This window comes from Gadus morhua, chromosome 17 (genome assembly GCF_902167405.1).
Source record: "Gadus morhua chromosome 17, gadMor3.0, whole genome shotgun sequence".
Classification (NCBI taxonomy): domain Eukaryota; kingdom Metazoa; phylum Chordata; class Actinopteri; order Gadiformes; family Gadidae; genus Gadus; species Gadus morhua.
In genome coordinates this window covers 14,673,085-14,817,263 of record NC_044064.1, presented here as the reverse complement: position 1 = coordinate 14,817,263, position 144,179 = coordinate 14,673,085, and the positions used below count along the sequence as shown (strand labels likewise).

General features: G+C 44.5%; 3 protein-coding genes and 3 long non-coding RNA genes across 8 annotated transcripts; 3 read left to right on the top strand and 3 right to left on the bottom strand.

Annotated features, from left to right (window-relative positions):
• Nucleotides 1–42,082: 42,082 nt before the first annotated feature.
• On the bottom strand, nucleotides 42,083–76,120 carry LOC115529588 (60 kDa lysophospholipase-like). 2 transcript variants are annotated; one of them, XM_030338398.1, is made up of 18 exons: nucleotides 76,037–76,119; nucleotides 60,370–60,533; nucleotides 55,059–55,176; nucleotides 53,937–54,051; nucleotides 53,598–53,723; nucleotides 52,838–52,921; nucleotides 50,166–50,292; nucleotides 49,934–50,046; nucleotides 47,824–48,009; nucleotides 47,367–47,480; nucleotides 46,996–47,112; nucleotides 45,958–46,053; nucleotides 44,997–45,160; nucleotides 44,420–44,506; nucleotides 43,788–43,887; nucleotides 43,428–43,493; nucleotides 43,235–43,285; nucleotides 42,083–42,784 (listed from the first exon to the last, which is right to left on the bottom strand). In XM_030338398.1, exons 1-17 carry the CDS (start codon nucleotides 76,039–76,041, stop codon nucleotides 43,265–43,267), a joined length of 1,803 nt encoding a protein of 600 aa, XP_030194258.1. In that variant the 5' UTR covers nucleotides 76,042–76,119; the 3' UTR covers nucleotides 42,083–42,784; nucleotides 43,235–43,264. The 2 variants fall into 2 exon arrangements, with proteins under 2 accessions (XP_030194258.1, XP_030194259.1); XM_030338399.1 differs by lacking the exon at nucleotides 60,370–60,533 and having other exon boundaries at nucleotides 42,244–42,784; nucleotides 75,921–76,120.
• On the bottom strand, nucleotides 71,575–73,893 carry LOC115529592 (uncharacterized). The gene is made up of 4 exons (XR_003973589.1): nucleotides 73,386–73,893; nucleotides 72,292–72,358; nucleotides 72,163–72,199; nucleotides 71,575–71,999 (listed from the first exon to the last, which is right to left on the bottom strand). It is a non-coding gene; the product is annotated as an uncharacterized LOC115529592 (long non-coding RNA).
• A 632-nt stretch (nucleotides 76,121–76,752) lies between the features above and the next one.
• LOC115529590 (uncharacterized) lies at nucleotides 76,753–78,454 on the top strand. The gene is made up of 4 exons (XR_003973587.1): nucleotides 76,753–76,823; nucleotides 77,969–78,004; nucleotides 78,095–78,166; nucleotides 78,375–78,454. It is a non-coding gene; the product is annotated as an uncharacterized LOC115529590 (long non-coding RNA).
• Nucleotides 78,455–86,035: 7,581 nt separating this feature from the next.
• Nucleotides 86,036–90,174, top strand: LOC115529589 (collagen alpha-3(IX) chain-like). Its single transcript, XM_030338401.1, has 16 exons — nucleotides 86,036–86,053; nucleotides 86,696–86,719; nucleotides 87,027–87,080; nucleotides 87,864–87,917; nucleotides 88,036–88,077; nucleotides 88,262–88,318; nucleotides 88,422–88,475; nucleotides 88,638–88,691; nucleotides 88,819–88,872; nucleotides 88,975–89,028; nucleotides 89,176–89,229; nucleotides 89,342–89,395; nucleotides 89,499–89,552; nucleotides 89,721–89,774; nucleotides 89,958–90,002; nucleotides 90,094–90,174. The coding sequence occupies exons 6-16, from the start codon at nucleotides 88,304–88,306 to the stop codon at nucleotides 90,157–90,159; spliced, it is 558 nt and encodes a 185-aa protein (XP_030194261.1). The 5' UTR covers nucleotides 86,036–86,053; nucleotides 86,696–86,719; nucleotides 87,027–87,080; nucleotides 87,864–87,917; nucleotides 88,036–88,077; nucleotides 88,262–88,303; the 3' UTR covers nucleotides 90,160–90,174.
• A 158-nt stretch (nucleotides 90,175–90,332) lies between these two features.
• On the top strand, nucleotides 90,333–91,905 carry LOC115529591 (uncharacterized). The gene is made up of 3 exons (XR_003973588.1): nucleotides 90,333–90,390; nucleotides 91,388–91,441; nucleotides 91,555–91,905. It is a non-coding gene; the product is annotated as an uncharacterized LOC115529591 (long non-coding RNA).
• A 10,672-nt stretch (nucleotides 91,906–102,577) lies between these two features.
• On the bottom strand, nucleotides 102,578–116,734 carry LOC115529587 (60 kDa lysophospholipase-like). Of its 2 annotated transcripts, none has more exons than XM_030338396.1 (17): nucleotides 116,539–116,734; nucleotides 116,096–116,213; nucleotides 114,803–114,917; nucleotides 114,468–114,593; nucleotides 113,688–113,771; nucleotides 112,944–113,070; nucleotides 112,713–112,825; nucleotides 110,122–110,307; nucleotides 109,665–109,778; nucleotides 109,293–109,409; nucleotides 108,255–108,350; nucleotides 105,633–105,796; nucleotides 105,063–105,149; nucleotides 104,431–104,530; nucleotides 104,071–104,136; nucleotides 103,882–103,932; nucleotides 102,578–103,311 (listed from the first exon to the last, which is right to left on the bottom strand). In XM_030338396.1, exons 1-16 carry the CDS (start codon nucleotides 116,717–116,719, stop codon nucleotides 103,912–103,914), a joined length of 1,815 nt encoding a protein of 604 aa, XP_030194256.1. In that variant the 5' UTR covers nucleotides 116,720–116,734; the 3' UTR covers nucleotides 102,578–103,311; nucleotides 103,882–103,911. The 2 variants fall into 2 exon arrangements, with proteins under 2 accessions (XP_030194256.1, XP_030194257.1); XM_030338397.1 differs by having other exon boundaries at nucleotides 103,887–103,932.
• Between the last annotated feature and the right edge of the window lie 27,445 nt (nucleotides 116,735–144,179).

The window sequence follows — 144,179 nt, the reverse complement described above, 5'->3', positions numbered from 1 at the left end:
TTCCAGAGCCTGGGTGCTGAACAGCTGAATGACCGGGCACCCATTGAAGTGAGTCGTGATGTGGGGATACATAGTAGTCCAGCAGAGGTTGAGCGGAGGGAGCGGGAGGGAGTGTATTCTTGGAGGAGGTCGCAGAGATAACTGGGGGCTAGGTTGTGGAGAGCTTAGGTGAGGAGTAGGGTTTTGTATTGGATGCGGTAGTGTACTGGGAGCCAGTGAAGTTGAATGAGGACAGGGGTGATGTGGTCAGATGATTTGGTGCGGGTGATGATCCGGGCGGCTGAGTTCTGAATGATCTGCAGTCTGTTGATAAGTTTGGTGGGGAGTCCGGTGAGGAGGGCGTTGCAGTAGTCTATGCGTGATGTGACAAATGAGTGAACTAGGATTTCAGCGCTGGATTGGGTCAGTGATGGGCGGAGTCTGGCGATGTTGCGGAGGTGGAAGAATGCAGTCCGGGTGATGTTGTGAATATGGGGTGCGAATGAGAGGGTGTTGTCCAGGATGACGCCGAGGCTCTTGACTTTGGAGGAGAAGGGTACTGGGAATCCATCGATAATTATGAGTGGAGCTGGGGTGTGTTGTGATTTAGTGAGGGTGGATTTGGATCCGATGAGCAGGGCCTCGGTCTTGTTTCCATTGAGTTTCAGGAAGTTCCTGCTCAACCAGCTCCGGATCTCTTCCAGGCACGTGATGAGGGAGGTGGGGGGGATGGCAGCGGTGGGTTTGGTGGAGATGTAGACCTGTGTGTCGTCAGCGTAGCAATGAAAATGGACCCCATGGTGACGGAGGAGTGTGCCCAGCGGGAGGAGGTAAGTGGTGAAGAGGAGTGGACCCAAGACTGACCCCTGGGGGACGCCCAGTGAGACACCTGAACACCCAGACTTGTGGTTGCTTAGTTGAACAAATTGTTGACGGCCGGTGAGGTAGGATGTAAACCAGGAGAGTGCAGCACCAGTGATCCCAATACCAGCTAGGCGGTCCAGGAGCAGAGGGTGGGAGATGGTGTCGAATGCTGCGCTGAGATCGAGGAGGATGAGAATGGTGAGTAATCCAGAGTCGGCTGCAAGGAGGAGGTCGTTGGTGATTTTGACTAGGGCTGTTTCAGTGCTGTGTTTTGGACGGAAGCCAGATTGGAACGGTTCGTGGAGATTGTTAGTGTCGAGGTTAAAGTGCCGTGTGAACGAGTTTAATGTGCTGATCGTGGACCGATTGAGATGCAGCTTTTGGATGAACTGAGATAGTTCATTTGTAATTCTGATCTTGGCACTGTGAAACGATAGGTATTTGTTTGAAATTCTGGTTGATTGATTATATATCCGATCGTTCATGTTTTAAGCAAAAGGCCAGCTTCAACGCTCGGTCAACCTTTTATTTGTAATTAAAGACGAGCTAGTGACTAGGTCCACTCAGCATCTTGTGCAAACAATTCCGAATTTTTTTCGATACGCTATCAAAAGTCGCATAAATCGGTTTATTCCTGTATTCAAGCCGGAGTTACCTCTGAGACTTGTACGGCCCGTTTTCTTTTTAGTTGATTCTGTCATAAATAAATTAGACGGACAGAGAATAGTTAATTTATTTGAAGTAATTGATAATCATAAATAAATTAGACGGATAGAGAATAGTTAATTTGTTGAAGTAATGAATAAATGTGTAAACCTTCTTTGATTTAAACATTATCGCGCTGACTCAGACTGTGAAGACACAGGAGACGAGCAAAATCGGGGACGAGCAAAATCGGGGACGAGCAGAAGCAGGGATAAAAATAGCATAGCTCAAGCACGACAGTCGCGCTAGAGAAAAGGGCACATCTGAACCCATAGTGATAATTTAGACAAACGAGTAGAATAAACTAAATTAAATTGTATTAATAATAGTGTTTTAACACCAAAAATATTAATACAGTACCGACGGCAGCGGAGATTTGGAGTAGAGACCGTCTATTGCTCAAAGGTGAGATGGAAAAAATCTCTGAGAAATGGGAAGAAAGGACAGAAGGATCAGGCACTATATGGCCCATGGGAGGGCCTTTGATACAGTAATGTATAGGGACATGGAGGTATTAATAAGGAACTACAAAGATAACAGAAACGGAAAAAAGGCCTTAGCGAAGAGGGACAGGGAAAAGTTAATACTAGCTTTGTTCCTAGAGGAAGGAGAGAGATGGCGAACATTACAGAGAGTGGCGGGAGAAATAATAGCTAATAACAAGAAGGCTCAACCATTGCCTCTGAAGGTTGAGCCACCGCTGTACAAACCAGTATCATTGTACCCATTGGTAATTGGCACGGTAAAGATTAAAGGGGAAGTCACACTAAATGAAGAAGATAAGAAATGCAACCCAGGGACAGAGGGGCCTGTCTGCAGTAAAGCGTTACAAAGCCTCCCGGCACTTGAGTTACATGAGAAGCATAGATCGCATGAGGAGAGAAGAGCACCCAACACGTCATCAGGAAGTTATCCTATTCCAGTTGACAGCAGGCATTCTCTCCCCCAGTACAACTGCCTCAGAGCCAACTGTCACCTACTCCACCTTCCACACATGTACACATCCATAATTATGGGAACCCCACAAATGGAAATAGGCAGAATCAGTATAAGGGACCCCAAGGACAGTATAAAAACATAAAACCTATAAAAACCTAGGACAACGCAGAGGTCCTTTAATATGTTATGGGTGCAACCAGGACAACACAGTCTCACTCCGAGAACGTCAAATACCGACTGTTGGCAAAGGCCCTTTAGCGTCGGTGACTGACGGGAAAGGTACCCTTTTTATTCGGTCGGTGACGGTAAAGGTACCCTTCGGCGTCTTCTGCATACGGAATGGGGGGTGCCTCACTACGTCTCTAATAGACGATGTGAGCATCTTTCCTATTGGATAGTTTTTTAGGATATTCTTCTGTGAAAATGGCGGACATACTTTTTATCCTGGGTGGAAAATATGATATTTTAGAATAGTTACACCATTAAAAGTGTTTATGTAAACATTTTTAGCGAGAAATGTGCATTTTACTTTCATAATCGTCGTTCGGCGAATGTGAAGGATGTTTGGTTTGATAGATATGACGAAGAATATTTCATCGGGCGATAATGGCCGGCGTACAGGCATCCCGGGCTCACGAAAATAGGTGACACTGTCACGTTATTTAATCTATTGAAACGTGATCAGGTACACGTATTTTCTAAATGTTCGTGTCAAAAAGCAACATTTTCAAACTCATGCATATCAATTGGAAGTATTTGTCGTGATTTGTCACTAGGCACGACTTCCATCTAAGGTTCTGTCCGGGAGCTTTCTCCCTATTGTCCCTTAAGGAGCTCCGTACAGAACATTTATTGTTAAAAATTGTCTGTGATAACTAAGAATATGACAGCTTTTCCAGTCTCACCAATATGCGCACAGATCGCACGGTTTGACACTTTCAAGATGCGTGCAGTAGCCTACATACGCCAAATGACCATTTCGTGTGCATACGATACGCAAAACCCAGCATTAACTACTGTGGAGGGCGGATACGTCCATTTCGCGTGCATATGATACGAAAAACCCAGCATTAACTGAATGGGAGATGCAATATTTTAGGACAGATTCACCATTTAACGTGTTTCTAATGACATTTCTAGCGAGAAATGTACTTTTCCCTTGAATAATCCTCAGTCAGTGAATGTGTATGATCTTTATTAATCTTTATTATCTGAATGGGAAATGCAGCTCACGTGTTTCCTGCTTTTGTGTTATTAAACCGTTACTTTATGTAACTTTTAATGATATCATCTTGTTAGAAACACGTACGTTTTCGTGAACACTGGATTACGTCGCATTTCAACATAAAATAGCGTGTTATACACACACACACGCACACACACACACACACACACACACACACACACACACACACACACACACACACACACACACACACACACACACACACAGACACACACACACACACACACACACACACACACACACACACACACACACACACACACACACACACTGCATTTCGCTGCCAAATATATAAATACTAAGGCAGAATAAAGAATAAATTAATTCATTATCATTCAACTTCAACATGCGTTATTACAGTATAGTGGTGGAGGGATGACGTGTGTTGGCCAACCCGGAAGTGAGCGTCGCCCTGTGTTCCCTTGACAAAAAGCCAACGGGTTTTTCCATTTGATTTTGGATTATTGCAGAAAAATTAGCATCTTTGAAGCACCTCCTCAAAAACTGAAAATAAATAAAAATAACTGTGCTCCAAAGAAAGAAATGTAAACCAATGCATTCCGAATGGGAGTGTTTCTCCGATTTTTCCATGCTACACAGAACGAAATGTAAACCCATGCAAATAAAGACTTCATGGTCATAATCATTTAAATATCATTAATCTCCTGAGGGTGGTATTCTATTTTTTTCAACGGGGCTGAATCCAGTCACTTGACCGTCATGGTTGCTATGGTGGTTGCTATCCACCAGCCCCTCTAATCCTTACATGGCTCTAAAAACCACGCGGCAAATGAGCTGCCGTGATTTGTGTTGTTTTTGTCGTAAACTAGTGTCCGATGGTTAAAAAATAGACGGATATTCCAAGGTATCCTTAAAAGGCAGCTTGGATGTTTTTATTTTCTGCAGTTTAGACTTCTTCTATAACCTATTTTTGAAAGCAAAACACCAAGCTCATTGATTTAACGAGGCAGGGTTATTTGTTTTATTTATTAAATAAATATTTATGAGAGGTCATTCCTTCTCCTGAGTTTTCTTCCTATTTATGTCTAGTGTACAACCCTACTGTCCACAAGCATCACCCCCCCCTCCCCATATGGATTTGGAGAATTGTTGCCACGTCCCAGTGGTGGAGGTATCATATATATGAAAGAGGGCATTCAATTATACTACAATGATCAATTAGGAGGCCGAAGCCCTAAAGGAAGTGATGCAATAGGTGACTGGGTCGACGACATTTAAGTAAGCTTTACTTTGAGGTCTCTTATATATCAAAGGGGGTCTCAAAGGACGCATACGCTTCAACCTGTGGCTCCGGTCCTACAGGAAATGACTCAGCAAGTGCTCCATCTCGTTGCACCTGCACCCAGCGGCTCGCTTGCAAGATTTTGGCCTGAAGTTATTCCCAGACCTACACCGTAGCCATCCAACCTGCATATCTGAGAATCAGGCCTCTCTTTAATAATGACAAAATGTATGAGAGAAATACACATTAACTTTTGACTCATAAGCGGCGTGGTGCCGGCTCCTTTTGACCTTTTGACCCCAGACTTCTGGGGGAATAGCTGAATCAATTCATTAGTCAATCAAAAGCATGTAAATATCTTCCCGGTGACGTAAGAGGGAGAACAAGGTGTCCTTCAACATCTACGCTTCCAGGCGATTGCAACGGTGCCACACATGAGCATATTCGAACATGTTTAATGGTAGTAATTAGCTGTCGAAATTGGAGGCCTTAATCAATAATGAGCAGCTATTGATTTGCTTCCCGATAGAAATTTGTGACAAATGACATGTTATTTAGCCTCTACACGTTGAGTTGAGTCCAATGACACCAAGCATGACACTCTAGAAAATGGTAACATGTATTTTACATGGTACACCTAGGTCTAGGACATGATCTCGGTGTAGCAAGAGGGCGAGCTTGATCTCATTGGACTCAGCTTAACGTGTAGATGCTAAATAACATGTAATTTGTCAAAAATCTCCATCGGGAAGCAAATCTATAGCTGGTCATTATTGATAAAGGCCTCCAAAATCGACAGCTAATTACTACCCCGAAACATATTCAAATATGATCATGTGTGGCACTGTTGCAATCGCCTCGAAACGTAGATGTCAAAGGACACCTTGTTTGCCCCGTTACGTAACCGGGAAGATATTTTCATACTTCTAATGAATTGATTCATATTTTAAGGTTCTCGGAGTGATACTTTAAGCGGCTGCAGCAGAAGTGTTGAGACGAAAGATGATATCAAGACATTTATAGAATATTCACATTCACATTATGATTCTTCGTCATAACATCCGACCAAACATCCTTTACAGTCACCAAGCGAGGATTATGAAAGTCCAGGCCCCCCCTTCCGGCACTCAAGGTCCGACTGGGCCAAGTTTAGGGCAGGAAGGGCCCCCCATTCCGGCCCTCGGGGTCCGACCGGGCCAAGTTTCGGTGCGGGGGTCCCAGTTAGGCCTTAGAATAAGGTATTCAAATTTCAGGGCGGTAGGACCTTCCTATCTCAAAAACTGTTTTTCCACCACATTCTGAACCATTAGGTCTTGCAGGTAACACATCTGAGGGGCTTTGTCCTTTAGGCCGAAGCCCTAAAGGAAGTGATGCAATAGGTGACTGGGTCGACAACATTTAAGTATGCTTTACTTTGAGGTCTCATATATATCAAAGGGGGTCTCAAAGGACGCATACGCTTCAACCTGTGGCTCCAGCCCTACAGGAAATGACTCAGCAAGTGCTCCATCTCGTTGCACCTGCACCCAGCGGCTCACTTGCAAGATTTTGGCCTGAAGTTCTTCCCAGACCTACACCCTAGCCATCCAACACGCATATCTTAGAATCAGGCTTCTCTTTAATAATGACAAAAAGCTATTAGAGAAATACACATTCACTTTTTGTTATCTCATAAGTGGCGTGGTGCCGGCTCCTTTTGACCTTTTGACCCCAGACTTCAAAAACGTGGCCACAGGCCAGCTGTGACTACACACCTTAAGCCACAAATGTACACCTCCATCCCACAAAAAATGGGGACTAGAAACTAACCTCTGTCTTATGTACATTTACCGTACTGTGGGAGGTCACGCCCCTTTTCCGGCCTTTTCGAGATAGCTAGGGATGCTAAAATGTTTACACACATTTCCCGGGGCCCCGAGAACGACATATCCGAGATTTGGAGTTCTAGCCCTTAGAGAAAAAAAGTTTTCCCAAATGGACTGTCATTTGGACAAAGCCCCTCAGAAGTGTTACCTGCAAGACCTAATGGTTCAGAATGTGGTGGAAAAACAGTTTTTGAGATAGGAAGGTCCTACCGCCCTGAAATTTGAATACCTTATTCTAAGGCCTAACTGGGACCCCCGCACCGAAACTTGGCCCGGTCGGACCCCGAGGGCCGGAATGGGGGGCCCTTCCTGCCCTAAACTTGGCCCAGTCGGACCTTGAGTGCCGGAAGGGGGGGCCTGGACTTTCATAATCCTCGCTTGGTGACTGTAAAGGATGTTTGGTCGGATGTTATGACGAAGAATCATAATGTGAATGTGAATATTCTATATATGTCTTGATATCATCTTTCGTCTCAACACTTCTGCTGCAGCCGCTTAAAGTATCACTCCGAGAACCTTAAAATATGAATCAATTCATTAGAAGTATGAAAATATCTTCCCGGTTACGTAACGGGGCAAACAAGGTGTCCTTTGACATCTACGTTTCGAGGCGATTGCAACAGTGCCACACATGATCATATTTGAATATGTTTCGGGGTAGTAATTAGCTGTCGATTTTGGAGGCCTTTATCAATAATGACCAGCTATAGATTTGCTTCCCGATGGAGATTTTTGACAAATTACATGTTATTTAGCATCTACACGTTAAGCTGAGTCCAATGAGATCAAGCTCGCCCTCTTGCTACACCGAGATCATGTCCTAGACCTAGGTGTACCATGTAAAATACATGTTACCATTTTCTAGAGTGTCATGCTTGGTGTCATTGGACTCAACTCAACGTGTAGAGGCTAAATAACATGTCATTTGTCACAAATTTCTATCGGGAAGCAAATCAATAGCTGCTCATTATTGATTAAGGCCTCCAATTTCGACAGCTAATTACTACCATTAAACATGTTCGAATATGCTCATGTGTGGCACCGTTGCAATCGCCTGGAAGCGTAGATGTTGAAGGACACCTTGTTCTCCCTCTTACGTCACCGGGAAGATATTTACATGCTTTTGATTGACTAATGAATTGATTCAGCTATTCCCCCAGAAGTCTGGGGTCAAAAGGTCAAAAGGAGCCGGCACCACGCCGCTTATGAGTCAAAAGTTAATGTGTATTTCTCTCATACATTTTGTCATTATTAAAGAGAGGCCTGATTCTCAGATATGCAGGTTGGATGGCTACGGTGTAGGTCTGGGAATAACTTCAGGCCAAAATCTTGCAAGCGAGCCGCTGGGTGCAGGTGCAACGAGATGGAGCACTTGCTGAGTCATTTCCTGTAGGACCGGAGCCACAGGTTGAAGCGTATGCGTCCTTTGAGACCCCCTTTGATATATAAGAGACCTCAAAGTAAAGCTTACTTAAATGTCGTCGACCCAGTCACCTATTGCATCACTTCCTTTAGGGCTTCGGCCTCCTAATTGATCATTGTAGTATAATTGAATGCCCTCTTTCATATATATTATACCTCCACCACTGGGATGTGGCAACAATTCTCCAAATCCATATGGGGAGGGGGGGGTGATGCTTGTGGACAGTAGGGTTGTACACTAGACATAAATAGGAAGAAAACTCAGGAGAAGGAATGACCTCTCATAAATATTTATTTAATAAATAAAACAAATAACCCTGCCTCGTTAAATCAATGAGCTTGGTGTTTTGCTTTCAAAAATAGGTTATAGAAGAAGTCTAAACTGCAGAAAATAAAAACATCCAAGCTGCCTTTTAAGGATACCTTGGAATATCCGTCTATTTTTTAACCATCGGACACTAGTTTACGACAAAAACAACACAAATCACGGCAGCTCATTTGCCGCGTGGTTTTTAGAGCCATGTAAGGATTAGAGGGGCTGGTGGATAGCAACCACCATAGCAACCATGACGGTCAAGTGACTGGATTCAGCCCCGTTGAAAAAAATAGAATACCACCCTCAGGAGATTAATGATATTTAAATGATTATGACCATGAAGTCTTTATTTGCATGGGTTTACATTTCGTTCTGTGTAGCATGGAAAAATCGGAGAAACACTCCCATTCGGAATGCATTGGTTTACATTTCTTTCTTTGGAGCACAGTTATTTTTATTTATTTTCAGTTTTTGAGGAGGTGCTTCAAAGATGCTAATTTTTCTGCAATAATCCAAAATCAAATGGAAAAACCCGTTGGCTTTTTGTCAAGGGAACCCAGGGCGACGCTCACTTCCGGGTTGGCCAACACACGTCATCCCTCCACCACTATACTGTAATAACGCATGTTGAAGTTGAATGATAATGAATTAATTTATTCTTTATTCTGCCTTAGTATTTATTTATTTGGCAGCGAAATGCAGTGTGTGTGTGTGTGTGTGTGTGTGTGTGTGTGTGTGTGTGTGTGTGTGTGTGTGTGTGTGTGTGTGTGTGTGTGTGTGTGTATAACACGCTATTTTATGTTGAAATGCGACGTAATCCAGTGTTCACGAAAACGTACGTGTTTCTAACAAGATGATATCATTAAAAGTTACATAAAGTAACGGTTTAATAACACAAAAGCAGGAAACACGTGAGCTGCATTTCCCATTCAGATAATAAAGATTAATAAAGATCATACACATTCACTGACTGAGGATTATTCAAGGGAAAAGTACATTTCTCGCTAGAAATGTCATTAGAAACACGTTAAATGGTGAATCTGTCCTAAAATATTGCATCTCCCATTCAGTTAATGCTGGGTTTTTCGTATCATATGCACGTGAAATGGACGTATCCGCCCTCCACAGTAGTTAATGCTGGGTTTTGTATTCTTAGTTATCACAGACAATTTTTAACAATAAATGTTCTGTACGGAGCTCCTTAAGGGACAATAGGGAGAAAGCTCCCGGACAGAACCTTAGATGGAAGTCGTGCTTAGTGACAAATCACGACAAATACTTCCAATTGATATGCATGAGTTTGAAAATTTTGCTTTTTGACACGAACATTTAGAAAATACGTGTACCTGATCACGTTTCAATAGATTAAATAACGTGACAGTGTCACCTATTTTCGTGAGCCCGGGATGCCTGTACGCCGGCCATTATCGCCCGATGAAATATTCTTCGTCATATCTATCAAACCAAACATCCTTCACATTCGCCGAACGACGATTATGAAAGTAAAATGCACATTTCTCGCTAAAAATGTTTACATAAACACTTTTAATGGTGTAACTATTCTAAAATATCATATTTTCCACCCAGGATAAAAAGTATGTCCGCCATTTTCACAGAAGAATATCCTAAAAAACTATCCAATAGGAAAGATGCTCACATCGTCTATTAGAGACGTAGTGAGGCACCCCCCATTCCGTATGCAGAAGACGCCGAAGGGTACCTTTACCGTCACCGACCGAATAAAAAGGGTACCTTTCCCGTCAGTCACCGACGCTAAAGGGCCTTTGCCAACAGTCGGTATTTGACGTTCTCGGAGTGAGACTGTGTTGACCAGGACGGACATACTAAGAATGATTGTTTGATTAACCCTTTTCCACCACAGCAAACACAGGGTAATAGCAACCAGGGACAGGCGGGTCCCTTCATGGGTCAGGGATACTAGGGGTGCCCAGAGAATCCACAGGGGGAGGGTCAGCTTGTAGCAATCACAAAACAGGCTGATGAGGAACCAATACTGCAGGTTCTGATAAATGACAGAGGCACGCCAATCATGGCCGACACAGGAGCCACTTAAACTTGCGTAGGTTCAAAACATGCCTCTCACCTCCCCATGGCAGGAAAATTGGTAACCCTTCCTTTTACAGTCCCCTAATTACTAGGTATTTACCCGGTACATACGTGGTAAATTACAGTGTATTACTGGGTAATTACCACTGGTAATAAGAAGGTAAATACAGAGGTAGTTACCCGGTAAATACATGGTAAATCATAGTGTATTACTTGGTAATTACCACTGGTAATAAGAAGGTAAATACAGAGGAATTATCCGGTAAATTATAGTGTATTACTGTGTAATTACCACTGGTAATAAGAGGGTAAATACAGAGGAATTACAGCTGATGTACCAAGTAAAACCTTCACTATTACCCATCAACTCAACTAAGTAGCGTGTAGTTGTAACTGTTTTAGGTTGGTAATAACTCCGATATTGTGTACTTCCTAGGAAATTAGGCAACCAATTCTTAGAAACACCCATTATCCAAGGTTTATGTTGGTAACAGCCCAAATTTAATGATGTACTATCTAGAAATTAGCATAGTACTTTAAAATAAAATACTTTTTCTTAGTTATTATTCATAGCTACACCCATTTAGAAAGGGTTTATTCGATTTACCACTATGGAATTACTTACCTGGTAACAACCTCTGCAGGAATCTGTTTTCCTCTAGTGTCATGGTACATCTTCTTAAATACTGGGTACGAAGCCGTTTGTTTCCATGGTATTACCAGGTTCTTACCATATAATTCATAATAGATACATTCCATTATCCATGCAGTCAACACAAACTTGTACCATGTACGTTCTGCGACGTTACCAAGTAAAACACGACAATTTACCCAGTAATTAAGCTGAAACTGTACTGTAAAAGGAAGCCTTGTTTGTTTCCATGGTATTACCAGGTTCTTACCATATAATTTGTAATACATTATTCCCTTTTCCATGCAATCAACACAAACTTGTACCATGTACGTTCTGCGACATTACCAAGTAAAACACGACAATTTACCCAGTAATTAAGCTGAAACTGTACTGTAAAAGGAAGCCTCGTTTGTTTCCATGGTATTACCAGGTTCTTACCATATAATTTGTAATACATTATTCCCTTTTCCATGCAGTCAACACAAACTTGTACCATGTACGTTCTGCGACGTTACCAAGTAAAACACGACAATTTACCCAGTAATTAAGCTGAAACTGTACTGTAAAAGGAAGCCTTGTTTGTTTCCATGGTATTACCATGTTCTTACCATATAATTTGTAATACATTATTCCCTTTTCCATCTAGTCAACACAAACTTGTACCATGTACGTTCTGCGACGTTACCAAGTAAAACACGACAATTCACCCAGTAATTAAGCTGAAACTGTACTGTAAAAGGAAGCCTTGTTTGTTTCCATGGTATTACCAGGTTCTTACCATATAATTTGTAACACATTATTCCCTTTTCCATGCAGTCAACACAAATTTGTACCATGTACGTTCTGCGACGTTACCAAGTAAAACACGACAATTTACCCAGTAATTAAGCTGAAACTGTACTGTAAAAGGAAGCCTTGTTTGTTTCCATGGTATTACCGGGTTCTTACCATATAATTTGTAATACATTATTCCCTTTTCCATGCAGTCAACACAAACTTGTACCATGTACGTTCTGCGACGTTACCAAGTCAAACACGACAATTTACCCAGTTAGTTAGCTGAAACTGTACTGTAAAAGGAAGCCTCGTTTGTTTCCATGGTATTACCAGGCTCTTACCATACAAGTTGTAACTGGTTATTCCCTTCTCCATGCAATCAACACAAACCATATATGTTCTGCAACATCGTTCACCAGTAGTTAAGCACTTTAATTGTTGTTATAAAACCCCAATCCACTGTTGATGAAAGGCATATTAAAATTAAACAAAATCAAAGGCTTATCTTTCAAACAATGCATATCTCACAAACAAGCACTGAACACTGAAGAAATCAGACAAAAAAAAGAGCCGTCTGCATCAACTCAATTTAAATGTTACTGATGGTGTTTTCATGAAACACATGACAGTGTTATGGCAAGTGACCACAAGGAAGACTGCTTCAACCTCTACAATTTGAATAAGTGGTGAATGCCATGCAGCAATCTGCCTATGGGAGCATCTTTGTGGTCATTCGCAAACCAATGAGTCCACTCGATGAATGAGAGATGACTCTTTAGTGTCTTCTCTGTGAGGTATCCCTGCAGTCTCCACATCTGGGATTTGAAGGCTGACCAAGACCTGACCAGGTACCTCCAAATCTCCCCTTCCATACTGTAATAAAGAATCAGAAGACAAGAAAATAAACAATAGGACTGTCAATTAATGAACATTTCTAGAACATGTAGAACTCAAAGATTATTTTGTTTATCAGTTAAGAAAGGATGCTGGTCCTCTGGCCATTGTCTTTGGTCATATTGAAAAGAGAAAAAGGTATAGCCATAAATACAGTTAATAGGACGGGAGGGGACAGGCTGTTAGCTCCGGTTAGCCATTTAGCATCGAGCTAGCGGAGCTTCTGTCATTCAAATAACTCGGACATGTTGTTTAAAAACTATAACATCGAATTTATTAAAATATCCGGATTTAATCGGGCTCTCTCCCATAAGTACAGTTAATAGGACGGGAAGAGACAGGCTCTGTTAGCCCCGGTTAGCGCGATGCTAAAGAGCAGCTCTACAGGAGCATGCCACCTCAACAGGTGCAAGTTAGCCTCCGGTTTGATATTCGGTTTACCACCCAATCGGATTCATCAACATAAGTGCAATACATTACGGGCTTAGTATGTTGAGGACGGTTTAGGACACCGTATCGCGAAAAATCACAAACACATGTTGGCGCCATCAATGTCTGTGCAACAACGTCATTTACGTTCTGGCTGCTACCTGTTTTAGGGACCGTCAACAAATTACACTCACCGATAGGTGGCAGAGACGTTACCATGGAATTGTTTCAGGAAATTAATCACACAAATATATTGCAATATAGTTAATCATAATGCAGTCAATAGTTTAATATTCGAAAAAAAATCGACTAAACTATATTTGAAATTATTAATTGCATTCCGTTTAACAATAATGCAATATATTAGCAAAGTTACCTGCAGTAAGTAGCAGACCACCATTGGCAACTACTACTACAATCAGGTGACAAAATGTATTTTTTAGTGATTTTTATATTATTTTATATGATTTATTTCCAGAAACAATTCCATGGTAACGTCTCTGCCACCAGTCGGTATGTGTAACTTGTTGACGGTCCCTAAAACAGGTAGCAGCCAGAACGTAAATGACGTTGTTTCACAGACATCGATGGCGACAACATGTGTTTGTGATTTTCGCGATGCACCGTCCTCAACATACTAAGCCCGTAATGTATTGCACTTATGTTGATGAATCCGATTGGGTGGTAAACCGAATATCTGGCGAATATCAAACCGGAGGCTAACTTGCACCTGTTGAGGTGGCATGCTCCGGTAGAGCTGCTCTTTAGCATCGCGCTAACCGGGGCTAACAGAGTCTCTTCCCGTCCTATTAACTGTACTTATGGGAGAGAGCCCGATTAAATCCGGATATTTTAATAAATTTGGTGTTATAGGTTTTAAACAACATGTCCGAGTTATTTGAATGACAGAAGCTCCGCTAGCTCGATGCTAAAGTGCTAACCGGAGGTAACAGCCTGTCCCCTCCCGTCCTATACTGCGGTCACGCCAGCCGCACTTTGGAAAAGCCCCGTCAAGCCAGCCGCCGCTTAATATCTGTTGCGCATCTATTACTGCACTTACGGTACAGTGCCCGACTAGGCCAAAATGGATGGGAAAGCAGTTTTTTACACCCGTTGCAACGGTTAAACATGGGGGATATTATAGGTTTGCTGATTTTTTTCACAGGATTCTTCTTCACAGTGATCCTGACTATCACTATAGAACATATCAAAACATTTTACTGTATGGTTTTATAATAAATTCAATTCAAAATCCTTCCCAGTATCAAAGTGCATACTGGAGAATGGATGATTTCCTGCTTTTCAAAAATGTATTAAAATTATTCCTTAGGAGGTTTGCTGATATTTTCAATGGATTCTTGTTCACAGTGATCCGGACTATCTCTGTATAACATATCAAAACATTTTACTGTATGGTTTTATAATAAATTAAATTCAAAGTCCCTCCCACTCTCAAAGTACATACTGGCGAATGGATAATTTCCTCAATTTCAAAAATGTATTAAAATTATTCCTTAGGAGGTTTGCTGATATTTTCAATGGATTCTTGTTCACAGTGATCCTGACTATCACTGTATAACATATCAAAACATTTTACTGTATGGTTTTATAATAAATTAAATTCAAAGTCCCTCCCACTCTCAAAGTACATACTGGCGAATGGATAGTTTCCTCAATTTCAAAAATGTATTAAAATTATTCCTTAAGAGGTTTGCTGATATTTTCAATGGATTCTTGTTCACAGTGATCCTGACTATCACTGTATAACATATCAAAACATTTTACTGTATGGTTTTATAATAAATTAAATTCAAAGTCCCTCCCACTCTCAAAGTGCATACTGGCGAATGGATAATTTCCTCAATTTCAACAATGTATTACAATTATTCCTTAAGAGGTTTGCTGATATTTCCAATGGATTATTGTTCACAGTGATCCTGACTATCACTGTATAACATATCAAAACATTTTACTGTATGGTTTTATAATAAATTAAATTCAAAGTCCCTCCCACTCTCAAAGTGCATTCTGGCGAATGGATAATTTCCTCAATTTCAAAAATTTATTAAAATTATTCCTTAAGAGGTTTGCTGATATTTTCAATGGATTCTTGTTCACAGTGATCCGGACTATCACTATAGAACATATAAAAACATTTTACTGTATGGTTTTATAATAAATTAAATTCAAAGTCCCTCCCACTCTCAAAGTGCATATTGGCGAATGGATAATTTCCTCAATTTCAAAAATGTATTAAAATGATTCCTTAAGAGGTTTGCTGATATTTTCAATGGATTCTTGTTCACAGTGATCCGGACTATCACTGTATAACATATCAAAACATTTTACTGTATGGTTTTATAATAAATTAAATTCAAAGTCCCTCCCACTCTCAAAGTACATACTGGCGAATGGATAATTTCCTCAATTTCAAAAATGTATTAAAATTATTCCTTAGGAGGTTTGCTGATATTTTCAATGGATTCTTGTTCACAGTGATCCTGACTATCACTGTATAACATATCAAAACATTTTACTGTATGGTTTTATAATAAATTAAATTCAAAGTCCCTCCCACTCTCAAAGTACATACTGGCGAATGGATAGTTTCCTCAATTTCAAAAATGTATTAAAATTATTCCTTAAGAGGTTTGCTGATATTTTCAATGGATTCTTGTTCACAGTGATCCTGACTATCACTGTATAACATATCAAAACATTTTACTGTATGGTTTTATAATAAATTAAATTCAAAGTCCCTCCCACTCTCAAAGTGCATACTGGCGAATGGATAATTTCCTCAATTTCAACAATGTATTACAATTATTCCTTAAGAGGTTTGCTGATATTTCCAATGGATTATTGTTCACAGTGATCCTGACTATCACTGTAAAACATATCAAAACATTTTACTGTATGGTTTTATAATAAATTAAATTCAAAGTCCCTCCCACTCTCAAAGTGCATTCTGGCGAATGGATAATTTCCTCAATTTCAAAAATTTATTAAAATTATTCCTTAAGAGGTTTGCTGATATTTTCAATGGATTCTTGTTCACAGTGATCCGGACTATCAATATAGAACATATAAAAACATTTTACTGTATGGTTTTATAATAAATTAAATTCAAAGTCCCTCCCACTCTCAAAGTGCATATTGGCGAATGGATAATTTCCTCAATTTCAACAATGTATTACAATTATTCCTTAAGAGGTTTGCTGATATTTCCAATGGATTATTGTTCACAGTGATCCTGACTATCACTGTAAAACATATCAAAACATTTTACTGTATGGTTTTATAATAAATTAAATTCAAAGTCCCTCCCACTCTCAAAGTGCATTCTGGCGAATGGATAATTTCCTCAATTTCAAAAATTTATTAAAATTATTCCTTAAGAGGTTTGCTGATATTTTCAATGGATTCTTGTTCACAGTGATCCGGACTATCACTGTATAACATATCAAAACATTTTACTGTATGGTTTTATAATAAATTAAATTCAAAGTCCCTCCCACTCTCAAAGTACATACTGGCGAATGGATAATTTCCTCAATTTCAAAAATGTATTATAATTATTCCTTAGGAGGTTTGCTGATATTTTCAATGGATTCTTGTTCACAGTGATCCTGACTATCACTGTATAACATATCAAAACATTTTACTGTATGGTTTTATAATAAATTAAATTCAAAGTCCCTCCCACTCTCAAAGTGCATATTGGCGAATGGATAATTTCCTCAATTTCAAAAATGTATTAAAATTATTCCTTAAGAGGTTTGCTGATATTTTCAATGGATTCTTGTTTACAGTGATCCTGACTATCACTGTAAAACATATCAAAACATTTTACTGTATGGTTTTATAATGAATTAAATTCAAAGTCCCTCCCACTCTCAAAGTGCATATTGGCGAATGGATAATTTCCTCAATTTCAAAAATTTATTAAAATTATTTTTGTTTGTTTTTGTTAATATTTTCAATGGATTTTTTGAAATTGAGGAAATTATCCATTCGCCAGTATGCACTTTGAGAGTGGGAGGGACTTTAAATTTAATTTATTATAAAACCATACAGTAAATGTTTTGATATTCTATTTATTTATATTTTATTTTTGATGTTTTTTTTTGACATTCATACCCAACTACACAAAACCAAGGAACAACGGACCATCTCCTTCAGAAACATCAAACTTATCAACACCACAGACCTCTCCACCATGATCAGCTCCTACCCCAACCCTCCCCCAGCTTCCTCCCTGACTGACCTGGTGACTCACTACAATAACTGCCTCTCCTCCTCCCTCACCACCCTGGCCCCCCTGAAAACCCGCTCAGTCTCATTCACCCACACTGCTCCCTGGTTCACTCCTCATCTGCGCCAGCTCAAAGCCACTGGTCGTCGACTGGAGCGACTCTACAATAAGACTCAACTCACTGTACACCGCCAAATGTATTCGGACCACCTCCATCACTACAAGAATGCCCTCACCACTGCCAAAACCTCATACTACTCCAACCTCATCAACACTGGTACAGGCAACAGCAGAGTCCTCTTCTCAACAGTCAGCCACTTACTTCAGCCTCCTAAATCTCTCCCTCCAGACATTTCCACCACCCAATGCACTGCGTTCCTTGACTTCTTCAGCTCTAAAATCAACACCATTCACCAACAACTGGCCTCATCTCGCACCCCCTCTGATGACCCACCCTGGATGATCACCTCTGGCCAACCTCTCATCAGCTCCCTCTCTGACTTCACCCTAGTAACAGAACAGACCGTTTCAGAACTCATCCGCAAAGCCAAAACCACCACCTGTCAGCTCGATCCTCTTCCCACCTCCCTTGTCAAAGCATGTCTTCCGTCCATCTCCCCCATGATCACCAACATAATTAACTCCTCCCTCACTACTGGTACTGTACCCCCCACTCTCAAGCTGGCTGCCATCACTCCCATCCTAAAAAAACCTGGTGCTGACCCAACTGACCTTAACCATTACCGGCCCATCTCCAATCTCCCTTTCATCTCCAAAACACTTGAAAGGGTGGTTGCTGCACAACTACAGTCCCACCTCGACACTAACAGTCTCCACGAACCGTTCCAATCTGGCTTCCGTCCAAAACACAGCACTGAAACAGCCCTAGTCAAAATCACCAACGACCTCCTCCTTGCAGCCGACTCTGGATTACTCACCATTCTCATCCTCCTCGATCTCAGCGCAGCATTCGACACCATCTCCCACCCTCTGCTCCTGGACCGCCTAGCTGGTACTGGGATCACTGGTGCTGCACTCTCCTGGTTTACATCCTACCTCACCGGCCGTCAACAATTTGTTCAACTAAGCAACCACAAGTCTGGGTGTTCAGATGTCTCACTGGGCGTCCCCCAGGGGTCAGTCTTGGGTCCACTCCTCTTCACCACTTACCTCCTCCCGCTGGGCACACTCCTCCGTCACCATGGGGTCCATTTTCATTGCTACGCTGACGACACACAGGTCTACATCTCCACCAAACCCACCACTGCCATCCCCCCCACCTCCCTCATCACGTGCCTGGAAGAGATCCGGAGCTGGTTGAGCAGGAACTTCCTGAAACTCAATGGAAACAAGACCGAGGCCCTGCTCATCGGATCCAAATCCACCCTCACTAAATCACAACACACCCCAGCTCCACTCATAATTATCGATGGATTCCCAGTACCCTTCTCCTCCAAAGTCAAGAGCCTCGGCGAAATCCTGGACAACACCCTCTCATTCGCACCCCATATTCACAACATCACCCGGACTGCATTCTTCCACCTCCGCAACATCGCCAGACTCCGCCCATCACTGACCCAATCCAGCGCTGAAATCCTAGTTCACTCATTTGTCACATCACGCATAGACTACTGCAACGCCCTCCTCACCGGACTCCCCACCAAACTTATCAACAGACTGCAGATCATTCAGAACTCAGCCGCCCGGATCATCACCCGCACCAAATCATCTGACCACATCACCCCTGTCCTCATTCAACTTCACTGGCTCCCAGTACACTACCGTATCCAATACAAAACCCTACTCCTCACCTACAAAGCTCTCCACAACCTAGCCCCCAGTTATCTCTGCGACCTCCTCCAAGAATACACTCCCTCCCGCTCCCTCCGCTCAACCTCTGCTGGACTACTATCTATCCCCACATCACGACTCACTTCAATGGGTGCCCGGTCATTCAGCTGTTCAGCACCCAGGCTCTGGAACTCCCTCCCCCCACACATAAAACAGTCAGACACCATTTCAACCTTCAAGTCACAACTCAAAACTCGCTTGTTCAAACTCGCACACAACGTCTAACTGATCACTGTTCTGATTGTTTATTTTTATTTTATTTTTATTTATTTATTTTTTGTCTTGTTTTTGTTTTATTTATTTCTTATTGCTTATGTTGGTTTATTTATTTATTTATTCATTTTTTCCACAATGTCTTGCTTTTTAAAAAATGTATGACGACTATATGCTCTGTAAGGTGACCTTGGGTGTCTTGAAAGGCGCCTCTAAATTAAATGTATTATTATTATTATTATTATTATATGTTATACAGTGATAGTCAGGATCACTGTGAACAAGAATCCATTGAAAATATCAGCAAACCTCTTAAGGAATAATTTTAATACATTTTTGAAATTGAGGAAATTATCCATTCGCCAGTATGTACTTTGAGAGTGGGAGGGACTTTGAATTTAATTTATTATAAAACCATAGAGTAAAATGTTTTGATATGTTCTAGAGTGATAGTCAGGATCACTGTGAACAATAATCCATTGAAAATATCAGCAAACCTCTTAAGGAATAATTTTAATACATTTTTGAAATTGAGGAAATTATCCATTCGCCAGTATGTACTTTGAGAGTTGGAGGGACTTTGAATTTAATATATTATAAAACCATACAGTAAAATGTTTTGATATGTTATAAATTGATAGTCAGGATCACTGTGAACAAGAATCCATTGAAAATATCAGCAAACCTCTTAAGGAATCATTTTAATACATTTTTGAAATTGAGGAAATTATCCATTCGCCAGTATGTACTTTGAGAGTGGGAGGGACTTTGAATTTAATTTATTATAAAACCATGCAGTAAAATGTTTTGATATGTTATACAGTGATAGTCAGGATCACTGTGAACAAGAATCCATTGAAAATATCAGCAAACCGCTTAAGGAATAATTTTAATACATTTTTGAAATTGAGGAAATTATCCATTCGCCAGTATGCACTTTGAGAGTGGGAGGGACTTTGAATTTAATTTATTATAAAACCATACAGTAAAATGTTTTGATATGTTATACATTGATAGTCAGGATCACTGTGAACAAGAATCCATTGAAAATATCAGCAAACCTCTTAAGGAATAATGTTAATACCTTTTTGAAATTGAGGAAATTATCCATTCGCCAGTATGTACTTTGAGAGTGGGAGGGACTTTGAATATAATTTATTATAAAACCATACAGCAAAATGTTTTGATATGTTATACAGTGATAGTCAGGATCACTGTGAAAAATAATCCATTGAAAATATCAGCAAACCTCTTAAGGAATAATTTTAATACATTTTTGAAATTGAGGAAATTATCCTTTCGCCAGTATGCACTTTGAGAGTGGGAGGGACTTTGAATTTAATTTATTAGAAAACCATACCGTAAAATGTTTTGATATGTTATAAAGTGATAGTCAGGATCACTGTGAACAAGAATCCATTGAAAATATCAGCAAACCTGTAATATCCCCCATGTTTAACCGTTGCACCGGGTATAAATAACTGCTTTCCCATCCATTTTGGCCTAGTCGGGCACCGTACCGTAAGTGCAGTAATATATGCGCAACAGATATTAAGCGGCGGCTGGCTTGACGGGGCTTTTCCAAAGTGCGGCTGGCGTGACCGCAGTCGTCCTATTAACTGTATTTATGGCTATGCCTTTTTCTCTTTTCAATATGACCAAGCACAATGGCCCGAGGACCAGCATCCTTTTTTAACTAATAAACAAAATAATCTTTGAGTTCTACATGTTCTAGAAATGTTCATTAATTGACAGTCCTAATGTTTATTTTCTTGTCTTCTGATTCTTTATTGCAGTATGGAAGGGGAGATTTGGAGGTACCTGGTCAGGTCTTGGTCAGCCTTCAAATCCCAGATGTGGAGACTGCAGGGATACCTCACAGAGAAGACACTAAAGAGTCATCTCTCATTCATCGAGTGGACTCATTGGTTTGCGAATTACCACAAAGATGCTCCCATAGGCAGATTGCTGCATGGCATGCACCGCTTATTCAAATTGAAGAGGTTGAAGCAGTCTTCCTTGTGGTCACTTGCCATAACAATGTCATGTGTTTTATGAAAACACCATCAGTAACATTTAAATTGAGTTAATGTGGACGGCTCTTTTTTTTGTCCGATTTCTTCAGTGTTCAGTGCCTGTTTGTGAGATATGCATTGTTTGAAAGATAAGCCTTTGATTTTGTTTAATTTTAATATGCCTTTCATCAACAGTGGTTTGGGGTTTTATAACAACAATTAAAGTGCTTAACTACTGGTGAACGATGTTGCAGAACATATATGGTTTGTGTTGATTGCATGGAAAAGGAAATAACCAATTACAACTTATATGGTAAGAGCCTGGTAATACCATGGAAACAAACTAGGCTTCCTTTTACAGTACAGTTTCAGCTTACTTACTGGGTAAATTGTCGTGTTTTACTTGGTAACGTCGCAGAACATACATGGTACAAGTCTGTGTTGACTGCATGTAAAAGGGAACAATGTATTACAAATTATATGGTAAGAACCTGGTAATACCAAGGAAATAAACGAGGCTTCCTTTTACAGTACAGTTTCAGCTTAATTACTGGGTAAATTGTCGTGTTTTACTTGGTAACGTCGCAGAACGTACATGGTACAAGTTTGTGTTGACTGCATAGAAAAGGGAATAATGTGTTACAAATTATATGGTAAGAACCTGGTAATACCATGGAAACAAACGAGGCTTCCTTTTACAGTACAGTTTCAGCTTAATTATGGGTAAATTGACGTGTTTTACTTGGTAACGTCGCAGAACGTACATGGTACAAGTTTGTGTTGACTGCATGGAAAAGGGAATAATGTATTACAAATTATCTGGTAAGAACCTGGTAATACCATGGAAACAAACGAGGCTTCCTTTTACAGTACAGTTTCAGCTTAATTACTGGGTAAATTGACGTGTTTTACTTGGTAACGTCGCAGAACGTACATGGTACAAGTTTGTGTTGACTGCATGGAAAAGGGAATAATATGTTACAAATTATATGGTAAGAACCTGGTAATACCATGGAAACAAACGAGGCTTCCTTTTACAGTACAGTTTCAGCTTAATTACTGGGTAATTTGTCGTGTTTTACTTGGTAACGTCGCAGAACGTACATGGTACAAGTTTGTGTTGATTGCATGGAAAAGAGAACAATGTATTACAAATTATATGGTAAGAACCTGGTAATACCATGGAAACAAACAAGGCTTCCTTTTACAGTACAGTTTCAGCTTAATTACTGGGTAAATTGTCGTGTTTTACTTGGTAACGTCGCAGAACGTACATGGTACAAGTTTGTGTTGACTGCATGGAAAAGGGAATAATGTCTTACAAATTATATGGTAAGAACCTGGTAATACCATGGAAACAAACGAGGCTTCCTTTTACAGTACAGTTTCAGCTTAATTACTGGGTAAATTGTCGTGTTTTACTTGGTAACGTCGCAGAACGTACATGGTACAAGTTTGTGTTGATAGCATGGAAAAGGGAATAATGTATTACAAATTATATGGTAAGAACCTGGTAATACCATGGAAACAAACAAGGCTTCCTTTTACAGTACAGTTTCAGCTTAATTACTGGGTAAATTGTTGTGTTTTACTTGGTAACGTCGCAGAACGTACATGGTACAAGTTTGTGTTGACTGCATGGATAATGGAATGTATCTATTATGAATTATATGGTAAGAACCTGGTAATACAATGGAAACAAACGGCTTCGTACCCAGTATTTAAGAAGATGTACCATGACACTAGAGGAAAACAGATTCCTGCAGAGGTTGTTACCGGGTAAGTAATTCCATAGTGGTAAATCGAATAAACCCTTTCTAGTTGGGTGTAGCTATGAATAATAACTAAGAAAAAGTATTTTATTGTAAAGTACTATGCTAATTTCTAGATTGTACATCATTAAATTTGGGCTGTTGCCAACATAAACCTTGGATAATAGGTGTTTCTAAGAATTGGTTGCCTAATTTCGTAGGAAGTACACAATATCGGAGTTATTACCAACCTAAAACAGTTACAACGACACGCTACTTAGTTGAGTTGATGGGTAATAGTGAAGGTTTTACTTGGTACATCAGCTGTAATTCCTCTGTATTTACCCTCTAATTACCAGTGGTAATTACACAGTAATACACTATAATTTACCGGATAATTCCTCTGTATTTACCTTCTTATTACCAGTGGTAATTACCCAGTAATACACTATGATTTACCATGTATTTACCGGGTAACTACCTCTGTATTTACCTTCTTATTACCAGTGGTAATTACCCAGTAATACACTATAATTTACCATGTATGTACCGGGTAAATACCTAGTAATTAGGGGACTGTAAAAGGAAGGGTTACCGGAAAATTCACCAAAACTGTAGGATTCTCGGGACACATGCAGTTAATACCTATGACAGCTCCAAGGATTACAATCGGAGAATTCTTATTTGAAGGTGTATATGTGAGTGAGTGAGTGAGTGAGTGAGTGAGTGAGTGAGTGAGTGAGTGAGTGAGTGAGTGAGTGAGTGAGTGAGTAGGTGAGTGAGTGAGTGAGTGAGTGAGTGAGTGAGTGAGTGAGTGAGTGAGAGAGAGAGCGAGCAGGAACGCGAGTAAGAGGAAAAACCGTCGGTGGGCGCTGGACAGAGAGAAAGAGACTGAATTTGCATTGTACTGAATAGATTATTTGTGAGCTTGGATGTACTCTGTAATTGGTCCCGGAATGTAACCTATGTCCACTGTCTTAGAAAAAATGTAGAACCACCACTGGGATTGGTGATTCTGTGGTTCTTGGAGACTCTCCATCGCGTCGAAGCGCCATGTGGTATAGATCATTACATCTTGGTACACAGAGCACTGGTGAGACAACGGGTTGGATAAGAAGGTGTTTGAAGAAGGGAAAGGAATGTGAGGAACGTAGAGAGGGCGGTTGGGGACCGACCCAGAGATAACAAGTCAGGGGAGAGCCCTGGGGTATTCAAGGGGTCAAGGGGTTTAATGGCGCCAGGGTAAACACAGATGCACCCATCAAAAGAGGAGCTGACCCAACCCATGGACTCTGCGGGAGCGCGGTGGATAGGTGGATGTTGTTTTCCTTAGAGATTACGATAGTAACAGACATTTTATTAAAAGTGATCTTATAATTTAGAAAAACAATCGGCAATACATAAAACTAGACTAAATAAGTACGATAAAATGTTATCCATAAATAAGTAATATAAAATAAAAAAGGACGTGTGTGTGAGCCTGTTCTCGTTAGTGTGTCAGGGCCAACGAGGTAGGGGAGAATCCTCTCCTAGTCAGAGTGATGGAATACACAAGGGGATACTGAAAGCATACTTCAGATAAAACAATATGGTTAATTAGAAAATGGAAACAATTTATCGATTCAGTGTTGAATAAACTAGATAAGGACAACATAGAGGGTTTGGGTTGGGTACATAGTAGTGAATCAAAATGTGGAAAACACTAAATGCAAGCAATAGGTAGAATAAAAGGTTAAATTAGGTCGTCCAATTTAAATGGATAGTGTAGGGCAATCGGGTAGAATCATGAAGGGAATTATGATTTTGAGTAACGGTTAAGACGGAAGTGAGTCGCACAATATTGAAATGCAAGTTTTAATATTGTGATTTTGGTTTTCTTTCACATCTCCCTAGTTAAGGACAATAGGTGGATTGACGCTACATCTGCTGGGAAGGAGTCCCACATGCTATGTTCTCAATTTTGTTTCAGAGGTAGTGGGTTTGCCTTTCAAATGCCACTACTGCTGCTGCAACACTTTTGTAATTTTACTAATTGATAATACGATATTTTTAACTCTGATAAATTACCTTTAAATTCACCCCATCATACGCCCCCTCGCACACTCAGTGTAAAGTAGTTGTTATTGTTGTTATAGTCGCCCTGATGTGTATCCATTACGCACACACTTGGCTGCATGGGCAGATGGGACTGAAGACTGTCTCCATCCCTCCACTTTGCAATCTATACTACCTTATGGGTGGAGATTGATTGTATCCCAGGCACGGCATCCTGCAATAAGCCAGTATGGAAGGCTGGTGAACCAACAACGGGTAAGATCCCACCTTGAAGCCCGGGACAACCTAAAACAGGAACAGTCACGATTACATGCAGAGTCACTGTGAGCACTGGCTCACTTGATCAGGAAGCGACGAACTGCAACCATCATAGGAAGAGCCGGCTGATGAAAGGTGGAGGGGGAACAGGAGTCAGATATGTCAGCTCTGGCAGCAGAGGTGGTGGTCTTGGAACGGGGCATGTCGCGTTTTATTTTATTTTACCTTTGTGGTATAGAAGCCCACTAACGCATGTACGTTTTTGGTTTAGTGCATGACTTTGGGAACAGCGTGGTTTCAGGCGGCTGATGGTAAACCCACCTATATCGGCTTTGGTTTTGTATATACTGGTTGTGATTTCCCTTCCCAATAGATAGGTTTTAGTTTACAGATGGTTAAAGTTAGACGTTTCAACGTTGGTTGCACCAACGGCGTTATTAGGTTTGCTTATCATTTCATGCGCATGGTTTTGACCATTGCCCAAGGGGGGAGGTATTGAGGAGAATTAGAAAACAAGGTTTTTCTTCACCATACTTGTTGCAAACAATGTTTGACAACCAGCTAAATGAGTGGGAAATATTTGACAAAACAATGTAAGAAAAACAATCAATACACCAATGGGACACATTCCCAAAACACTTTGACATTTGGTCATGGACTATGTTGACATGTTATGCATGTAGTTATCATTGACAGGTTCAGCAGATGGGTAGAAGCTGTCCCATCAAGTGCGGCTACAGTAATCAAGTTTCTGACTAGAGAAGTCATGCCAAGGTTTGGAATTCCATCACAAATTAGCTCAAGACGATAGGCAGCGTTTATTCAGAAAACACTCAAACAAGGGATTTAACATCTGCATGTCAAATAAAGACTAGGTCGTGTCTGCAATTAAATTAACTAAATTAAAGTACTAAATTGAATTGGATTAATGCACTACGACTGACACTAATGAGTTATAGCATGCAAACTAACAGAACGACTCATCTAACCCCACATGAAATGCTTAAGGGTCGACCCATGCCTTCACCTAACATTTGAGGGTCCCAAAAGGGACTTCCATTAGAGTAATAAAATTAAGGAAAATATGTTTGAACAACTAACTGCTGTACATAAGTTTGTAATTCCAGCGAAAGCAGCACAGAGTTCCAGAGTTGGAGGAGGAACCACCAAGAGGGGTGGAGCCAGGTGACCAAGTGTACCTGAGGGTGTTGGAGAAAGTGGAACCAGCCCAGGAGAGAAGGACCATACAAAGTCACCAACGCAACACCAACAGCCAACCAGGTGGAAGGATGTGCCACGAGGCATCATCTCAACCACTGCACAAAAGCCTCTCAACCCAAAGCCAGGGAAGAGCGTGAGGAGCGTGAGGAGGAGCCAGATGCAGACACGTCTGGGGCTGACCAGCTACCCCAGGACCATACCCAGCCGAGCCAGGAGCAACAGCCACATGATGATGCTGAAAATGGGGAGCCTGTTCCTGATCTTCTAAGGCAGGGGTACTCAAGTAGAAATGATGAGGGGCCACAAAAAATTTTTTCAGTGACTCAAGGGGCCGGTCGGTATACGTGTGACTGAGGCCGATATATGCTCTGTTTTAGACGTAACGCGTAAGCACGTAAGATACATAACCCCCCCTTGCGCGGTAAAATATCCCCCCTTACGTGCTTAAGTGCATCGGCCAAAATTCCTGACTATGCGACTAAAACACTACGGTCCTACGCAGCTCGCAAAGACTGTGATTGGCCAGCTAACCACATCCTTTCAGGAGTCTCACATTTCCGGTTTTACAGCATAATAGCGCCATTTTTAAAAGGCTGTGACAGAAGCGAATGAAGAATTTTGAAGAAGGAGAAGAAGAAAACACAAGAACGAATTATGATAATTATAAATATAAACAAGCCAGCGATTTCCACTTCCACGCCCACAGATTCGTTCGTTGCTCCCCCTACTGTTCTGGCGGAGAATCCCCTTGCAACACGCGCAATCCTTAAGGAACCTTAAAGGAACCGTAAATCAAAACTTGTCTAAAACAAGTCCCTTGTGTAAATTACGTGCTTACGTCTCTGCGTCTAAAACGACCCTAAATCGGCCTTGACTGCTGCTGAGATGGACTGTCTGCCTCGAGTTTGGGAGGGCTGTAGCGGTCTGTGGGCTGGAGTGCTATCTGTTTATCGTTGCAACCCCCAGCCTCGTATTGAGATCGCGGCGCGCAGTTTCAAAATAAGAGCGCCCAGCACGATTTTTTTTTTTTTTTTTTTTTTTTTTTTTTTTTAATAATTAAAAAAACTTTTCAAAACAGCTCGAGGGCCATTAATAGACACCCCGCGGGCCAAAAAAGGCCCGCGGGCCGCTACTTGAGTATGACTGCTCTAAGGGTTCTGCCAGATTCCGCTGGCTCAAGGACAGATCCCGAGGAAGGATGAAACCATGGAGACAACACAGACCTGGATGAGCCAGGAATCAGGGGCGGATACTGAAGGAAGCCTGAGAGAAACACAGGACAATCCGGCCCCAACTCATTTGGGAATAGTTAATAAGGAAGAGAGAATAGTCCTATATGCTCAGATACCACCGCAAAAACCAAGTTAATGAATTTGTGTTTACTGTTATGTCAGGTAACCAATCATTATGTACATTAAATTTCCACCAGAATAATGAATAAGCTCAGAGGAAAAGTCAGTGTGAAGTACATATTCAACCTAAACCAATGCAATGGCGTTTAACAGTAAAGTCAGGAAAAACATGGGATTATAACAGCGAGTATAAATTAAATATGAGAGGATATATGCTTCTTATGGTAGTGTCAGAAAGAACATTCAATATGTCGTAAATACTAAATATGACTTTGAATTCTTAAAAGAACGGACACAGCAGGAATATGATCCAGAGGTCAATTTAAATAGAACACGAACAGAAGGTATCCCATATCAGAAAAAGTATGTTATATGTTCAATGAAATGTTTTCTGCTGTTAGGATCGAGTCACCATAACAAATATCTTGAAGAGTCGAATGACTGGGAGAGGAAGCTCTATGGGGAGATAGATTGGAGTTAAACTAGAGAGGAGACCGGAATGTGAGAATCGGACATCAGAAGGAGGTCTTAGCTCATACTGGTGACCTCTCTGTGAGCTACAGCCGCTGCGGACAGCATGAACAAATGGACATTGGACTAACGGGTTCCAGGGCCTGGTGCTGCGAACAGGAGCAGCAACCACAATGCCCAAACCCCCAACATTTATACAGCATACCGATACATGAAGATAATCAGAGCTATCCAAATCTATGCAAGCTTGCGGACAATCTTAATTTTTAATTTGTATTATTTTTTACTTATTTTTTTAAATATTATTTTTTGAGTTTTATATTTATATGTCATACATTCTGAAATGATAATTTTCAATGCATGCTGGACATACTATGTTATGATTACTATGTGTGAATTCTAGTTAGACATTTGATAGGATTATATGCTGAATATGGAACATTGTGTTGTTATGATTTAGAAGGGTGTATGGTTCTGTATGAATGAATTGCAGGGATCAAAATGTTAATAGGATGTACCACATTTGATCACCACTTTTTTGCCTTAAACAACAGGTTGAAATTCCTGAGAATTATGCAGGTTGAAAGCCCTGAACATGCTTAAAGGTTTTTAACGATGATCAAATGTAGTGCAAAATCTGACCTGAACGACTGTTATGTTTTTGTTGTGATCTTAGCGGTCACAAAAGGGGGGATGTGTGGTAGAAATTAATGATTATATTCTATGATAAACCATGATTATTATTAGGCCTGTATATCTAATGGTAGAGAACATTTAAAGCGTCTCTGGGTTCTGATCCAGGGCCTGGGAGTCTTGGGTCAGAGCATATTTTGGACCCCCCACCCCAGGAGCAGGAAGCTACGGGGTCAATGCGTGCTGACCTCAGCCTGGTGTCCTAAATTATCCCGGTGACCATTTGGTTAGACAAATTCATGATTGATTGTGGGCGGACACCTCAAAGAAGAAACTGCTGTGGGTGTGTGTATAAGAGGACGCTGGAATCTGTTAAACCGACAGTGCTTTGCAAATCACTCGGCTCTTGTCCTTGTTGTTCTTGTCTTTTTAACGATAAAGTCTTTTGTCAATACTTGCTCCGGACCCCTCGATTTATTTTCCTCTCTCTTAAGTTAGTCGAAGTGTTTATATCACGTTTGTAATTTGCTACAACACTAGCATGCTATGCTATGCAGAAGACGTTTGTTTATCGTAGGAAAAAGTGTGTAGGGTAAGGTTACATTGAGTCCAATCGCAATTCGCAATATTCCGATGACATTCCCAACATTGCTCAACTTAATCTGAATTAGCCATAATCGCTGCTTCTGACAGACAATTCATTCAGAGGAACTGTATGAGTAAAGAGATAAAAGGCATGTCCATGCATTTATATGATATGCATTTAGCATATCATGATTAGGCTGTACTGTGTCTATCTGCGAATATTAACAGTTTTTTGTTTTGTTTTTTGGAGAAACACAGCTTCTGATGCCCACTTGTAAGTCAATGTTGTCAAATCAATTTATGGTTCAATGGAGCAAGGTAAGTGAATCCAGTCCAGGTAAGTCTACATTTTAACAATCTAAATCATCTGCAATCTGGGTGAGTCCACACAATTCTGTATAATGTATGGAAAAGTTTATTTATGCATTGCAAAATTGAAAAGCGACAGTTTCTGTTGATGTACACCTTGGAGACTGTCAAAGGTGAGTCAACTTGATTCTCTCCCAATGGAGGGAACAGCATGGGTTGTCAATATTCAGTGAATGCAGTTTGTGATTGATGCATTATATTACATTATTTGGGCATGTACATTTTTTCAATCAGTGTAACCAATGTATTTGTCCCACACTGAATTCAGTGTGTAAAGTGTAAAGGTGCTCATGTGAGGAATCTTAAAAAAGCTAAACATGGCTAAAATATGCTCTACATCCATACATAATGAATACAAATAATGAATTGTATACAAAAATACTATGAATGATGCTCAAGAATATTTAACAAATTATAAGAGTTTAGACCTCTTCATTTTGAGAATCATTGCAGCCTTAATCAATGCAGTCGAGGTTGATCAATGCAGCAGCTGAGCACTTGACCTACGTAACGTCTTGCCCAACGTAACGTAACGTATATATATGTGACCCTTGCTACCTAGTATAGACAACGCCAGCCCCTGTATGTCCAGAGGCACCCCAACCCAAGAAATCTACCTCCCCGCTGGTATCGAAGGATTGTATCGGCACAGGTGATATAGTACAAAATTATTTATTTCTTGGTTCTTTTGGTTTTTAAAAGTAAAGCCCACAGGCACACAGGATGATAAGGGAAGTATAAGACATGCACAATTTGATAGTTGACAGAACAGGGGACCACTAGCCTCACAATAATAGAACTGTAGCATATGGTCAAAGCAAATCACAGCACTCATAAAATAAAGAAAAGAAAGTAACAAACCAAACATAAGGCACGCAAAGCAAAACACTCCAAAACAGTATTACTCTACAAACCAAACACAAGGGACCACAAATACAGCCTATCGAATAAAGAGACCAGAGCCTAACTGCCCATCCCACCCAATTGTACTTGCCCAATAAATAACCCCACCTTATCCCTATATTCTCCTACGGACACGGTCCTTCACATGCACCAACCCGCCGGTATGCGGCCACAGTCACTCACGCGCACCAACACATTCCCACTCGCCGGTATGCGCACGCGCACACACGTAAACTATAGAGAGGGAGAGAAGAAAACAGTGGCCACACGCTGGAGCTGGAGTCAAGGGTCGGTGCGTGTCTGCCGTTCCCCCTTATCCCCGCTGCACGCCCGCCGATCGCTCTGATTCCCCGGCTGCAGCAAACGTCTCCGATCCCCCAGCTGCGGCCAACGCCTTGAGTCACGATGTAGTTTAAATTAAGACAGACACCCGACGTCGCTCTACAGCCCCAGCGTTCTGAGTTCCCTGCTCTCGAAAGCCCCAAAGAGATCCCACGTCATGGAAGCCCAGGTGTATTTATAGACATCCTAATTACATCCCATCAGTGCCCAAATGTCAAACACGTATTGCTTCCTCCCCTACTTTACCGTGTTTTCACCTTTCTGGTCACTCTGCTCACATTCACCCCCAGTTTGAAAAGTCACCGTCCCGGTGGCTAGGCTTCTATTGCCAGGGCCTAAACTGAGCGTTGATATAGTGAATGGAGGGGTTAGTAGCCGGTTGCCCTAATGGACCCCCTGTTTCTACTGGAAAAACTGAACGTGGCAAATTGTGGGGATTGAGATGTTGTCCTGCATTAGCTCTTGTGGTGCGTCTTGGGGCATTTGAGTCAGAAGCTGGACTAAGTGGGGCAGTGATAACCTCAGACAAAGTTGGCATGGGACCTACTGACTGGGCAGGAAGCAACTGTACTGTTACAGGGGGTCTTCCGGATTGTTCTGACCGGTTCGTGCTTGTTGCGGCTACATCTTGAGGAGGTGGTGGCTCAAGATCAGGAACAAGGGTTTGTTTCCCTTGTCCTGGTTCAGGTGTTGGCATGATCCAAACAGATGGGCTATCCTCGTCCTCTTCTTCAGGATTCCCCAAGGCTGTAGGAGTCAGGGATTCTTGGTGGCCCAGCGGGGGAATGGTGGGGGCAAGGCGTGTAGTGGTTACTGGGGCCAGACGCAGCTCTGTCCGACTGACTGTCTTCACTGGACCACTCCCATCCACTGGGCATATGGAGTACACCCTTCCTGCATCATCTAAACAGTGGATCACTTGATAGGGGTTAGACTCCCATACGTCCTGTATTTTGTTGCGCCCTTTGACATGGTTCAAGCGGTACACTATAGATCCCACTGGGAGGGGGGCTGCATTACCTTTTGGCTGTTGGCAGAGCCTTTGAGCGGCCGCGTTCTCAAGATGTCGTCTGGTTGAGCGATAGGTAGACTGGAGCTGGGCTGTATGTCTTTGCAGCCAATCATCCACAGAGCCCGTGGCCTCCTCCTCTTCTGGAGCACCTAGCAGAGAGTCTATGGGCAAGTGAGGCTTTCGGCCAAACATCAATTCATGAGGCGAATACCCGGTGGAGGCTTGTGCAGTGGTGTTGTATGCAAAGAGTAAGTGGGGCAGATGATGTGGCCATTTCCTTTTTTGCTCCGGTGGAAGAGTTCTGAGGAGGTCATGTAAAGTACGATTGAACCGTTCACACTGCCCGTTTCCAACAGGGTGATACGGTGTGGTCCGGCTCTTTTGTACTCCATACAGTTTGCAAAGGTTTCGCAGCAACTCCCCTTCAAAACAACGGCCCTGATCGGAGTGGATACGCTTGGGGAGGCCATAGAGGTAGAACCATCTCTCTGTGAGTAAGCGGGCCACCGTTTGGGCCTTCTGGTCTGGGGCTGGGTAGGCCTGGGTGAACTTTGAAAAGACATCAGTCACCACTAGAACATTCTCACGGCCGTCACTCGCACGCTCCAGAACCGTGAAATCAATGGCCACAATCTCTAAAGGTTGTGAGGCAAGAAGGGTCCCAGGAAAGGTCCGGATTTTCGGCACAACTGCCTTTGCCACTGCACAGCGGGAACACTCTCTGCACCATTTTTCTACGGTGGACTGCAAATGGGGCCAATAACACCTCTGTCGGACCAAACTCAGGGTCCTCTCGCAGCCCTGGTGTCCCTGATCATCATGCAGGGCTCTAAGGACTTCGATCTGGAGGGACTGGGGCAATAGAAATTGCAGGACACCAGCACCCGCATTTGGAGGATAGACTAGTCGATACAAGACTCCATCTCGCTCTCTGATTCTTTTCCACTGTCGTACCATCTCCAAGACTTCTGGGGACACCATCTTTCGTTCGTCATACGTTGGTGGCTCGCCCCTCTTCCAAAATATCAAGAATTCGGCAATGGATGGGTCTAGTTGTTGGAGGGCCTTGAGTTCAGCAGGCCCCCTGGTCGGGAAGGCATCTGTGGTGGAACATTCGGCTAATCTAGAATGTTCCGCTTGGACAAAAGTAGGTGTCCTGGAAGGGGTGGGCATGGTGAAGCCAGGGGTCACGTCAGTGATGGATGCAGGGTCAGAAGGAGCCGGTAAGCGGGAGAGAGCGTCTGCGTTATTGGCAGTCCCAGGGCGGTACTTAATCTCAAAATCAAAGAGTGCTAACTGGGACGCCCAACGTTGTTCTACTGCCCCTAATTTTGCTGTCTGTAAATAACTTAAGGGGTTGTTATCGGTGTAGACTGTGAACTTATTCCCTAAAAGGTATTCCCTAAATTTTTCTGAGACAGACCATTTGAGCGCTAATAGCTCCAATTTCATGGAGCTGTAATTTGACATGTTGCGCTCTGTTGCATTTAGGCCCCGGCTGGCATATGCAACTGGTCTTCTCCCCCCCCCTGATCTTGGGATAGCACTGCTCCGAGGCCTGCATGACTGGCGTCTACCTCTAGTATAAAGGGCTTAGAGAAATCTGCATACCCCAACACTGGAGCACGCACCAGTTTCTGTTTCAGTTGATCAAATGCAGTTTCACATGCCGGGTCCCAGTGGTCATGTAGTGCCTGAGAACGTGGTTTCTTCCGACCCTGCTGGAGGACGCCCACGAGCCGATGTAGAGGGGCTGCGCATTGCGCAAAACCCTCCACAAACCGGCGATAGTACGAAGCGAACCCTAAGAATGACCGGAGTTCTGTCAGTGTGTTTGGGCGCTTCCACTCCGCCACCGCCCGTATCTTCTCAGGGTCTGTGGCCACTCCCTTAGAGGAGATGATATGGCCCAGATATTTTACTTCTGTTTGGAAGAAATGGCATTTGTTCATCTTCAGCTTCAGATTGTGTTGCCTCAATCTGCGGAAGACTACTTCTAAGCGTTCCAGGTGAGTCTCAAAGCTGGAGGAAAAGACAACTATGTCATCTAAATACAGCAAAAGAGAACGAAAACGTTCGTCTCCAAAGATGCGTTCCATCAGCCGTTGGAAGGTGCTGGGTGAGTTGCACAGGCCGAACGGCATCCGATTAAATTCGAACAAGCCAAAGGGGGTACAAAAGGCAGTTTTTTGCTTATCATCCTCTGCCATCAAGACTTGATTGTACCCACTTGCAAGGTCAAGGGTAGAGAACAAGGTGGCTCCACCCAAAGCATCAAGTGATTCATCAATTCTAGGGAGCGGGAATGCATCTTTTCTTGTCCGTGCGTTTAACTGCCTATAGTCAACACAGAGTCTAATGTTGCCATCTCGTTTTTGGACCACTACAATAGGGGATGAGTATGGACTACAGCTTGAACGTATCACACCAGTGTCTAAGAGTCCCCCAATATGTGCCTTCACGATTTCATATTGAGAAGGTGGTAGTCGACGATATCGTTGCCGTATGGGAGTTGTGTCAAGCAGGGGAATTTGGTGCTGGATTATATTTGTGCATCCCAAATCTCCTTCCTCCTTACTGAATACTGCACTATGCTTCAACAGCAGGGCTTTTCCTTGCTGTGCCTGTTCTGGGCAAAGGTTTGGCCACGACATTTCTGACAAATCTACAGATGTTGGGTGAGCTTCTACAGTGTGTATATGAACAGCTGGATAGGGGTGGTCGGATTCTTCAAAAATCACTGCCTCTTTCTCAGGTCTAGCGTCTGCCATGAACAGTTCACCCAGAATTGTACCAGAGCGCAACCAGGTGTCTTGCATACCCACATTAACCACTGGTACCCATACCTCCCCCCGCCCGACTGGCAACCAGGCTGGAGAGGCCAGCAGGCCATTTGGCCAGTTATCGGCCTTAGGTTCGAACAAAGCAGATGGTAAGGCACGCCCAAGTTGCTGAGTACAATTTGCTGGTATCATCTTCCAAGTGCCTGCAGGGACACGTACAGGGGCCCGCCCTTTAACCCTCACTCTGCCTAGAAGGCCGGTGGGTGACAAGCAGTCAATTCTATGGCACTCTGAAAAAGCCTCTTTCCATGCATCTCCTGCTTGTTTCACCGACTGTGACTGAAGCAAAGAGGATCCGTGCTGGCGGAATAGTTCGTTATAGCAGCCATTGATAATATTCATGCCTAACAGTCCCGAGATTCGTGGCTTGCTTGCCTGAAGCAGTGGAGTAGGTGGGTCTTTTACTACTAGAACGCCCATCTGAGGGAGGGTCTTCCCCAAGACTGTCACATCTAGCTCTAGGTAGCCAAGATAAGGAATATCTAATCCATTTGCTGCCCTGAGCTGTAACCAATTACATTGCTGTAAGGGAACTGAAACCCCAGTATCAAAGTGCTGGTGGAAAAGCCTCTCGGGTATGGTAGTTACCATGGACCCGGTGTCCAGAAGACACGGTATAGTCACCCCCCCCATGTTTACCTCAACTGAGGGGCAAGCCCCAATAAGTCTTTTTAGATGTTTTGAAGAGATAGACGAGCCCTCAAAGTCCCCGGCTGGTGGTTGGCTCTTGCCACCAAAGGGCTCTAGTTTTCCTGTTGGCTAGCCATGTTGGTCAACCCCTCTACTATTTGACTGGAGGCAGTCGTTTCCCTCCGCCCAGCAGGCCCTGCATTATGTCTACTGGATGCGGAACAAAACCTGGCAATGTGACCCGGCTGGTCACAGCGCAAACAGATTGGTTGGCCATCAGGTTGGAATCGAGGAGGCTTCCGGTGGGGGCCATTTGGGCCTTGTCGCGGGGCAGTGGGGTAAGAAGAGGGGCCTAGTCTCTCGGTGGGGTAGGAAGAAGGGCCTAGTCTCTCAGTGGGATAAGAAGAGGGGCCTAATCTCTCTAGAATAGCATTTAGTTGTGCTTGTTGTTTACGGAAACACTCTTTTAGTTCAGCTAGGTCATCTACTGGCCTTACAGATGTAGTATGTCTTTCTGAGCTAAACTCACCCAGTACTTGCATTCTAGAGTCACACGAGTAGGCACTGCCTCGTGGAGTACTTGGATGCTCTCCTTCCTCTACCCAGCGGACAGCCTCGCTGCGAATTGCAAAGAAAGAAGATTCAGGGTCAAGTCTTATTGAACGTTTGAGCTCTCTGCGCAACAACCCATCTCTTACATTTTCGACAAACTGGTCCCTTACCATACCATCAGGGTTATGGATACCATTTGGGTTGCTACATTTGATGGCTTCCATGCTAGTCAAAAGAGCATGTGAAAATTCACGGACAGATTCCCCCTCTAGCTGTTTCCTCTGGAAGAATTGGTTTGTAAAGTAATGAAAGATTTGGTACACCCAAAAATCTCAATCAATATTTCCAATATTTTATCTGGATTACTCCTATCAGTGGATGGGCGAAATCTGATTTCCTTCTTTGCCTCCCCATCAAGGTGGTCCAGTAAAAACAATGCTTGTTCTCCCCGCGACATGTGTCGTCCTCCCACAGCTCTACGGGCTTCCTCTACCCATTCTCTCACTGGCATGGGATCAGTAGCTTGTCCTGAGAATCTAGGGCATTTTCTTTCTCGGGGTAAGTAAATGTATCTCTCTGGTCCACTAGCAAGAGTTGCTCTCTCTCCTCCCTCCTCATTAGGAGATGGCCTGCCCCCCTTTAACCGCTCATTGTCTGCCTGAAGCTGCTTAACCAGCTCAGTTAAGGCCCTAAATTGCCCCTCCATTGAACGGTCCCGCTCTTCATCAGACATCACAGTTGAACTTATCAAATGTACTCACGAATGAAAACGAGTAAAAGAAACAAACCTATCAGCAACAGTAATAATGCCACCTAAACTGTCTTTAGTATTTCACAGAACTAATTACTCGGACCCTAATCTGTAGCCACTGTTTTCCTCTCCCTCACATGTACCAACATTTCATGTATATTGAAAAACACAATACAAAACCAAAGAAAAATATATCACCTGTGCAATCCTGCCGACAACGCCAAAAATGTGACCCTTGCTACCTAGTATAGACAACGCCAGCCCCTGTATGTCCAGAGGCACCCCAACCCAAGAAATCTACCTCCCCGCTGGTATCGAAGGATTGTATCGGCACAGGTGATATAGTACAAAATTATTTATTTCTTGGTTCTTTTGGTTTTTAAAAGTAAAGCCCACAGGCACACAGGATGATAAGGGAAGTATAAGACATGCACAATTTGATAGTTGACAGAACTGGGGACCACTAGCCTCACAATAATAGAACTGTAGCATATGGTCAAAGCAAATCACAGCACTCATAAAATAAAGAAAAGAAAGTAACAAACCAAACATAAGGCACGCAAAGCAAAACACTCCAAAACAGTATTACTCTACAAAACAAACACAAGGGACCACAAATACAGCCTATCGAATAAAGAGACCAGAGCCTAACTGCCCATCCCACCCAATTGTACTTCCCCAATAAATAACCCCACCTTATCCCTATATTCTCCTACGGACACGGTCCTTCACACGCACCAACCCGCCGGTATGCGGCCACAGTCACTCACGCGCACCAACACATTCCCACTCGCCGGTATGCGCACGCGCACACAAGTAAACTATAGAGAGGGAGAGAAGAAAACAGTGGCCACACGCTGGAGCTGGAGTCAAGGGTCGGTGCGTGTCTGCCGTTCCCCCTTATCCCCGCTGCACGCCCGCCGATCGCTCTGATTCCCCGGCTGCAGCAAACGTCTCCGATCCCCCAGCTGCGGCCAACGCCTTGAGTCACGATGTAGTTTAAATTAAGACAGACACCCGACGTCGCTCTACAGCCCCAGCGTTCTGAGTTCCCTGCTCTCGAAAGCCCCAAAGAGATCCCACGTCATGGAAGCCCAGGTGTATTTATAGACATCCTAATTACATCCCATCAGTGCCCAATTGTCAAACACGTATTGCTTCCTCCCCTACTTTACCGTGTTTTCACCTTTCTGGTCACTCTGCTCACATATATATATATATGCATATATATGTGGCAGACGGCAGGGAGGAGTGAGGGGAGTGGTAGGTCGGGCAACCTGCTGGCTCCACCCCCAAGCCTTACATGGACTTCCTCACTTTAACGAGGCGAGCCTGGGGATCATTAAGCAGGGGTGCTTGGGCTTAAAAGAGCTAGCAAACGACCGACAGGGGGAACTGGAGCTAGAGCTGGCACTAGGGCTAGGGCTAGCACAGGACAGCACAGGACAGCACAGGACAGCACAGGACAGGACAGGTAGGATCTGTGTGATCGCCTGGAAGCACGGACGGCCTAAGGGAAACAGATAGGTGGAAGGTGTTGGACTGTATCATAGAAGAGGTGGACGACCCTTTTCCCACCCTGGTTTTGGTTTACTAGGTAAATAAACCATTCTGCACTGGAACTGCTCTCTGTGTTGTGTCATTTTGTCTATTCAACTTGGTAGCGTGGAAACCCCACACCCACTGGCCCGCTACTATATATATATATATATATATATAAAAAGGTGACCAAGCTTTTGGAGGGGCCGAGTCGTTAGCAAACGTGGACTAGCAAACGTGTCGTGCTGCATTGCTGCTGTTAACACACTAGAGGGAGACAGGCTCACATTAGACTATATTGCATAGAGCAACAGTGACACGTATAGCATCTTCACCGCTGACCTCCAGAGTATCATGGAGCCATTACAATGTTACACAAAAACTTTACGCACGCACACCCAAACACACACATCAAACGTAGTGACGTAGCCTACTATAGCTCATTCTATGATAATGCTTGGATATTGAGTGATTCCTGGACAACTTTTAAGGTGCTGAAAATGTTACTTGAATAAGACAAAACATTTCTGCATTTTTAGCAAAGCTTTGCGCTTTTCATTCAGCTGTCACTTTATTTGTTTCCAACCATTTACATTCCATTTACATTCCATTTACATTCTCTTAAATGGTGTGCATGTTTACATTGATTACTCCATTTAGACTTTTGAACTTTTGTTCAAATCCCTTCACTTGATTTAAGCCATTTAACATTTCTTTACGTCTTAAACTGTCTTTATTAACACATATTTTCAACCTCACTTTGTACAACAGCACTCATCGCATTTCCTGCAGGACATGCATTTTCTAGTATTATTGTTGCTATTACAAGTCTCTCCTCCCCCAATCTCTCATCCTTCTCCTCCCACCTGCTCTCTACAGCGCCCTCTCCCCCCCCCCGTAAGTGTGATAAAAGACTGATCTGTTTTGTGTACCGATCATCCACCTTGCTTGCAGCCGGTGCTACAAGTCAACTTTTACTTGCACTGCGGTACGTGAATAAAAGTTGCTTTTGATAACATGTAGAGTTGTAACAGTTTCGTATTGGAGACAAACCTTCTCCAAAAGAGTGCTAACTTGTTGAAATGACGGAGCCCAAGCTCGACTTCTCTAGTCTCTAAAGATTGAGTGTTGAATCCATCACCTGCAAGATTATCATTGGAAAATGCCACAGATTGGCCTTTCGTAACCCGTTGAGATCAAAAGTAACAAGGCTTCCCCGTTCCTTTTACCTGACAGTAGTGACAGTCTGCGTCACTCCCTGCGATGGTTGGGTCACGTTTCCTTAGTGGGACTTGAATGAATGAATGAATGAATGAATGAATGAATGATCTTTATTGTCAAAGTACAGGTACAGGTACAGGTAAATCGAAATTTGGGAGAGCTCAACCCTGGTGCTTAATGAAAAAGAGGACAAGGAACATACATAAACAATATATACAGTATGATAAATAAAAAATAAATAAAACACTTGATATATATCTAACTAAAACTAACACATCTAATATAAATCTAACTAGAAAATAAATAAATAAATATTTAATATAATAATATAAATGAATAGATAAATAAATAGATAAATAAATAGATTGTTCGAAGGGAATTGCACAGTTCCCCAGTAGCTGCCACATGTTATGTGTGTGTGCGTGATAGTACAAGGTCAGGTTTTGGCAACGTTCAACGCCTGTATGGCCCTGGGGTAGAAACTAGATACAAGTCTGTTTGTCCGTGCAGCCATAGTCCTGAACCGCTTCCCTGAGCGCAGCAGCACAAAGTGTTCGTAACCCGGGTGGGTTGGATCCTTGGAGATCTTGGTAGCCTTCTTGAGGCAGCGGGTGTTGTACAGTTCCTCCAGAGAGGGGAGAGGGCAGCCGATGATCTTCTGGGCCGAGTTAACGACCCGCTGTAGTGCCTTCCTCTCTGCAGCTGTGCAACTGGAGAACCACACGCAGATACAGTAGGTGATGATGCTCTCAACTGAACAGCGGTAGAAGGTCACAAGCAACTCCTCCCTAAGGTGGTAGTTCCTGAGGACTCTCAGGAAAAAGAGTCGCTGTTGTGCCTTCTTAATGATGGCTGTGGTGTTGGTCCTCCAGGACAGGTCATCCTGGATGTGCACTGTGATGGAAAATCTACATGTTGTTACGTTTTTGGTCTATCTATGAACTTAAGTTTTGTTGCTATTCTGTGTAATTTTATATAGGGCCTAGGTTCTACTCCTTGTGGGTCATCTAAAGTGTAAACCGTCAAGGGTCGAGTGATGCATTTTGGTTGCCTGCTCTTTCTTTATCTTTCATGTGGTGTAATCAGCTTCCAAGCAATGCTTTGATGTATGGGCCTGTTCCTCGACACTCTGGCTAGCGTCAACAAAGCCAGAGGGTTACATTGCACGGCCGCCGACCCCACCTTAGCCTCGGTGGGGGGAGCTTCAACTGTAAAGATAACAATCTGGTGAACAAAGACTTTTAGTATTGGGGGACCACCCCCTTCAGGACCCAACCGAAGTGAATAAGAACTCATTGATTGGAAGACTCAGTGGACTTCTCCCCAGCGTATCTTGAGTATGAAGTAACACGCAAAGAGAAGCTCCCACCTGAGGCCTCAGATTTTTGTAATGTATGCCTGTTATGTTGTTTGTTGATGCATGTTGTGATGTATCTTTGTTCGTACTTTTATTACAAATATATATGACCACTAATTGTCAACAGTATTGTGTGCTTTTTTGCATCTAAATATCTCATCTGCTTAGACGCAATATCTGATAAAGAAATTGCCACTACAGCACCCCCAGGAAGCAGAAGGCTGCGACCCTCTCTACGCAGCCACCGTCGAGGAGCAGGGGCTGGATCGCAGTCTTCTTCCTCCTGAAGTCGATGATGACCTCCCGGGTTTTGAGCTGGTTCAGCAGCAGGTTATTAGCCTTGCACTGCTTGCTCAGCTGCTCCACCTCGTCCCGGAATGGGCTTGATATGTTTTAATGTGTAGATTCATTCAGTACCGATCAAGCAATATCTAAATATAATATTACCTTCATGGGTTGGTTGTCTTTATCAAAGTATGTTCGATGTGGACGTAACATTTCACCATTGATTACAGGAGATTTATTTAGAATGGGATGTATTTATTAAATGTTTTTCATACATTTTATTTCGAATCAAATAGGAACAGCATTTAAGCATATTGATACGACAGGGACACAAAACCCTTACCAAAACCCTGAAAAACTTTGTTTTGTTGGACAGCAATTAAAAAAACTCACACAAACCTTAATTGATTGCTTTAGAAGAATACATTCAAGCATTAACTACTTTAACATTGGCTTTGGGTACAAGCAATGGTCAAAAGTGATAATGAAGCACTGCAAATTGTTCAGCGGCAGAGACAACAGCATACAGAAGGCCGGAAACAATGGTTCAAGAATCTCAAGTGCAATTTCTTTATCAAGTTCTCATCGTCACATATCTTTTTTAAGCCATTGACAGCAGATTCCCTGATTGCCTGGTAGGTACTGACAAGTGGAAAAGCAACCTTTACAAGAACATACAATAGATGAACATAAAAATAACAACACACACACATAACATTGGGGGAAAGAGCAGGCAGAAATAAAGGTTCACATGTTTGGTGGCGTACCGAGACGCTCGTGACAAAGGGATCGAGAAAGCGTTGAAGCGGCAGGACTCGCTGGAACATTGGAAGGAGAGGCGATGGCGCCGCTCTGGGAAGGGCAGTGAGCGAGCCTGGCTGGCGTAGGAGCCCACCCGGGTCTAGCATCCCACCGGGGGGGTGCTGGGCTTGATCCCACTCTGAGGGAGAAGGGCGAGAGGAGATGGATTGTTCTTACCGCATGCACACGTGCACACAGAGATGCACAGCTTTCAGGGACAGCAGGTTGCACAGGTTTGAGGTGTGCAGGCATTTCCTGGGGATCTAGCCCAACGCAGGAGTAGGCATGGTGGGGTAGGATTAACAAGATGGTCGCTATGATAAATTATAATAATGCTTCTAAACCTTTAACTATGAGCTTTTTTTTTTTTAGAAACGTTGCCCTCCACAGACATCACAAGTGTAGGGATATACCCAGAAATTAGAGTAACGTGAGCTGAAAAATTCACCCACAGAAGGAGGGGAAAAAAGAATAATAACACAAGTCCTTAAGGAAGATTCCAAAGAGCATGAACGTGCAAGGGAGGTCAGAATTCAGATATAGGAAAATCACACGGGTTATACACACATAGACAGTGAATATTATTTACCTCACCCTTGTCACCAACATTATCATCATCCTACTCATCACCCAGTTTTTCCTGGAAAGACAGACAAGAGTTAATGACAGAGAGACCAGAGAAACACACTAAAGTTCAGTGTGTTATTGGCTTGCGTTGTGTCTTAAAAGTGTGGTGGGGTGGTGGTGGGGGGAGAGAGTGGTGAGGAACAACAACGGCTCACCTGATCCTTGGCACTCAGGAGGCGATTAAGCAGCGCAACGGCCTCCAACTTGCCAGCCCCCTTGGCCTGGAAGGAGGAACACGTTACTGTCATGTTGACACCTCCACGCTTTTATCCAAAGCGACTTACATGAGTACATTTTTAAGAAGAAAGAGAAACCAAACATCACTGGCTGTACAGTAAGGATGTTCATAGAACCAAGGGCCAAGCACTAACAATTGTTAGGTTAACCCATTCTCCGTATACAAAGAATATAGATATTATAAGACGCGACATGATGCTACGTACTGTTTTGAAGTGCCAGGACATACAATATAAAATAAGTGCGGAAAGGAAACGAAAAAGGACTCCAGTACTAACCACTGAAAGGGCCGACTGTCCGTCGTACCCGGGGGCGTTCAGATCGGCCCCGGCTACGTGCCAGATCTGCAGACCGTCCAGGTCTCCGTGAGCCGCTAGGCTAAAAACACACAAGGGATCAGAGGTCAGAGTAGCCCTCGACGTACAGCCGCCATTCCGCTGAACAACCTGAATATCTAAACCGCTGCAGTCATATCAACCAGCAGGTAAGCGTCAGCAAAGGTAATGCATCTTTTAAAAATAACTAAACAACAGAGAAATGGAAGTAGTTCATGATTGGCGACGTGGTAATCAATCGTAATGGACACACGGCGGGCTCTGTATCAGATCTTCAACAGGCACGTTTTACAGGACATGTCGTAACGCAGCGGGATAGCATCCGGACCGTGACGGAGCCGACGGGCCCAGCGACCCGAGTGTGGGGGCCACACGGAGGAGCCAGGCTCTGCGTGCATGGGGGCCAGGGAGAGAGAGAGATGCTGGAGATGAGGAGAGCCGCAGTCATGCTGCCTGGGAGCATTCCTGCTACCGCTCGGCCTCAGACACGGGGGGGTTGGTCGTAGCTGTGATGACGAGGGTGGGGGTGGTTGTCTCAACGCTTGTCCCCCATACCATCTCCGAGCGCGTCTCACCTGCACAGCTCTGTGCCCGAGACGGCCAGCTGCTCTCGGGACAGGTGGGCTCCGGCCTTCCGCAGGAGTCTCACGATGTCTTTGCGTCTGCAGGAGACCACAGAGGGGCGGAGGGGGGAACATAGGAGTTGTGCATCAGTAACAATTGGGCACGAATGAGTATTATTAGATGGGGGGTTGCGACAGAACAAAGATGCACTCGTTGGGAGGTGTCCGTGTTGTTGAGGTGCAACCACAGGGGACAAATACAGCGTGTACCATCATACGCTCTTTTTCTTTGACACCCTAAAGACTGGCTCTCCCCTGAGGCTCAGTGACTTCAGCAGAAAGACCCAACATGTCCAGATACTAAAGCACAAAAAATGGGGACACCCCAAACTGGCTCGGCTATAAATCGAACTAATGACCCCAATTACTTTCTAATAGTTTAACGTTTAAAGACCTCGGTTCCCCAATGACAATCAAAGAGGAACTCCTCCGGGCCCGTCCTCCGTGGAGTTAATGACAAAGAACATAAAAGAGGCGGTTGTTAAAAGCCAGTTAAGCACAGTCCTTCACAAACTTTTGCGGGGCTTACCTGAAGAGCACTGCGTTGGACAGGGGTGTGTCGCCGTGGCGATCCCGGCCGTGGATGGTGGACCCGTGCTCCAGGAGGTACTGGACCACCTTCAGGTGGCCCTCACTCGCAGCGATGTGCAGCGGGGTGCGTCCGTCGTAGTCACCCAGACTCAGGATACTCCCCTAGTCCAGACACCGGACAAACCACGACTGCCGTTAGTGTTTTGGTCAAATGATGAAGACCGGATGATGATGTAGTTAAAACAGCTTTCAGGGCGAGATATATTTTATTAAGGAACAATATAAAAGCTGAATCAAGGAAAACACGGTCGATCTTAGCCTCCAGGTCCCTCAAAGTAACAGAAGCGATCAACTTTGGAGAGAGAGACCAAGTTATATCAAGCCATCAATCTTGTAGATCTGTATAACCTGTCAAGCTGCTGCGTTCAACGTCTTGGCCTTAGGGCTGCAGCAAATTTTTATAGTCGATGAATCCAACAGGATCTTTTTTAGATTAATAATTTTGACAATACAATGTCAAAGCAAATTTCATCATAAGGTTACAGACAAAGAGAAGGCTTAAAGGTGCTTGCTTTTTCTGACAAGCCAACAAAAATAACATTTCAGTCCGGTTAGACGATTTGGAGGTGACTCTCCTGAAACATATTACTCTACTCGCTGGCTAGCTTTAGCAATAGCTCTGCCTAGCCTTGTGGAAAGCTCTGGTCATGCGTGATGAGTGCATGGGCAGACTGTGTGCAGGTGGCAGGGTAGGTAAGTAGACAGACCGGCCTGGGACAACCACAGACCAGCCATTTCTTTCTTTTCCCAGTTTTTTTTCCAGAGCATTTGCATTATTGATTACTGTTGGGATGTAAAGTAAATAAGATTTAATAAATTTTCTCGCTTGATGGACTCATCGTTGCAGCCCTACCTGGCATGCTACATTATTATTATGCGTTTATTTCAGTGTTGCTTGCCATTTCCCGGATGGATTCCAGGGCCTCCACGTCTCCGATCTTGGCGGCGGCGCAGGCCAGCGGGGGGGCCAGGGCATCACGTATTGCTTCCAGCTCCTGGGGAACGGCATTCAAAATCAGTGAAGCTTTATCCGTCACTTTTGATAGAGCTATCAACAAATCCTATTCTCATCTTATCTCTGCAACACAGTGAAAACGAGTACTAGGATTACTGCCACAGTAGTATCCCCTTTTTCAATATCGACTGTATTCATAAACTGCACAGGACAATGTTAGAATGCAGCAAGTTCAGGACCTTTGAATTCAATTCAATTAAGATTGAAGAACCACCATCAAATGTGACTTCAGTCAGGCCCTTCAGTGGCTGTTTATCCCAAATCTTTTCTTCACGAGCAGGGCGGGGAGGGACACCAACTGCTATCAACCTTTCAGCCAACGGTCAAGGACACTAGCAGCTCGGCACTGAGCACATTTGGATCCAGGGGTAAAGGCTTAGGCTGCGGTCCCATCATTTAAAAACGACCCCGCTTACACTTTCCCCCACGATTTGTTGCAAGGTTGCTCTGCACTCAGAATCATCGCAGCCATGGCATGACATTCTCCCTGTTCCCCAGACTCCCAAGTCTGTGAGCATGCCTAGTGGCCTCTAAACACTTGTGGATTTTAGAGTATGCCGGCACTATTGGAGAAAACTATGAATCCAGGGCTTGTTTGGTTAGGCTTTCTTGTGTTGGACAAAACAAAATATACATCTATTGCTCGTTTGGAATAGAACAGACGTCAATGGTTTGACAACGGCCCAAATTCAGAACACAAAATCATAGCTGATGGCTCACATCTCGACATAGACACCGTCTACAATTAGCCAAGCCCCCAAGTCCTTATAAAAGGTTACCTGCAAGTAGATTGTCTGCGGTGTGCAGTGTATCCCTGTCTGATGGAGATAGAGGCTTGTGTCTCATTGACAAACACTGAACTTTCCACATGCTGCATCTCACATAGGGCTAAAACGTAAAGCATCTTTCCGTTCAGACTGACCTTCTTGCAGCTGATGCTGAGCGACTTGGTGATGACCTGGATGAAGCGGCTGTCCCTCAGGTTGTGCTTGGCTCCCAGGTCTGCACTCATCTCCCCTCGCAGGTTCTCTTCCATCATCTGGACCGTGTGAGGTACGTGCAGGAACCCATAGATAAGCATGCAAACGTGGGGCCAGCAGTGGTCACAACTACATCGGCGGCATGTGGCAGAACTGACCAACAACGATACAATAGTACGAACGACCTGACTGTACCAACAGCGATATATTGTTTCTCCTTCTTCTAACAAATGCACACATTGTAAGTCGCTTTGGAAAAAGCGTGGAGGTGTCTGCTAAATGCCCTGAATGTAAATCTAAATGCAAGACCCACCTTCTTTTTGGTCTTCAGGTCCAGCCCTTCAATGGCCAACACGTGAGACAGCTTGGAGAGGACCGCCTCGGGGGTCATGTCCCCACCGGACAGCAGCCCCGCTGCATACAGGCCCTGGGGAGAGGCAGGCAGGTGGCTACCATCCAAGGGCTCATTTCCCTCGTCTGCCATTTTAGGGACTCCAAACGATTCCTCTTATTTCAGTTTTGACGACATTTCGACTGCATTTAAAAACTGCACAGGACGATGGTAGGATTTAGTTCGTTCAGGGCCTTTAAATTCCAGCAAATGAAGATTGAAGAACCACTTTCAAATGTGATATCAGTCACACCCTTGGTTGGTTGTTTTCCCAATAGCATTTGTTTGCGTGGTTATTCATTCAGACTTTTGTTGCCATTTACTACTGACCCACTCAGCAGAAGCCCTTCTCTGATGGCTAGCCCGCGCTAGCTCCTACCTTGCCCGTGGCGTAGATCAGGGACACGGTGCCTTTCAGACACTGGGTGGTGTTGATGATGATCACGCCGCGGGCGGTGGCCTCCTTCAGCTCGGCCAGGAGGTCGGGGCGGTTGTCGGGGGCGTTCCCGGCGCCGTAGGTCTCCAGGACCACGCCCATTATGGGGCCCTGCAGGAACGACCTCACCTGCACACACGGGGCAGACGCGTCAGAGCACGCCATACATGGACTCCACTGAACCAGCCAGACATACGGGTTATATCGTGAGCAGGCGAGGAGGAGTCGAGGCTACATGGGACTTTGTGTCACTTGGACTCTGTCCCCTGCAAAAGCCCCTAAGATCCCCAGATGTTATGGGCCCCCCTCCAAAAACCTAACAACAAGTCGGGGTGATGGAGATGCACCGCCATCTGTGCCTTTCCTGCTGGGTTTGGGTTAGGGTTAGCTAACCCTAACCCTAACCCTGCTGGGTTTGTCGGTGCATTTATGATTAGTTTTCACACGTGTTCCTTTGTACGACACATCAGCCCCCCGTTACAGAGATCACCAGACGTCACTGAATAAGTGACTTTCTGCAGAGAAGGCTCCGAACCACAGACGCAGAATCCCAACTGCATCCCGACCTCGAGACCTGCTGGGTACCTACAACTTCCCATAACCAGGGCTCAACTCCCCCAACCCCATCCATGCATGTGATCCCAGCTCCTCCCCTAAAAGCACATCTGCCGTTGTCTTGTGATGCTGCCACTCTGAGCATTAAGTGGGACAGGTGCGCAGCACTAAAAAAGCCCAGCAGGAAAGGTCGTTTGCTGATACGATAGGCGGATACACCATGCCCCAAGCCTCTCGTACAGACGGAAGCGCTTCAAACCCAAAGCAAACAGCAAGGGTACAGTGAGCCGAGCATAAGTACGACAACCATGTGACTCAAGACAGTCAGGGAGGGAGACAGAGGGGGACAGAGGGAGGGAGACAAGGAGAGAGAGAGAGAGAGAGAGAGAGAGAGAGAGAGAGAGAGAGAGAGAGAGAGAGAGAGAGAGAGAGAGAGAGAGAGAGAGGGTCTTTTGATGGTCGACGGGGGTAACGGGAGAGAAACCCTCGGTTTCCTCTCAGTCTAATTCGCCTCGCCACAGGAGCCCTTCCCCGTTGTAAAGTCTGGTGTTTATGCCTCTAAAGGGATCTGAAGCCTACTGCAATGGCAAATGGGTATTTAAATCAAATGTGTTTGTCTTACTGCGTGGCTTGTCACCTGCACTCGATACACTGGACGACAATCCAAGAAGATGCACGCACAATCTGGCCTGTTAGATCCCAGTCTAACGCTGTAATAATTCCCTCAATTTATTTTTCCAATTGCCGTAGAAGTCGTACAAGCACGTGTCCTTCTGAAAATGCGACATGGGACTCAGGCAGTTTACAAACATGGGTCAGGCGACTAATTACAGGGAAGGAAAAAAACGAAATCTTTCTAGAGCATGGATGCTATTCTCTGAATTTTGTAAGAAGTTGAAGAGGAAAGGACACCACTATTACCAATGCCATTATCCCTACTTTAGAAGACAGACGCATGGCTAGATGGAGGGCTTCCTTCATGCCATAGCCCTGTGTTGTTTGGAGCCCATCGTCATAACATAGTGAAATGTATTCCTATAACTGAGCAAAGCCTGTGCATTACACATAGTATACACATACATAGTATTTGACAGACACATATGGATGTCAAAAGACAAAATCAAAAGGTATTTTGACTAACCCACACGTATTGAGATAATGGAATGGACGCTGGGAGTTTCGATGGCAGACAAGATCAAGATCGAATATGAATGAAAAGTTTTTTTTTCCTCCCTCCCTAGTGGACATCCCGTCCCTCCCTGTATACATGCCTCCCCCTCCTTCTCCCTCCCTCCCTCACTCCCTCCCTCCTTCCAGCTTACTTACTTGCTCCCTCCCACTCCCTCCCTCCCTCCCTCCCACCCTCCCTCCCTCCCTCCTACTTGCTCCAACTCCCTCCCTCTCTCTCTCCCTCCCTCTCCCCTCTCCCTCCCTCCCTCCCTCCCTCCCCTACTTGTAGCTATCTCCCGCCGTCTCCTCTCCTCCCTGGCTGACTTACGGTTTCCGTGGTGATCCCAGGGAACAGCCTCAGCAGGCCCACGTTGCAGTTCAGCTTTGTGCTCACGCAGAACTTGGTGTAGGTCTTGTCTCTCCACAGCCTGTCCCAGTAGACTGTAGGGGACAGAGAATTCACTAAATCGCCAAGGTAACCACAACTGGAAATACAAACGATAAGGAAGCACCATGACCAGCCAATTATTCATCCATCCATCCATTGATTCATCCATTACCCGTTACATCCACGTCCATCTTGGCCAGGGGGGGCAGGTTAGGGGAGGCGAAGCCATCGAAACTCCCAGCGTCCACTTTGGTGACGCGGTTTCCCCTGTACAGTTTGTTGCGGAAGTACAGGCATACCTTGATAGGAAGATACGTTCAGGTGAACAATGTATTTTGATAGAGGAATATGGTTTTAATGGTACAATCTTTCTGATGAGGACAGCAGCCATGAACCAAACGTCTGTCGGGAAGAAATTGGTTCAAGCTAAACTATTATAGTTTCATTCACTAACTAGCCTCTTAAGACCCATTCGCCCACCGGTGGGCGATTTGTGTTTGTTGACCACATGTTCCCACTACGCAGCGACATAACCCGCTTCAACTTTCATCATTACAGACATTCTATACATCGTTAGAAAGGGTAGAATCTCCACAATTTATTCATCCGGTTTTTTTTTTTCATAAATCATGAGCACAAAACCATAAATATTGATATTAACCAGCATGGTAAACCGGAAATGCCAATAAAACAGAGAGACTCCCTACCTTTGAAGCAATCCGAGAACCGTAATATGTGTCCATTCCTCAATTATTTATATTCCAAATGTCCGTGAGAATCCACTGATCAAAAGCATCCACATGGTTTTTCATAAAATTATTCCAGCTTGTGAATATTGTCGTGTAAAGTCCATTTGTTTACCATCTCCAAACTTTGTTCGTCAACTAACATCCAGCTTTTCAAAGCCGCATGGCTATTTTCTCTACCTCCAGTATGGAGTTGTTGGGTATGCTTGTTTTCATCACTTTGCTGGCTACAAAATGAAAGTGTCCCCGTCTTTTTCTGTTCAGTTTTCACCCCGGTACAGCCCGTGAAGTAGATGGAGCGCTCCCAGTTCGAAGGGCCAATGGGCTTTGTTTACTTTGTTACGCGGCTTTAGTATAGGGACAGCGTATTGGCTATTGATATATCAGTCACTTGGGCTTCTAGCCAATGAGTTTACCTTTCCAACGCTACCAGGCGTGTCCAGGTGTGATACGTATGAGCCGAGATATACAGCTGCGTCATCACGGCAGACAACTCGCTTTGCGCATGACAGAGCCTCCAGCGGACCAGGACGCACGCCGCACACATTGATCACATTGATTTCGCCGTTTACAATGGCGAAATCAACGAAGAAAACGAAATATTACACACATGAAGAAGCCCTCGCTTTGATTTTGGCTTCATCCGAGGACAGCGAAGACAGCCAATATGATTCTGAGATAGAGGAGATGTTCAAGCAACAATTGGACGAAGTCTTAGATCGGTGAGTGACGCCATCTATGTGTATTTTTGTGTGTGGGTTTTTATGCTTACAGTGAACAATGCAGTATAGTTATATAGTATACATTATATATATAAATGAAAAAATGACAGAAATGATATAAATGAAATGTTTATTTGTTTTCTATGTAAATAACACCCCATTGAATTGCATTTATATATTTCTTCATTATATTTGGTGACATTTGTGCATTGCATTGTGTTTGTAGGTCAATGTCTGAGGACAGTGATGCGGATTGGGAGCCGCAAAGCCAGACAGGCAGACCCCCGGCCCCCACTCCTACTGAAGGTGGTCGTGAGAGATCCGGTAGTGTCTCATCACATGACAATATCTCAATATGGCCATATCAAATGAATGTGTGAAAAAATTATGTTTTGAATCATGGAGAAAGGTTTTATAGTCACCAAAATGCTTCAGTAATGTTTCCAGTGTCACAGAAGTGAGTAAATGCATTTGGCACAATTTGGCCATTTTGGAGACATTTTGGAGAGGTTTGGGCCGCCAGTGACCACACACCATAAAAACTCCATTAACTCCCAAAGCTTTAGGCCTAGAACTCCAAATTTTTTTCCAGGTGTAGTTGGCATGATGTAGAAGGTATTTGGCATATTGCCATATGCCTTACATAAAGCACATCCTAGTTATTGTAGTTCAAATATGACCCATTATTTTCGAAGACAAAAAAATTGCTTTAGAGCCATGTCTGAACTGATGTCATTTAGGTTGTGTGTATGACACATGCCAAATAAACATATCTACAGAAACTAGAGCTTGTCAGCTTTCAAATGAAGTATCATACATCCATCTAGGACTTAGGGTTACTGTGTTATAAGCTTTTCCATTTGGGTATGTGTTTAGGCGAAAAAAACCAAAATACTGCCGGACCTTAACAGGCTAGACAAGTGAATTAAGCCATAATAGTGTCAAACGTATCAACTGTTTAATCTTTCGTGTAAAAAAGGGAGTTTAATCAGTTAGTTATAATGGTCCTCCTAGTATCTTGTTGTACTCCCTGACAGTCCTCTTCCTGTTTTGAGATAATCACCTGCTGTTGCGAAACACACCAGCGTTTACCCAACAATCTCCTGGAGTGAGAATGTTAACAACGTTTTTGTTCCTTCCCTCCACATAAAACTGTAACAAATGTCAATCACAACAATGACACATTTTCTGTCGGACAATAAAAAGGCGGGAAAAATACGTTATTTTGAACGTTCCCGTTCAAAAGGCAACGTCGATGAAAATTTACAAATTGGTTGTTGTGCAAAAAAATGTTAATAGAAGAATCAACTGACACACAGTAGCTACATGTAGTATCTACGTGCAGTAGCCAACAGTAGCAGCCTCTTATTGCTCACCTCCGGAATGTCAAACAGACCAGCGAGCAGCAGCGCCCCCAGCAGGTTGTCCCTGCCATCGTTCCACAGGTCATAAATTGGCACCTGGAAGAAAGTTTGTCTTCAAATCAAATAATAACATTAGAAAAAAGACGCATCGGTGACTCACCCCACTGATGTGCAAACCAGTCGGGCGACAGTATGCCTTGGTTACCCGGGCATAAATGTCTTATGCTACATGTCACAATCTCACTCTTTCAACACACTCTACTATCCTGTCGATACAAAAGTAAAGTAGACAGACATTGACATCGACATTTATGGCATTTAGCAGACGCTTTATCCAAAGCGACTTATAATAAGTCGCTTTGGATATACAATATATATAACAACAGTATAAATAAATCTTGAGCTGCTGCCCCGACGACTAAACCCCGGATAAGCGGATAAAGATGAGGATGAGGATAACGACAGTATATCCTTACTGCCAGTACAGTAAGGATGTTCATAGAACTAAGTGCCACCAAGCACTAAAAATTGTTAGGTTAACCCATTCCCTGTATACACCAAAGATAGCTAGGATAAGATGCTACAGACAGAGAGACAGACTACTAATATACTACTAATCATTCCCAAAGGGAAATTTAGGTGCCACAGTCATAAAATAATAACAGAGCAGTATTGCATCAGCAGCCTTGACTGATCTGTCCCATCTTGACGGGGCCCCATAGCATTATCCAGGGGCTGTTGTGGTGTCAGCCCAGACCTCGGCAGGCGTTACCTGGGAGCCAGTGAGGATGACGGGCTTGCCCAGGTGGTCACACATGAAGGACAGGGCGGAGGACGTGTACGCCATGGTGTCCGTGCCATGGAGGATCACGAAGCCATCGTAGCGCTCGTAGTTTTTCTACCGAGACAAGTATAATATGGTTTAAAAGGGTGAGATGACCAATCTATGGAAAACTCATTTTTGATTAGTGAATGAGCAGACACATCTATCCAACACGCACCAGCAATGCCTTCTGCTTAAATGTTTCACCTTATATTTAATTGATTGTGATGCCCAAAAGGCATGATAATTAATGTGCTGCAGAGAAACAGATAATTGGGCATCACATACCTCGATGTCCTTCCCGATTTTCTCCCAGTCCTTGGTTGTCATGTTGGAGGAATCCAGTAAGGGGTCGTACTCTAGAAGGGTGTACACAACCCGTTGATCGTTCTTGCTATATGACCTGTGAAAAGACGTCGATTTTGCAATTATCAAATACATTGCCCAGCCGATTAAAAGGGAGGGCGTTAAAAGTAAGAAGTGAATACAGCAGTTACAATGAAGGCCGATATTCAGCATAAAAATGAAAAAGATGGACAAAAGGAGTAATGGATCACACACGTTAATTTGGTTAATCCTGGTGGATTAATTTGAGAGTTTTAAGAGAATGGATGGGAAATGTTTGAAAAACGAAACGATGGACTGTGCAGCAGATCCCCTTCTGCTTGAGCTGCAGGGGGTCCCAAGGCATTTACAAGCACAGTCAAAACTGTGGATGGGCGTAGCATTTCCCCCCTCTTCTCAAACCATGGGACGAACGCGTGGCAACGTCTATGTGGGGCTGCCAGTGTAGCCTTCAGGTGTTACAAGGCTGCCAGTGTAGCCTTAAGGTGTTACAAGGGTAGTGCATTATCATACTGACGCTCTCTGATGAATGGAGGACTAACATATGAGTCTGTGCTTGTGGGGGGGGGGGGGGGGGTTGGCCGGCCTTGTGGCCTGCCCTATCAATAAACAACAAATTGGATAAATCATTAGCCAAAACCAATTCCGTCCCGGGAATCAATGTTAAACATATTCTTGGCAAAGGCAAATGATCCACAGCGCCACCATCAGACCAGCCTACGATGCTTCCTCAGACAGAAATTCAGAAACAACAAAACCTTTTTTTACATTTGAACATATTGTACGTAACGTGTTGTTTTACATGAATATCTGTCTCAAATGTGAGGAAAATGCCCTAAATGTGAGGAAAGTGAACTAAATGTGGAAAATGTATCAAAAGTGTAACCGAATTTTTACAATCGGAACCCCATACAATAGGATTGTTAAATTATATTTTATTTGTATAGCCCTTAATCACACAGTCTCAAAGGGCTTAACAGCCCTCAAAGGGCTTAACAGCCCTTTGAGACTGAGCAATATATTTATGACATATTGAAGGGGTGTCTTGGTGGACGAAAGGCTTACGGCAGGACCAGTGTGTTATCCTTGAGGTCGTATCCCTTTTCCTTGGCATATTTTGCATCGTGGAAGATATTCATCTCTCGCAACTCCTCCACAAACGTATTGGGTTCCGGTTCGAGGCCTGGGGGTGAGAAAGAAACAGTCTTTGAGAGGCGTGCGTTTGTGGCTGTGTTACAATCAAGCAGCCCAGAAACCTGCCTGACAGTGAACTCTGCTGGTAACAATGAAAATTGCACTTGATGCGCATGCTTAAGAACATAATATAATAATAATAATAATAATAATAATAAATGAAATTTATATAGCGCTTAATATGGTACTCTAAGACGCTTTACATATTGCCCTAACAAAACTATGTAAGACAGACTAGGAATAAAAGAAAAACAGAGGTTAAACATGAAGAATAAGGTGGGAGTTAGGTGGGGAAGGCTAGTGTGAAAAGGTATGTTTTGAGGGCAGATTTGAAAGAAGAGAGGGTTGGAGGGACTTTGATGTGGGAGGGGAGTGAATTCCAAAGGGTGGGGGCAGCAACTGAGAAGGCCCGATCACCCCAAGTCCGTCGCTCAGTCCGTGGAACTTGTAGCAGGTTGGCAGAATTGGACCTGAGGAATCGGTAGGGGGCGTATTGATGGAGGAAGTCGGCAAGGTAGGGGGGGGCTAGGCTGTTGAGGGCCTTGTAGGTGATGAGTATGATTTTGTAGTTGATTCTGTGTTTAATTGGAAGCCAATGGAGTTCACGGAGGACAGGTGTGATGTGTTCTCTGGAGCGGGTACCAGTGAGGAGGCGTGCAGCTGAGTTCTGGACATATTGAAGTTTTTTGAGGACTTTGTTGGTGGTGCCGTAGAGAAGACCATTGCAGTAGTCAAGCCTGGATGAAATTAAAGCGTGGATGAGTGTCGCAGCAGCGGTAGTTGACAGGTTGGGGCGGAGGCGGGCGATGTTTCGGAGGTGGAAAAAGGCAGTTTTGGTAATATGGTTAACATGGGGGAGGAAGGAGAGAGTGGGGTCCAGGATAACTCCAAGGTTACGGATTTTGGTGGAGGGGGTGATGGTGGAGCCGTCAATGTTAAGGGTGAAGTTCAGAGTGGAGTGAGTGAGGGTGTCAGGACCAATGATGAGGATTTCGGATTTGTTGGAGTTGAGTTTGAGAAAGCTGTTTTGCATCCAGGTCTTGATGTCAGTCAAACAGTTGGAGAGGGTTGAGAGGGTGGAAGGACTGATGGTTTTGGAGGGGAGGTAAAGCTGTGTGTCATCGGCGTAACAATGGAACCGGAGTCCATGGTGACGAAGGATCTGACCAAGAGGAAGCATGTACAGAATGAAGAGGAGTGGACCAAGCACAGAACCCTGGGGGACACCGTGGATGAGAGGAGTAGTGGCTGATTGACAGTTGTTGATGGCGATGAATTGATGTCTGTCGGAGAGATAGGATCCAAGCCAGGAGAGGGCGGTGCCAGTGATGCCAAGGGTGGATTGGAGACGGGAGAGGAGAATGGAGTGATTGATCGTGTCAAAGGCAGCACTGAGGTCAAGGAGGATGAGGATATTTAGGGAGCCAGTGTCAGAGGATAGCAGAAGGTCATTGGTCACTTTGAGGAGGGCAGTTTCTGTACTGTGTTTGGAGCGGAAACCGGACTGAAAGAGTTCAAAGAGATCGTTGGTGTTATAATAATAATATAACTTTTATTTATTTTTTTACTTTATTAACATGTTCGTGTTCCATTACATATTCACAGATTGGGAAAAATTGTATGAACCGAACCCTAAAACAGAACCTAAAACTGCAAGAGATTAAAGTCTTAGTCTCAGTTTACACATTCAAGTAGGACTCCTCCATTTATTATATCGTACCATTAATAATCATAATGCTAAATACAGAGATTTCTCAGGCAGTATATATGATTTTTTTATTTATGAATTGTCTTTGTCAATACAATGAATGCATGACTGCACTCATGGCATGCAAGCTTGTCTATCAAGCTTGCTTGCTTGCCATATGGCTGACAAGCTTATTCAAGCTTGAGAAGTTTTAACTACATTTGAGGAAATGTTTTCATACTGAAGTACTTTAATGTAGGATTCGTTATTTGAATACATATAAACCATTGGATCTTTCACTTAGTTGAGGAGTAGGCCTACATTATCAACCGCCAAATTCAGATGTGACATTTGCAGTTGATATGTGATTTCAGACATACTGCATGTCAGGAAAACCTCCATGTTTGTTATTGTATTTTGGCCAGGGACATATTATGAAAACAACAATTTTCTTGGGATCTGGGTTGTTGGAAAAAAGTCTGTAGCCTACATGATTTTTTGAGTGAGATGCATTCTGAAAGGACCCCGCCTCCAGTTACCCAACGAGCGAATCAGTTTCGGCGATTTTGAATATTAGCTCCCACTTCCCCATCCCCCTCCAATCAGAGCAGCTAAGATTTTGTGGACAAGGGGACGAGCTGTCCAATCAGAGCAGCTAAGATTTTGTGGACCAGGGGACGAGCTGCCGACTGCCGGTAGTCCGGAATCCGGAGGAGGAGACATGGAGGAGAAAGGGATGGAACTCCCGGAGCTGAGCTGCCAGACTGCCGCCGAGCTCCCCGGCAGTCCGGAGGAGGAGACATGGAGGAGAAAGTGAGGGTGATCTGTCTCGGAGCTGAGCTGCCGGACTGCCGCCGAGCTGCTCCATTGGGGGGAGCGCGGCGGCAGTCCGGCAGCTCAGCTCCGGGAGTAGGCCTACAATCCCTTTCTCCTCCATGTCGGGGTTACTTCAGAGAGTCAAGGCCAAAGTTCCTTTCCCCCAATTCTTGTCAACCATGGCCGAGATAACCCCCACTACGAGTCTTTACTTGTTGTGGAAGTACCAGCAGTGGCGCCGGAATGATTTCAGGGTGGGGGTGGCAAATGCGCATGCATGTGTCGAACAGCGCATGACACCTCATCAGCCTGTGCTTGCACGAACATAGCCAACGTGGTCTTATTATAACCCGATCATTAACTAAAAGCCACATAGAAAGAATAAAGCATCCAGCATATAATTTCAACAATGTGTGAGGGCATATGCAGCAGGGATGATCGCGCAGTGGAATGCTTATGGAAAACCAGCGGACGAGCGCTGGGCGGAGATTTTAGAAGCAGGGTGATTATAGAAAGATATAATTTGTCAGTTTGCCGTTTGCTTGTCAATATGTTAACCTGCTTATTATTTATTTATTTCAATCGAGACCCGCCCACAATCCCTCCAAGTATTACTTTTTTTCACGCAATCCACCCAACCCTCCGCAGGTATAACCATAGACATCTTATATGATAGACGGAGCCTCGAATGCTACCGCTGGCACTGACGAGACGCGGGGCCGCCATCTTGGAGTGGTCATCCGCTCCACTCAGTGTAATCCGTTTGGCTGGAGCAATGAACTGTCAGCGCATTTAATCAATCATACCTCACTGAATACCACTGATTTTCATGCGTTTTTTTGTCATACGTGTAGCTATGATAAAGGCCACATGGTTTGGCGTGTTTTATTATTCAATACTAATTATACCAATAGTACGGTAATGTTAAATCTTGCTTGTGAAAAGTAATCCCCCGATTCCTATTATGGATTGTCCGCCGATTTGAGCAGGAATACGTTGAACAACAGCCCGGCATCCTGTTTCTGCTGCTGTTGCTGCTCCCGGTTGACCACTCCAAGATGGCGGCCGTATTTCTCGCGTCCCAGCAGCCAATGCTCCGTCTATCTATAAGATGTCTATGGGTATAACCACCAACCGCGCATCTATATCTTTACTTTCGTTTCAATGGAAATCGCGACGGTCTATACTTTCAACATAAAGTGTACACGAAATACGTGCCAGCCTTTATACCACAGATACTTTAGGTTCTATAGCATATATAACCGCGTTGTCTGATTACAGTTTAATTCATTTTTCACAATTTATCAACTCTCGTTTTTAAGAATAAACACTGCGCCATTCATTTCATTAGGAATCGCGATGGTCTTTACTTTCAACATAAAGTGTACATATATTATAATTAGAAATTCGTCCCTACCTTTATACCACCGATACTTCAGGGTCTATAGCATATAACCGCGTTTTCTGATTACAGTTTAATGTAACAGTAAGCTGACAACATCGCTAATTAACACCGCAGCTGCAAATTTACCGCACAGAGATAACCATGGCAACCGGTCAAGCAAAATTTATTTTTGCGATCATTTTGCGCGCGCATCAATGGCCATTATTGATGGAAGGCCAACAGTATTGGCCTTCCAATACCCTGAGGCACCAGGAAAACACACACAACATTTGAGGGAAGAAACCCACAAAACTGATATTTTGCTGTTTTTCCGTCATCACGTCTGATGTCAGTGCTTGAAACATGAACCTGTGTAATGCTGGGCGCTGTCTCCCTAGACTCCAAGCATGAGTTGTTATATTAACACAGTCAGCATTGAGTTACTGTTTAGCATCGCTACTGAAGAAGGGCAACTTGCTCCACCCCTATTACTGGACGAATGACACCAGTGGGGTCAGGCTGACTTTTATAAATCTATAGGTAGTTTACATTGCAGGAATGGTCAGATTGATTCAATTCAAGGGCATTGTTCAAATTAATGAATTGATGTGCATCAATTTCCCCCAGCTAAATAAAGATAAACCTGAAAATAATTGTTGGGGCCAAAAATAAAAGTGAAAGTTACTGCTCTTACTGAATCTCGATCAGTGTGGAATAAAGGTCTAAATCAGGTTCCTAAATCTTGGTGTGGTTATGGACTCAGAGCTAAACTGTAATTGCAACATTAGGAATAGGATTTCTTTTTATTGCGATTTATGCAGAACATAATAGGAATTTGTCTCAAAGTGCCAGTGTGTGCGATTAACAAATATTGTTTATGGTTTATGACCAACCAACATCTCTCATCTGCTTGCGTGTTAAGAGCCAACTTCAGCCCTCAGCTTGGATTGATCCAAGCTTGGTGAAGGAGCTCTTATTTTATTTCTTTATCGATCAAGAACACTCTTTTTTCTACAGTCGACACAATGTTGATTTGAAACCTTCACAGTCACATAGTTGACTAAAGCGAAATGATTGAACAGCGTGCCTGTGTGCGTGTCATCAGGAGTGTGATGTTTCAGCCAAAACAGTAGTAGGCCTATGTGTAGGTGTATCTGTCAGAATTGTTCACTAACGCACGTAGTAGACTCTGCGTAATCTACATCCTAAATGTCCAAGTAGATAGTCCATCAGATGATTCCCTAGACACGCGATACTCTCTCCCGGCTCATCTGAGAACATAGATAGATAATTACCCCCGTCATGACTCTTCATTCCGATGGTTCCTCCGGTGTTGATGACCAGTACCCGATGATCTCCGCAATTTACATGCAGGATCCGTTTTGGCATCGCGTTGGGGGGGCAGTTCAGAGACTCCGCGTGGCTGGGTTTGGGATAAGACAAAGCTCGAGCGAGTGAAGTCATTTTTTCATAGACCAAGGGAGGATTCGACGTAGACGTCTTATATACCGCCGTGAGTTAAACCCCTCTCGGCTCTGGCCCTAGCTTTATATCCGGCCACAACAGTGGAGTCTTAAAGGGTTATTCACCAAATATCGGATGATCTATGGATGGTGTCAAGTCAAGCAGTAAGGCCAGCCTCCAAATTCCTTAGTGATGTGTAACCATTTCCTTAGAAATTAGATAAGAGCATAAGGTGTATGATTTCCAAATAAGTCGTTTCCCAATTGTATTTCAGAGAAATGTAAAATGAAGTGATCTTATGAATCTGAAAGAAGTAGTAGTAGTAGCAGCTGAAGTATTAGTAGTAGTAGCTGAAGTATTAGTAGTAGTAGCTGAAGTAGTACACTGTAAAAAATAAAAAGTTGGGCAAACTCAAAATTGCAAGGCAACTTACTGCAATAAATTTTTGAGTTTTGAGCCCATCAATAACGTGATTTTCTTCTTTAGACAAACTTGAAAGTTAGAATTATACCAACTAAGATTTTTATATTTTACAAACTCAAAAAAATAAGTCAGGGGTGTTAACTTAATATTTCAAATTAAGGTTAATATTATTAAAAAAAAAAAAAACATTTCAAAGAATGCAAAACGAGTTTTAAGTTCACTTTATTAAAATTAATAATTTGAAACTTCCATTTTACATTTCTGAATGCCAGACAGCAATAGAACAAGCAACATGTAGCTAGTTCAGCAGCAGAGAATCTCTGCCTAAATGCAGCAAACCAAAGAGCAGAACAAGTTTGACATTATGGTCAAACTTGTTCTGAACGAGAAGGGAGCCCAGGTTAAACGGTGCGCAACTCTCGTGCCTCATACACTGCACGATCCCGAGAGCTGCCATTATTTAACACACATCCGCAGCACACAGCGCACCGCACAGCCAACCAACGGACATGCAAGTCTCGGTAAGGGTGGCGGCAACACTACGCACAATAAACAACACACAAACAATAAAGACCCCAAACCCGTTAACCCAATTTCACCTAACAGAAACAAATTGACAAAAGGCAATAAACCCCTTTTTCCCAACGGGCATCACGAATACCCAGACTCCCCGGGGGGTAGTGTCGAAATGCGCATGCGCACCGTAGTTGGCCCAGCCTCAGGCAGAGTCTGACTTAAACCCGTGTGTCTTGCTAACAAAGAGACTACAGTGAGCCCAACTCTTGACCCAAAACTCAACATTGTTGGTTGGACTAAATTGCATTGCACAGTTGTACATGAATACTTAATGTTTTATATTCATTTTACTCAGAAATCCTAATGAGACCAACAATTTTGAGTTTTCGTTTTTACAGTGTATTAGGTGATTCCCCTCTCCCACAAGAGTGGAAAGAAAAGATAACACAGAGTCTAAAAGCTTATGGTGATGTTTTTGCCCAAAATGATCTTGATTTCGGGCAAGCATCAAAAGTTAAACATCACATAAACTTGAAAGACGAAACACCTTTCAAGCAGAAGTCCCGACCGATCCATCCCAATGACTATGAAGCTGTAAGGAAACATCTGCAAACACTCCTTGATGCAGGAGTGATTCGTGAATCGGAGTCACCTTACTCTTCACCAATCGTTGTAGTACGGAAGAAGAGTGGAGATGTACGTCTTTGCATTGACTATCGTAAGCTTAACACTCTGACAATACGAGATGCCTACGCACTTCCCAATCTTGAAGAAGCTTTCTCGGCTCTTGCCGGCTCCAAATGGTTCTCGGTAATGGATTTGAAATCTGGTTATTACCAGATAGAGATGGAAGAACGTGACAAAGCTAAGACCGCCTTTGTGTGTCCTCTGGGGTTTTACGAGTTTAACCGCATGCCCCAGGGCATTACCAACGCCCCCAGTACTTTCCAACGATTGATGGAGCGGTGCATGGGCAGTCTCAATCTGAAGGAAGTGCTGGTGTTTTTAGACGACATCATTGTGTTCTCAAGCACATTGGAGGAGCATGAAGCCCGGCTTTTGCATGTCCTCCAGCAGCTTAGAGAAAATGGCTTGAAACTCTCACCAACTAAGTGTCGCTTCTTTCAGAACTCTGTGCGCTATTTAGGGCACATTGTTTCCAACAATGGAGTTGAAACTGATCCTGAGAAGGTCAGTGCCCTCCACACCTGGCCAAGACCCCAAAATCTCAGTGAACTCAAATCGTTTCTTGGTTTCGCAGGATACTACCGTCGGTTCGTAAAAGACTATTCCAAGTTAGTCAAACCTCTAAACGATCTTACGGGAGGCTATCCACCATACAGAAAGCGCAGAAAAGTTACATCTTGCTCTGGGGGGTACTTCAACCCCAAAGAACCCTTTGCCGACCGGTGGACACCTGTTTGCAAAGCAGCATTTGAGGCGATTGTAACCAAACTCACTTCCTCTCCCATACTTGGTTTCGCCAATCCAAAAATCCCTTACATCCTCCATACAGACGCAAGCACTTCTGGTTTAGGTGCCGCCCTTTTCCAAGAACAAGAAGGCGAAATGCGTGTTATTGCTTATGCAAGCAGAGGGCTTTCGCCCAGTGAAAAGCGGTATCCAGCTCACAAGCTGGAATTCCTAGCTCTGAAGTGGTCGGTTGTGGAGAAATTTCATGACTATCTTTACGGAAACACGTTCACGGTTGTAACAGACAACAACCTGTTGACGTATATTCTGAAATCTGCAAAACTTGACGCAACCAGTTACTGCTGGCTTGCAGCTCTTTCAACCTTCAACTTTAACATAAAGTATCGTGCTGGAAAGAGCAACCAAGACGCAGACGGTCTTTCCAGGCGGCCTCATGACACTCTGCCTGAAGACCCTGCTTCTCTTGAGGAGAGAGAGAGAATCCAACAGTTTGCCTCTCATCATCTATCTTCCTTTCCAAACCAAAAGGACATACCAGCTGATACAGTCACTGTCTTGTGCAACCGCCATCTCTTGAGTCAGGCTGACGACGACCTACCATCTATCACCTTGGTAGAGTCCCTTGCACTTACTGCGGATGCAGTGCCAGACGTCTACGGAGAAGCGGAAATGCTAGGTTGTTCCACCATACCTACATACAGTGAAGAAGAACTCCAACAACATCAGAGGTCTGATCCAGTCTTTGAGCAAGTTGTCAACATGTTGGAATCTGGAAATAAAGCGAGTCCAAGCCTCCTTCCTGACTCACTCGAGCTCAAGCTGATGCTCAAAGAATGGAAGCGGTTGGAGTTGAAAAATGGTCTCCTCTACAGAACTCGTCTATCAGAAGGGGACACCACTTACCAATTTGTGGTTCCCAAGTCTCTGAAGTCTACCATTCTCACGTGTCTCCACGATGATATGGGCCACATGGGTTTGGACAGAACCATCGACTTAGTCCGGTCAAGGTTCTATTGGCCGAAGATGGCTATGGATGTAGAGAACAAGATCAAATCATGTGGACGTTGTGTTAGGAGGAAAACGCCACCCGAAAAGTCAGCACCTCTTGTGAATATCCAAACATCTCGTCCCATGGAACTTGTATGCATGGATTATCTGTCTTTGGAGCCCGACAGTAGCAACACCAAAGACATCTTGGTCATAACTGATCATTATACCAAGTATGCTGTAGCCATTCCAACAAAAGATCAGAAGGCTACCACAGTGGCCAAGAGTCTTTGGGAACAGTTTTTGGTGCACTATGGGTTTCCAGAACGTCTACTGAGTGATCAGGGCAGGGACTTCGAGTCTCAACTCATCCGAGAGCTCTGCACCCTTGCTGGAATCACTAAAGTACGCACAAGTCCTTACCACCCAAGAGGAAACCCAGTTGAGAGGTTCAACCGAACTCTCCTGGGCATGTTGGGAACCTTAAAAGAAAAGGAGAAAAGCCACTGGCGTGACCATGTAAAGCCACTAACTCATGCCTATAACTGCACCAAGAACGATGTCACCGGGTTCACCCCGTATGAGTTGATGTTTGGGCGCCAGCCTAGGCTACCAGTGGACATTGCATTCTGTTTGCCAGTAAAAGACGGTGCTCCAAAATCTCACTCTCAGTATGTCAGAAAGCTGAGAGCCCGTCTTCAAGAGAGCTATCAGATTGCAACCAAAAACTCCCAAAAGGTTGCTGAACGGAACAAACGCCGATTCGACAGAGCAGTAAGAGAATCAACACTAGAAGAAGGTGACCAAGTGTTAGTAAGGAACCTGCGCTTGAGGAACAAACACAAACTTGCGGATAAGTGGGAGTCCACTGTGTACAAAGTTCTCAAAAGGATGGGAGATCTACCTGTTTACACAGTACAGCCAATAAATGGAGATGGCCCCGTCCGAACCCTACATAGGGATCACCTACTCGCTTGTGGGAACCTGACTGAAGAGGAAATTGAGCCGGCCAAACCAAAGGTCCACCGGCCAATAACTAGGCGCAGCCAACCTCTGCTCCCTGTGGAGAATTCAGACTCTGAGGACGAATCTTACTTCTGTCCTACCCAGTTGCCTGTCATCCCTGCAGAAACAGTAGTTGAGGTCTATGAAATCCCAAGGAGACCGCAACCAATTGTAACCCCAACAGAAGAGGCTAACGGCTCACCAGTGCCCAATGCCTCCTTTACCCCCCAGCCCCAGGGTGAACCTTGTGCAGGCAGTTTCCCAGTATTGCCGGCAGAAGCTGTTGAAACAGTCCCTGAGTTGGTTCAAGGGGGTGAACCAGATATCACGGATGAGCAACTCTCTGCTGAAGAGAATGTAACTTTACCGGACATGACAAATGGAAATCCAGCCATGGCTGAGGATGATGGAAATGGAGAAACTGCTGAAGAAACCCAGCAGCTGAACAACAAACCAACCGGTGATATCGATGACAAAAACAAAGAAAGTGGAAATATCACAGATGGAGAGACAAATGATCAAAACATCACTACACGAACATCTGGAAGGTTGCGCCAACCACCTGAGCGCTTCCAGTATATCCAGATGGGGAAACCCTTAATCTCCTTTGCACAGAGCCTCTTTGAGAGCTTCAATAAAGTCATTGATGCCATTGGTGACTACGACATCTCCCCTGTAGTCTACCGATTAGAGCATGAAGGGACTCATGCAGAGTCAAGGGGGGAGGGTGTAACCCATATGGAATATAGGGCTACTAAACCCATGATTATTTAAAGATGCAATTGCACGAGTTCTCCAGTAGGGCGCGCTCAACATGATTCGAGTAACAGGAAATTGCACGTGAGCACCCCGTTTCGAGGGGGTAACCTTGAACCGTAACACTGGAAAGACGTTAGAGAGGATCTGATCATTGAAAACACAGGAAACTACCGTGAATTATATTATTCACTTGAATCTCTGGTTGTTTTTTTATGTTTGATCGAAGGAAGATTGCATCTACGATGGCGAGCTTTGCCCAATAGAACTGTGGATGGTGTGGATACGGCGTGGCCAGCCGTGAACACCACCATAGAAGACCCTTGTGAAGATCCATTCAGAACAGATAAGACATAGAAATAGATACACACTAACCTACCCGGGTAGTAGTAAGAGAGAAACACACACATCCGGATATCCCCCCCTTGAACTCGACATTCCTCGACCGAACAACTCCTTCCCAAGGAGTACTGTAGCTGGGGAATCCAGCTACAAAGGACTTATTCTTTTGATTTTGTTTGTTTGTTGGTTATTTTCAAAAGCTTTATTTTGTACCAAATGTAATGTAATGTAATGTGTTATGATGAAAGGCATTAAAATAGCTCATCTATTCAACCAACACCAACTCCCTTCGTGAGTCATTAGTGTTTAACTTCTTTAAGGACCTAGAGTGATGCTAGCATCCTATCTGCCCCTTCCGGCTAAGACCACGGGTGCTACACTTCCATTACATGACACACAGGTGAGTGCTTTATCCAAGTTAAAACTTGACTATAAAATGAACCTTCTCGTGTTTTATCGGCACAACACTATATAGGCATTTTAATTTGAAACATGTACAGTCTGCATTTAAGTTTAACAGAGAGAAAAGGAGAGGCTCACAGAGTGGCTTAAATTATTTAAAATGAAAAAATCTTTTAAAGAGCACTTTCATTATAATTCCATTGTAAATATGATTTTTGTTTTTTCTCACTCCGATCTATTTGTGATTTCACTGTGCAGGCAGAGGACGAAGCCGCCATCAAAGAATCGTTTGAGGACACCACGTGGGAATATTTGTCGTGAAAAATGATGCAACCAGTGGTCCAGAGGACGTGGGGATTGTCCTGGAAGGCCTGCAGATAATGCAAGGACCGGACAACACTGCATTAGCTGCTGCCATATTGTTTGGCCTAATGTATGTATTGAACCTCAACTACCCTCCTGAGCTAAAGTACACATTTGAAGTAGGGATGGGCGTGAGGAATCGATTACTCGAGTACTCCTCGTTACAAATGAACTCGGTTGGTGGACAGGCAAACTCGAGTTTGCATATACACACACAAAGTTTTCTGAAGCAAATGTATCAATTTTCTGTCGGCGCCACTAACGCATGACGTGGGCACAAAGAAAATTAAATGCATCCATTTCCATGGCGCGTTCCGTGCCGTGTGCAGGCACGCCAGAATTCAAAAAGTTAAGAGATGGCGGTTAAAGCAAACCGCAGCGAAGAATTGAAATACTTTAAAGAAATAGGAGATCATAAGGTGAAATGTAAAATATGCCAAGCGAAATCGAGCTACCAGAAAGTACTATGCGGCAACATATGCTCCTGAAACACAACTGTGAGTTCGGGAAAGCAGACCCGCAGCAACGGTGAAAGTGAAAGTGTGTCGGCTATTTTCACCGCCGCAAGACGCAGCTGTAATCCCGGGCGTGTAGAGAAGATCACAACGCTGAGTATTTCCATAGTCCATTTGCTGCCGTTTTACTTGCAGCTTTAAATTATTTGCAATGGTTAGGCTACTTGTTTCGTTTTTTTAAACTGTTACAGGCCTTGGTTCGACGTGATTTAAATTGTGAGACGCATATTTATTTTTGTAAGGAAAATGTGTTTTGAACGTTTGCAAAAATAAATAATGAATACTCTAATAACTCTGACTGTTTTGATGGAGAATAAGCATTACATGTTTGGTTGGTAATATTGCCGTTCATCATCAGAGGGGTGTTCCACGAACGGAGGTTTAACAAACACTGAGTTAACGCTGAACTCTAGGTTGATTGACCCTGTGCCGACCAACCCAGAGTTTTCGGTTCCACAGCAGCGGTTATGCATTAGTTCAATCAACTCGGGGTTGGTTAACACAGGGTTGTGCGCGTCCACGCCAAACTTAAAAAGACGTGATGTATGGATCATGGAAACCCTGATCGATATGGCGAAACGGGCCGCTTATTTCAATGAAATGGAACTCCAGGTTCTCCTGGAGAGCTATGACGAGGAGAAGGACATTATCACAAGAAAAGGGAACGCTAAAACCTCTGGAACCCGGAGAACCAAAGCCTGGCAGCGGATCGCTGACCGCGTAAATGCGTTAGTTACACGTCAAAAGCATGATCCTTAATATTTGAGCCATGAATATATAAATATCCCAGTTAAGCATTCTTAAAGATCCTACCACATAACCCCTTTCTTCTAAAACAATATGTACTCCGATTGCTTCCAAGCGGTCAGAGGAACAAGTATAAAAATGAAGTATAAAAAACATACAAACTGGTAGCCTAAGCTTTTCCCACCATCGTATTGGTATAAATTTAAATAAGCCATTTTTTTTAAGCCAATCGTGAAAAGGCAGACAGTCGGCAGACTGGATCTGGCCCTCAAATTGTCTTGACCCCGGTGGAGGAGCTGTTAATAAACATAAATTCAGGGTGCCCTGGCATGGAGGTGGTACCTGGAGGTAGCCTACCTACCACCTCAGAGAGTGATGGGCCATAGGCCTACCCCACACTGGTTGAATGTAGGTTTTTGTGTTTTCTTGTATTTTAGATTTTTTTTGCCTTCGAAGTAACACATGCAAACCATGTGCTTGCCACAGCGCATACTATTCCAAATGTTTCTTTTTTTGGTAACTGGGTAGAAAACCTAAAAGTGACAATTCATCAACTTCACAGATCAAGATGGATCAGTGCTTGTAATGAAGCCGCCGGCTACGATCGAACATTCTCCAGTGGATGCAAGTCCGTTAGGACTATTTTATACTTTATGTTGTAAATGCCTCTCGGCATACTACTCAGACAATATTGCTCTTTGTATGATAGGAGGCCGATACAAATCTTGGATGGGTCATCTGAAACGACTGTGATGTGCTCAGCATCTCCAGCATTATAGCCTAGATAAAACTACCATTTGAAAAAAACAGAGGGCTACGCAAATAGTCTGGAGTGAACTGAGGCCAGGTCCTCGATTGGTAGTGTTGGCTATGTAAGGCTATTTAAATATATTAAAGATTTGCGCGAGAATCTATATCTCTCCACTCCAGCAAAAAGTCATCCAATATGCCAAGATGTCGAGCCGTGGTCTTATCAATCGCTCCCGGTGGATTGCACGTATAATTTGCGCTCTGATATCAGCAGTTCTCTCATCAAAAGGGCATGCCATTGTGAACACATGAAATCTGCGGTGAACGCCGGTTGAAATACCCAAAACCGGGTTATGTTTCAAACTTAACCTGCGCAAAACCTGGTCCGACCAGGTTTGATTCAGAGCATATGTTGCTAGAGCAACTAACATACCGTGATCCTTTTGGAACGGAAAACCTAGGGTTACAGTTAACCCTGGGTTAACTTACCCGGTTATGTGATAAAACCGGCTTTGTGGAACAACCCACTGGCCTATTCCTGCTGCAGATGCGTTGCATTCTAAAAATAGATTTGATTTAACGAGTACTCGATTGATCCTCGAGGAATTCCTTCGATCACTCGAGTTTGGAATTTACTACTCGTGCCCATCCCTAGTTTGAAGTGCGCCGAAAAGTTGTGATGGAGCTGGACGGCACCATGCTCTCAAAGAAAGCCCAAGTTCTCAAAAACAGACTATGAGTGAGCTGAGGCCTGTTTCAGGTAGCTGGTTTAACATACTCTGAGTTTAATCCTGCGCTCTGAGTTGGTTGACTCAGAGTTCAGGGTTGAAAAGCAACTCTGGGTTTTCAGTTTCAGAACAGGTGATCAGCGTTGGGTTAATCAACTCTGAGTATGTTCACTCTGGGTTGGGGGCGTGCCTGTTGACTATAAAGAGCCATCATCAATGGATCTCTGATAACATGATCAAACATGGACCAAAAGCGTAGATCTACTTACTTTTCCCCCACGGAATTGGAAATTCTAATGAACGTGTATGCCGAGCAGTTACCCATTTTAACAAAAAAAAAGCAATTCCGCCGCGGCAGCGAGAGCGCGAGAGAGAGTAAAATAAATTAGTAAAATAAAATAAGAGGAAAGTTTAATATCTTCCACTTATTCAATATGTAAATTGTGTGTGTGTGTGTGTGTGTGTGTGTGTGTGTGTGTGTGTGTGTGTGTGTGTGTGTGTGTGTGTGTGTGTCAATTTACGCAACCCCGATTTGCCCCACGAGGACTTGGCAGCAAATGAAGTAAAAAAATATATAGTTTAAACAGGTAAACTAATGTTTAATTTAAATCAAATCAATTGTGCTGTTTTGCCTGCTCTACCTAATTTAACAGCTATGTTCAACATGTATTATATATTTGTATACTATACCTAGGCAAAATTCATTATATATATATATATATATATATGTCTTCAAAATAGCGCTTACTGAATATTAGGGTAACATTTTCCTCCATGTTAGCAAATCGAAAAAATGCAGAGGCCCGGCAGACTGGAGGGGGTCCACCACCTGCAGCCCTCACAGAGGCTGAGGAGATGGCCCTCAGCCAACAGAGTATGCGTCCTGTGGCTGAGGGCATCCCTGGGGGGAGCTCCTCTGATCCCCCCCCACCCCCCAGGATAGAAGTGCCTTTACAGTATAAGAGGTTGGTTATTCAAAATAATTAAATATGTACACGCAACCCAGCGCGTTGCAAATTAGATGGGGCAATATTCTGGCTCAAGTAATAATTGCACTGTCTAATCATCTTCTTCCAGTTACTGATGGCGTCATCGCCCTACTTGAACCAGGTGCCCTCACCAACCTCCATGCAATTGTAACAATTCAAAAGATGCAAAAGGATGCTTTGGAGATCCACATTTTGGAACATAAGTTAAAGGTGTTTTTTTTTTTTGTGCTTTCAGGAAATAAAATAATCCTCATAATAAGTAGATTGTCTTTATTAGAACACGGGCTGTGGTGGGACAAGTTATTTTGTTGAACAGTTTACTCAAAGGGTTTTACTTCAGTGAACAATGCAGACGATTATGCTGAGCATGTGCATGTAGAGAAAAACAGCATCTGGTTAAAAGCAGTACCAGGGTCTTTTCTGCCTTGCATTCTTAAAATGAGTTTCTTGACTTGCAGCAGTTATAGGTCCGTGGTTAGTCAGCTACTCTGATCATGGGAAAGCCACAACGTTGAAGTGACTGAAGTACAGAGCGGGTGGGATGCACGGGGCGGATCATTCTGCACATGCGTTAATTGCGATAAAAAATTAAACTTAAAGCATGCCCCCGGTGCGTTTGACAGTTAACATGGGGGCTGAGAAGGTGGTCTAAATAAATGATAGATTGCGCTGAAAAACGATAGCGCTCGTGAAGAAAATTATCAGGAAAATAAAGTATATCCAACCCGGGCTGGACTGGGACAAGAAATCGGCCCTGGCATTTTTGGCCATGGCAGCCCACCATGATTATTTATACGATATGCGGAGGCACACAACATACCAGAGGATATATGCGCATATTGTGCTGTTTCAACAATTAAAATAAAGCGCAGTAGCCTACATGGATAAGAGTAACCATGTTGAAAAATGCATACACTCTTTCACTATACTTACAGAGACTTTCATCTTTGGAGAGATGGCTACAATGCCACAATACCGATCTTGAAGTGAAAGTGGTTGTCAAAGAAACATTGCTAGAGATGTCTTTTCAGTGTTTAATGAAAATACTGTTTATACAAACGTGTACATTGTTTATAAAAATAGAAATTAAACAATTACGTACGATCATAATTTTAATCTTTTATATAATAGCCCAAAATAACCTTTTGTTCTTTCAATGGCCACATGTAAAAACAGGAGTGGAGATTAAAAAAACTATTAGATCCTCGTGATTAGACGCTTACAAAACGTTTACACTCAAAAAAACAAGGCAGATTACAGGACTTTGAAGAAGAGAGGGTTCTGCATTTGTATTTGGGCACAATGGAGGTTTTGCAGCTAGGTCAAATCTCCTCTGATATGACTAATGCTTATAATATGTACAGTTTGAACCGTCTCACAGTCAGCAGAAAATGCTAGAACAGAGAACAACAACAACAACAGGAAGTATACACAATATATGTATTATCTTATTTACACTAACTAGAACACACCAAATTATAACACAGTAAGTAAAAGTGGCACCCTAAAGTATGAGAGAGAGAGAGAGAGAGAGAGAGAGAGAGAGAGAGAGAGAGAGAGAGAGAGAGAGAGAGGCAGACAAAGGAAAGAAAGAGCAGGGATCAGTTAAGGTATAGTTTAAATAATCTTTAGGTGAACAGAGAGATAATAGCTAATTTTGTACTTACATATGCTGAGACAAAAGGCTGCATGGACCTTGGTGCTCTGAGGGAGACAGAAAGGAGCAGTCAGATATGATAGATTCATCTGATACTGTCTATTCTATAATTAAAATAAGAGCTATTTAGTAAACTCACAATGAAACAAAAAGAACACACGTGAACTCCACATCATGGGAAGGCAATCCTTCACTCCAAAAATTACCTAAGGGGAGAGAAAGAGAGGCCACGTGGGTCAAGGGAACAGTGAAAATTTGAATGTTTCAAAAAAAATTACATTGATAGTATTGGTGTCTTTAAAGTAATACAATAATGGATAGTTGCATTCATTACAGTCACTCTGTAAAAGTAGTAGGCTTTATGACCATCCAGGTGGATGCCAGCAAGAACACAAAACAACAGTATTGTAAACTTACAAATTTGAAGAATGCCTGTGAAGTTGCTCAATGGACAAAATGTAACATTAATATTTGTAATTCTCCGCTCAGGAGGATAATTCCGATTATTGGCAGAGGTGATTTTACACCAATGAGGACATATTTATGAATGAGGATATTGATTTTAGCTAATAAATTACTTAAAATGTTACACATTGCCCCTTTAAGGCATAGCAATATTTCACTATTACATGATAATAAATAATAACTGTAAGCTATAACACCTGCAAACTATAACATAATAGCAAGCAAGCTAAAATAACACTAAGTTGGACACAAAGTCTACTCATAGCACACACACACACACACACACACACACACACACACACACACACAAAATAAATATTAGAACACATGTTTTCTCCAGGGAATACATGTTTATCTAAATTTAGTTTATTAAGCTTGCTCACAAACAAGTTTTATCTATGTTTTCATGTCCCAAAAAAGCTGTTTACCCATATAGCCTAAAGCCTAATAAATTAATAAAGCAATTAAACACTGACAGCTTCCTCACATTAATGTTGTTCAAATAGCAATAGCAAAGTGATGCTCTTTCAATACACAGTCAACAGAGCTATTTCACTCCCCAAAGAAAAGCTAGCAAATGTTTAGTGGGCTAACTGTTGTGTTAGCTAAAATAGCCACTTTGACCGGGCTCAGTCTAGATTACTCTGTACAACATGATGTTATAACGCAGGAGCTAACTGTTAGGAAACTAAATACTGTGTTAAAGTTTAGGAATCTAGCTTAACAAATATTTCTTTATCAACACAAACTTAAATTTCAACTTCTTACCGCCGCCACTTCGTCTGAGGCTGAGCTCGGCCCCGGGGCCGGGCCGCCGCCAGCGCCACCCATCTCTGCACTTGGCCTCGGCCTCCATTCAGTCACCTCTCCGTCCGCATCATCACCGTCATCCTCCTCAGCCTCCGCCGTCGCAATTTCCACCGAAGCAGGTGCTAATGAAGCCGGGCCAGCTGTCGCGGCAAACATGTCCGATATTTTAGCACATGTTGCAGAGTTTGCCTCTAGGGCTTTTCTCTTTTTATCTCGGACTTTCTCCGCGCCTCCTTTCCGTTTTTTCTCCATTTTTCTGTCAGTGTCAATAAGTGACGTGACGTGACTGATTGACAGCCGAGACCCAAGGGCGGGACCTCGGCCCTCTGCTGTGTATGTGATTGGGCCAGGCCCAGCATAGAACTAATCATAATGAGTAATTGCCTGAGACCGCCAGGGACAAAGTTTTTTTTTTAAACTTTCAGGTGAAGTTGACAGCCTGCCTGGCCTGCACGCACCTATGTGCCATGGGCCCTCGGCCTCAGCTGTGTGACTTGGCCGGGCCGGGTCCATTAAAAAAAATAAATAGAATATATATATATTTTTTTTAAATTTATTTATTTATTTATTATTATTTATTTTTTTTATGGACCCGGCCCGGCCCAAAATGCCTGCCGGCCCACCGGGCATTGCCCGGTACGCCCGATGGCCAGTCCAGCCCTGAACCGGGGTCTTAATAATCGTTCCTCACGGAGATTCTTTCGGAGGATCGCAGCCTCTACGTCCACAGGCTCTCGTAGAAAAGGACATGCCAACACTAACACTTCCTTCTGTCGGAGAGCTGCCTTCAGCCTTATAGACAACAAACTCAGAGTAGGTCTAACCACCTCCCGAGCAGGTTAGACCCACGGCGTATGTTGCCGCAGCAACTAACTCTCGGTTGCGCTGAACCTGCTACCTGAAACGGAAAACCCAGAGCTTCCATTAAATCAGAGCGAACAAACTCGGGGTTGCCTCAAAACCAGCTACCTGAAACAGGGCTCTGTTGTCCTTGGATCTTTTTGCCCATTGACTTTATTCTGGACTGTTCACATGCAACTTTGCTGTTCTTGTTCTTGCAGTATTTACATACAGCATGTCTACTGTATTATCAAATGAATGTTTTCTCTGGAACTCATGCGTTCCCAAATGTGACTCGGATTTGCTGTTTTCTCTTAAAGTAATAGAGCTGCTGAATGAGCTGTTGCCATGGACCATGTTTGCTCTGTGAATGCATGTCTTTTAACATGCACCCATGCAGCTTTAGTCTTTCATGTATTCTTTTGGCAGTATTTAGATTCTTGGAAGATTTACATTTGTCGTAGGATTAATGATGTTTCTCTAGGTCTACTCATTGTTTGTTGTGCGGTGATTCATTCAAAACACTGGCAGTACTTTTTTATTTTATTATTTAATTAGATTTAATTAAACGTAATGCAACCTAACATGTTGTTTTGGGATTTCAGTGTTAAAAATGTCTAATGTTTTCAAAAAGATTGTTAATTTGGCACAATTGTCATATTGTAGCAGTTGTGGATGTTTACTGTTTTCTCCTGATTGGGTCCTGCTGTACTGCGTACAAATTGCATGTCCAAACTATTGCTATTTGAAGGTGGAGTCAGCGATTAAGGGGAATTCTTGTCAAAATCAGTGAATATCTCATGATCCACAACATGTCCGTACTTATGTGGTATAAATCCTTTGTTAGTGCTCAACCTAGGCTCTGTAAACCAAGGACCTATGGACATGCAATTTGTAGGCTGGACAGGACTCGCTGTGCTATTTTATTTTATTTTCATTTTTTAATCGAGCAAAGTAATGGGATTTCAGTGTTAAATGTATTGGGATTTCAAGCTTTGGGATTTCAGTGTTAAATGTAGTATTTGAAAGAAATACAATAGAAAGTTGGTTATTTGTGCCTTATTTAGTCTCATACTTGAGCAGTAAGTATGAGACTAAACATTTAGTCTCATACTTTTTCAACTTTTTTTTTACATGTTATGAAAGATGAATCACATTATTTTCTGTCTATATACTGTTATATTACATCAAATGTAAATTATTGTACAACCTTTTTCCATTAAAAACCAGCTATGAACAGCACATTTCTGTCAATTTAAGCAGTATTATTCGTAATACAACATTTATTTACCACATTTCTAGGTAATTTCATTGTTTTAAAATGTGAATGTTTCTAATTAAACATTAAAAACAACATGAAAATAAGGCAAAATCTTGTTAAAATTACAACTATAAACTGTATTTTAATTATGGAAAATAACCGTATTTTTACGAGAAAGAAATTATCTGTTATTTCACAGTATTTTTCTGGCACCCCAGCTGCCAGAATATTACCGTTTTTTTTTACAGTGTAGGTGTATCTGTCAGAATTGTTCACTAACGCACGTAGTAGACTCTGCGTAATCTACATCCTAAATGTCCACGTAGATAGTCCATCAGATGATTCCCTAGACACGCGATACTCTCTCCCGGCTCATCTGAGAACATAATTACCCCCGTCATGACTCTTCATTCCGATGGTTCCTCCGGTGTTGATGACCAGTACCCAATGATCGCCGCAATTTTCATGCAGGATCCGTTTTGCCTTAGACAAAGCTCGAGCGAGTGAAGTCATTTTTTCAGAGACCAAGGGAGGATTCGACGTAGACGTCTTATATACCGCCGTGATTTAAACCCCTCTCGGCTCTGGCCCTAGCTTTATATACGACCACAACAGTGGAGTCTTAAAGGGTTATTCACCAAATATCGGATGATCTATGGGTGGTGTCAAGTCAAGCAGTAAGGCCAGCCTCCAAATCCTACCCCTATGAGCCTAAGGGGCATGATTTCCAAATAAGTCGTTTCCCAATTGTATTTCAGAGAAATGTAAAATGAAGTGATCTGAAGAATCTGAAAGAAGTAGTACCGGGCGCATAATACCATCTTTATTCATTTATCCAATTCAACTATTGGCTATTTCAAACTCATGAAGGGAATAATACATTACCAAATTAAATCATTGTTTATTATTATTGTGTATTACATATATATAGCATTTGTAGCCCATGTATATTCATTATATAGTTATGTCACATTTTAGTGTCATAACTACGCATGCGTATTTGAGTCCCAATTAACAACATTACTTAATTGTGTAATTCTATGTTAGAATTTCCTAAATTATGTATGCTTCTTGAACCAGTTAAAAAAAGGTATCTTATTTACCCGTCTGGACCGGATTGAAAGATAAACTGTTGTTTCTTTCTCAGTAATGATCAATTACAAATAACGTAAAGGCTGACGATTTCCAGCACAAGCAGGTGATCAAGGAATGATTTTTCTTTGTAGAGACCTGGACCAAGAGGGGCATCTGGGCCCCCAGGACCTCATGGTCCCCCGGGGAAGGATGGCACTGACGTGAGTGAGGCCGCTCCAGCTGCTAGTCAGCAGCCTGGTTTTCAGATTATATACGTTTTAAATATGTTTTAAGATTTTAAGATATTGCAAACCAGATATTTATCAAAGGACACCATCAACGAAATGTGTTTCCATGTGTGCGTGAAAGCGAAAGAGAGAGAGGGAAAGTGAGAGTGTGTTTGTGTGAATAAAGACAACAGTTCTAGACATAATGTCCAATGTATGGTAGTGCAACAAGTGGTTCCACACATCTTATCCAAACTGCAGCCTCTCTTATGTTACCTTATGTTACGGCCCCTTTATTTATTCTTGTGTCTACCATATTTGATCACATTGGCTCCTCCTCCTTTCCGAAGCCATTGCCCCTCCCTCCAGGTGTTGATACAGGGGTGTTGGTGGTACTTACTCTCTGGTAGTCAATGTACATATGGTTTTGGCTGAGTGGTTACGATGGGAGGCTTGACAACCTACTGTGGTGGGAGCGTGGCTCCAGAAACACATGACCAAAACACAGTTGGCCAATGTCAGAAGAATACTGGTATGTTGGAAGCTGTGAAAGAAAAGCTTTCTATGAAGAAATAGGAAATCTCAACTACAGTGGTTGCTTACACAGCAAACAAAACCAAAGAAAGGAAAATGGATGAATGGATAATGAATTAATTAATCCATGTATTGATTATGGTCTATCAAAGGCATTTCAAGGAAAAGTACTAATAAATAAAAGCAAAAAAATGCTTTTTAAAATTTCCGGTCCAGTGTGACCCTTTGCCTCTGGTTATTTCTGTTTCTGTATCCTAAATGAGGAGTGCTCAGCCACACAGAGGGTCTATTCATTCATGCATTCCCCAGTCCTATGAGAGCATCTAAAGTTTCACCTCCGAGCTCCTCCCTGTCCGTACACACGCTCCAGCCAACCTGGAGCTCTCATCCTGTAGACCGCCTGGCAGGGGGCGGCCCCTGATCCAGATGCTCACCAAAGCATCCTTTATTCATGATGTGATGAGGACATATATATATGTCCCCATCTGTTGCAGTCTTTTATCAGAGTGATGATGCTTTTCAAATGCTAATTATAAATACAGTGTGATGTGATGCTTATGTTATTGATTTCTCTGTCTCCTTTCTCCTATCTATATTGACCACAGGGGAAAACTGGCCCTGCTGGACTCTCCGGAAAAGCTGTAAGTTAACATCCACATAATAGTGTACGCAGAACATGCATCTGATTTGGTTTATTCACCTCGTTTTCTCCTCGTCTTCCTTCTCTTCAGGGTCCTAAGGGGAAAGCAGGTTTGCCGGGTGGACCTGGGAAGCCGGGACTCCCTGGACTGCCAGGGGTAGATGTAAGTCTCTTCAACAAACAAAAACAACCCAACTCCATGCCCATGACATGAACGTCTAGCAACACTTTCTCACAAAAGGTTTAAACCCTGTGAGGCTAAATATCTCGCGCTAGCACCAACATTCACATGATATCATGCACATGTTTGTGTTGTAAAATGAGTGGATAGAATAGTCTATGGATAATGATGTATTATCATGTGCCCTCAGGGTTTGACCGGCCCTGATGGCCCCTCGGGGAAGGACGGCCCCCAAGGAGACGCGGTAAGTGACACTCGGGGTACACACCCTGGTTGTACCCTACCTGACATCCCCTTCATTCTGTCTCTGCACTGACATCGATCTACCAGCTGCAATTAAGCAGGAAAACACCACACAGAATAGTATTAGACTCATACACGCATGGCTACACGCGCCTGTTCTCAGTTGGAGTGATTTGTAGATACAATCATCACAATTGTGATAAGTGGTGTAAAAAAACCCACAACTGCCTACTGTTAGATATGGGTCCTCAGTCATGCAGGGATAATGCCCCCCAGTCTTCCTGTCTCTCTGGATTTACCGGTTGGTGCGCTTGGTGGGAAGGTTTTTAATGAGGGCAGACCCAATCGGATTTGGGCACTGCTGACTGCTGGCTCTGTCCTAATCCTGTATGGAATGCACCGAGCTGCCCACCTCCACCAGGTACCGGGGAGAGGGGGGGTCTTTGGCCCTGGGGCTCAGAGTGCCACTGCTCACATGATGAAACAGATACCTTACATGGTATATTGGAGTCACCTACTGTTGCAGCTTTAAGGGTGCTAAAAACAAGCGCACCTTAGTGGTGACGTCATGTCACACACAGACAATCTGAATTAATTGATTAGCGGGGGGTAAGGTTATATAGGGACCTTGTAAATGGTTTGATTGTTGATTGTTCATGATATGCGACCCAGTGTCATGATGTAAAGAGAGAATAAACGAAAACTAAAGAGAGATCCAGTTTCTGTCATTCCTGATCGAATTGTCCTGCAATAGTCGGTGCCGAAACCAGGGAACATTTAGATGAAGGAAGAAGAGGACGAAAAGTCCATTGGTTTGCAAGACAAACAAGAAGACAGAAAAAAGGAACAATGGCTGAAATCGACCGTAGAAAGAAAAAAAGATCCTCAATCCGCACCGCTGTAACCAGACTGATTAACAAGATTGACGACGAACTTGTTAAAGAAAGACCAGATCATGATGCATTGGAAGAGTTGCTGGAGCAATTGATATTGAAAGAAGATTATTTGACTAAAATGGATTTGGATGTGGAAGAACAAACAGCGACAAAGATATAGAAGATGAGGTTAGAAGAGCCTTAGAATACAAAGATCACATACTGAGGAAGACGAGGACAAGGAGAGCGCTAAGAAGAGCGAAAGATGATGCAGTCTGCAATGTCTGTTTAATCTAACCCCATGCGTAATAACGTGAAGCTGCCTAAACTTGTGATAGAAAAATATTCTGGAGACATCAGCCAGTGGCAGTACTTTTGGGGACAGTTTGACACGGCAGTGAACAGTAATCATAACTTAACAAAAACGGATAAATTCTGTTATCTGAGATCATATCTCACTGGCGCAGCTGCCAATGTAGTCGCAGCAGGGTTACCATTAACTGATTCAAATTATGAAAACGCTACTCAGCTGCTGCAGAAAAGATTTGGCCGAAAGGATTTGGTAATTAATGGTCATATGACCAAATTGTTGAATTTTAATCCTGTAAAAAATGTCAATGACATAAAATCGCTCAGATATTTGTATGATAATTGTGAGATCCAAATTCGTAGTCTGGCTTCAATGGGAGTCGTCTCTGACACGTATGGTAGCTTACTGTGCCCCATTCTAATGAAGCTCATTCCCGAAGAGATAACATTAGACTTCAGCAAACAAGTTGAAGAGGATGATGTCTGGAAAGTGGAAGAACTGATGAGCTTCATTCAAAAGGAAGTGGACAGCCGGGAGCGCACGGCCAACATGTCTGAAAGCGGAAAAGAGCGCACAAGTGCGGAACGTGAAAAGGAAACACCAGGCGCATGGGAAATGCGAACAAGACGACATAACACAATGACAACGTCTACCCTTTATGCGGCCAACCAAATGGATAGACAATATTGTTTTTTTTGTGAGAAAAATAATCACCAGTCTAAACACTGCCATGAAATGTCTGTGCCTGAGAAAAAAGAAAAGTTAAAAAATCAAGGAAGATGCTTTGTGTGTTTTGGAACGAGACATGTTGCCAAGGATTGTCGCACTAGAGGTATCTCTTGTGAGAAATGTAATCGACGTCATCACCAAGCTGTGTGCTCCTATGATGGGCGTGAATTCAGAAAATAAAATGAACCGGCAGATGCCGTGATGTCCATGTCTCCCAGTGAATCAAAGCGAGAATCAGTCCTCCTTCAGACCGCTACTGTCTGGATAGAAACTCCAGTTACAAGGCAACTCACCCGCTGTCTACTGGACGGAGGGAGTCAGCGAAGCTTTGTGCGTAAAGATATCTCCAGTGCGCTCAACCTCCCCAAAGTAGGTGAAGAGACTCTAAAGTTACACACGTTTGGCTCTAGTGTCCCACAAAATATCACCTGTAATAAAGTAAAATTAACACTGAGCAACATCAGAAATGGCCAAAGTGTACAGTTAGAAGTGTTGGAAATCCCAAGAGTGTGCTCTTCCATTATGAGAGTAGCGGGAGAGGAAGTGCGCAGAGAACTGGAGCGAAAAGGCCTGCAGCTGGCTGACACGTCAGTGAGCGGAATGGAGACGCAGGAGCTGGGAGTCCTCATCGGTGGCGATCACTACTGGAAAATTGTGACAGGAAAATTGGAGCGCCTCTCAGTGGCGCTGGACAGCAAGTTTGGATGGTTAATACAAGGAACCGTATCCATGCTAAATGTGACAACTGAAACAGAACCTACAGATGTCGGAACTCTGCACGTGAGTGTTGGACTGGATGAGAAAATAAATCACACACTGCGCTCCTTCTGGGAAATCGAATGATGAATGAAAAAGAATCACTGAAAAGTAATGAGGAGGCATTGCAGCTGTTTGAAAAAACTGTCCAGTTCAAAGAAGAAAGATACGAGGTGAGATTACCTTGGGAAAATGAAGACCATGACCTGCCCTCCAACTATAATGTTGCCAAAATACGTTTTGATCAGCTTGTAAAAAAGTTTCAAAGTAATGTGCCACTTTATGAAAAGTACAGTGACGTCATCAAGGAGTACGTAAATCAGGGAATAGTGGAGCGCGTGCAAATGGTCACTGATAATCCCACGTACTATCTCCCCCACAGAGCAGTCATTAATGAAGAGCGTTTGACCACAAAGTTAAATGTAAATTACCGTGACAATGATATTGAACCAAACGAAAATGATGACGCTGTAAAAGAAAATATAGCAGTTGTGGAAATTACCAGTTTGTTAAATTCCAAAGGTTCAAAGGAAATGGAAATACTCGGAATAAAGAACCACAGTGACCTCAGCCGAATGCTGCGGATTACTGCCTGGGTCCGACGATTCATAAACAACGCCAGAGAAAAGGCAAAAAGCAGCGGAACATTAACAGCTGGAGAAATCGCTGAAGCAGAGCTTTATTGGATCCGATTAACGCCGAATCAAAGTTTCTACGAAGAAATCAATCAACTGAAAAGAGGTAAAGAAGTTAACTTTCAGTCCAAAATTAAGTCTCTAAGTCCCTTTCTGGATGACAGTGGAGTACTAACAGGGGCGATTCTAGGGAGTGTGGGGGCCCTAGGCAGAGGATTGTTGACGGGGGGGTATGGAGCGATTGTTGTGGGGGGGGGGGGTTTATGGAGCGATTTTTTTATTTTTTTTTATTTTTTGGCTCTAGGGGGCCCCCTAGTAGTGGCCCGGGGCCCCAAGCAATTGCCTGGTATGCCTAATGGGATGCAGCGCCTCTGAGTACTAAGGGCCCTTACATAGTCGATGCGAGCGACGCGCGTAAACGACGTGAGTGACGCGAGCGTCGCGCTTCCTTTCATAGTCTACACAGCATACGCGAACGTCGCGGGCAATGCATGACATGCAATACACCACTCACGCCATAGGTGGCAGCAGAGTCACCGGTGTTTTCGCGGGGGGACGTTCCAGGTGACGTTCCGATCAAACTGGCTACGTAAGACGAGTGATGAAGCGCAGAGATAGGCGGTGGTATGTGCGCCCTTTAAATACCACACGAGATCAGGATGGGGAATTTGTTTCTCTGGTGCTTCCAATGCGAAGCATGGACGAGGAGAGGCATTTCCAGTATTTTCGGATGTTTGATGATCTCCTTTCGCGAGTCATCCGATATCTTCCAGACTCACCAAAACCGGCCCTTGTCAGGGAGCAGCTGGCAGATTATTTTTTGTCAGATGCTGGCGTGTTTCCCCACCAGTACAATGTGCTACGATTGGGTATGCGCACTGACCAATAAATGTATATACATTGGTCACTTGGAAGCATGACTTTTGATTCATTAGTTATCATGTTACACAAGTTACCTAATTTGGTTTACGTCAAACTCATTAATTCATATCCATATAAAATGTTTATACAACGAGCTATTGCCTTGACAGATGAATGAATTATAAGTGTAGGCCTATAGCCAAAGGCTTTAAGCTATAGCGGATAATGTCCACAGAAAATATATGGTAGGCAACATTATAAGAGAAAAGGGGTTTATTTATCAAAAACAGAAAATAGTCCCACCATACACGCACACATTTTTCATTCACTACACACTCACGCTTTCAAATTTCATGAGGCTACTGAACTTATGTTTCACACAGAACATGAACATTTATGTTTCACATAGAACGTGAACACAAAACATTACGTAATTAATTCAAATAGGCTAATTCTAAAACAAATAAGGCCAGTAATAGAACGAATATCGGGTGACAAGAAGATCATTAAAATGGCTCACAATCCCGCATCAGCTGTCTGATGTCGCGCATCAAAATAGCACTTTGACCCTGTGGAAGGGTTCGCATAAATTGGCACAGATAATTAGTAAAAGAGACGTCAAGTCATTCTTATCACGTTCCCGCATCCTCTCATATGTTCTTCTGTAAATATAACCTATAGTAGTAATAATGTACAATATTTGCGGTATCGCCCCCACCGACAACGCTTGGTATTGGATGGATCGGCGCGTCGCGTATCAAAAAGTTGGAGGGCGCGTTTTGCTACGCTTCGACGCTTAATGGCGGCCGAAGCGTCGCGTCGCGTAGCCTTTTGGACGCGTAAGCGTAGCGTTGCGTCGACTATGTAAGGGCCCTAAGAGTGGGAGGCAGGTTACAGATGACAGGATTGAAGTTTGAACAAAAGCATCCCTGCATCCTCCTGGAAAATTACATGTTTTCTGAGCTGATTGTAAGAAAATGCCACCAGCAAGTGTTGCATTCTGGATACCAAGCGAGAGAAAGATTCTGGATAATGAAAGGAATACAACTAATGAAAAGAGTTGTACACGCTTGTCTTATCTGTCGTAAATATAAAGCCAAACCAGCCAAGCAGATTTCAGCGCCTTTACCTGCGCAGCGCATTGAAGAAGCGCCTCCGTTTGAGATCACAGGAGTGGATTTTGCTGGGCCTATGTACAGTAAGAATCAAGGAAAATGTTATATTGCTCTTTTCACCTGTGCAGTCACCAGAGCTATTCATTTAGAGTTGGTGACTGATTTGACTACGGAAAAGTTCCTGCTGGCGTTCAGACGTTTTGTGTCACGCAGAGGACTATGTACCACAATATATTCAGACAATGCTAAAACGTTTAAACGAGCCAACAAGGAGTTGACAGCATTGTGGGATTCCCTGTCATCTAAAGAACTACAGGAATTCTTTGCTGAAAAACGAATAATCTGGAAGTTTATAGCTGAAAGAGCTGCTTGGTGGGGTGGAATGTGGGAGAGAATGGTGAGGTCGGTGAAGACGTGCCTACGTAAAGTTCTGGGAAAATCATGTTTGAAATATGAAGAAATTGAAACCATTCTGATAGAAGTGGAAGCAGTTGTTAATTCCCGTCCCATCACTTTCACCCACACCAGCAGCGAAGAGCCTGTCCCGCTAACGCCAACCCCTTTTCTAATTGGTCAGCGTCTAACAGCGCTCCCATCCGCTGGCAACGTAACCGCAGCGGCCCCCAACACAGACCAACGTCAGTTAAACAAAAGGTGGAAATACAGACAGCGCCTAATCAATACATATTGGACCCGCTGGAAGAAGGAATATCTCCTGGAGCTACGATCTGCACATTGCTCATCTCATGTAAAAAGATGCACAGAGTTAAAGCTCGGAGACGTTATCCTAGTGAATGAAGACAAACTGCCCAAAGAAGTTTATATCGGAAGAGATGGAAAGGTACGCTCTTGCCTTGTTATGCTACCTTCAAGGAACCTAATCAGAAGACCAGTACAATTACTGTATCCCCTTGAACTTGATGTGTAATGAGAACCAGAAGAGTCTCATTGGCCGGGAGTCTGTTGCAGCTTTAAAGGTGCTAAAAACAAGCGCACCTTAGTGGTGATGTCATGTCACACACAGACAATCTGAATTAATTGATTAGCGGGGGGTAAGGTTATATAGGGACCTTGTAAATTGTTTGATTGTTGAATGTTCATGATATGCGACCCAGTGTCATGATGTAAAGAGAGAAAAAACGAAAACTAAAGAGAGATCCAGTTTCTGTCATTCCTGATCGAATTGTCCTGCAATACCTACTTCTTCACCTGGTTGTGAACACACAGCCATGCCATAGAAAATCCCTTGAATTCCAGCTAATTATCCCAAGCTAAACATGAAGAGCTAGGCAACAGTTAATGCTTGTTTTTAATAGGACTTGTGCTGTTGGAAACTGTCTGGGTTTACAGTTTAACCTTTATTATGTGAGGTTAAAACAAGGATAAGTGATGACATCATTGATAAGCCCTTGCCTAATTGAGTTAATGCCATCTTAATGTTCCCGTGCTTGTGTGTAGACAATATCAAAAATAATAATAAAACAATACATCCTAGAAGGTAGTGTGTGTGTGTGTGTGTGTGTGTGTGTGTGTGTGTGTGTGTGTGTACCTGCTTGCATGTTAGTGTGGGTGTGTGCTTGCGTGTTAGTGTGGGTGTGTACAACAAAGACTGGTAAAATATTCTACCAAATTTGTGCATTTCTGCAGCCGTCTGCGCTCTTGTTTCGTATGCACAACGAGGAATGCAGAGACTCCCGACCACACAGCCATGTGCACTTCTCACCACACAAGAAAACCAAATACAGCCAATGAGAATGCAGGAATAGGATGAAGGAGTCAGTTCTGTAGGTTGGAGATTTTAAAATAGGAAGGGAAAATTACTTTCAGTTTCAAACCACCAATCCACCCGGAGTGAAATGTAATTTCAACTACATAATAATTAAGCCAAATGGATTGCTGCAGGGAGACAATTACCAGGTGTAACGGTTATCACTGTTTCATATTTATTTCAAGGAGTTTTTTGCATTTGTGAATTGGTATTTTGTTTTGCTCTTGTATGTATTGATAATCATTGAGTTACAGTACTGTATTCTCAATTATGTCAAAAGTGTCCCCCCCCCCCCCCAGGACACACACAGTCACAGACATAAACCATTGTATCTACTTAACATACCTCATTATATATGATATAGGATACACCCTACAACTTAGTTGTTGAGATAGATATGTTTTGTTTCTATTTAATGGCAATTAAATTGTATATTCAAATTCATATATATACAATAATACAGTAAATATAACTATGTTAGCATTGTCATTAGCATCCTTAGAAGATGCATCATTGTAATAATTGTCTTCCTTATTGTGCAGGGTGATGCGGGCCCCCTGGGCCAGGTGGGCCTCCTGTAAGTGACACTACCTTTAACTAAAACATCCTCTTCTGGTCAGGTCACATACTTATTCAAATTGATATCCAGATATTGTAACTACTTGACGCATGTGATGGGTCAGCCTGACACTGCTTGTACACATCCTCAAATTAGGCGTTTGCAAGGGACATAAGAATGTAATCACGAGGCAGAGCTATCCACTGCTCTGAAGAGGACACGGCTATATTACAACCCAAAATTGGGTTATGCTGTTTGAAATTACGCAAATACAAGCTAAAGGAGAGAAGCTGAACATGTTTGATGAACATAAGTAATTGGAACTCATAATTACGAGGATAAATACACATTATGTCAAATCAGTGATAATGAATCTACCAATGATTGTACCAATCTAATCAACGTGAAGGTGCAATGCAATCAATGCAAAATAAGTCATACATGTGCTCTATGCGTGGAAGAAACAAGAAAGTAGAAGTCAGAAAGAAAATATGCATCATTAAATTAGCCAAGGGATAATGAGAGAGCGAAAATGTTCATCAGGTTCCCATTGAGAGGCACTAATATTTAACAGGATACAGAACAATTCAAAGCTTTGATTGCTGAACATGTGATTATGCATAATTCTGTGACTTAATTTGCCCTCCCCTCTCTTCGTAGGGCAGAGGGAGATCAGGAGCTGCAGTGAGTAAAGCTTTTTTCCTATCTGTATCTATGTGTGTGTGGGCGTACATGCGTCTATGTGTCTGTCTGTGCATGTGTGTGCATGCACCATGTTTGCATTATTGCTCTAAGGAAAATAAATAACGGACAATATGGGAAATGACAGCAAAAAGAAATCGAATCTCAACCCAAAATATAAAAAAGTGCAAAATCCAATGACATTAGGTATTTATAGCATATAGCAACACCATAACGGCACTCTATTCCATAATGATTATATGCTGCTATTTGTTTTCAAGTACACTTATTTCCTGTCTATTCATTTCAGGGGTTGCCGGGAACCAACGGCTTGCCAGGCGGAGTGGGACCACAGGGCCCAGCAGTGAGTATCTGAGCACGCTTCCTGAAGCCTGCTGTTCCCAGGGGGCCGTTCATCCTTGCTCTTGCTGTACTCAGTCTGCTAGTGTATCTCTGACCCTCATTACCATATCGTACAGTAAAACACAGCACTAAAAATAACCACACAAGCAGCGATGTTGCTTGAAGAAAACATCGTTAGTACCGCTCCTTTGTGTGCTCAGTGTGTATGCGTTATGAGGGTGATGCGTGACAGAATTTCGATGGGAGGATGAACTCACCCTGGCTGCACAGACTGTGGCCTTTAGATCATATTTTTTAATTGGCATTTTTCGTCCAGAGAAGATTCCAAAACACACAAACAAATTTGAATTCCCGTCTCAGCAAAATAGCAAACAACGCAAAGTATAGAGTGAAAGCAGACAAGATGTGAGTAAATAGTGTAATACATGTATTTTATCAGCATGAAGTGAGCGTGGGGAGAGATTTTTAGTAACATAAGGTTACAAGCAATACTTGTAACCTTATGTTTAGGATTTTGTCTTTATTTTGTCGCATTTGTGTCAGTTTGATGGGAGACTTTGCACAGTTATCTGCGATTGTCAACTATCACCAAAAATGAAAACATTAAATCAAATATAATTTATATTATAAGGCCTAATGCATGAGACATTTGCAGTAAAACCAAACAAGAAGATGATATGATTTTTGAGTTGCAATTCATCTTGAACATAGAAATGTTATGTAAGTAGGTGAGGCTCTGCATGGTTTGCATGAACATTGCTGATGTTCTCTATTCCTCCACCAGGGCTCTGAAGGTCTTGCAGGGCTTGCTGGCCCTGTCGGCGCTGATGGACCCCCAGTAAGTGCTAATGGGATTATGCTTTGAGACAATGGCAAGACAAGTCAGATATTACTTCAGCACATTTTTATTATTATTAAAATACTTTTCCTCTTTTTCCTCTCCCACCAACAACCAGGGTCTTCCTGGCATTCTTCCTGATGGCAGTGGGGATCCTCCGGTACGTGTGCAGTGGTCTTGATTCACGTAGCTGTAAAGATAACATAAGAAAATACTTGTTGATCCCGGCTGTGAAACAGACATAATGTACCACAGCATGCTACATTATTCAGGCGGCAGAGCAGTGCAGTGCTCCACAGAGGCTGTGCCTCAGTCTTATCTGTGTCTCGGTCTGTCCTTTGCAGTGTCCCGCCATTTGTCCCCATGGTCCGCCTGGTCCTCCTGGGATGCCAGGATTCAAAGTGAGCATGTCCATCCGCGGCGGCTATCGCTTCTCCACATTCAGAACAGATTGAATTGTGTGCTCTCTAACACACAATCCCTCTTCCCGTCGTATTCTTGTAGGGACACACAGGCCATAAGGGAGACAAAGGAGAACTCGGCAAAGACAGGGAGAAGGTGAGCCTTCGTTAAACACCGTCGATACTTTCATTGGGCCTACTGTGCACAGCAGTCTGTGAAAAACAGCACCATCAGCAGCTGGGCAAGAAGTATTGATTCAATACAACTGTTGATAATAAGAAATTGTAAAAAGTAAATATCTTATCATCTTTCTTGTAGGGTATCGTTGGCCCGCCTGGTCCTCCAGGTATTCCTGGTACTGTGGGTCTGCAGGTGAGTTTACAGACTAGAACCCTCCTATTTGATTAGTTATGCATATTGTGAGGATTTCTGGAATTGTGGATGAGACATTGAGGCCAGTATGAAGATGCCTTTACAACGAAGTCGGCTTGTTTTTCAGGGCCCACGTGGTCTCAGGGGCCTCCAGGGGCCAATGGGAGCTGTAGGAAACAGGGTAGGTAACATTTACAACGTGGATCACACACTTGGTATTTAAGCGGGTGTTGGTGTTTTATATCCTCACTGTCGTGGCTGACATGTTGTGTTCTGCCTCCAGGGTCTGACAGGCTTCAGAGGCAAGCCTGGTATCACAGGCGTCATTGGAAAGACAGTGAGTCTCTCATCCTGCTTCTAACGCACTCCAAGAGGGAATTACTGGAGGGGGGGGGGGGGGAGTTAAAGTGGGATGCTGTTGCAAAACGGATAACTGCTCCCATCAATGAATAGCTGGGTGTGTGTTTCAATCTGATGCTTTCAGGGTGATGCAGGAGAGAAGGGACCCCAGGGATTCAGCGGACCCAAGGGAGACATTGTGAGTAGAGGACCAGGTCTCAGACACTTCTCTTAACAATCCTTTTTAAAAAAGGATTATAAATGCCTTTGTTGGGGAAGCAGAGCTAGAAATATCTCCCCCATTCTCTCAGGGCAAAATCGGTCCTAAAGGAGGTCCCGGTGGACTAGGACCCAAAGGAGAGCCTGTGAGTGTCTTGTTCAGTAGAACTACCTGTTTTAACACAATACATGGTTTGTGGGTTTTATCCTAAAGTGGCCTGTTCTAATTAGACTTGATTCTAACCACAGGGCATCCCCGGCAGGGATGGCAAAGACAGCACCCAGGGACTTGACGGAGAGAAGGTGAGTGCCCCCACCAATCCCCCTGCTGCTAGACGTTACAGTACCCCTCTGTTAATGTTAATCAATCCGTTAATCCATCAATGGGATCCAACCAAGCTCAATACCACACGAGATGCCTCTGAGTTCATAGGGAGAGGATGACACTGTTAACGGTCTGTGTGTCCCCAGGGCGATCCGAGCCGGAACGGGGTCCCTGGAGAGAAAGGGCCCAACGGACTTCCTGTGAGTTTCACAGCGGCGGCGGCCGAGTGCCTCGTTGTGTTGTGTCATGTGTTGGTTCATCTATGAAGTCAAAGAACCTAAGAAACATTCTCCTGATCTACATACGTCTCCATCTTAATGTCCCTTTGTTACCGTCTGGAATACAACCGCAAGCCATTTAACTTTGTTGTTATTGTGTTCCAGGGTCTACAAGGAAGGGCTGGAGGAAAGGGGTCTAAAGGGACAGTCGGGAGTGCATTATTAAGTCTGTCGAGCCACTGAGCAGAGGTAAGACCCAAGGAGGGAGCAGCCAGTCTGACTCTACCTTCTCTCACTCCAGGGTGATGCAGGGAAGATGGGCGAAACGGGACCCTCTGGAGAGCCAGGTATTCCTGTATGTATCTGAAGGGGGAAGGGATTGACCCATTTTAGATGATTCCATAGGATAAGATAGATCCGTGATTCAACGATAAAATGTGCACACATCTCGATCAACGACAACATGCATTTTGATTGACTGGTCTAAATTGTAAAAGTTGAAGATGAGGACTGTCCAATCACTGTGCTCTGTTGATGTGCCCGTTCTGTCATCGGTGTCCCTGGAGAGAGAGGAATGGCTGGACCCAGAGGAGTCGTTGTAAGTTGTCATGGTTACGTGTGCCCAATGACGCAACAGATTGCAGGGGCAATGATCGTTTGCATAGTGTGTTGCTCTAAAGCACTGTAACACTGTAGAAATACTTCTGACGTACCTGACTTAAGTCGTTTAGATGTATAGATGTGAAGGTAAACAGCTGGTGACTTCCCTGGTCCTTCCAGGGCACAGCAGGCCTGAAGGTTTAACAGAGTCTTGGGGTTAAATAAGCATTGTGTGCTGGTCTTGGTGGATGACTTCATTGTTCTAGCAACAAACAAACTGACAAACTTCCAAGAGCCTTTTGGTAGAAACTAAAGAGACTTGTTCCGTCAGTCGGTATCTCTGGAGTGCTGGTTGTTTGAGAAGGTGGCTTGATGACGATGGTCTGTCTATATATAGGCTTGGCTGTCTCGTTGCCAGAGGAAACGACCACGTCTTTGACAGACTTGGCCGGAAACACTATTTAAAAGTATATTTTATTAGTTTTGGCTTGCTGTGAAATATGCTTTCTCAATCTTACACGAATGCTAGAAAAGCAATGTTTTAAAAAAACATTTAATGCATAGCAGGATAATAAATATACACCTTCTATTAAAAATAATATGAACCTATAAACAGAAAACATTGATATTAACGTAAATGAGAAGAACTTGTAGAATAAAATGGCTGCCGCCTCAGGGTCTTGCTCAGATTAATTCAGAGGTAGTGCTGGGTCAGTGGGGAGAGCAGGTATTTACATAGCAAGCATGAATAGACAGAGGGACACTGTGCAATCTACACTACCCCATTCATTGTGCTACCCCAGAGTAGCCCTAACACATCCTGCATCACATAGCATTGCATATCTCAGGAAAACGTATAATATCCAAACCAAAACCCAGATGAATACATTTGTAGTGTATTCGTTATTTTTTTTCAAATCCCATCTGTTTGGATTGTTAGATTGTTTTCGATAAGAGGCAAAGATTCATCCTATATTTCTTCCTACTTTCCACAGGGGGGCATCGGACCAGTGGGCAACATGGGGGTTCAGGGAGTTAAAGGCTTCCAGGTCAGTGGTGTGAGGAGCTGCTTCTGTGGTTATGCAGGACCTATTCTTTTCCCTTGTATTATGGTGTTTTACCATTCTTCTGTATGTCATGATAACCTGCTTATGACCAACAGGGAGGTAAGGGAGCTATGGGAGACCCAGGACTTCCAGGTCCGACCGGTATCCGTGGAGGATTTGGTGAGAGGGTGAGTTTTGTTGACAAAGCACCAAATGACCAATTGCAGTTACCGCACCCAATCACACCAAGCCCAACTGCAACAGTACCACAGTGAATATTCTGCAGTCAGGAGATTACCAACACTCTTTCGCCCATCTTCCAAACAGCCAGATGGCAACCATAAACCAAGTGAGCTAATCATATCGTGGATATGGAAATTGAGTGAATATAATCAATCACAGCACACAGACCCTTTTGAAATGGTTGTGGTCTCCCTTCAGACCAATAAAGTGCACATACCAATAACCCAAACAATCAATATCAACTCCCCACATCGTACATGCAGACATGTTGTCACAACATGGAGGTCACACACTAGTAATCAAGCTTACTAGTGATAAAGGCATGTACAAGTTTTTGTAAGTCTTCGGTGGACATGAGCCCTCTAAGTCTTGCTACATTTTTAAGGTGATAATATGCCGATTTTGTAACTGATTTGATGTGACTGTCAAAATGTAAATCTGAATCCATGATAACCCCTAGATTTCTGGCTTTGATTGAGGTTTTCAGGGACAGAGAGTGAAGGTGTTGGGTTACTTTAAGTCTTTCCGTTTTAGAACCAAATTCAATATTTTTTTTTTGTCCTCATTTAGTTGAAGGAAATTTCGGCACATCCATTCCTTCACTTGCTCAATGCACTGGCACAGCAGATCTATGGGCCGATAGTCATTTGTTGATAGCGATACATAGATTTGCGTGTCATCAGCATAGCAATGATGGTCAATATTGTTATTTTGCATGATTTGCCCTAGTGGGACTATGTAGATGTTGAATAAAGAGGGTCCTAAGATCGAACCTTGTGGGACTCCACATGTCACGTTGGTTGATTCTGATACAAAGTCGCCAATGGAAACAAAGTAGTTCCTATTTTGTAGGTAGGACCTGAACCAATTTAAGACAGTGCCTGAAAGCCCCACCCATTTTTCTAACCTTTCCAGAAGTAATGTATGGTCTACAGTGTCGAATGCAGCACTGAGGTCAAGTAGCATTAGTATTGAGGTTTTGCCAGAGTCTGTGTTAAGACGGATGTCGTTTACAACTTTAATAAGGGCGGTCTCAGTGCTGTGCAGGAGTCGAAATCCTGATTGGAAGGTGTCATAGCAACCAGTTGATGCCAGGAAGTGATTTAGTTGCTGGAGGACAACTTTCTCAATGATTTTACTTATGAAGGGTAGATTTGATATTAGTCTGTAGTTGTTAATAATAGAGGCATCTAGGCTCCGCTTTTTTAAAAGGGGTTTAATAACTGCTGTTTTCAAAGCTTTTGGGAAATTGCCTGACTGGAGAGAGTTGTTAACTATCTGCAATATGTCTACTGCTAGGCAGTCGAAACCATTCTTAAAGAGGTTGGTAGGTATAGTATCAAGGCAACAGGTGGATGGCTTTAGTTGTGTCACAGTTTCCACAAGATTTTGAGAGTCTGTGTGTGCGTGTGTGTGTGTGTGTGTGTGCGCGTGTGTGTGCGTGTGTGTGTGTGTGTGTGTGTGTGTGTGTGTGTGTGTGTGTGTGTGTCTGTGTGTGTGTGTGTGTGTGTGTGTGTGTGTGTGTGTGTGTGTGTGTGTGTGTGTGTGTGTGTGTGTGTGTGTGTGCGTGCGTGCGTGTGTACGTGTGCTTAACACGCTATTTTATGTTGAAATGTAATCCAGCGTTCACGAAAACGTACACTGTCAACGTATGCTTTTGGCGACTGGGTTGGCTCTCAGATAAACGTGTTTTTAACAAGATGATATTGTAGCGTCACAGGCTTTGGGAGGAAGGGGCGGGCCTTCTGAGAGGGGGTTCCGGGGGTTTCCTTCCGGGCGGGAGTTATGGTTGTTGTAGTTTTCCGGTGGAGCTGTGCGCCTGCCTGTCCGATTGTGGAATCCAATAAACCTGCTATCAAGCTTACTTCGCTCAATACCTCGCCTGTGGTTATTACAATATCATTAAAAGTTACATAAAGTAACGGTTTAATAACACAAACGCAGGAAACACGTGAGCTGCTAGTTTAGCGAAAGCAGCGTCCCTAGCAACCTGCCGTCGTTGAAACATGCGAGCAAGCCGATTAAATCTTCCTAATAACTATAAAACTAAAGATCAGACACAATCACTGACTGAAGATTATGCAAGTAAAAAGTATATTTCTCGCTAGAAATGTTATTAGAAACACGTTTAACGGTGAATCGGTCCTAAAATATTGCATTTCCCATTCAGATAATAAAGATTAATAAAGATCATACACATTCACTGACTGAAGATTATGCAAGGAAAATGTAAATTTCTCGCTAGAAATGTCATTAGAAACACGTTTAATGGTGTATCTGTCCTAAAATATTGCATTTCCCATTCAGATAATAACGATTAATATGGCTACGTAACAATTTCACCAAATCCTAGGAGAACGTATCGCCCCCTGTTGGTGCTATTCCCCTATTCAATTCGAATGGAGAAGGACGCGTGTTCAGGGTGACGCTTTGGTCAGGTGTAACAGTTTTATAGTGTGGTTTATATATTTATATATAAATATTTACATATTTATAGTGAATTTCCCCAAATGTTTGACCTGTAACATGGTACATTATTTATTTAGTTCCACTTGTCATTTATTGTTGGTTCCGATGGGGCGCTAATTGGGGTCGCACACGCCCAGACTTCCTCTCGTTCGGCAGTTTGGAAAGGGGATAAGTTGGATTTATTTTGTGGATTTTGTTATCTGAGTAGCGGTGCCGGACCTGGTTCTAGTCATGTAATTGGCGCGTGTGCACCATTTACGGTTTGGGCTGTGGACCCACTTTCAGCGCGGGAAGTATAAAAATCCTTACAAAAACAATAGGGATCCAACCTGTTGGCTTGGACCCCTAATAATCATAATTGTGTCTGTCAGTGGCAATGACCCTGCAGCTGATCTCCGTGACTTGATCACTGAATTGGGTAATCAAATAGGAGATTCAATAGTCAGTCGGCTGTTTGCCCCCAGTCCACCTGTCTTGCCATCATTTGTCCCAGTCTCTCCTGTGGTTGGTGGCGACAATCCCGGCAGTAGCACACTGGATCTCTCCAGAGTGAACGTGGTCGTCAAGCATGATGTCCGTGAACCTGCTGTTTTCAGAGGGGAAGCTTCTGATAAGTGTACAGTGCAGGAATGGATAGAGTTAATGGAAGTGTATTTGAGGAAAAGGAACTGTCTTGCTTCAGATCAACCTGAGGAGATCTTGAGTCATTTAATGGGGAAGGCCAAGAAAATCGTGAAGGTGGGGTTAAAGAGTAACTTAACACCTGACAGTGCGGTCCATCCAGAAATGATTTATGAAATTCTCAGGCGATACTTCAGTGAGAGCCCTGCATCATGCTTACCTTTAGCTGATTTTTACGCCACCCAACCCAGTATGGGTGAGGATCCAGTGGATTACTGGGTGCGGTTGAACACAGCAGCAGAGCAGGCCGACCGCCATCTGAAAATGCAGGGCAGAGAGTTGGTAATCACGAGTGCTGAGATTTCCATGATGTTCATTAGGAACTGCAATGACCCTGAGCTAGCCAGTGTCTTTAAGGGCAAGTCGGTGGGCAGGTGGACTGCTATGGAAGTTCAGGAAGCGATCGATGAGTATCAAAGAGAGCATGTGTCCAAGAGAAAGTCAGGGAAAGGCAGGCCAATCCAAGTAGCGGCAGCTGCTGCTTTCTCTATGGCGGACGTCAAAGAGGAAGTGAGTCAGAGCGTGCCTAGCCCGCACAGCCCAATCGGACCTAGCGAGTCCCCGGGTGCAGAGGGGGGTGCATTTGAGCATGTCCTATGTATGTTAGAGAGGGTGCTAGAGAGAACCAACCAGGCCAGCCCACCTGCAGCTACGCAGCCAGGGCCCTGGGTGCGATTCACTGCATGCCGTGTCTGTGGCGACAAAGCTCACTCGACTCGATCACACTGTATGAGAGAGAAGAGATGCCTTGCATGCTTTGCAGTTGGACATCAGAGGAGAGAGTGCACAGTGTCTGGGTCCACTAAGCCCAACATTACTGTACCCTTCCAGGGAAACTGAATCACCCGCATGTGGGAGGGAACAGTGTGGGTGCGTTTAGTCAGTCCCTCAGCCTTGAAGATGACATGCTATCCATTTATGAAGAGAGTTGCAAGTCTGCCCCTAGTGGTAGGGTGGTAATATGTCAGAATGTACATAAGTTAGCGAAATCTGATAGTCTCTTTTATACTGATGTTGTTGTGAAAAATCAAGTCTCATTGCACGCATTGATAGACAGTGGGTCCATGGCTTGTACAATGAGTGAGGAAGCCGAACAGAAACTACGAAGTGCTGGCTTGTGCTCACAGGGTAGTGAAATGAACACTGACATTGTGCTCGTAGGATGTGGAGGAATGCAAGTTACACCGAAATGTGTCTTTCAGTTAGAAATGAGTGTCTATGGACAGGAAGTGAGTGTACCTACTTTGATTGTACCAGGCCAACATGATCAACTGATTCTGGGTTCAAATGTGATAAAACATCTGATTTGTCAACTCAAACAAACACCGAGTTACTGGCGTGTCATGAACAAGCCTGAATCCACAGATGACTCAGAGGTTGAACATTTCCTGAACATGTTATCGGGAGTTAACCGATGGAAGGGAAAAGTAATTCCTGACATTATAGGCACGGCTAAATTGACTCAAGCTGTGACGTTGCTGCCGCGTCATGAACATCTTGTGTGGGCTAGGTTGCCAGTGAGCGCTCCTGTTTCTGAGGGTAGTGCCGTGCTGGTCGATGCACCACGTTCTCAGTCCCACAAGAAGAATATTATGGTTGGGAGAGCGGTGGCTACGATGTCGGGAGACAGATGGGTGCCAGTCAAAATCATCAACCCGAGCGACAAGCCAGTTACGTTGAGGCGAAATGCCAAAGTGGCTGATGTGTTCCCATGCGTTGCTTTGGAGGACTTGGAGATGAGTGGGGTGCACACCCCTCGGACGAATTTGCAGGTGCACAGCCAGGACATCCGTGTTGCTGACACTGGTAGTCTTCTCCCACCCCCGTCTGTCTCTCAGTTCAGCGATGCCTTGCAGAAAATTGGACTGGGTGATATTGACATTGACTCGTGTGATGTGTCACCTCACTGGAAAGAGTTATTCAACCTGCTGCAGAAGTATGAGGGTGTGTTTTCCAGAGGCAAGTTAGACTGTGGTGAAGCCCCTGGGTTTGTCCATCGAATCCTCACGGACACACGTCCATTCAGACTCCCGTACCGGCGTGTTCCGCCAGGGCACTACCTAAAGTTGAGGCAAGTGTTGTCTGAGATGGAGGAAAAAGAAATTATCCGAAAGTCTTCCAGTGAGTGGGCGTCGCCCCTGGTACTCGTATGGAAGAAGAACGGTGATTTGAGGGTGTGTGTCGACTATCACTGGTTGAATTCCAGAACTGTCAAAGATGCTCATCCGTTACCTCATCAGGCTGATTGTCTCTCTGCTCTGGGGGGCAGTGCATTTTTCAGCACTATGGACTTAACATCTGGGTATTATAATATTCCCATGTGCGAAGAAGACAAGAAACTGACTGCTTTTACCACGCCTATGGGGCTGCATGAGTTCAATCGCATGCCCCAGGGTCTGTGTAATGCGCCAGCCAGTTTTATGCGCCTTATGACTAACATCTTTGGTGACCAGAATTATTTGACACTGCTTTGCTACTTGGATGATCTCTTGGTTTTTGCGCCGGATGAGGGGGAGGCTCTGAGGCGCCTGGAGATGGTGTTCAGCAGGTTGGGGGCACATCAGTTAAAGCTTGCACCCAAGAAGTGCCATCTCCTTCAGCGAAGTGTCAAGTTTTTGGGCCATTTCGTTGATGAGAATGGGGTCTCCACTGACCCTGAAAAGGTGCAGGCAATTGCCACCATGTCTGAGGAAGCATTGATGGGGGATGACGGTGTTACACCATCCCCAAAGAAGCTAAAGTCTTTCTTAGGGATGGTGATGTACTACCAGCGCTTCATTCAGAACTGCTCTGGTATTGCTAAGCCTCTTTTTGCGTTGACTTCAGGTCCGAAGAAGAACAAAGGACCGACCAAGGGTATTGCTTCCTTTAAGAAACTCAAGCCTAGCGACTGGACGGGTGAACATCGGAGGTCGTTCGAACAACTTAAATCAGCTTTGCTTGAATCAGTGGTGTTAGCTCATCCAGATTTCAATCGGCCCTTTGTCCTTTCAACTGATGCGTCTCTAGACGGGCTGGGCGCAGTTATTTCTCAGGTGCCAGAGGGGGAAAGCAAGGCTCGGCCCATCGCTTTTGCGAGTAAGTCTCTCTCTCATGCCCAGACAAAGTATCCTGCACATCGGCTTGAGTTTCTGGCCCTTAAATGGGCAGTCTGTGAAAAATTCAGTCATTGGCTGAAAGGCCACGAGTTTACTGTCTGGACGGATAATAATCCACTGACATACATACTCACCAAACCGAAGTTGGACGCGTGTGAGCATAGATGGGTAGCGAAGTTGGCCCCGTACAACTTCAGTATCAAGTACATTCCTGGTAGAAAAAACATTGTCGCAGACGCCCTCAGCAGACAGCCCTTCGTTCAGAGTCATGTCAGCAGGAGGCTGGTATCTGAACCATACGGAGCGTTGCTTGAGGAGGCCAAGCAAATAGAGGGGAATACCATACAGGAAGTCTTCCGATTCAGTGCCAATCAGCAGGGAGTCGGTTGCTGCTCACACATCACTACCTTGGGACATCACTCGCTGGACACTGATGAGGTAAAAGCTGTGCTGGAGGGTCATGTTGAGTGGGAGATGGGCCCGAAAGGGAGGGCCATCTCTTGGCTGGCACAGGATGTCCAGCAGTTAATTCCTGCTGGTCAGAGTCCCTTACCTGCATTTCCCATCAAGGAACTACAAGACAAACAGCAACAAGACAGTGTGATATCCAGGGTCCTTTTTTTTGTCACTCGTGGTAGACGACCATCGAGAAGAGAAAGGGCTCATGAGACAGGCAGGGTTTTGAAAATGCTGAAACAGTGGGACAAATTCAAGCTGTTAGATGGGCTCCTCTACAGAGTGAGCAAAGATCCTTTGACTGGAAAGAAAAGGTTCCAGTATGTTGTTGCAGCCTCGTTAATCAAGCAAGTGCTGCAAGGCATTCATGATGATGCAGGTCATCAAGGGCAATACAGTGTATCTTGCTAGGCAGAGGTTCTTTTGGACTGATATGGAACGGGATGTCAGAGAGTATGTGAAAACCTGCAAACGTTGTGTGGTCAGCAAGACTCCTGAACCAGAAGCCAGGGCTCCTCTGGAAAGCATTAGAACTTCGAGCCCACTCGAACTGGTCTGTATGGACTTCTGGTCCGCAGAGGACTGTAAGGGAAAGAGTGTGGATGTGCTAGTGGTCACCGATCATTTTACTAAAATGGCTCATGCTTATCTCTGCCGTGACCAATCAGCAAAGCAAGTCGCACATCAGCTCTGGGACAAGTATTTTTGTGTGTACGGGTTCCCTGAAAGAATTCACTCGGACCAGGGTGCCAATTTCGAAAGTGAATTGATCCGAGAGCTGTTGCAAGTGGCTGGAGTAAATAAATCGAGGACCACGGCATACCATCCGATGGGAAACGGCAACGTCGAGCGGTTCAACAGAACTCTGGGTAGTATGATTAGAACCCTCCCTCCAAGATCGAAACAGAAATGGCCTCAGATGTTACAGACCCTAACGTTTGCATATAATTGCACTGCACATGAGTCAACAGGGTATGCGCCTTTCCATTTAATGTACGGAAGAGTGCCACGTCTACCCATTGACGTCATGTTTCAGAGTGCAGAAAGGGACTGTGACCTTGCTGACTATGATCAGTATGTTGCTAAGATGAGGCAAGATCTCAAAGAGGCTATAGCTACTGCACAAGTCAATGCTCTCACGAGCCAGGAACGTCAAGTTCAACTGTACAACAGGAATATGAAAGGCAACGTCATTGTTGAAGGTGACCGGGTCTTGTTGGCGAATAAGGGGGAGCGCGGACGCAGAAAACTTGCTGACAAGTGGGGGTCCATTCCATACGTTGTTGTTTCTGCTGATCCCAGATGCCATACTTACCGAGTCAGGAACACTTCCAATGAACAGGAAAAGGTTGTTCATCGCAACTTGCTTCTCTTGGCTAATTTCCTGCCAATCGAGATAGACAAGGAAGTTGATGAATCAATCCTAAGCGAGTCATGCGAGTCAGGAAATGAACAAGACGATTCACCTTCAGATGAGTCACATGGTTTAGGGTCAGGGCTTGACAAGCCAGTCTGGACTGCTAGTTGGGTGGCGGAGGCTTCTGCTTCCAACAAGTTACCTGAGCACTCACAAGTGCAGGACACGGATTTGGCTGTGCAGTTTAACACAGGGGAGACTGGTGAACTGAGCAATTTCCTATCAGAGTCCAGGGTATCTGCTAGTGAAAGTGCAGATCAGGGATCTGAGGCCTCTGTGCAGCTCTCTATTGGTAGTTCTCCTAGTAGTAGGGTGAGTCGAGTTAGAACCCGTGTGGGAAGGATTGTTAAACCGGTGAATCGCCTGATTCAGAACCTGACACGGCAAGATGCTCAACACAATATAGTTCAGTTCATAGTTTAGTTAGGGCTCTAATGTCATGAACATTTACATAAACACACCTATTGACACACTAGCAAGAGTCTGAGTGCTAAAGTTTATTTTATTTTATTTTATTTTATTTTTTTGTGTCAAGTCGGGTGTCAGTAATCCTTCTGGAATTATATAGGTAGTGTATAAGGCACTCCTGTAGCGGGTACACTGTAGAGGGTCTGTGAAACCCTCTATGGTCACTTTCCCTTAAGTTGGGTGACATGTGTTGCAGTATATTATGGAGTATACTTTGTTCAGTGGTACTGGCACTAGTGACTGTCTTTTAGCACTTTACTTGTAGTGATGATTTGGTGAAGTTCAGAGGGGAGTATCTAACAGTTTTATAGTGTGGTTTATATATTTATATATAAATATTTACATATTTATAGTGAATTTCCCCAAATGTTTGACCTGTAACATGGTACATTATTTATTTAGTTCCACTTGTCATTTATTGTTGGTTCCGATGGGGCGCTAATTGGGGTCGCACACGCCCAGACTTCCTCTCGTTCGGCAGTTTGGAAAGGGGGTAAGTTGGATTTATGAGTCCTACATCATAAATGTTTTGTTTTAGCCGTTGTCTCATTGTTTTCATGACACATACAGTATATATTTTTCATGGTGTATGAATGTTTACTATGGGTTCCGCTGTTCGCGGATCGGCAAATATGCAAATGAGTGTAATAAGATCTGAATTGAATGAAAGGTATTAAAGTAGGAGCTAACGGGCTAATTATGCTGTCGTAGGGATGTCAGCGTTATCTCCAACTGCCCGCGTGTGATATACCCTGTTGTCCTATGTTACAGGTATGTGTGTTAATAATATTTAAAGATCTGTCAGTATTTAATTTATAATTATTCATGTATTTTTATTATTTTCATTTATTATACTTGGTACACACTATACGATCACAGTATTGTCTTCTATTATTTTGTGCTCTCGTTCGGCAGTTTGGAAAGGGGGGATGTCAGCGTTATCTCCAACTGCCCGCGTGTGATATACCCTGTTGTCCTATGTTACAGTTTGGAAAGGGGAATAAATGCTGTCAGGTCCATTCCACGTCTCCTCTGCATTATCGGCCAACTAGTCACACGAAGACCTGTGAACATTAATGTAACAGGCCGATCGAAGTCTGTTACACAGGCAAAGCGTGACCCTGAACTATGGCGAGTGGATAGTGTCTATTTTACGCCTTGGCGTGATACCGGGTTGAACAGTGACACGTAAAGCATCTTCACCGCTGACCTCCAGAGTATCATGGAGCCATTACAATGTTACACAAAAACTTTACACACGCACGCACACCCAAACACACACATCAAACGTAGTGACGTACTATAGCTCATTCTATGATAATGCGTGGATATTGAGAGATTCCTGGACAACTTTTAAGGTGCTGAAAATGTTACTTGAATAAGACAAAACATTTCTGCATCTTTAGCACAGCTTTGCGCTTTTCATTCAACTGTCACTTTATTTGTTTCCAACCATTTACATTCCATATACATTCTCTTAAATGGTGTGCATGTTTACATTGATTACTCCATTTAGACTTTTGAACTTTTGTTCAAATCCCTTCACTTGATTTAAGCCATTTAACATTTCTTTACGTCTTAAACTGTCTTTATTAACACATATTTTCAACCTCACTTTTTACAACAGCACTCACCGCATTTCCTGCAGGACATATTATTATTATTATTGTTTAATAATAATATAGTATTATTGTTGCTATTACAAGTTTCTCCTCCCCCTATCTCTCTTCCTTCTCCTCCCACCTGCTCTCTCCAGCGCCCTCTCTCTCCCCCCCCCCCCCGTAAGTGTGATAAAAGACTGATCTGTTTTGTGTATCGATCATCCACCTTGCTTGCAGCCAGTGCTACAAGTCAACTTTTACTTGCACTGCGGTGAATAAAAGTTGCTTTTGATAACATGTAGAGTTGTAACAGTTTCGTATTGGAGACAAACCTTCTCCAAAAGAGTACTAACTTGTTGAAATGACGGAGCCCAAGCTCGACTTCTCTAGTCTCTAAAGATTGAGTGTTGAATCCATCACCTGCAAGATTATCATTGGAAAATGCCACAGATTGGCCTTTCGTTACCCGTTGAGATCAAAAGTAACGAGGCTTCCCGTTCCTTTTACCTGACAGTAGTGACAGTCTACGTCACTCCCTGCGATGGTTGCGTCACGTTTCCTTAGTGGGACTTGATACGTTTTAATGTGTAGATTCATTCAGTACCGATCAAGCGATATCTAAATATAATACTACCTTCATGGGTTGGTTGTCTTTATCAAAGTATGTTCGATGTGGACGTAACATTTCACCATTGATTACAGGAGATTTATTTAGAATGGGATGTATTTATTAAATGTTTTTCATACATTTTATTTAGAATCAAATAGGAACAGCATTTAAGCATATTGATACGACAGGGACACAAAACCCTTACCAAAACCCTGAAAAACTTTGTTTTGTTGGACAGCAATTAAAAAAAACTCACACAAACCTTAATTGATTGCTTTAGAAGAATACATTCAAACATTAATTACTTTAACATTGGCTTTGGGTACAAGCAATGGTCAAAAGTGGTAATGAAGCGCTGCAAATATAACAACTTGTCCAGCACAGTGCGCAAATAGTTCAGCGGCAGAGACAACAGCATACAGAAGGCCGGAAACAATGGTTCAAGAATCTCAAGTGCAATTTCTTTATCAAGTTCTCATCCTCATATCTTTTTGAGCCATTGACAGCAGATTCCCTGATTGCCTGGTAGGTACGGAGAAGTGGAAAAGCAACCTTTACAAGAATATACAATAGATGAACATAAAAATAACAACACACACACATAACATTGGGGGAAAGAGCAGGCAGAAATAAAGGTTCACATGTTTGGTGGCGTACCGAGACGCTCGTGACAAAGGGATCGAGAAAGCGTTGAAGCGGCAGGACTCGCTGGAACATTGGAAGGAGAGGCGATGGCGCCGCTCTGGGAAGGGCAGTGAGCGAGCCTGGCTGGCGTAGGAGCCCACCCGGGTCTAGCATCCCACCGGGGGGGCGCTGGCCTTGATCCCACTCTGAGGGAGGAGGGCGAGAAGAGATGGGATTAGAATGGGGGGCAGGGGGGTTGGGGACGGTGGGGAGCAGAGGCTGCCTGATCGGAGGACTATGGCTGCTTTGTCCTGACCGCATGCACACGTGCACACAGAGATACACAGCTTTCAGGGACAGCAGGTTGCACAGGTTTGAGGTGTGCAGGCATTTCCTGGAGATCCAGCCCCACGCAGGAGTAGGCATGGTGGGGTAGGATTAACAAGATGGTCGCTATGATAAATGATAATAATGCTTCTTAACCTTTAACTATGAGCTTCTTTTTTTTTTTGCAAAATGGGTCAACCAAGACCTCAAATTCATCAATACAAAAGTGTAGAAACGTTGCCCTCCATACACATCACAAGTGTAGGGATATACCCAGAAATTAGACTAACTTGAGCTGAAAAATTCACACACAGAAGGAGGGGAAAAAGGAATAATAACACTAGTCCTTAAGGAAGATTCCAAAGAGCATGAACGTGCAAGGGAGGTCAGAATTCAGATATAGGAAAATCACACGGGTTATACACACATAGACAGTGAATATAATTTACCTCACCCCTGTCACCAACATTATCATCATCCTACTCATCACCCAGTTTGTCCTGGAAAGACAGACAAGAGTTGATGAGAGAGAGACCAGAGAAACACACTAACGTTCAGTGGGTTTACTGGCTTGCGTTGTGTCTTAAAAGTGTGGTGGGGTGGTGGTGGGGGGAGAGAGAGTGGTGAGAACGGCTCACCTGATCCTTGGCACTCAGGAGGCGATTAAGCAGCGCAACGGCCTCCAACTTGCCAGCCCCCGTGGCCTGGAAGGAGGAACACGTTACTGTCATGTTGACACCTCCACGCCTTTATCCAAAGCGACTTACATGAGTACATTTTTAAGAAGAAAGAGAAACCAAACATCACTGGCTGTACAGTAAGGATGTTCATAGAACCAAGGGCCAAGCACTAACAATTGTTAGGTTAACCCATTCTCCGTATACAAAGAATATAGCTATTATAAGACGCGACATGATGCTACGTACTGTTTTGAAGTGCCAGGACATACAATATAAAATAAGTGCGGAAAGGAAACGAAAAAGGACTCCAGTACTAACCACTGAAAGGGCCGACTGTCCGTCGTACCCGGGGGCGTTCAGATCGGCCCCGGCTAGGTGCCAGATCTGCAGACCGTCCAGGTCTCCGTGAGCCGCTAGGCTAAAAACACACAAGGGATCAGAGGTCAGAGTAGCCCTCGACGTACAGCCGCCATTCCGCTGAACAACCTGAATATCTAAACCGCTGCAGTCATATCAACCAGCAGGTAAGCGTCAGCAAAGGTAATGCATCTTTTAAAAATAACTAAACAACAGAGAAATGGAAGTAGTTCATGATTGGCGACGTGGTAATCAATCGTAATGGACACACGGCGGGCTCTGTATCAGATCTTCAACAGGCACGTTTTACAGGACATGTCGTAACGCAGCGGGATAGCATCCGGACCGTGACGGAGCCGACGGGCCCAGCGACCCGAGTGTGGGGGACACACGGAGGAGCCAGGCTCTGCGTGCATGGGGGCCAGGGAGAGAGAGCGATGCTGGAGATGAGGAGAGCCGCAGTCATGCTGCCTGGGAGCATTCCTGCTACCGCTCGGCCTCAGACACGGGGGGGTTGGTCGTAGCTGTGATGACGAGGTTGGGGGTGGTTGTGTCAACGCTTGTCCCCCATACCATCTCCGAGCGTGTCTCACCTGCACAGCTCTGTGCCCGAGACGGCCAGCTGCTCTCGGGACAGGTGGGCTCCGGCCTTCCGCAGGAGTCTCACGATGTCTTTGCGTCTGCAGGAGACCACAGAGGGGCGGAGGGGGGAACATAGGAGTTGTGCATCAGTAACAATTGGGCACAAATGAGTATTATTAGATGGGGGGGTTGCGACAGAACAAAGATGCACTCGTTGGGAGGTGTCCGTGTTGTTGAGGTGCAACCACAGGGGACAAATACAGCGTGTACCATCATACGCTCTTTTTCTTTGACACCCTAAAGACTGGCTCTCCCCTGAGGCTCAGTGACTTCAGCAGAAAGACCCAACATGTCCAGATACTAAAGCACAAAAAATGGGGACACCCCAAACTGGCTCGGCTATAAATCGAACTAATGACCCCAATTACTTTCTAATAGTTTAACGTTTAAAGACCTCGGTTCCCCAATGACAATCAAAGAGGAACTCCTCCGGGCCCGTCCTCCGTGGAGTTAATGACAAAGAGGCGGTTGTTAAAAGCCAGTTAAGCACAGTCCTTCACAAACATTATTGCGGGGCTTACCTGAAGAGCACTGCGTTGGACAGGGGTGTGTCGCCGTGGCGATCCCGGCCGTGGATGGTGGACCCGTGCTCCAGGAGGTACTGGACCACCTTCAGGTGGCCCTCACTCGCAGCGATGTGCAGCGGGGTGCGTCCGTCGTAGTCACCCAGACTCAGGATACTCCCCTAGTCCAGACACCGGACAAACCACGACTGCCGTTAGTGTTTTGGTCAAATGATGAAGACCGGATGATGATGTAGTTAAAACAGCTTTCAGGGCGAGATATATTTTATTAAGGAACAATATAAAAGCTGAATCAAGGAAAACACGGTCGATCTTAGCCTCCAGGTCCCTCAAAGTAACAGAAGCGATCAACTTTGGAGAGAGAGACCAAGTTATATCAAGCCATCAATCTTGTAGATCTGTATAACCTGTCAAGCTGCTGCGTTCAACGTCTTGGCCTTAGGGCTGCAGCAAATTTTTATAGTCGATGAATCCAACAGGATCTTTTTTAGATTAATAATTTTGACAATAAAATGTCAAAGCAAATTTCATCATAAGGTTACAGACAAAGAGAAGGCTTAAAGGTGCTTGCTTTTTCTGACAAGCCAACAAAAATAACATTTCAGTCCGGTTAGACGATTTGGAGGTGACTCTCCTGAAACATATTACTCTACTCGCTGGCTAGCTTTAGCAATAGCTCTGCCTAGCCTTGTGGAAAGCTCTGGTCATGCGTGATGAGTGCATGGGCAGACTGTGTGCAGGTGGCAGGGTAGGTAAGTAGACAGACCGGCCTGGGACAACCACAGACCAGCCATTTCTTTCTTTTCCCAGTTTTTTTTTCCAGAGCATTTGCATTATTGATTACTGTTGGGATGTAAAGTAAATAAGATTTAAAGGTCCCATGACATGAAAATCTCACTTTGTGAGGTTTTCTATCATAAATATGAGTTCCCCTAGCCTGCCTATGGTCCCCCAGTGGCTCAAACTTGCGTTTGGTGTAAAACGAGCACTAGCTGTTCTGCTCGCCTTTGAAAAAACGGAGGCTCAAGCGCGCTGATTTGGAATGTCTGTGCTCATGACGTCATGAGGAATCTCAGCTCCTCCCCTTACTCTGCCTGGCCCGCCCAGAGACGTTGGCCCGCCAATGAGACTCGACCGTGCGAGCGCCACATGTGTGTGTGTGAATACACACACTGTAACGCAAGTGTTTCTTGTCGGTTCTTTGACGTGTCTTGTATTTCCACAACGAGACTGTCGTGGGGGTTATCTGAGCCATGGTTGAGAAGGAATTGGGGGAAAGGAACTTTGGTTTGACTCGCTGAAGTACATGAACTGCGACATGCCGCCGGTTGCCGCGAGGCACCATCGCCCGGCAGCGGGCAGCCGGCAGCCGGCAGCGCGCGGTTCAGTCGACTTCAGGTTGATGTGTAAGTGGAAGAACCAGAGACGTCGCAGAACCCGACAAAGTCGTTTGTGATTCATAATATCGTCTGGAGGCGCACACAATATGTTATAGATATCGATGTATCATATGATATTATTTAGATATAGAGCTCCAGGACTGTAACGCAAGTGTTGTTCCATTCCTTGTTATTTGGATAACCGTTCTACACGTCGGACTCTCGTCTCTGGTATTTCTACAACGAGACTCGTATTGGGGGTTATCTCAGCCAAGGTTGAGAATGAATTGGGGAGAAAGAACTTTGGCTTTGACTCCCTCAAGTCAAGAACATGAACCACGACAAGGAGGAGAAAGGGATCTTTGCCGGGCAGCGCTTAGGCACCTCCGCCTCCGGCGGTGGTCCCTCAGCGGGGCTCAAGCGGGAGACATTCGTCGCCAACAATCCCTTTCTCCTCCATGTCGTGGTTCATGTTCTTGAGGGAGTCAAAGCCAAAGTTCCTTCCCCCCCAATTCATTCTCAACTTTGGCTGAGATACCCCCCAATACGAGTCTCGTTGTAGAAATACCAGAGACGAGAGTCCGACGTGTTATGCGCCATCACACCAACAGCAGAACGGTTATCCAAATAACAAGGAAGTGTACAACACTTGCGTTACAGTGTGTGTATTCACATTGATGTGGACGTTGAAGAACCAGGAACGTTGGAGAACCCAACGCGGTCGTTTGAGATTCCTAATATCGGCTCACACAGCTTTTGGCCGTGATAATATATATTAGGCTATATGATATAGATATCTGTGTAGGCTATATGATAATATTTAGATATAGAGCTCCAGGACTCCCGTGTGTTCTAGAATATTTACAGAACACGGCTAAAGGCTGTGTGCGCCCCGCCATTGCGATACATCCACTGTAAACAGAGCGCATGGTACCGCACGTGGCTGCAAGCTGCTCAGGGCCACACCCCCACCCTCCTCCTTGACACGCCCACCGAAACAGCGCATTTGGGGGAAGCTCAATGTGCGACTGGCTCGGAGTGGCTGTAACTCTGCACCACGGCTGAATTTCAGGAACGTCTTTGAATACTGTGTTAGTTGCCCACTAATACCTATATTAAAGAATACATAAAATAGCATGTCATGGGACCTTTAATGAATTTTCTCGCTTGATGGACTCATCGTTGCAGCCCTACCTGGCATGCTACATTATTATTATGCGTTTATTTCAGTGTTGCTTGCCATTTCCCGGATGGATTCCAGGGCCTCCACGTCTCCGATCTTGGCGGCGGCGCAGGCCAGCGGGGGGGCCAGGGCATCACGTATTGCTTCCAGCTCCTGGGGAACGGCATTCAAAATCAGTGAAGCTTTATCCGTCACTTTTGATAGAGCTATCAACAAATCCTATTCTCATCTTATCTCTGCAACACAGTGAAAACGAGTACTAGGATTACTGCCACAGTAGTATCCCCTTTTTCAATATCGACTGTATTCATTAACTGCACAGGACAATGTTAGAATGCAGCAAGTTCAGGACCTTTGAATTCAATTCAATTAAGATTGAAGAACCACCATCAAATGTGACTTCAGTCAGGCCCTTCAGTGGCTGTTTATCCCAAATCTTTTCTTCACGAGCAGGGCGGGGAGGGACACCAACTGCTATCAACCTTTCAGCCAACGGTCAAGGACACTAGCAGCTCGGCACTGAGCACATTTGGATCCAGGGGTAAAGGCTTAGGCTGCGGTCCCATCATTTAAAAACGACCCCGCTTACACTTTCCCCCACGATTTGTTGAAAGGTTGCTCTGCACTCAGAATCATCGCAGCCATGGCATGACATTCTCCCTGTTCCCCAGACTCCCAAGTCTGTGAGCATGCCTAGTGGCCTCTAAACACTTGTGGATTTTAGAGTATGCCGGCACTATTGGAGAAAACTATGAATCCAGGGCTTGTTTGGTTAGGCTTTGTTGTGTTGGACAAAACAAAATATACATCTATTGCTCGTTTGGAATAGAACAGACGTCAATGGTTTGACAACGGCCCAAATTCAGAACACAAAATCATAGCTGATGGCTCACATCTCGACATAGACACCGTCTACAATTAGCCAAGCCCCCAAGTCCTTATAAAAGGTTACCTGCAAGTAGATTGTCTGCGGTGTGCAGTGTATCCCTGTCTGATGGAGATAGAGGCTTGTGTCTCATTGACAAACACTGAACTTTCCACATGCTGCATCTCACATAGGGCTAAAACGTAAAGCATCTTTCCGTTCAGACTGACCTTCTTGCAGCTGATGCTGAGCGACTTGGTGATGACCTGGATGAAGCGGCTGTCCCTCAGGTTGTGCTTGGCTCCCAGGTCTGCACTCATCTCCCCTCGCAGGTTCTCTTCCATCATCTGGACCGTGTGAGGTACGTGCAGGAACCCATAGATAAGCATGCAAACGTGGGGCCAGCAGTGGTCACAACTACATCGGCGGCATGTGGCAGAACTGACCAACAACGATACAATAGTACGAACGACCTGACTGTACCAACAGCGATATATTGTTTCTCCTTCTTCTAACAAATGCACACATTGTAAGTCGCTTTGGAAAGAAGCGTGGAGGTGTCTGCTAAATGCCCTGAATGTAAATCTAAATGCAAGACCCACCTTCTTTTTGGTCTTCAGGTCCAGCCCTTCAATGGCCAACACGTGAGACAGCTTGGAGAGGACCGCCTCGGGGGTCATGTCCCCACCGGACAGCAGCCCCGCTGCATACAGGCCCTGGGGAGAGGCAGGCAGGTGGCTACCATCCAAGGGCTCATTTCCCTCGTCTGCCATTTTAGGGACTCCAAACGATTCCTCTTATTTCAGTTTTGACGACATTTCGACTGCATTTAAAAACTGCACAGGACGATGGTAGGATTTAGTTCGTTCAGGGCCTTTAAATTCCAGCAAATGAAGATTGAAGAACCACTTTCAAATGTGATATCAGTCACACCCTTGGTTGGTTGTTTTCCCAATAGCATTTGTTTGCGTGGTTATTCATTCAGACTTTTGTTGCCATTTACTACTGACCCACTCAGCAGAAGCCCTTCTCTGATGGCTAGCCCGCGCTAGCTCCTACCTCGCCCGTGGCGTAGATCTTGGACACGGTGCCCTTCAGACACTGGGTGGTGTTGATGATGATCACGCCGCGGTCGGTGGCCTCCTTCAGCGCGGCCAGGAGGTCGGGGCGGTTGTCGGGGGCGTTCCCGGCGCCGTAGGTCTCCAGGACCACGCCCACTATGGGGCCCTGCAGGAACGACCTCACCTGCACACACGGGGCAGACGCGTCAGAGCACGCCATACATGGACTCCACTGAACCAGCCAGACATACGGGTTATATCGTGAGCAGGCGAGGAGGAGTCGAGGCTACATGGGACTTTGTGTCAGTCACTTGGACTCTGTCCCCTGCAAAAGCCCCTAAGATCCCCAGATGTTATGGGCCCCCCTCCGAAAACCTAACTACAAGTCGGGGTGATGGAGATGCACCGCCAGCTGTGCCTTTCCTGCTGGGTTTGGGTTAGGGTTAGGGTTAGGGTTAGGGTTAGGGTTAGCTAACCCTAACCCTTACCCTGCTGGGTTTGTCAGTGCATTTATGATTAGTTTTCACACGTGTTCCTTTGTACGACACATCAGCTCCCCGTTACAGAGATCACCAGATGTCACTGAATAAGTGACTTTCTGCAGAGAAGGCTCCGAACCACAGACGCAGAATCCCAAATGCATCCCGACCTCGAGACCTGCTGGGTACCTACAACTTCCCATACCCAGGGCTCAACTCCCCCAACCCCATCCATGCATGTGATCCCAGCTCCTCTCCTAAAAGCACATCTGCTGTTGTCTTGTGATGCTGCCACTCTGAACATAAGGTGGGACAGGTGCGCAGCACTAAAAAAGCCCAGCAGGAAAGGCCGTTTGCTGATACGATAGGCGGATACACCATGCCCCAAGCCTCTCGTACAGACGGAAGCGCTTCAAACCCAAAGCAAACAGCAAGGGTACAGTGAGCCGAGCATGAGTACGACAACCATGTGACTCAAGACAGTCAGAGAGAGAGAGGGAGGGAGACAGAGGGGGACAGAGGGAGGGAGAAAAGGAGAGAGAGGGAGGGAGGAAAGGAGAAAGAGAGAGGGAGGAAAGGAGAGAAAGAGAGAGAGAGACAGAGAGAAGGAGGGAGAAAAGGAGAGAGAGGGAGGGAGGAAAGGAGAGAGAGAGAGTGGGAGATAGAGAGAGAGAGAGAGAGAGAGAGGGAGAGAGACAGAGAGAGAGAGACAGAGAGCGAGAGAGAGAGAGAGAGAGAAAGAGAGACAGAGAGACAGACAGACAGACAGACAGACAGACAGACAGACAGACAGACAGACAGACAGGCAGAGAGAGGCAGAGAGAGAGAAGGTCTTTTGATGGTCGACGGGGGTAACGGGAGAGAAACCCTGGGTTTCCTCTCAGTCTAATTCGCCTCGCCACAGGAGCCCTTCCCCATTGTAAAGTCTGGTATTTATGCCTCTAAAGGGATCTGAAGCCTACTGCGATGGCAAATGGGTATTTAAATCAAATGTGTTTGTCTTACTGCGTGGCTTGTCACCTGCACTCGATACACTGTACGACAATCCAAGAAGATGCACGCACAATCTGGCCTGTTAGATCCCAGTCTAACGCTATAATAATTCCCTCAATTTATTTTTCCAATTGCCGTAGAAGTCGTACAAGCCTGTGTCCTTGTGAAAATGCAACATGGGACTCAGGCCGTTTACAAACATGGGTCAGGCGACTAATTACAGGGAAGGAAAAAAATGAAATCTTTCTAGGGCAAATATTTGTGTAAAACATGAATGCTATTCTCAGAATTGTCAACGTTAAGAAGTTGCAGAGGAAAGGACACCACTATTACCAATATTACCAATGCCACTATCCGTACTTTAGAAGACAGACGCATGGCAAGATGGAGGGCTTCCTTCTATAACTGAGCAAAGCCTGTGCAGTACACATAGTATACACATACATAGTATTTGACAGACACATATGGATGTCAATGAAGACAAAAGCCCAAGGTATTTTGACTAATCCACCCGTATTGAGATAATGGAATGGAGCCAGCACTGCAGACAAGATCAAGATTGAATATGAATGAAAAGTTTGTTTTTCCTCCCTTCCTTGTGGACACCCCGTCCCTCCCTGTATATATACCTCCCCCTCCTTCTCCCTCCCTTACCCTCCCTCCCTCCCTCCCTCCCTCCCTCCAGCTTACTTACTTGCTACCTCCCACTCCCTCCCTCCCTCCTACTTGCTCCCACTCCCTCCCTCTCTCTCTCCCTCCCTCCCTCCCTCTCCCTCCCTCCCTCCCTCCCTCCCTCTCTCCCTCCCTCCCTCCCTCTCCCTCCCTCCCTCCCTCCCTCCCTCCCTCTCTCTCTCCCTCCCTCCAACTTACTTACTTCCCCCCTTCTACTCCCTCCCTCCCTCCTACTTGCTCCCACTCCCTCCCTCTCTCTCTCCCTCCCTCCCTCTCCCTCCCTCCCTCCCTCTCTCCCTCTCTCTCTCCCTCCCTCCCTCCCTCCCTCCCTCCCTCCCTCCCTCCCTCCTACTTGCTCCCACTCCCTCCCTCTCTCTCTCTCCCTCCCTCCCTCCCCTATTTGTAGCTATCTCCTGCCGTCTCCCCTCCTCCCTGGCTGACTTACGGTTTCCGTGGTGATGCCAGGGAACAGCCTCAGCAGGCCCACGTTGCAGTTCAGCTTTGTGCTCACGCAGAACTTGGTGGAGGTCTCGGCTCTCCACAGCATGTCCCAGTGGACTGTAGGGGACAGAGAATTCACTAAATTGCAACGGTAACCACAACTGGAAATACAAACGTGAGGAAGCACCATGACCAGCCATTTATTCATCCATCCATCCATTGATTCATCCATTACCCGTTACATCCACGTCCATCTTGGCCAGGGGGGGCAGGTTAGGGGAGGCGAAGCCATCGAAACTCCCAGCGTCCACTTTGGTGACGCGGTTTCCCCTGTACAGTTTGTTGCGGAAGTACAGGCATACCTTGATAGGAAGAGACGTACAGGTGAACAATGTATTTTGATAGAGGAATATGGTTTTAATGGTACAATCTTTCTGATGAGGACAGCAGCCATGAACAAACGTCTGTCGGGAAGGACGTTGGTTCAAGCTAAACTATTATAGTTTCATTCACTCACTAGACAAGTGAATTAAGCCATAATAGTATCAAACGTATCAACTGTTTAATCTTTTGTGTAAAAAAGGGAGTTTAATCAGTTAGTTTTAATGGTCCTCCTAGTATCTTGTTGTACTCCCTGACAGTCCTCTTCCTGTTTGAGATAATCGCCTGCTGTTGCGAAACACACCAACGTTTACCCAACAATCTCCTTGAGTGAGAATGGTAACAAAGTTTTTGTTCCTTCCCTCCACATAAAACTGTAAGAAATGTCAATCACAACAATGACTAATTTTTGGTCGGACAATAAAAAGGTGGGAAAAATACGTTATTTTGAACGTTCCCGTTCAAAATGCAACGTCAATGAAAATGTACAAATTGGTTGTTGTGCATACAAATGTTAATAGAAGAATCAACTGACACACAGTAGCTACATGTAGTATCTACATGCAGTAGCCAACAGTAGCAGCCTCTTATTGCTCACCTCCGGAATGTCAAACAGACCAGCGAGCAGCAGCGCCCCCAGCAGGTTGTCCCTGCCATCGTTCCACAGGTCATAAATTGGCACCTGGAAGAAAGTTTATGTTTTCAAATCAAATAACTACATTAGAAAAAGGACGCATCGGTGACTCACCCCACTGATGTGCAAACCAGTCGGGCGACAGTATGCCTTGGTTACCCGGGTTTAAATGTCTTATGCTACATGTCACAATCTCACTCTTTCAACACTCTCTACTATCCTGTCGATACAAAAGTAAAGTAGACAGACATTGACATTGACATTTATGGCATTTAGCAGACGCTTTATCCAAAGCGACTTATAATAAGTACATTTGTCAAAAGAAGGAGAAACAATATATATAACAACAGTATAAATAAATCTTGAGCTGCTGCCCCGACGACACAACCCCGGATAAGCGGATAAAGATGAGGATGAGGATAACGACAGTATATCCTTACTGCCAGTACAGTAAGGATGTTCATAGAACTAAGTGCCACCAAGTACTAACAATTGTTAGGTTAACCCATTCCCTGTAGACACCAAAGATAGCTAGGATAAGATGCTACAGACAGAGAGACAGACTACTAATATACTACTAATCATTCCCAAAGGGAAATTTAGGTGCCACAGTCATAAAATAATAACAGAGCGTTATTGCATCAGCAGCCTTGACTGATCCGTCCCATCTTGACTGAGGCCCCGTAGCATTATCCAGGGACTGTTGTGGTGTCAGCCCAGACCTCGTCAGACCGCAGGAGTTACCTGGGAGCCAGTGACGATGACGGGCTTGCCCAGGTGGTCACACATGAAGGACAGGGCGGAGGACGTGTACGCCATGGTGTCCGTGCCGTGGAGGATCACAAAGCCATCGTATTGCTCGTAGTTTTTCTACCGAGACAAATATAATATGGTTTAAAAGGGTGAGATGACCAATCTATGGAAATTTTTGATTAGTGAATGAGCAGACACATCTATCCAACACGCGCCAGCAATGCCTTCTTCTTAAATGTTTCACCTTATATTTAATTGATTGTGATGCCCGAAAAGGCATGATAATTAATGTGCTGCAGAGAAACAGATAATTGGGCATTACATACCTCGATGTCCTTCCCGATTTTCGCCCAGTCCTCGGTTGTCATGTTGGAGGAATCCAGTAAGGGGTCGTACTCTAGAATGGTGTACACAACCCGTCCATTGCTCTTGCTATATGACCTGTGAAAAGACGTCGACTTTTGCAATTATCAAATACATTACCCAGCCGATTAAAAGGGAGGGCGTTAAAAGTAAGAAGTGAATACAGCAGTTACAATGAAGGCCGATATTCAGCATAACAAGGAAAAAGATGGACAAAAGGAGTAATGGATCACACACGTTAATTTGGTTAATCCTAATGGTGGATTAACTTGAGAGTTTTAAGAGAATGGATGGGAAATGTTTGAAAAACGCAAGCATGCAACGAAACGATGGACTGTGCAGCAGATCCCCTTCTGCTTGAGCTGCAGGAGGTCCCAAGGCATTTACAAGCACAGTCAGAACTGTGGATGGGCGTAGCATTTCCCCCCTCTTCTCAAAACATGGGACGAACGAGTGGAAACGTCTATGTGGGGCTGCCAGTGGAGCCTTCAGGTGTTACAAGGCTGCCAGTGTAGCCTTAAGGTGTTACAAGGGTAGTGCATTATCATACTGACGCTGTCTGATGAATGGAGGACTAACATATGAGTCTGTGCTTGTGGGGGGGGGGGGGGGGGTTGGCCGGCCTTGTGGCCTGCCCTATCAATAAACAACAAATTGGATAAATCATTGAGCTGTCATGCATGTAATATATGACCGGCCTGGTATATGTTCAAAATGGTCGTACATCGCACGGAAATAATGAGCACGTATGTGCTCATCTCCTGTAGTTAATCTAAAAATGGGAGGATGTCAGTAGCCTGGGCCTTATCAGGCCATTACTCTGGTTCCAGGTGTGGTTTCTCTACATTCCAGCATTAATGTTTATGCCTGATATATATATAGGCCTGATAATACTCATAGTTAATATAAAAGTAATGGTTAATTTCTCCCACACAGCCTACGAGGCTTCCTCAGGCAGAAATTCAGAAACAACAAAACCTTTTTTTACATTTGAACATATTGTTGACAACTACGTAACGTGTTGTTTTACATGAATATCTGTCTCAAATGTGAGGAAAATGCCTTAAATGTGAGGAAAGTGAGCTAAATGTTGAAAATGTATCAAAAGTGTAACCGAATTTTAACAATCGGCACCCCATACAATAGGATTGTTAAATTCTATTTTATTTGTATAGCCCTTAATCACACAGCCCTTTGAGACTGAGCAATATATTTATGACATATTGAAGGGGTGTCTTGTTGGACGAAAGGCTTACGGCAGGACCAGTGTGTTTTCATAGCGGTCGTAGCCCTTTTCCTTGGCATATTCTGCATCGTGGAAGATATTCATCTTTCGCAACTCCTTCACAAACGCATTGGGCTCCGGTTTGAGGCCTGGGGGTGAGACAAAAACAATCAGTCTTTGAGAGGCATGCGTTTGTGGCTGTGTTACAATCAAGCAGCCCAGAAACCTGGCTGACAGTGAACTCTGCTGGTAACAATGAAAATTGCACTTGATGCGCATGCTTAAGAACATAATATAACTTTTATTTATTTTTTAACTTTATTAACATGTTCGTGTTCCATTACATATTCACAGATTGGGAAAAATCGTATGAACCGAACCCTAAAACAGAACCTAAAACTGCAAGAGATTAAAGTCTTAGTCTCAGTTTACACATTCAAGTAGGACTCCTCCATTTATTATATCGTAGCCTACCAGTTGTAATCATAATGCTAAATACGGCAGTCCGGAGGAGGAGACATGGAGGAGAAAGTGAGGGTGATCTGTCTCGGAGCTGAGCTGCCGGACTGCCGCCGAGCTGCTCCATTGGGGGGAGCGCGGCGGCAGTCCGGCAGCTCAGCTCCGGGAGTAGGCCTACCATCCCTTTGTCCTCCATGTCGGGGTTACTTCAGAGAGTCAAGGCCAAAGTTCCTTTCCCCCAATTCTTGTCAACCATGGCCGAGTTAACCCCCACTACGAGTCTTTACTTGTTGTGAAAGTACCAGCAGTGGCGCCGGAATGATTTCAGTGGTGGGGGGGGGGGGCAAATGCGCATGCATGTGTCGAACAGCGCATGACACCTCATCAGCCTATGCTTGCACACCGCCGCGCGGTGTGCAAGCGAACATAGCCAACGTGGTATTATTATAACCCGATCATTAACTAAAAGCCACATAGAAAGAATAAAGCATCCAGCATATAATTTCAACAATGTGTGAGGGCATATGCAGCAGGGATGATCGCGCAGTGGAATGCTTATGGAAAACCAGCGGACGAGCGCTGGGATTTTAGAAGCAGGGTGATTATAGAAAAATATAATTTGTCAGTTTGCCGTTTGATGGTCAATATGTTAACCTGCTTATTATTTATTTATTTCAACCGCGACCCGCCCCCAATCCCTCCAAGTATTACTTTTTTCACGCAATCCACCCAACCCTCCGCAGGTGTATAATCCACCGCGCATCTATATCTTTACTTTCGTTTCAATGGAAATCGCGACGGTCTATACTTTCAACATAAAGTGTACATATTTATAAACGAAATACGTGCCAGCCTTTATGCCACAGATACTTTAGGGTCTATAGCATATAACCACGTTGTCTGATTACAGTTTAATTCATTTTTCACAATTGATCAAATCGTTTTTAAGAATAAACACTGCGCCATTCATTTCATTAGGAATCGCGATGGTCTTTTCTTTCAACATAAAGTGTACATATATTATAATTAGAAATTCGTCCCTGCCTTTATACCACCGATACTTCAGGGTCTATAGCATATAACCGCGTTTTCTGATCTGACAGTTTAATGTAACAGTGAGCTGACAACATCGCTAATTAACACCGCAGCTGCAAATTAACCGCACAGTGATAACCATGGCAACCGGTCAAGCAAAATTTCTTTTTGCGATCATTTTGCGTGCGCATCAATGGCCATTATTGATGGAAGGTTCAAGGCCAACAGTATTGGCCTTCCAATACCCTGAAGCACCAGGAAAACACACACACAACATTTGAGGGAAGAAACCCACAAAACTGATATTTTGCTGTTTTTCCGTCATCACGTCTGATGTCAGTGCTTGAAACATGAACCTGTGTAATGCTGGGCGCTGTCTCCCTAGACTCCAACCATGAGTTGTTATATTAACACAGTCAGCATTGAGTTACTGTTTAGCATCGCTACTGAAGAAGGGCAACTTGCTCCACCCCTATTACTGGACGAATGACACCAGTGGGGTCAGGCTGACTTTTATAAATCTATAGGTAGTTTACATTGCAGGAATGGTCAGATTGATTCACTCATCAAGGGCATTGTTCAAATTAATGAATTGATGTGCATCAATTTCCCCCAGCTAAATAAAGATAAACCTGAAAATAATTGTTGAGGCCAAAAATAAAAGTGAAAGTTACTGCTCTTACTGAATCTCGATCAGTGTGGAATAAAGGTCTAAATCAGGTTCCTAAATCTTGGTGTGGTTATGGACTCAGAGCTAAACTGTAATTGCAACATTAGGATTAGGATTTCTTTTTATTGCGATTTATGCAGAACATAATAGGAATTTGTCTCAAAGGGCCAGTGTGTGCGATTAACAAATATTGTTTATGGTTTATGACCAACCAACATCTCTCATCTGCTTGCGTGTTAAGAGCCAACTTCAGCCCTCAGTTTGGATTGATCCAAGCTTGGTGAAGCAGCTCTTATTTTATTTCTTTATCGATCAAGAACACTCTTTTTTCTACAGTCGACACAATGTTGATTTGAAACCTTCACAGTCACATAGTTGACTAAAGCGAAATGAATGAACAGCGTGCCTGTGTGCGTGTCATCAGGAGTGTGATGTTTCAACCAAAACAGTAGTAGGCCTATGTGTAGGTGTATCTGTCAGAATTGTTCACTAACGCACGTAGTAGACTCTGCGTAATCGACATCCTAAATGTCCAAGTAGATAGTCCATCAGATGATTCCCTAGACACGCGATACTCTCTCCCGGCTCATCTGAGAACATAGATAGATAATTACCCCCGTCATGACTCTTCATTCCGATGGTTCCTCCGGTGTTGATGACCAGTACCCAATGATCTCCGCAATTTACATGCAGGATCCGTTTTGGCATCGCGTTGGGGGGGCAGTTCAGAGACTCCGCGTGGCTGGGTTTGGGATAAGACAAAGCTCGAGCGAGTGAAGTCATTTTTTCAGAGACCAAGGGAGGATTCGACGTAGACGTCTTATATACCGCCGTGAGTTAAACCCCTCTCGGCTCTGGCCCTAGCTTTATATCCGGCCACAACAGTGGAGTCTTAAAGGGTTATTCACCAAATATCGGATGATCTATGGATGGTGTCAAGTCAAGCAGTAAGGCCAGCCTCCAAATTCCTTAGCGATGTGTAACCATTTCCTTAGAAATTAGATAAGAGCATAAGGTGTATGATTTCCAAATAAGTCGTTTCCCAATTGTATTTCAGAGAAATGTAAAATGAAGTGATCTTATGAATCTGAAAGAAGTAGTAGTAGTAGCAGCTGAAGTATTAGTAGTAGTAGCTGAAGTATTAGTAGTAGTAGCTGAAGTAGTAGTAGCAGCTGAGGTTGTAGTATGAAGTAGTAGTAGTAGTAGTTGCTGAAGTAGTAGTAGGAACCGAAGTAGTAGTAGAAGCTGAAGTAGTAGTAGAAGCTGAAGTAGTAGTAGAAGATGAAGTAGTAGTTGTAGTAGCCGAAGTACTAGGAGAAGCTGAAGTAGTACTAGTAGCTCAGGAGATAGAGCGGGTTGGCTGCACCTGAAGGTTGCCTGGGCAATCCCAGACGAGCTGGCTGTCGCCTTGCATGGCTGACTCCGCCGTCAGTGCATCAATGGTGAATGTGAGGCAATATTATAAAGCGCTTTGGGTGGCCAATGGTTAGAAAAGTGCTACATAAATGCGGTCCATTTACATTTAGCTGAAGTAGAAGTAGAAGACGAAGTAGAAGTAGTAGCAGCTGAAGTAGTAGTATTATAGTAGGCTATTATAGTCAGTGGTCGAGTTGTAAAAAAAAGCCAGGGGGGATGATGGATTTTGACTGTTAGGGACGGATCATTTGTGCTGATGACAGCGCATATGGTGGGAGACCAACAACGGTGGGATAATTATAATTATTATCATTATTATTATATTTTTATATATTTATGGGGATAAAATAAGAGCGATGACTACTGTCATGTCATCGCTCTTATTTTATCCCCAAAAATGCAGCTGATCGGACGCATCACACGATTCGGAGGCATGCATCACATTTAAGGATTTTAAAAACTGATTCTTATTCTTTTTTTCAAAAATGCATTCGGCAGAGAAGGGAGACTAGGGTTGCTCACGGGTTGGAATGAAAGGGAGAAAAGAGGACAGAGCTTGTTGCCTGTGGAAGCGATGTCTGAGATGCAGAGACAGCTTCACACTACCAGTGTCTGTCTCGTACGGTGTGGAATGAGAGCTCGTGGCACTATTGCACTATTGTAACCCCCCCCCCGTTGCAACTTATACTTTTTGCTGTTGTGCTTCAGTTGCTTGAATCTATTCAGTTTATGCCTTAAATTTACTTTAATTAATTTCAGTTTGTGCCTTAATTATGCAATACTCTTCATTCATATTATTGTCAAAAATGATGGTTTCATTTCAACCCGTTTCGATTCGGCATAGGCCTACTGACTTTGAGTGTTTTTTTACTTCTAAATTGCTCAATAAATTGAGCAAATTGCTTTTTATTTCCTTATTTATTTGACTAATAGATGGAAAAGGAATACATTTGTTTAGTGAAGGCCAGACCACGGAAGAACTTCAGGCGACATTATGAGTGCGCTACACATATATATTTTTTTCGTAGTTCGGTTAACCGGATACTCTTATTTTTATCGAATATTGGTATGCCTTCAAATGCCCATCCCTAGAGCACATACGTAATTTGATTATGCAACGTATGCTCATGTCAAACAATTTCCAGAAACTTGTTATACATTTTTGGTTTGTCTTGATGTATGAGACAGGGCCGTGCAGAGACCTTTTGAGTGGCAGGGGCTTTGATTCAAAGAAGGGTACATGCCTGGAACAAGATTTATTAACAATATAACAATATATTATTTATAAATAATGAATTACCATTGTTAAATATATATATTGCGTAATCTTTCATACAATCTTACATAGTTGTATCCAAACTATATCCCTAAAGACAATAATACTAAATCCACATTTAACCTAAATTTACAACAGAAAATGAAACATAGGGCCTAACATCAGACCCCATTCACATGAATAAAATATGCAACCGTTATTCAAACAAAATGTAATTTTACATACAGTATTAATACTATAGAAAGGGCTACATCAAATTTTTAATCATACTAAATACACAATACTGTACACCTAAGAATGAAACATGGAGTCTTACATCAGACTACATTCACACAAATAGTATCTATCAAAAATGCAACAATCTGACATCATACTATTTGATCGAAATAAAAATGTGTGCTAACTACAGCAATCAGAATGAGAAAAGGTATTTTTAATGATTGTTGGTGAATATTTTATTTTGCAATTTGTGTGAACTTTTTTCATAAAATGAGTCAGTGGTGCTCAACCTTTCTTGGGCTGACGCCCACCATGACCCCAACAAGACATTCCAGGCACACCAACCTACGCTTGTAGGGAATGATTGGTAAATTCATACAATTCATACAAATACATTATTACTAGGATATCCTCCCAGCAATATTTGCAGTATTTCACACACAGTGGATTATCCAAAACAAGTAAAACTCATCAACCCAGTCTCACCAATATGCGTACAGATCGCACGGTTTGACACTTTCAAAATGCGTGCAGTACATAGGCCTACGCCAAATTGCCATTTCGCGTGCATATGATACGCAAAACCCGGCATTAACTACTGTGGAGGGCGGATGCGTCCATTTCGCGTGCATATGATACGCAAATCCCAGCATTAACTGAATGGGAAATGCAATATTTTAGGACAGATTCACCATTATACGTGTTTCCAATGACATTTCTAGCGAGAAATGTACTTTTTCCTTGAATAATCTTCAGTCAGTGAATGTGTATGATCTTTATTAATCTTTATTATCTGAATGGGAATATTTTAGGACCGATTCACCGTTAAACGTGTTTGTAATAACGTTTCTAGCGAGAAATTTACTTTTTACTTGCATAATCTTCAGTCAGTGATTGTGTCTGATCTTTAGTTATATAGTTATTAGGAAGATTTTATCGGCTCGCTCGCATGTTTCAACGACGTCAGGTTGTTAGGGACGCTGCTTTCGCTAAACTAGCAGCTCACGTGTTTCCTGCGTTTGTGTTATTAAACCGTTACCTTATGTAACCTTTAATGATATCATCTTGTTAGAAACACGCAGGGGCGATACTAGGGTCAGAGCTTTAGGGGTGCTGAGCACCCAATGAGCCCCACTGCCGCACCACCCACCCTTTTTTTCACACAAAAAAAAAAATTATGTCTATTGAAAAATAACCTTTTCTTTGGAGCCCTTTCCAGAAAACCAGCTTTATTGTGACAGTTCACACAGACAGCCCCCTGTAACAAACACCAAACCTTCTTCACTCAGCTGGTTTTCCTGACCGTTAACTTGATTAACCGTCAATTTGATTAGATTAAACTTTATTGTCATTGAACTTAGTAACAGGTACTTGGACAACAAAATGCAAGACATCTTCTGTAAATTATTTACAAATGGCAATCTCTAATCTACTTGGTTGCACACCTGTCTGAACTTTTATAAACCAATATAAGTCATCAATAATTAATAATAAAACAAGCTTCACATCAAGAGCAAAAAAAAAAAAAAAAGGAGGTAAACCCAAAAAGTCCAAAGGTCTTGAAAATACTTAGAAATTAAAGATAGATATAAAAAAAGAAAGAGAGGGAAATCTTTGATAGTACTTCCCCTGAATCCCCATTTGGCTCTTCCAAGTATGCAGGTAATACACTCTACTTTGGGAGAGTTATTCTATGTCACCGCACTTTGAGGGTGGCAATCCTGTCAATGACCTTTTGGTGTTCAATTCTTTCGAACAACTCCTCCTTCTCAATGGACATCACAGCTATGTGCTGGAGTCTGCTTTGGCCTGTGGTCCTCCTGAGCCATGTAGGGAGCCGATGCAGGGCACTAAAAGACCGCTCACATGTACAGCTGCTAAATGGTATTGTCAAGGCAACCTGCATAACAGCTTTCAGTGAAGGGAACATTTCAGAATCTAGGAGTTTGTACACTGCGGATGATCTATGGATGGTGTCAAGTCAAGCAGTAAGGCCAGCCTCCAAATTCCTTAGCGATGTGTAACCATTTCCTTAGAAATAAGATAAGAGCATAAGGTTTATGATTTCCAAATAAGTCGTTTCCCAATTGTATTTCAGAGAAATGTAAAATGAAGTGATCTTAAGAATCTGAAAGAAGTAGTAGTAGTAGCAGCTGAAGTATTAGTAGTAGTAGCTGAAGTATTAGTAGTAGTAGCTGAAGTAGTAGTACACTGTAAAAAATAAAAAGTTGGGCAAACTCAAAATTGCAAGGCAACTTGCTGCAATCAATTTTTGAGTTTTGAGCCCATCAAAAACGTGATTTTCTTCTTTAGACAAACTTGAAAGTTAGAATTATACCAACTAAGATTTTTATATTTTACAAACTCAAAAAAATAAGTCAGGGGTGTTAACTTAATATTTCAAATTAAGGTTAATATTATTTAAAAAATAAAAACATTTCAAAGAATGCAAAACGAGTTTTAAGTTCACTTTATTAAAATTAATAATTTGAAACTTCCATTTTACATTTCTGAATGCCAGACAGCAATAGAACAAGCAACATGTAGCTAGTTCAGCAGCAGAGAATCGCTGCCTAAATGCAGCAAACGTTGCATTTAGTTTGACATTATGGTCAAACTTGTTCTGCACGAGAAGGGAGCCCAGGTCTCTTTGTTACACACACACACACACACAGACACACACACACACACACACACACACACACACACACACACACACACACACACACACACACACACACACACACACACACACACACACACACACACACACACACACACACACACAGAGTGTAGGGCGAGGAGTTATCTTTCACGTACCTCATACCTGTGTGTAATAAATGGCCTATATATATAGACCTGGTGTGTGTGTGTGTGTGTGTGTGTGTGTGTGTGTGTGTGTGTGTGTGTGTGTGTGTGTGTTGGCTTTTTTGGATTATTGCAGAAAAATTAGCATCTTTGAAGCACCCCCTCAAAAACTGAAAATAAATAAATAAATAAAAATATCCTTGCTCCAAAGAACGAAAAGTAAACCAATGCATTCTGAATGGGAGTGTTTCTCCGATTTTTCCATGTTACACAAAACGAAATGTAAACCCATGCAAATAAAGACTTCATGGTCATAATAATTTAAATATCATTAATCTCCTGAGGGTGGTATTCTATTTTTTTCAACGGGGCTGCATCCAGTCACTTGACCGTCATGGTTGCTATGGTGGTTGCTATCGACCGCCCCCTCATACGTACATGGCTCTAAAAACCACGCGGCAAAGGAGCAAAAAGTTATTAGAGAAATACACATTACGTTTTTGTTACCTCATAAACGGCGTGGTGCCGGCTCCTTTTTACCTTTTGACCCCAGGCTTCAAAAACGTGGCCACAGGCCAGCTGTGTCTACACTCCTTAAGCCACAAATGTACACCTCCATCCCACAAAAAATGGGGACTAGAAACTAACCTCTTTCTTATGTACATTTACTGCACTGTTGGAGGTCACGCCCCTTTTCCGGCCTTTTCGAGATAGCTCAGGATGCTAAAATGTTTACACACATTTCCCGGGGCCCAGAGAACGACATATCCGAGATTTGGACTTCTAGCCCTTAGAGAAAAAAGTTTTCCCAAATGGACTGTCATTTGGACAAAGCCCCTCAGAAGTGTTGCCTGCAAGACCTAATGGTTCAGAATGTGGTGGAAAAACAGTTTTTGAGATAGGAAGGTCCTACCGCCCTGAAATTTGAATACCTTATTCTACCGAAACTTGTCCCGGTCGGACCCCGAGGGCAGGAAGGGGGGGTCCTTCCTGCCCGAAACTTGGCCCAGTCGGACCCCGAGTTCAGGAAGGGGGGGCCTGGACTTTCATAATCTTCGCTCGGTGAATGTAAAGGATGTTTGGTCAGATGTTATGACGAAGAATCATAATGTGAATGGGAATATTCTATAAATGTCATATCATCTTTCGTCTCAACACTTCTGCTGCAGCATCTTAAAGTCTCACTCCGAGAACCTTAATGTATGAATCAATCCATTAGAAGTATGAAAATATCTTCCCGGTGGCGTAACGGGGCAAACAAGGTGACCTTTGACATCTAAATTTCGAGGCGATTGCAACAGTGACACACATGATCATCTTTGAATATGTTTCGGGGTAGTAATTAGCTGTCGATTTTGGAGGCCTTTATCAATAATGACCAGCTATAGATTTGCTTCCCGATGGAGATTTTTGACAAATTACATGTTATTTAGCATCTATACGTTAAGCTGAGTCCAATGAGATCAAGCTCGCCCTCTTGCTACACCGAGATCATGTCCTAGACCTAGGTGTACCATGTAAAATACATGTTACCATTTGCTAGAGTGTCATGCTCGGTGTCCTTGGACTCAGCTCAACGTGTATACTGCTAAATAACATGTAATTTGTCACAAATTTCTATCAGGAAGCAAATCAATAGCTGCTCATTATTGATTAAGGCCTCCAATTTCGACAGCTAATTACTACCATTAAACATGTTCGAATATGCTCATGTGTGGCACCGTTGCAATTGCCTGGAAGCGTAGATGTTAAAGGACACCTTGTCGCCCTCTTATACCACCGGGAAGATATTTACATGCTTCTGATTGACTAATGAATTGATGCAGCTATTCCCCCAGAAGTCAGGGGTCAAAAGGTCAAAAGGAGCCGGCACCACGCCGCATATGAGACAAAAGTTAATGTGTATTTCTCTCATAACGTTTGGTCATTATTAAAGAGAGGCCTGATTCTCAGGTATGCAGGTTGGATGGCTACGTGATGCTTGTGGACAGTAGGGTTGTACACTAGACATAAATAGGAAGCAAACTCAGGAGAAGGAATGACCTCTCACAAATATTTATTTAATAAATTGTTTCAAATAACCCTGCCTCGTTAAATCAATGAGCTTGGTGTTTTGCTTTCAAAAATAGGTTATAGAAGGAGTCTAAACTGCCGAAAATAAAAACATCCAAGCGGCCTTTTAAGGATACCTTGGAATATCTGTCTATTTTTTAACCATCGGACCCTAGTTTACGACAAAAACAACACAATTTACGGCAGCTCCTTTGCCGCGTGGTTTTTAGAGCCATGTACGTATGAGGGGGCGGTCTATAGCAACCACCATAGCAACCATGACGGTCAAGTGACTGGATGCAGCCCAGTTGAAAAAAATAGAATACCACCCTCAGGAGATTAATGATATTTAAATTATTATGACCATGAAGTCTTTATTTGCATGGGTTTACATTTCGTTTGTGTAGCATGGAAAAATCGGAGAAACACTCCCATTCAGAATGCATTGGTTTACTTTTCGTTCTTTGGAGCAAGGATATTTTTATTTATTTATTTATTTTCAGTTTTTGAGGGGGTGCTTCAAAGATGCTAATTATTCTGCAATAATCCAAAATCCAACGGAAAACCCCGTTGGCTTTTTGTCAAGGGAACCCAGGGCGACGCTTCCGGGTTGGCCAACATACGTCATCCCTCCACCACGCTATACTGTAAAAACACATGTTCAAGTTGAATGATAATGCATGAATTTATTCTTTATTCTGCCATAGTATTTATTTAAGGGGGGAGGGGGGGCACACAAGTCTTTTGGTAATAGTGGATCCAGATCTGTTCCGGAGCATTTCAGCACCTCGGGCAACAGCGCAGGGTTGCCAGGTCCGGCAAAAAACGTCCTGCCCACATACCGTTCAAAATCCACCCAAAATGTCCTAGAAGCAGCCCAAATAAAAAAAGATATTCCACTTTGGCCAATGTTTTGAAAGTAATAATATTTGAGGGAATATAATATATGTTGTTGTTTAAGCAGCGAAATACATTGCGTGTGTGTGTGTGTGTGTGTGTGTGTGTGTGTGTGTGTGTGTGTGTGTGTGTGTGTGTGTGTGTGTGTGTGTGTGTGTGTATAACACGCTATTTTATGTTGAAATGCGACGTAATCCAGGGTTCACGAAAACGTACACTGTCAACGTATGCTTTTGTCGGTTGGCTCTCAGACATACGTTTTTCCATGGGCGAGGCTAGCACCTTTTTAGGGGTGCTGAAGCCCCCCTAAAAGGGGGCTCAGCACCCCTAAAACTTGGACTAAAAAATGTTGTTATTCTAAAAAATGTGTTAGTCTTTGACAATGTCCAAAACATACTCCGTAGTTTGTTGTTTAAAATGTATATGTTAAGGACGAAAATGCCAACAGCCCGGCTTAGTAAATGGTATTGTAGCTACCCTGGGACATTTAAAGAGTTTGTGTATTATGTGTTGCTTTGTATTTAGTGGGTGGGGGCTTGTGTTGAAGGGACCGGGTTGGGGGTCGGGCGTTGCCCGGGTAACCGGTTGTTGTTGGTGTGGATTTTTGCCGTTGGTTACGGATTTTCAGTAACCAGGTTTGTGACATTAAAGTTCCTACAGGTACTTGTATGACTGGACATTGTTATGTCACTGGCAAGGTCGCTACAGTATCATCCTCTTTTCACACGCTCCTTCTCCTCTGTACCTGCACCGCTCCGCAACCCAACCATCGTCCAGCACGACTCACGCAGAGTGAGATCCGTTTAGTTGTAATGTTGCGAATCAACTAAGTAACTTGCTCCAAAGCTGTGTCTCACACTTCTTTCCTTTTACCTAGAATTGTTTTGATTCCGATACCATATCGGTGAGTGCTGGAGTCCAGGCAACGGTAACCATATAGCTCCGTTAGCCCGGTTAGCTCCATTAGCACCGCTACGGTCGAACTGGAGCGATCCGTTTATTCAGCACAAACAGCAGAGCCACAAGTACCTGTGTAGTGCGTACGTGTGTCTCTGTTGTTAAAGTTTATCGTTACTTTGAGACTCATTTTAACAATCGGGAGTCATGTCAACATGACGTCACGCGCGTCTTTTCTGATCTGTCGTCATGGAAACATGAAGCCCTGCCAGTGGTGCGGCGTTTGGACCAGAGTGAAAACAAACGTGTGTACGAGCTGAAAAACGAAACGAGATATAGCCCCAGTATGTGTGAAAACACTCACTGTGGCATTTTAAATTAATTGTTATTTTTTTTCCTAGATTTCTGTTATTTTTCAGTTGTGTCTGACTATAGACAATAAAAGAAAGTTAAATGTTTTTATTTTGCTGTATTCATTCATGTTTTACAGAGGATTTAACCTGAACCAGGCTTTGCAACAATAATAATCACATCACATTTATGCAGCCGTAGTACCATACACACACACACACACACACACACACACACACACACACACACACAGCAGGTCTATATATATAGGCCATTTATTACACACAGGTATGAGGTATGTGAAAGATAACTCCTCGCCCTACACTCTGTGTGTGTGTGTGTGTGTGTGTGTGTGTGTGTGTGTGTGTGTGTGTGTGTGTGTGTGTGTCTCTGTGTGTGTGTGTGTGTGTGTGTGTGTGTGTGTGTGTGTGTGTGTGTGTGTGTGTGTGTGTGTGTGTGTGTGTGTGCGTGTGTGTGTGTGTGTGTGTGGCCTGCCAGTGAGCAATTGACATACGACGGTTCTTTAAAAGAAAAAAGACTGATTCAGGTGAGAGACTAGGGACAGTCCATGATGACCTCTATCTTCTTTTTTTTCAGAACAAAAGCTATGTGTGAGACGAACCAGATAGCAGTCTTAGAATCATCCTCAGGACAGAGGCGGAAGACAAAGAGAATGGATGAATATCTTGTTGAGTCAACTTGTGGGGCAGGCAGTGATCTGACCGAATGATCTGTGAACTTGAGAGGCATTTTTCTGGTGTGAATGAGGAGGTACTCAATGGAACTCAGGCATGCAGTCCAACCCCAGGCCACTTCTTGTCTGAGCCTCATCTGACAGCACTGGCTCTGCATTACCATATTGAACTTAAGTCAGAGGAAGTGATAGTTGCAAAAAACTTTCTGAAGCGCAAGAGTGAGGCTGGTACAGTTCAGGACCTGCTAGCAGTGTACAAACTCCTAGATTCTGAAATGTTCCCTTCACTGAAAGCTGTTATGCAGATTGCCTTGACAATACCATTTAGCAGCTGTACATGTGAGCGGTCTTTTAGTGCCCTGCATCGGCTCCCTACATCGCTCAGGAGGACCACAGGCCAAAGCAGACTCCAGCACATAGCTGTGATGTCCATTGAGAAGGAGGAGTTGTTCGAAAGAATTGAACACCAAAAGGTCATTGACAGGATTGCCACCCTCAAAGTGCGGTGACATAGAATAACTCTCCCAAAGTAGAGTGTATTACCTGCATACTTGGAAGAGCCAAATGGGGATTCAGGGGAAGTACTATCAAAGATTTCCCTCCCTTTCTTTTTTTATATCTATCTTTAATTTCTAAGTATTTTCAAGACCTTTGGACTTTTTGGTGTTTTTTTTTGCTCTTGATGTTAAGCTTATTTTATTATTAATTATTGATGACTTATATTGGTTTATAAAAGTTCAGACAGGTGTGCAACCAAGTAGATTAGAGGTTGCCATTTGTAAATAATTTACAGAAGATGACTTGCATTTTGTTTTCCAAGTACCTGTTACTCAGTTCAATGACAATAAAGTTTAATCTAATCAAATCGACGGTTAATCAAGTTAACGGTCAGGAAAACCAGCTGAGTGAAGACGGTTTGGTGTTTGTTACAGGGGGCTGTCTGTGTGAACTGTCACAATAAAGCTGGTTTGCTGGAAAGGGCTCCAAAAAATAAGTTATTTTTCAATAGACATAAAAAAAGAATTTGTGTGAAAAAAAGGGTGGGTGGTGCGGCAGTGGGGCTCATTGGGTGCTCAGCACCCCTAAAGCTCTGACCCTAGTATCGCCCCTGCATGTTTCTAACAAGATGATATCATTAAAGGTTACATAAAGTAACGGTTTAATAACACAAATGCAGGAAACACGTGAGCTGCTAGTTTAGCGAAAGCAGCGTCCCTAACAACCTGACGTCGTTGAAACATGCGAGCGAGCTGATAAAATCTTCCTAATAACTATATAACTAAAGATCAGACACAATCACTGACTGAAGATTATGCAAGTAAAAAGTAAATTTCTCGCTAGAAACGTTATTACAAACACGTTTAACGGTGAATCGGTCCTAAAATATTCCCATTCAGATAATAAAGATGAATAAAGATCATACACATTCACTAACTGAAGATTATTCAAGGAAAAAGTACATTTCTCGCTAGAAATGTCATTAGAAACACGTTTAATGGTGAATCTGTCCTGAAATATTGCATTTCCCATTCAGTTAATGCTGGGATTTGCGTATCATATTGTGGCGACTCCTACCCCCCGGGGAGTCTGGGTAATGGGGTATTCATAATGTTGTTTGGGGAAAAGGGGTTTTATTGTCTTTAGATAACTTGTTGATGTTATTAGGTTAAGTGGGGTTAACGGGTTTGGGGTTCTTTATTGTTTGTGTGTTAATTGTGATGTGTAGTGTGATCGGGACCATTAGTGAGAGTGTTGTGTGTGTTGGTCAGGTGTGCCGTGTTTTCTGTTGTGTGTTTAAATGAAGGCAGCTCTCGGGGTCGTGAGGTGTATTGAGGCACGAGAGTTGCGCCGACATTTAAATCTGGGCTCCCGTCCCGTCTCGGCCTTCCCGCGCTGCTCGCCACATTATGCACGCGAAATGGACGCATCCGCCCTCCACAGTAGTTAATGCTGGGTTTTGCGTATCATATGCACACGAAATGGTCATTTGGCGTATGTACTGGAGGCATTTTGAAAGTGTCAAACCGTGCGATATGTACGCATATTTGGTGAGACTGGGTTGATATATATATCTATATATGTATCTATATATAGATACATAGATAGATAGATAGATAGATAGATAGATAGATAGATAGATAGATAGATATATAGATAAAAAGGTGACCAAGCTTTTGGGGGGGCCGAGTCGTTCGGACTAGCAAACGCGTCGTGCTGCATTGCTGCTGTTAACACACTAGAGGGAGACAGGCTCACATTAGACTATATTGCATAGAGCAACAGTGACACGTATAGCATCTTCACCTCTGACCTCCAGAGTATCATGGAGCCATTACAAGGTCACACAAAAAATGTACGCACGCACACCCAAACACACACATCAAACGTAGTGACGTAGGCTACTATAGCTCATTCTATGATAATGCGTGGATATTGAGTGATTCCTGGACAACTTTTAAGGGGCTGAAAATTTTACTTGAATAAGACAAAACATTTCTGCATTTTTAGCAAAGCTTTGCGCTTTTCATTCAGCTTTCACTTTATTTGTTTCCAACCATTTACATTACATTTACATTCTCTTAAATGGTGTGCATGTTTACATTGATTACTCCATTTAGACTTTTGAACTTTTGTTCAAATCCCTTCACTTGTTTTAAGCCATTTCACATTTCTTTACGTTTTAAACTGTCTTTATTAACACATATTTTCAACCTCACTTTGTACAACAGCACTCATCGCATTTCCTGCAGGACATGCATTTTCTAGTATTATTGTTGCTATTACAAGTCTCTCCTCCCCCAATCTCTCATCCTTCTCCTCCCACCTGCTCTCTCCAGCGCCCTCTCTCTCCCCCCCCCGTAAGTGTGATAAAAGAATGATCTGTTTTGTGTATCGATCATCCACCTTGCTTGCAGCCGGTGCTACAAGTAAACTTTTACTTGCACTGCGGTACGTGAATAAAAGTTGCTTTTGATAACATGTAGAGTTGTAACAGTTTCGTATTGGAAACAAACCTTCTCCAAAAGAGTGCTAACTTGTTGAAATGACGGAGCCCAAGCTCGACTTCTCTAGTCTCTAAAGATTGAGTGTTGAATCCATCACTTGCAAGATTATCATTGGAAAATGCCACAGATTGGCCTTTCGTAACCCGTTGAGATAAAAAGTAACGGGGCTTCCCCGTTCCTTTTACCTGACAGTAGTGACAGTCTGCGTCACTCCATGCGATGGTTGCGTCATGTTTCCTTAGTGGGACCAGAGCCCGTCTACGAAGAGCCTGGGCACTCCCTATACGCCCCATTGTACCGATTGTGGTTGCAGTTCCATGAGACATCCACTGGGGGTGATCGCGGGCGAGTCCAGATTGAATGGGAGTCTATGGGGCTAGACGGCTAATTATGCCTCTTTCACCTGCTTGTCGTTGAAATATCGCAAATTTTATTGTAGATTCCGCAAGTTCAATATAGATTATGGTTCAAAAGTCAAATGAGTGAGTACTTATGTCCTTTCGATTTCTTACAGTTTGGGCCGTTGTTGGCCATACACGCTAGCATTCTGCTAATGAATGCTGATTGGTCAGGGACGGACTTGCGACTGATTACGACCAGAGACCCCTCTTGACGGCATCTGAAGCTGAAGAGCAATCAGAAACGTGTTAACTTCGACTTTCCGTCGAACTAAATTTTTGCGTACTGTATTTATATTTTCCTGCAGGCCCTTTTATTTTTTAGATAGTATGTATGGTGAAAGTACATGGGCATGAATGGAATTTCTTCCATTTCTTGTGTTCAATGTTCAATGTGTTATATACATGGAAGGTACGGTATGACCACCTTAAATAATACAGTCAATGTCCCGCTCAATATCATTTCATCTGTCATTGTCTATTTTTCGAAAATAAAGATAGCTTAAAAAAGAAATGCCTCGTAAAAGTGCAATGATAAACTGATAAACAGTGGAAACGGATTGTCCGTCTTTTCGTTTCCCAAGGAAAGAAAAAGGTAACGTTCTTGCTTGCTCCTGTATGAATGGTCCTAGGCTACCTGAGGCTTCAACTGGTAAGGAAAGTTGCGTTGGAGCCCGGGTAATATCGCACATGGCTTATTCAAGTTGCGCGCTAGACATTCTCTAAAGTGTCGAGACTCAAGCACTTAACTTACCTTAACCGATTGTTCCATACAAATGGTTAGTTAACGATTTAACAACTTCAACATCTGCTATTACAGTTGTTATTTTTTTGTAGGATTTGGGCTAATGACCTTGCAAAGAGGGAAAACCATCTACACCACTTGTCAATGATTTCTATGCATTCACTGATCTTTACAGATGGGTTTGTTTTAAGCCATTGAATATAATTGCTCTGCCCTGCAACACATTATAAGCTACACATGTTTGTTAAATGAGAAATATGGTCTGGGTCACATTGAAACAGTAACAGTTATATAACAGTAATTATACAAACAATATGTGGCCTGTGGGATTAGGTCTTCTCTCTCTGTCTCGTGCTGATGTTCCCTGCTACACGTTGTCTTTCCCCGTACCGCTGACGTCACCTAATAGGGGTGGGACAGGTGGGCGGTTGCGATCAGGCAGGTGTACAGGCACCCGGGGTCCTCATGCCGGTAAGCCACACGGGGTCCTCATGCCGGTAGCAGCAGTGTCTAGAGGTGTGGGTCGCAGCGCAAGGTATGTCTTAACTACCTCATTGGGGAATTATGATAGTTACTTGGCCAGTGCACTACGGGGGATTTAATTGTGTTTCCGTTGGGCTAGTGGTCGTTGAGTGCTCGCCGACGGTGACACTGTCCGTGCGAGTGACGAGCCTGGGTCTGCGTTCAGCGATCCCGATGGGAGAAGGAACAAGGTGTAGTGACCACATTATAGGTTTGTGTTCCCCTCTTACGGATCGAGTGGGAGGGAACTGCTTAGACGTCACGGGGGGCTAGGGAGACGCGTTGGAGTGTTACACAGCGACCTAGCCATGCACGGTGACTGTTTGTTCTTATCTGTTTCTTTTGATTAAACAGTTATAATTAAGTTGCCTACGTCCTCCTTTTCCTCCGGCACTACAAAGGTATGTTTTGGCTGTGCTTTATTGAATAGGCGTTTTATTAATCCGGTTGTGGCATGGTAAATAGTTAGCCTATGAACCAAATATGTATGGATCACGCAACTGGGTCTCTCGTTTCCTTTTTGTTTATAGACGCTACCGGCAATCCGAGTGTCGGCTGCTGTTCTCGTGATTGGGGTGAATGAGATACGTGCAGGTGCTGCTTTTAGGACGCGTTTTGTATTTCTGTTCGTTTGGTTGTTTGCTTCATGTGTTTCTTTTGTTTCTTTCTTTTCCCCACTGGTGACCCCGACGTTCGTTTTTGTTATTTATTTGTTTACAAAAACAAAGAACACTGCGATTCTCAATATGTCCGCCCGAGGAAGACGTTCACGGCGGCAGACATCACCGTCTCCTGTCAGGATGACGCAGGCCGTGCGCACCCCCACTCTTAAACTGCCGGAGTTCTGGGACTCAACGCCTGCTGCATGGTTCGCTATAGTGGAGGCACATTTCAATAAAAGCGACGTTACCGACGACGACGACCGGTACAACCATGCTGTGGCTATGTTGGGCAGCTCCACCGCAGCGCGTGTGGTTGGTTTTCTCTCCGCCCCCCCGACGACAAACAAGTATGAGGCCCTGCTCCTGGAGACATTCGAGCTTTCCACCGCAGAGAGGGTGCGCCGCTTATTTGACGTGTCGGACTTGGGTGATGAGAGGCCCTCTGCACATATGGAGAGGATGCTAAACCTGCTCGGTGCAGAAGACCCATGATCCTCTTCACGGAGCTGTTTATGCGCACGCTGCCAGCTCAGGTCAGGATGGCGCTGGCTAACACCACCATCGTTGGACCCCACGCCCTGGCCAGGGAGGCGGACCGGTTCGTCTTGGCCATGCCTCAACGGTCCCTCGACCTGCTTGCTCCCGCGGCTGCCCCGCCACCGGACCGTCGCAGGAGGGCGAAGGACGACGCCGGACCCTCTGGCCAGCAGGGTAACGCTGCGGGCCATTGTTTCTACCACGCCAATTTTGGCGCCAAGGCCAAATGTTGCCGCTCGCCCTGCTCCTTTGGACGGACGGGAAACGGCAGGGCCGGCGCTCAGTAGTAGCCCTGAGCGCTGGTGTCACCAACAGGCTGCTCTTGATCCAAGACACCGTCTCCGGTCGCAGATTCCTCTGTGACACAGGTGCCCAGTGGAGCATCATTCCGTCAGGGGGATCGGAGGTGGCGAAGGGGGAGCACGGCCCGCAGTTGGTGGGTGCAGACGGCACGCCTATCCGTTCCTATGGCACTAGAGCGGTGGACGTGTGCTTCGGAGGGCAACGCTTTACCTGGGATTTTGTCGTCGCAGCTGTTACATTTCCCCTCCTTGGCGCAGATTTTCTGTGCGCCCATAACCTGTTGGTGGACGTGGGAAACAGGCGCATGGTGAACTCACAGACTTTTGCTTCCTTCGCCTGTACGCAGGGGGAGGCGGTCTACAACGGGTTGTCCAACACGCTCGCCGAAAGTGACCAGTACCTTCGGCTGCTGGCAGAATTCCCTGACCTTACTAGGCCCACCTTCTCCGCGCCCACGGTGAAGCACGGGGTGGAGCACCACATCGAGACCACTGGGCCTCCCCTCCACGCCAGAGCCAGGCGCCTCAACCCGGAGAAGCTGTCCGTCGCCAGGGCAGAGTTCGCGCACATGGAGCAGGTGGGCATCGTTCGACGCTCGAACAGCCCCTGGGCGTCTCCCCTGCACATCGTCCCTAAGCCAGACGGTGGGTGGCGCCCATGTGGGGACTACCGCCGCCTCAACGACGCGTCCAAGCCTGACCGCTACCCGGTCCCGCATATCCAGGACTTTTCGGCGCACCTGGCGGGCAAACGCATCTTCTCCAAGGTAGACCTGGTACGAGGATACCATCAGGTCCCGGTGCAACCAGAGGACGTCCCTAAGACAGCCGTCGTCACCCCCTTCGGTCTCTTCGAGTTTCTGCGGATGCCCTTCGGCCTGAGGAACGCGGCGCAGACCTTCCAACGCCTCATGCACTCGGTGCTCCAGGACCTGCCCTTCCTCTTCGTCTACTTGGATGAAATCCTCGTCGCGAGCACCACAGAAGAGGAGCACCTGTCCCACCTCCGGACCCTCTTCGCGCGGCTCAGCCAACATGGGCTGATTGTCAATCCGGCAAAGTGTGAGTTCGGACGGGACACCCTTAACTTTCTCGGCCATCAGGTCTCCGCGGAGGGTGTGATCCCCCTCCCCTCGAAGGTGGAAGCTGTTGCAGCCTTCCCACGCCCTGCACGGTCAGCGAGCTCAAGGGGTTCATCGGGATGGTGACCTTCTACTACCGTTTCCTCCACCACATAGCTCACATCCTGCAGCCGCTGTACGAGGCCCAGAAGGGCAAGGCTCTGAAGCAGCAGGTTGACTGGACGGCGGAACGTGTCAAGGCCTTCCAGGACACCAAGGCGGCCCTGGCCCGCGCGGCCATGTTGGCCCACCCCTCACCCTCTGCGCCCACTGCTCTAACCACGGACGCGTCGGACTTTGCCGTGGGCGCGGTGTATGAGCAGTGGGTTGGGGATGCCTGGCAGCCACTCGCATTCTTCAGCCGCCAGCTGTCTCCCAGAGAGCGCAAGTACAGCACCTTCGACAGGGAGCTCCTCGGGCTGTTTCTCACGGTCAGACACTTCCGTTTTTTATTGGAAGGCCGTGAGTTTACTGCCTACGTGGACCACAAGCCGCTCACACATGCCATGTCCAAGACAGCGGAGCCTTGGTCCGACCGCCAGCAGCGCCAACTCTCCTACATCTCTGAGTTCACCACAGACATCCAGCACGTGGCTGGGAAGTCCAACGTGGTTGCGGATTGTCTCTCCAGGGCGGTGGTCGGTGCAGTCCAGCTGAACCTGGACTATTCCCGCATGGCTGTCGATCAGGCCGCCGACCCCTCCGTCCAAGCTCTGAGGTCGTCGGACACGGGGCTGCGCCTGGAGGAGGTGCTATTCAGTGATGCAGGAGCCAAGCTCCTGTGCGACGTTTCCACGGGTCAGCCAAGGCCTGTAGTCCCCGCCAACTGGAGACGCCCCGTCTTCGAGGCGGTACACAGCTTGTCTCACCCAGGTCGGAAACCGTCCTCGCGGCTGGTGTCAGAGAAGTTCGTCTGGCATGGACTCAAGAGAGATGTGAGGGCCTGGGTCGACACTTGCACTGCCTGTCAACGCGCCAAGGTGCATCGCCATGTCAAGGCCCCCCTGAAACACTTCTCGGTGCCAGAGCGGAGGTTCGACCATGTCAACGTGGACCTGGTGGGACCCCTACCCCCCTTGCATGGCTTCACGTACCTCTTCACCATGGTGGACAGGACGACGCGCTGGCCGGAGGCAGTCCCGCTCTCCTCAACGACAGCCCCCGACCTGGCCCGGGCGTTCATCGCGGTGTGGGTCTCCCGCTACGGCACTCCTGCTGACCTCTCCTCTGACCGTGGCCCGCAGTTTACTTCGGGGCTGTGGGCGGCAGTGGCGGAGAATCTGGGGGTCAAGCTCCACCGCACTACCGCCTACCACCCGCAGGCTAACGGACTTGTTGAGCGCTTTCATCGCTCCATGAAGGCCGCCCTTCGAGACAGCCTCACGGACAGCAACTGGCTCGACAAACTGCCGTGGGTCATGCTGGGGCTCAGGACAGCGCCCAAGGAGGACCTCCGGTCGTCGTCCGAGCTGGTGTTCGGACAGCCGCTGCGGGTCCCGGGTGACTTCATCCCCAAGTCGACGGAGCCCTGGTCCGCCTCCGCTCAGCGCGCCTCCCTGCTGGACGGCGCTAGGACCTTCGCCCCGGTCCCAACCACGCAGCATGGCGTCCCTGCTTCACGGGTGCCCCCGGAGCTGCAGTCTGCGGGTTACGTTTTCATCCGCCACGACGGCCACAGGGCTCCGCTACGACCTTCCTATGACGGACCCTTCCGTGTCATCGAAGCAGGAGCCAAGAGCTTCATGGTTGACATGGGGGGTAAGCCTGAGTGTGTGTCGGTTGATCGCCTCAAACCGGCTCACTTGGACCTTGAGCTGCCCCCGGATGCCGCCCTCCTGTCCTGCCTCCCCTGCCACGCCGTGGCCATTCCCCCCTCCAACCCCTTCAAGCCCCCACAGCTTGCGGCCCTCCGGTCGTCGCGGCCCCCCGCCACGCCCATCGTGGGGATGTGATGGACGATGTCACGCCTCCTCCCGCACCTCCTGACTTTGCCTACAGTCGTGGGGGCCGGACCATACGCCCACCTCGCCTCTGGGATTTTGAGTATTGAGGTGAACACTGGGGGGGCTGGTGTAGTGACCACATTATAGGTTTGTGTTCCCCTCTTACGGATCGAGTGGGAGGGAACTGGTTAGACGTCACGGGGGGCTAGGGAGACGCGTTGGAGTGTTACACAGCGACCTAGCCATGCACGGTGACTGTTTGTTCTTATCTGTTTCTTTTGATTAAACAGTTATAATTAAGTTGCCTACGTCCTCCTTTTCCTCCGGCACTACAAAGGTATGTTTTGGCTGTGCTTTATTGAATAGGCGTTTTATTAATCCGGTTGTGGCGTGGTAAATAGTTAGCCTATGAACCAAATATGTATGGATCACGCAACTGGGTCTCTCGTTTCCTTTTTGTTTATAGACGCTACCGGCAATCCGAGTGTCGGCTGCTGTTCTCGTGATTGGGGTGAATGAGATACGTGCAGGTGCTGCTTTTAGGACGCGTTTTGTATTTCTGTTCGTTTGGTTGTTTGCTTCATGTGTTTCTTTTGTTTCTTTCTTTTCCCCTAGTCGGTGGACTTTGAGATTTGTGCTGGTAGACTAATTGTGAACACCGGCTAGCGGGGCCCCTCTTTTTGTTAACTTACATTTTCTTTCTTCTGGGTTGTCTTCCCCTCCTGCCCCTAACAGCCTAGGTTTAGGCCCCGTTCACACGAAGCCGAAACGGGCGAAACCGTTACGGTTTCGATCTATCCGGTTTCAAAGTATCTCCGTAAAGACGAAGCCAAGCGAAACCGGGTAGATCTGTAGAAACGCTGTAGTACACATTCCAGGCCCATAAGGGGCGCTGCTTCTGGTACAGAAATCCAGAAGAAATGAAATAAGAAGAAGAGGCGAGCATGCGCATAAAGGCATAGGCATAAAGGCTGCCCTTATGCGCAGGCTCGCATGTGATTTCTGAGACTCCGCGGGCTTAAGAGCCATTGGCTAGGAGGTCGAGGGGTGGGGCGATGACGTCATGGTTTGCGGTTTCAGTCGGTTTCAGGCGTACACACGAATCCAAAACGAAACCGGGTAGATCTGAAACCACCCCCGAGGGTGGTTTCAGAAGTTTGCGGTTTCGGTCAGCGGATTCGCCGGCTTCGTGTGTACGGAAGGCCGAACCGTACAATACCTTTGCGGTTTCGCCATGAAATCGGCTTCGTGTGAACGGGGCCTTAGTTTGGGCCCATAGTCTAGACTCCCGGTGTCTCAGTTTGGTTTTGTTTTGTTTATCACCCCTGGTAGGGAATGTGTGAAGTGTGCCGTGTTCAATATTGCCTGTGTGGATTGTAGTGGGTTTTAGTGTTGACTAAGCTTGGTGTGTCTCACGCGTGATATTGAAACTGAGGCCCGGGCAGGCTGCTTTTCATTTGCCCACCTACCAAGGCTTATTCCTTGTTTTTGTTTTGTTTTGTTTAATGTATTAATGGGCGTCCTATTTTATTGACGACCTACAGCGACTAACTTTTAATTAAATGAGAATAAAGAATATATTTTTATACCTGTAAATCAAGCCTGTGCGTGCGTTTCTTGAGTAAAATAGAGTGCCCCTGCTCTTGTCCTAGGGGTGGCGTTGTCAGCATTACTCAGTCGTAACCCCCCGCCACATTTGGCGTTGTCGGCAGGATCTTATTGTGTCGCTAGGTTAGTCTATTTAAGCAGCACCTGTGTGCGTGTGTGTGTGTGTGTGTGTGTGTGTGTGTGTGTGTGTGTGTGTGTGTGTGTGTGTGTGTGTGTGTGTGTGTGTCTTGGAGTGTGCCAACGTGAGAACAGCAGCTGGCAGCAAGATGAACGAGGAAGAGAGGTCTACGATGGAGCTTCAGCAACTGCGACGACGTTTGGAGCAGCTACAGGCTGAAAATGAGAGACTTTCGGGGAGAGGAGGAGCGGGCGTTGATACTGGTACCCAGCCCGTCCAACGGGAGCGAGCACTCTTTATACCCCGAGAACGGCGTTGCTCAAAGTTTTCGGGCTCTGCATCCGCAGGCTCTCTGTCCGTAGAAGAGTGGATTGAAGAAGCGCAAAGTTGTATTCGGGCAACGCATATGACTGGCTTTGATAAGGCTTTGTTTTTGTTCGATCACTTGGAGGGCGAAGCCCGTAATGAGATCAAGTATCGTCCTGTATCTACACGTGAGAACCCTGATTTAATAATTGAAGTCTTAAAGGAAGTATATGGGTGTGCTAAATCGTATGTGTACTGGCAACAGCGTTTCTTTAACAGAAAGCAAAAGGACAATGAAAGTTTGTTTGAGTTCTCTCATGCTTTAATGGAAATGTTAGAGAAAGTAAAACAGTCAAATGAAGATGCCGTCAGAAACCCTGATATTGTTCTGAGAGACCAGTTTTGCGAAAATGTCAGTGATCCCATGTTACGGCGGGAACTTAAGAGATTGGTACGGGGAGATAGTGTGTTGACTCTTTTAGATGTAAGGAAGGAAGCTATAAGGTGGGTGCAGGAAGGTCAGTCTCACCGAGACCGTAGTTACCGTGCCCCAGCAAGCAGTGAAGCTCAGGTCGTGTCACAATGTGTTGCAGCCCCTCCGTCATTAGAATTTGTGGAACTAAAAGACTTGGTTCTTAAACAACAAGCGCAGCTGGACACGCTTGTAAGGCAGTTAGGACACCCTAATGGTAGATCGCAGGCCCCTCCACTACAACGGGATGGGCGATACAAACGCGCACCCAATGGTCAGCCCATTTGCATACGGTGTGATCAACCAGGGCACATAGCTCGCTACTGCCAGGTAGCTCCCTCCCACCAGAAATAATGCGTCAGCCTTGCGCTGGCCCCCTGGTGACCCCGCTACACAAGGCCCCAATAGCCATAATAGCCGATCGGCAAACTAGCAACTCCCAGTGTGCAGAGCCATACACTGGGAGGGGATGTGTCTGGCTCAAGGCACCCTCAATCTTTGGAAAAGTTAGTCAAAACCTGCCCTGTATTGTCTGTGTCTATGGGAGATGTAACTGTTCCCTGCTTGATTGACACTGGGTCGATGGTGACTACCATCACCGAGAGTTTCTTCAGAAAACATTTTCATCATCTACAAACGAGGGACTGTAGATGGCTCGGGCTTAAGGCCGCAAATGGATTAGACATCCCCTATATTGGCTACATAGAGTTGGACGTACGGGTACTGGGGCAATGCATTCCGGGAAGGGGTATCTTAATTGTTAAAGACCCAGAGAATAGCACTCTTAAAGACCGCAAGCTCTTGACCCCAGGGATACTGGGAATGAATGTAATTGGGGAGTGTTATCAGATTATTTTTAGACAACATGGGCCACATCTCTTCCTCTCCCCTCCGGTGCAGTCGGCGGCGCCAGCAGCCCGACGCGCACTGAGACACTGTGAACAGATCCAGGCCATTGAAAATGCACCGAAGCCGTTCAAAGTGAAAGTCCATGGGAAGTTGCCAGTCTGCCTCGAGGCAGGAGCCCTAACCATGGTCCCAGTTACATGCCCCCAGCTCGAGTCTGCAGAGTTTTTGCTGGAGCCCTTGGGCTTTGACGGAGAGCAGTTGCCCGAAGGTCTACTGCTGTCCCCTACCTTGGTGCCGGCAAAAAGGGGATTCCTATATGCACCGGTAGTTAATGTCGGGAGCACAAAAGTGTGGCTGTCCCCACGGTGCCCCATTGGCACTGTACAAGTTGTGGCTGCGGCTGCGACAGAAACCGCTGCCTCCATATCAGTCAATCCATCATGGGAAGAGTGTCAGGCCTATGTTTCCACACAGGAGGTGGCTGAGTGCTCTAGTGGTCCCGAGCCCATGATGCCAGCCTTCCAGGGGTTGTCTCAGCAACAAGCTGCTGAGGCCAGGGCCTCAGCATCCCGAGGGGATGGAGATCTAGGATGCACGTCTTTAATCAGCCACGAGATTCCCCTGCTCGATGATGCTCCGGTTCGGCAACCATACCGAAGAATCCCACCCTCTCAGTATGAAACCGTAAAGGCACAATTTCAACAGCTCCTGGATAGCCAAGTCATCAGAGAAAGTAGCAGCCCCTACTCTTCTCCTATAGTCCTGGTGACCAAGAAGGATGGGAGTTTGCGCCTTTGCGTAGATTATCGCCAACTAAATGCAAAAACCCGCCGTGACGCTTACCCCCTTCCTCGTATAGAAGAGTCTCTAGATGCCCTTTCAGGAGCGAAATGGTTTTCTACCTAGGACCTTGCGAGTGGCTATAATCAGGTCCCAATGGTGGAACGGGATATACCGAAGACTGCCTTCTGTACGCCTTTTGGCCGAGTTCAATAGAATGCCCTTTGGCCTGTGTAACGCACCCGGAACATTCCAGCGCTTGATGGAACGCATGTTCGGGGATTGCAGATACCAGTCCGTCCTACTGTACCTGGATGATGTTATCGTCTTTTCCACCACCGTCCAACAGCACCTGGAGAGGCTAGGAGAAGTGTTTTCCCGCCTGCAAAAGCAGGGACTGAAAGTAAAAGTATCAAAATGCAGCTTCTTCCAGCATCAGGTCAGCTACTTGGGGCATGTAGTCTCCAGGGAAGGGGTTTCCACGGATCCTGCCAAAATAGAGGTAGTCAGTGAGTGGAGGCGCCCTGGACACCTAGCCGAGTTACGATCGTTTCTCGGCTTTGCTAGCTACTATAGGCGCTTTGTGGAAGGCTTTTCAAAGCTGGCAGCCCCACTCCACTATCTGGTGGAGAGACTCAATGGACCCCGCAAGAAGGGAAAGACACCGCCTGTTCCTCTGGCCTCGACCTGGGACGAAGAGTGTGAACAGGCGTTCCTGTCCTTGAAGGAGCGACTCACCTCTGCTCCAGTTCTGGCATATGCCGACTTTTCAAAGCCCTTCATCTTGGAGGTGGATGCCAGCTACGGGGGTCTTGGTGCAATCCTCTCGCAAGAACACCAAGGGAAGGTACGACCTGTCGCATTTGCCAGTCGGGGACTCAGGGCGGCTGAAAGAAACATGGAAAACTACAGCTCCATGAAGCTTGAACTGCTTGCAGTAAAGTGGGCAGTAACGGAAAAGTTCCGTGAATATTTGCTGGGGAACCATTTCCCGATCCTCACTGACAATAACCCACTGAGCTACCTGCACACGGCAAAGCTGGGAGCCACGGAGCAACGGTGGGCCTCTCAACTGGCGTCGTTAAATTTTACCCTCCGATACCGGCCGGGTAAGAACAATCAGAATGCCGATGCCCTCTCTCGGCAGTATTTGGAGCGCTTCACCTTTGGGACCGAGGTCCCTGCATTGGGCGCATTGGGCGCACCAGTCTTGTTCCAATGCCTGCCATAGAGGGCCTGTGCAGGGAGGTGGTAGCCCTACCTGGGCGTACACCTCAAGACCTCAGCGTGCTCCAGGGAGCTGACCCGGTCATCGGGCCCTTGAGGAAGTACTTCCGAGTTTTGCTTAGGCAATGGGACCGTCTAACCAACGAGGAAGGAGTTCTGTACCGCGTAATCCACACACCAGGAGGTGGCCCCGAGACTCTCCAACTATTGCCGCCCCACTGCCTGCAAACAGAAGTCCTACGTAGTGTCCACGACGAGCAAGGACACCAAGGCACAGAACAAACACTCCAGCTACTCCGAAGCCGATGTTTTTGGCCTGGTATGGCTAAAAATGTTGAACAGTGATGTCAGGGGTGCCAGCGATGCGTGCTGGGGAAGGCCGTTCAACCTAAAGTCCGTACGTATTAGAGCTCAATGCAAGCCACTCGACCAAATGAAATTCTGGCCATTGACTTCACTGGCCAGATGGACGAGAGAATGTCCTGATTCTTACAGACATCTTCACAAAGTATTTGCAGGCTATCCCTACTAAAGATCAGAAAGCTCCCACAGTGGCCAAGGCCTTGGTGGAGCAATGGTTCCATAGATTTGGTCCTCCAGCCCATACCGGGGGCGAAACTTTGAGAGCCTCCTTATCCAGCAACTGTGTCAGATGTACGGGATACAAAAGAGCTGCACAACTCCATACCACCCGCAAGGGAACGGCCAGTGTGAGCGGTTCAACCGCACACTCCATGACTTGCTGC

Coding starts and splice junctions, on each gene's coding strand:
- LOC115529588 (XM_030338398.1), bottom strand. Junction 53,724..53,936: donor AAATCGGGAAGGACATCGAG/GTATGTGATGCC, acceptor TTGTCTCGGTAG/AAAAACTACGAGCGCTACGA. Junction 50,293..52,837: donor GTCTGTTTGACATTCCGGAG/GTGAGCAATAAG, acceptor CTTCCTATCAAG/GTATGCCTGTACTTCCGCAA.
- LOC115529589 (XM_030338401.1), top strand. Junction 89,029..89,175: donor CAGGCGTCATTGGAAAGACA/GTGAGTCTCTCA, acceptor TGATGCTTTCAG/GGTGATGCAGGAGAGAAGGG. Junction 89,396..89,498: donor TAGGACCCAAAGGAGAGCCT/GTGAGTGTCTTG, acceptor TTCTAACCACAG/GGCATCCCCGGCAGGGATGG.
- LOC115529587 (XM_030338396.1), bottom strand. CDS start 116,719: ATGGAGGACAAAGGGATGGTAGGCCTACTCCCGGAGCTGAGCTGCCGG. Junction 105,150..105,632: donor TCCAACGCAGTGCTCTTCAG/GTAAGCCCCGCA, acceptor GGTCTCCTGCAG/ACGCAAAGACATCGTGAGAC. Junction 104,531..105,062: donor TCGGGCACAGAGCTGTGCAG/GTGAGACACGCT, acceptor GTGTGTTTTTAG/CCTAGCGGCTCACGGAGACC.